A 144,179-nucleotide genomic window follows, 5' to 3' on the forward strand; every position below is an offset into this window, starting at 1 on the left:
CCTAATCCAGGGAGGCCTGGGCTGCCAACGAAACCCCACCCCCACCCTGCCGTGGGCAGAGTGGCCCGGCCAGCTCCACCCCCTGCAGGGCTGAGCATCTTGCCACACAGCTGCCAGCTGCCAACAGCTCCTCCCCTCTCCCATTGGCCAAAGCAGAGACCCTCTTCTTCACTCAGTGGCAGGTGACTAGACCCTGCACCTGCACCCTGACTGGCGAGCGGCAGGGGAGGGGTGGTGACAATTTACGCACTGGGTGATGGGTGACACCAACCCTAGTGATGCCACTGCCTTGGCGGCCCCTCCCCTATCACACAGGCCCACCCACTGCCGACACTGCTCCGGCTGCTGTGGATCCTGGGATGATTTTGGTGTTACCCTCTCTGCCAGGGTCAGGGGGTGCAGTTTGGTATGGAAGCCTTGGTGGAGAGTGGTTAAGAGCTATGTCTGCTAACCAAAAGGTCGGCAGTTCGAAGCCACTAGGTGCTCCTTGGAAACTCTATGGGGCAGTTCTACTCTGTTCTACAGAATCACTATGAGTAGGAATCCACTTGATGGCAATAGGTTTTTTGGGTAGTGATGCCATTGCCAGACCCTACTGAACTAGCTATATCTAGTTAAATTGTGCTAAGATGTCTGCAGAGTAGTCCAGTACCTTGCAATGAGAGAAGGTATACAACTCCTACCTAGTCCATTCCAACCCAAGCGGGACAGCTGGATGAGCTGGCCTAAAGCCCTATTGAGGCTGGGATCACTGTTCTTTTCCTGGGGAGAGCAAGATGAGATGAAGGTCCAACTGAGGAACGATGCTATCTGCTGGAAATAAACTTGGAAGAAATGAAATTGCTGAATGGAGTGGCTAATATTTTTGGGTCATAAGAATGTTGTGGAGCCAAATTCCATAGACGTTTGTTTTCAGGGGAGAGATGTACCAAACACAAATGGTTTAGAAATTCTGAGTAGTGAACAATCCACTGAGTAATACTCTAAAGAAAGAGAGTTGGCCCTGAAAGCTGCCAGCACTTCTACCAGGATGACCTATTGAATTAGTCTTCAGGTTGATGCTCAAAGGATATAGGCTTTCCTCAAAGGAATCAAACTAAGACGCACCTTCAGAAATATGAGTAACCAACTGCAGTTCAGAAGCAGGTTGGATATTCTTTCCTCTTAACAGGAAGGGATATTGATGATGAAGATGACATCCAGGCATAGAGCTGAGGCCTGGAACTCTGATCTCCTGGGGTTTATGTATCACGTCTCATCCCTAAAACCACCCCAGAACTGAGTTTCCATATGCAATAGAAGAAAGCAGTGAGTTTATTTGCTTAAGAGACCACATGGTTGAAATAACAGGAATAAGTGAAGAGAATTGTGTCTCATTTGGTCAATTGCTCATTTTCTAAAAAGTTGTACACGATAACTTGTTGTCAATGATTTGCATATTTAAATTAACTAGCTGATATTACTGATTAAGAGTTGCATGGGAAATACTTTGATAAAGGAAGCAACCTTTATAGTTTTTAAAAGAACAACATATTTTTATACTTTGTTTTCACAAAGCATCTCTTACATAAAGCAGTATCTGATCCGTAAGCCACCTGCTGAATTCTATTGCCAGTTATGCCAAGCAATCATCTCTTGGCTGTGAATTAATTTTTCGGCGGGCTCTCAAAGACAGATGGCATTCCACTGGGGGTACTCCAAGCTCTTTGTTTTAACAAATATTGACACTTTTGTAGGAAACAGATCCAGATCTTGTTTCTTCCTAACTCATCTTGGCAATCCTGAAGGTTTGGAGAGAGAGAGTCCAATAGAGTTGGGAAAATGCACTTGCCGTTGAATTATAAAAACACATACTTCATGGAGAGTAATGTTCATGGTTAATTGCTGCTTGTAAAAGTCACAGGGTAGTAAATAATACTGGGACTCATGATCACAAAGCCCGCTCAAACAGAAATGATACACGATAGAAAGGGAGAGACGAAGAGATAACTGAAGAAAAATGTTCACCAAAAAAATTCAGATTATCACATGAAACTTTTTTAAAAGAGCCTTTCTAATCCAGATGTTAACAACATCAAGGTTCTATTAGCTTTGCTCAGAAAACCAGGGAATCTTTAATTCAAAATTGGGGTATCATCTTGGTTATCTAGTGCTGCTATAATAGAAATACCACAAGTGGATGGCTTTAACAAAGACAAATTTATTTCCTCACAGTCTAGTAGGCTAGAAGTCCAAATTTAGGGCATCAGCTTCAGGGGAAGGCTTTATCTTTCTGTCGGCTCTGGAGGAAGGTCCTTCTCATCAATCTTCCCCTGGACTAGGAGCTTCTCCGGGAAAGAACCCCAGGTCCAAATGACGTGCTCTGCTCCCAGCACTGCTTTCTGGTTGTATGAGGTCCCCCTATCTTTCTGCTCGATTCTCTCTTTTATATCCCAAAAGAAACCAACTCAGGACACAATCAAGTCCCTTAGATTGAGCCCTGCCTCATCAACACAACAGCCGCCCATCCCCTCTCATTAACATCATAAAGGCAGTATTTACAACATGTAGGAAAATCACATCAGCTGGCAAAATGGTGGACAATCACACAATACCAGTAATCATGGCCCAATCAAATTGATACACACATTTTTGAGGGACACAGTTCAATCCATGACAGGTATACTGTTTAAAAAAAACTGTTTGAAAGTCTCCATATACTGTTCTATCTGGAGAGCAATTGGCATAATGTACATAAAACCCTCAAAAGTTTATATTCTTTGACCCAGAAATTCCATTTTGGGGGATTTATAAGGAGCCCTGGAGGTGTAGTGATTAAGAGCTCAGTTGCTAACCAAAAGGTCAGCAGTTCGAATCCACCAGCCGCTCCTTAGAAACCCCATGGGGCAGTTCTACTCTGTCCTATAGAGTCACTATAAGCCAGAATCAACTCAATAGCAACAGGGTCCTGGTGGTGCAACAGTTAAGTGCTCAGCTGCTAACCAAAAGGTTGGTGGTTCAAACCCACACAGCAGCCTCATGGGAGAAAGACCTGGCGATCTGTTCCCATAAAGATTTGTTGCTGTTGTTGTTGTTGTTAGGTGCCATGGAGTCGGTTTTTGACTTATAGTGACCCCAAGTGACAGAGTAGAACTGCCCCATGGTGTTTTCTTGGCTGTAATCTTTACAGGAACAGATCGTCAGGTCTTTCTCCCGGGGAACCGCTGGATGGGTTCAAATCACCAACCTTTTCGATTAGCAGTAGGGTGCTTAACTCTTGCACCACCAGGGCTCCTTCCCGTAAAGATTACCATCTAGAAAACCCGATGAACCAGTTCTACTGTATCACACAGGTTCACTATGAGTCGAAATTGACTCCACGGTACCTAACAACATCATACTATGTAAATAATCAGATATGTGCCCAAATATATGTGTAAGAGTTTATCACAGGGTTTCTTATAATAGTGAAAACTTGACAATAACCTAAACATTTATTGGTAGGGAATTGTTTAAATAAATGAAGGTACATCCATATTATGGAATACTTCGAAGCATATATAGGCGATGAAATAGAGCTATGTTTGTTAATAAAGAAGATGTACTCAGTAGAAGTGGTTTAAAAAAAAGGTAGTTACAGAAAGGCTGTGTAATGCCCCATTCTGATAAAAACAATACCGGTAGTCTCCAACTTATGATGGGGTTCTGCTCCCAGGACTTTATCATAAGTTGGTTCTGACATAAGTCAAGCACCTAATTTTCTTTTTTAGTTTTCATTATCATTGCCTTTTACTATCAATATCTTTATAAATCCGATCTTTATCTCCATGGGTTGGAAACATTTCATAAAAACTTACAAATATATCTTAATAATAATACATAAACCATAAAAATTTACTCTGACAATGAAATAGAGTTGGATGATGTCAGCATTTTGTCAGTTGTGATAATAACTCTACTTGTGTAAGGTTCTCGGTCCTCTGGATTATCCTCTGGATGGTGCTTCTAGTCAGGAAATCAGTGAGAGCTGGCTGCATGGTCCTTTTCTTTTTGTCTTCATATATTTCTCGGTAACATCCCACAGCTTCCTGAGTCTGCCTATTGACTTTAGCAAAGCGATCAGCATTTGGGTCCATGTTTTCAAGCAACTGAAGCCTCTGATTTAGTTTAGAGAAGGCTTCAGCTAATCCTTTGGCCGTAAAAATTTTTTGACAATTTCTCTCCTTCCTCTTCTTCATTATTTCTTTCTTCCTCAGCATTTCTTTCCTCTTCAAAATGCATTAAGTGCTCATCTGTCAGTTTCCCTTTTCATGATCTATGAGCCATTCCACATCAGTGATATCAAGTTCTAATTCAGCATTCCTGCCATATGGGTGATTCTTCCACTGATCTCGTCCATCATAATATCCTGATTAAATGCTTGGAGAATGTTCATGTAATTCAGCAACTTTTTCCATATCTCCTGAATGCATTTTCCTGTAACTTCCTCCCGAGAAAATGCAATGTTCTGGATACAGTGAACCATACTAACGATAAAACGATAAGATGTACAAAATAGTCATAAGCAGTTTGTCTTAACTTGACTACACCGTTAAGTTGGAGACTACCTGCATACATATACCAAACCAAAAGCCATTGCTGGCGACTTGATTCTGACTCATAGTGACCCTTTAGGACAGAATAGGAATGCCCCACAGAATTTCCAAGGAGTGCCTGGTAGATTCAAACTGCCAACCTTTTGGTTAGCAGACATAGCCACCAGGGTTTCCTGTATATCTATATGTGTGTACAATACACAGAAAAATTTTAGGGGGTAGAATTCTGAGTGGTTTTAAGTTCTTGTTTCCTTTCTGTATTGTCTGTTAGTGTTGTTTTATAATGAGCATATATTACTCCTATAATCAGGAAGAAAATAAAGTCACTTTCTTTTTACAAACTGGAACCCAAAAAACAAGTTTGGGTTCCAGTTTGTAAAAAGTAAGTCACAGATAACTTTTAATCAACTTCTCTTAGAAAAGCCTGAGGTGGTGTCTTGCTGGGAACTTGCTGCAGGCAGGTGACAGGACAGTTATACAAGGGGGGTTGGCCTAGATTGAGCCTTAAAGGTAAGATGCAGGGATAAGGTAGAGAATGCAGGGGGCCTCCCCAGACAAGCCACCTCACCCACCTTTCTTTGTGGTGTTGTTAGCTGCTGTCAAGTGGGCCCCCAGCTAACGGTGACCTCATGCACAACAGACCAGAACACTACCAGGTCCTGCGCCATCCTTACGATCGATTGGGGGTCAGACTCTTGTGATCCATAGAGTTTCCACTGGCTGATTTTTCCAGAAGTAGATCTCCAGACCTTTCTTCCTAGTCCACCCTACTCTAGAAGCTCCACTAAAACCTGCTGAGCAACATAGCAACACACAAACCTCCATGGACAGATGGGTAGTGGCTGCACGTGAGGTACATTGGTGAGAAATGAAACCCCCTGTCTCCCACATGGAAGGTGAGAATTCTACCACTGAACCACCACTGTGTCTCCGGTTACCTGAACAAAGCTTCCTCCTGTGTCACATGCTCCACCATGTGGACAAAGTATTGGCCTCCTGAGTTCCAACACCATAATAACTCTGTTCCAACAAGGCTCCCTTCCATGCTCTTGCTCTGAGTTTGTCATGAACTTGTCAGTAGTCACAGCACCCTGGTCTTTATTCAGGGAAAAAAACAGTTCTTAGCAATAAGAATAAAACAATTGAAATGAGTTGTTCCACTGTGGTGCAATTCCCGCCACCCCTCCACCCCACATAAGTAAAATGGAGGGAAAATAAAAAACATACTATAGACACATTCATTCGGCAAGCAAAAATTATTACTAGTATTTACCTTTTTTAAAGGTGGGAGGAAGGCATGCAAGGGTGGGAGGGGACTCAGAAGTGGGCCTAGATGGCAGAAGACATCCTGCCTTGTGTACTTATAGTTTGCAACAGTCTGATTCCCAAGTGATCATGGGGATGGCACAGGACCGGGCAACTTTTCATTGCGCTGTGCACGGGGTTGCCCCGAGTTGGGGGCCAACTGGAGGGCAACTAACAACAATTGGCAACCAGAAAGCTGTTACGAGTTAAGACCAGATAGAGATTCTGCAGTGCAGGAAGATAAAACTGGAAATTAAAGAAAAACAACAGGGACAAAGAAGCAGTTAAACAGGGATTATTTAATGATGTGAATTAATAAAGAGAACATTATAGCTGCTACCAAAAATACAAATGTGTTTAAGAGAGATGATTAAGCAAATGAGAAACTTCAGGTGTTAAATGGTAAGTTCAGATAATAAAAATCCATCAACTGTTTCATTCAATAATGATCAGGGCCACTGGCATCAAAACTGAAATTTCTAATTGCAAAAAGCAATAAATCGGGCCTCTGCAAACCATACTTGTACTAATTCCAAGTTGCAGATTTTCTACTTTGTGGATAAGTTATCGGTTTTCTACTTTGTGGACAATCCAACTTCCTTATGTGCTGCTTACCTATTATCAAATAGTGTGAAGTTGGGGAATAAAGTTCAAAATCAGGCCAGTCCATTACAGTCAAAAAAGAGGGAGGATGCATCCCAAAGTCAGAGAGAGAGATGCCTTTCAGATTCAGCTTCCACTTGGAGATTTAATCAATTGAGTGGAGTCTATTATTTTTTTTCTTTCTTTTCCATGGCTGTGTGATGGTGCTTTTAGAACTGCAAACTTTATAGTTAATTGAGAACATTGGAGTTGAGTAATAATCTAACATAATTTCTCATACTTTCAGAGATAATCAAGGTAAGAAGGGAATTTACAAGTCCACTCAGTTCAAGATCTCATGTGCAGGTGAGGGACCTGGGGTTCAAGATGTCGGTGCCCTTTTCAAAGCGACATGCTTGGGCCAAGCTAGGGTTAGACCCAGGACTCCCGGGCTCTTTCCATGATACACGCCACCTGCTTTGACCACTCTCACCAGGCAGCATTCCTTAAACACCTAGACTGTCATGGTAGAGTGCTGTTCTACCTTGAACAAGCTGCTCTAGGTTTGCATTCATTTATTAATTCACTACGACTGGCTAAAATAATATTTTTAATCAAAAAGAACCAAATACACAGTAGGTGGTGAATACATAGTTTTTGAATGAATCAAATGCAGAATAAAACTGATAGGCAGTGGCTCACCAGGTGTGGCTGAGGCAGCCTTCCATGCCCTCCTCTGGGTCTGGAGCGCACAGCTAGGCCCCACCCAAAAGCCTCTGTGGCAGTTAGGTGTGGCCATGTGCCGAGTTCTGGCCAATGGAATGTAAGTCATGAGCACCACTTCCAGGCCTGGCCCATAAAATCTTCCATGTTTGATCTTCACTTTTTCCATCCAGCAGTTGAATGGAGGGGACTGTGACAACCTAGAGGACAGAGCCAGTGTGAGGAAAGGGCCCGGGTCCTCAAATGACCCCAAAGAGCACACATTTCCCTTATCCCACACCCTTGTCTTGGACTGTAAAATAAGCAAGAAGCAAACTTTCATTGAATTAAGCTTCTGAAATTTGGGGGTTGTTTTTTTGTTATAGAGGTTAGCCCACCATGACTAATATTCCAGGCTTGTGTAGGTAGTTAAAGAGAACCAGGCCCAGAATAGTTTAGGAGTCCAGCATTTGGGATGTGATGGATACGACAAAGGTTGGCAAATGCATGTGCGTTGTAGGCTTCTCATTCCCTGCTCATCAATGTCCCCTAGATCTCTCTTCCTAATGCCCTTTCTGTCCTTTGGCATCCCTTTACTCCTATACACACACATAACACACACACACACAGCAACTACCTACTCTGGAATTCTAATACACACTGCAGAGAGTAGGTGGGAGGCAGTACACCTACTTAGCTTATGATTTCCCTGGTGCAGGCCTGGCCTTAAATAAACATATTTCTCGCAGGAGTAATTTTAGTCTCTTAAATGAGTGGCACACATTTTACCCTATGCACATCCTACTTCCTTAATAGGGGTGAGAACCATTGCTTTGAAGGTCTTTGTATCCCAGTAACTGTCACCAAGTGGGTGCTTAGTACGTGTCATTGATGGTAAATGAGGATGGTATAAATCAACAGAAATGAAAACTTTACAGGATCACCAAATCCCAAAACAAGATTAAAAAAAAAAAAATTGTGACATCCGCATGTGTTACAATGTAGAATTGCTCCATAGTGTTTTCTTGGCTGTGATCTTTAACAGATCACCAGGCCTTTCCTCTGCAGCACTGCTGGGTGAGTTCGAATGACCAAAATTCAGTTAGAAGTCAGGTGCAAACTGCTTGTGCTGCCAGCGACTTCTAAATAAGATAAAACAGCGCTGGCTATTTTTGTGTAAAAGATCAACAAAGAGAAATATCGTATGGAGGGACAAAACCAATATTGATTTCTCTGGAAACTGTGAAGAGAGGAGAAGATTTTAGCAGATTTTTACACTTTCAAAGTTGGGGGAAGAATTATTGAAGAAGGGCATTCCTTCCTGCGGGAGGAGGAGGGTGAGTAATGAAGAAACAAGCAAAACAGTGCAGAGGAAGGGGAGACTGCTGTGCAAAATGGAAGGATTGTGGGTTTGAATCCTGACTCTCCCATTTACAGAGGACACATCCTTCCGGACAGGGTGTCATGTCCCCAAGCATCAGGGTCCTCAGATAGACATTATGAAATGGAGGTAATATTTATTTCATAGAGTTGCTGTGAGGATTAAACGAGGTTATGCATGAAAAGCTATATCATAGCTTCTATTGTGAATGTTGGAAACCCTGGTGGCATAGTGGTTAAGACCTACGGCTGCTAACCAAAAAAGTAAGCAGTTCAAATTTACCAGGCACTCCTTGTAAACTGTATGGGGCAGTTCTACTCTGTCCTATAGGGTCGTTATGAGTCGGAATTGACTCGACAGGTTTTACGGGTATTGTGAATGTTACGTGCAAATACATAGGTGATAATCATCTTCGCCATCACAATGTCTGAAGCACCTTTAAAGTCAAACTTTCAGAAGACTGCTGTGAATGGTTGTTGTTGTTGTTGTTATGTGCTGTCAAGTTGGTTCTGACTCATAGCTACCCTAGGTACAACAGAACGAAATGCTACCCAGTTGTACACCATCCTCACAATCGTTGCTATGTTTGAGCCCATTGTTGCAGTCACTGTGTCAATCCATCTTGTTGAGGGTCTTCCTCTTTTTCGCTGACCCTCTACTTTACCAGGGACTGGTCCCTCCTGATACCATGTCCAAAGTACTTGAGACAAAGTCTCATCATCTTCACTTCTAAGAAGCATTCTGGCTGTACTTCTTTCCAGGCAGATTTGTTCCTTCTTTGGCAGTCCGTGGTATATTCAATATTCTTCGTCAACACCATAATTCAAAGGCATCAGTTCATCTTCACTCTTCCTTATTCATTCTCTAGCTCTCACATGCACATAAGGCAAATAAAAACACCATGGCTTGGATCAGGCACATCTTGGTCCTCAAAGTGACATCTTCACTTTTTAACACTTTAAAGGGGTCTTTTGCAGCAGATTTGCCCAATGTAATGTCATTTGATTTCTTTACCGCTGCTTCCATGGGCATTGATTGTGGATCCAAGTAAAATGAAATCCTTGACAACTTCAATCTTTTCTCCTTTTATCATGATATTGCTTATTGGTCCAGTTGTGAGGATTTTTGCTTTCTTCATGTTGAGGTGTAATCCATACTGAAGGGTGTAGGCAGTCTTTGATTTTCATCAGTAAGTGCTTCAAATCCTCTTCACTTTCAGCAAGAGAGGCTGTGTTCTCTGCATATCACAGGTCGTTAATGAGTCTTCCTCCAATCTTGATGCCACATTCTTCTTCATATAATCCAGCTTCTTGGACTTTTTGCTCAGCATACAGATTGAACAAGTATGGTAAATAGATACAACCCTGAAGCACACCTTTCCTGATTTTAAACCACGCAGTATTCCCTTGTTCTGTTTGAACAACTGCCTCTTGGTTTATGTACAGGTTCCACATGAGCACAATTAAGTGTTCTGGAATTCCCATTCTTTGCAATGTTATCCATAATTTGTTATGATCCACACAGTCCAATGCCTTTGCATAGTCAATAAAACACAGGTAACCATCTTACTGGTATTCTCTGCTTTCAGCCAAGATCCATCTGATATCAGCAATGATATCCTTCATTCCAAGTCCTCTTCTGAATCTGGCTTGAATTTCTGGCAGTTCCCTGTCGATATACTGCTTCAACCGTTTTTGACTTATCTTCAGCAAAATTTTACCTGCATGTGATATTAATGATAATGTTCAGTAATTTCTGCATTCTGTTGGATCATCTTTCTTTGAAATGAGCACAAATATAGATCTGTTCCAGTCAGTTGGCCAGGTATCTGTCTTCCAAATTTCTTGACATAGACAAGTGAGCACTTCCAGCATTGCATTCCTTTGTTCAAATATCTCAGTTGGTATTCCATCAATTCCTAGAGCCTTGCTTTTTGCCAATACCTTCAGTGCAGATTGGACTTTTTCCTTCTATACCATTGGTTCTTGATCATATGCTATCTCCCAATATGGCTGAACATTGACTGATTCTTTTTGGTGCAGTGACTCTACGCATTCCTTCCGTCTTCTTTCAAGGCTTCCTGCATCATTCAATATTTTGCCCATATAACCCTTAAAAATTGCAACGTGAGACCTGAATTTCTTCTTCATTTCTTTCAGCTTGAGAAATGCTGAGCATGGTCTACGCTTTTGGTTGTCTAACTCCAGGTCTTTGCATATCTCACTATAATACCTTACTTTGTCTTCTTGAGTTGCCCTTTGAAATCTTCTGTTCAGCTCTCTCACTTCATCATTTCTTTCATTCTCTTTAGCTACTCTATGTTCCAGAGCAAGTTTCAGAGTCTCTTCTGACATCCATTTTGGTCTTTTCTTTCTTTCCTGTCTTTTCAATGATCTTTTGCTTTCTTCATGTATGTTTTTGATGTCATCTCACAAGTCACCTGGTCTTCAGCCATTAGTGTTCAATGCATCAAATCTATTCTTGAGACAGTAGCCAAATTCAGGCGGGAAATACTCAAGGTTGTAGTTTGGCTCTCGCAGACTTGTTTTAATTTTCTTCAGCTTCAACATTAATTTGCATATGAGCAACTGGTGGTCTATTCCACAGTTGGCCTTGTTCTGACTGATGATACTGAGCTTTTTCATTGTTTCTTTCCACAGATGTAGTTGATTTGATTCGTGTTTTCCATCCAGTGAAGTCCATGTGTTTAGTCACCGTTTCTGTTGTTGAAAAAAGGTATTCGCAATGAATAAGCTGTTGGTCTTCCAAAATTCTATCATGTGATCTCCAGCGTCATTACTACCAATCCTTCTTCTTTGTTTCCAACTTTTGCATTCCAGTCACCAGTAATTATCAATGCATCTTCATCACATATTTGATCAATTTCAGACAGCAGAAGCTGGTAAAAATTTTTAGTTTCTTCATATTTCATATTCGTGGTTGGTGTGTAAATTTGAATAACAGTTGTATTAACTGGTCATCCTTGTAGGCATACAGATATTATCCGACCACTGACAGTGTTGTTCTTCAGGATAGAGCTTGAAATTTTTTTTCCTTTTTATATTTTTATTGTGCTTTAAGTGAAAGTCTACAAATCAAGTCAGTCTCTCATACAAAACTGTATATACACCTTGCTATATACTCCTAGTTGCTCTTCCCCTGAGGAGACAGCACATTCCTTCTCCCCACCCTGTATTTTCATGTCCATTCAGCCAGCTTCTGTCCCCCTCGGCCTTCACATCTCCCCTCCAGACAGGAGCTGCACACATAGTCCCATGTGTCTACTTGATCCAAGAAGCCCACTCCTCACCAGTATCATTTTCTGTCTTATAGTCCAGTCCAATCCCTGTTTGAAGAGTTGGCTTTGGGAATGGTTCCTCTCTTGGGCTAACAGAAGGTCTGGGGACCATGACCTCCAGGGTCCCTCTAGTCTCAGTCAGACCATTAAGTCTGGTCTTTTTATGAGAACTTGGGGTCTGCATCCCACTGCTCTCCTGCTCCTTCAGGGATTCTCTATTGTGCTCGCTATCACGGCAGTCATCAGTTGTAGTCGGGCACCATGTAGTTCTTCTGGTCTCAGGCTGATGTAGTCTCTGATTTATATGGCCCATTCTGACTCTTGGGCTTGTACTTACCTTGTGTCTTTGGTGTTCTTCATTCTTCTTTGCTTCATGTGGGCTAAGACCAACTGTTGCATCTTAGATGGCCACTTGCTAGTGTTTAAGACTCCAGATTGAAATTTTTTTTTGATGATGAATCTGACACCATTCCTCTTTGGTTTGTCATTCCTGGCATAGTAGACCATATGATTGTCCGATTCAAAATGGCCAATACCACTTCAGCTCTCTAATGCCTAGGATATCGAACTTTATGCACTCAGTTTTATTTTTGATGACTTCCAATTTTCCTAGATTCATACTTGGCACATTCCATGTTCCAATTATTAATGGATTTTTGCAGTTGTTTCTTCTCATTTTGAGTTGTGCCACATCAGCAAGTGAAGGTACCGAAAGCTTTACTCTATCCATGTCATTAAGGTCAACTATACTTTGAGGGGGCAGCTCTTCCCCAGTCATATTTTGAGTGCCTTCCAACCTGAGGGGCTCATCTTCCATCCCTATGTCAGATAATGTTCCACTGCTATTCATAAGGTTTTCACTGGCTAATTTTTTTAGAAGTAGATCAGCAGGTCCTTCTTCCTAGTCTGTCTTAGTCTTAAAGACTAAGCTGAAACCTGTCCCCTGTGGGTAACCCTGCTGGTATTTGAAACACCGGTAGCATTGCATCTAGCATCATAGCAATATCCAAGTCACAATAGAACAACAAACTGACAAACAAGTGGTGGGACTATGAAATACCAAGAGAAAAAGGATAACCTCTTCCTCTTCAATAAGTTATCAGTTGATTCGTCATCACCAAGATCAGTACTAGTTAACAAATTAAGCCACTAACAAGTGTTATCCCTTTTTGCAGAACAGCCTTTGGCAAAATACCTTAGAATTACAGAGTCACTTAAATTCTAGTGACTATCCTTGTTTTGGAAACCTGGTGGCATACTGGTTAAGTGCTATGGCTGCTAACCTAAAGGTCAGCAGTTCAGATCTGCCAGGAGCTCCTTGGAAACTCTATGGGGCAGTTCTATTCTGTCCTGTAGGGTCACTATGAGTCGGAATCGGCTCGACAGCAATGGATTTGGTTTGGTTTTGGTTATCCCTGTTTTGAAACGCGCTTTACTTAACTCTTCCTCCTAGATGATATAAAACTTACGCCTTAATTTATGTCTTGAACTTTTTAATTTGGTCATTGTCTTAGTCATCTAGTGCTGCTATAACAGAAATACTACAAGTGAATAACATTAATGAAAAGAAATTTATTTTTTCACAGTAAAGTAGGCTAAAAGCCTAGGGTGTCAGCTCCAGGGGAAGGCTTTCTCTTTCTGTCAGCCTTCTCATCAATCTTCCCCCAGACTAGGAGCTTCTCTGCACGGGGACCCCAGGTCCAAAAGACGTACTCTGCTCCCAGCACTGCTTTCTTGGTGGTGTGAGGTCTCCCACTCTCTGCTTGCTTCCTTGTAAGATAAAAGGTGGTGGAGGCCACACCCCAGCGAAACTCCCTGGATCAGGGATGTGACCTTAGTAAGGGTGTTACAATCCCATTCTAATTCTCTTTAACACAGAATTACAAAAAAACATAAAATTACAATCACAAAGTGGAGGACAACCACACAATACTGGGAATCACAGCCCAGCCAAACTGATACATTTTGGGGGGACATAATTCAATCTGTAACAGTCATTATCTTGGACTGTTAAAATTGTTCTTTAATCTTTTCATCAAGTTTAGGAAATCGTATTTGTAAAATATAAAATCACATAGGCTATTTTATATAATCCTGGGATTCCCACCCACAGTTTAATTTCCCATCCATAAGAAGTTACTGATAAAGGTCAAAGACTACACCCTTCAATATAGATTATATCTGAAAGTGAAGAAAATGAAAATTTTCAGAACTAGACCAAAAAACAACATTATTATAAATGAATAAACTGAAGTTGTCAATTATTTTATTCTACTGGGATCAATAATCAATGTCCATGGAAGTAGGAGTCAAGCAATCAAATGATATATTGCATTGGGCAAATCTGTTGCAAAAGACCTCATTAAAATTTTAAAAAACAAAGATACCACTTTGATGACTAAGGTATGCCTGGCCCAAGCCATCATCTTTTGAATCGTCTCATATATATGTAAAAGCTGGACAATTAAAAAGGAAGATCAAAGAAGAATTGATGCATTAGAACTGTGGCGTGGGTGAAAAATATTGAATATGCTATGGACAGCCAGAGGAAGGAATAAATCAGTCTTAGAAGAACTACAAGCAGAATGCTCCTTAAAAGTGAGCATGGGAGACTTTGGCTCACTTACTTGGAACGTGTCATCAGGAAAGACCAACCTCTAGAAAAGAACATCATGGTTGCTAAAGTAGAGGGCCAGTGAAAATGAGGGAAACCTTCATTGAGATTGATTAACATAGTAGCTGCAACATTGAGCTCAAACATACCAACAATCATGAAGATGGCACAGGACTGAGCAACATTTTGTTTTGTTATAAATAAGGTCGTCATAAGTTGGAGTCAACTCAAGGGGAAGTAGCAACAACAACACCAATATTAGCAGAAACTTTCTAAAAGAAAGATGTCAAGGTTCTGACCTATTATCTTTCTTGCTGATTTTGGATGGACACTTATAAGAAATGGCCATAAAGGAAAGCATTTGTTCTCATCTCCCACTAGTTTGTGGCTATAATTAGTAGCTACTATCTTTCATGTCACTTGCTTGCTGAAAGTGAAGAGAACTTGAAGCACTTACTAATGAAGATCAAAGACCACAGCCTTCAGTATGGATTACACCTCAACATAAAGAAAACAAAAATCCTCACAACTGGACCTATGAGCAACATCATGATAAACGGAGAAAAGACTGAAGTTGTCAAGGATTTCATTTTACTTGGATCCACAATCAACAGCCATGGAAGCGGCAGTCAGGAGATCAAGAGACGCATTGCATTGGGTAAATCTGCTGCAAAGGACCTCTTCAAAGTGTTGAAGAGCAAAGATGTCACCCTGAAGACTAAGGTGCACCTGACCCAAGCCAAGGTATTTTCAATTGTATCATATGCATGTGAAAGCTGGACAATGAATAAGGAAGACCGAAGAAGAATTGACGCCTATGAATTGTGCTGTTGGCAAAGAATACTGAATACACCACGGACTGCCAAAAGAACAAACAAATCTGTCTTAGAAGAAGTACAGCCAGAATGCTCCTTAGAGGCAAGGATGGCGAGATGGCGTCTTACACACTTTGGACGTGTTGTCAGGAGGGATCAGTCCCTGGAGAAGGACATCATGCTTGGCAGAGTACAGTGTCAGCAGAAAAGAGGAAGACCTTCAACGAGGTGGATTGACACAGTGGCTGCAACAATGAGCTCAAGCATAACAACGATCGTAAGGATGGCTCAGGACTGGGCAGTGTTTTGTTCTGTTGTGCATAGGGTCACAACCGACTCGATGGCACCTAACAACAGCAACAACAACATCTTTCATGCCAGGTTACAATTTTAAAGAGTTAAGCCTGGTAATTACATCTAGGAACCAGAACATACTACTGCAATGTTACTCCATAGTTATAAATTATTCATTGCATATATCACCAAGCATACCGGACAACTGCAGTTGCATTTTTAGTCTTCCTTCTTTGTCAGATATCTACTTCTGATGTTTAAAAAAAAAAAAAAAGAAAAAACCCTTTGCTGTCGAGTTGGTTCCAACTCATAGCAACCCTATTGGACGGAGTAGAACTGCCCCATAGAGTTTCCAAGCAGCCCCTTTATTCCTACTGCCGACATTTTGCTTAGCAGCCATAGCACTTAACCAGTACGCCACCAGGGTTTCCACTTCTGACACAGGGTGTATTAATTATGTGTGGCTCCATAACAAATTACCCCAAAACATAGTGACTTAAATGTAGTGACTCATCTCACAGTCATTCCTGAGTCAGGAATCCAGATGCAGCTTAGATGGGTCTCTGGCTCAGGGTCTTTCTCAAAGCGGCAATCAAGGGGTTGACCAGGGTTGCAGTAGTCTTAAACCTCCACTGGAGAAAGATCTGCTCCTAAGCTCATCAAGCGATTGTTGCAGGCCTCAGTTCCTGCTGACTGTTGGACAATGACAACAGTCCCTTGCCACAGGGGTCTCTTTATAAGGCTACTCACAACATGGCAGCTTGCTTTACAAGGGTGAGAGTGAGAGATAAAAAGAGACGATGAACAAAAAGAAGCTACTCAGGGTCCTTTTGTGACCTACACTCAGCTGCTAACTGAAAGGTCGGTAGTTTGAATCCACCAACTGGCGGTGAGGGAAAAAAGACCTGGCATCTGCTACCGTGAAGATTAACCCATTGCTGTGATGTCGATTCTGACTCTTAGCAATCCTATAGGACAGAGCAGAACTGCCCCATAGGGTTTCCAAGGCTGAAATCTTGAAAGAAGCAGACTGCCACATCTTTCTGCAGTAGAGCGGCTAGTGGGTTTGAATTACTGATCTCTTAAAAAAATTAAAAAAAATTTTTTTTTGGTTAGCAGCCAAGCACTTAACCACTATGTCCTCAGGGCTCCTTCTGTAAAGATTACAGCCTAGGAAACCCAATGGGACGGACAGTTTTTACTCTGTCCTATACGGTTGTTATGAGTCGGAGTCAATTTGACGACACACAACAACAACAACAACAATCTCAGAAGTAACATCGCTTTGCCATAGAAGCAAGTCACTAGGTCCAGCCCACACTCAATGGCAGGGGATCACTGGAAGTCATTTTAGAAGTTGCCCACCTCACAGTGCTTATTAGTGTAACCCTGGAGAAGAATCAACTTTTTTTTCTTTTAATTTGCCATCTGTCACAGGTCAGCACTTTAGTAAAATACAATAAAAATTGCTTTCTAGTAAAATAGCGAAGGCATACAAAAACAAACTCACTGATCATGGGTTGGATGTCACAACAATGCCAAATTGCTGAAAAAGTTTCTGAACACTCTCATTTCTGTTACTTAACTCATCTGATCAGGAAAAATAAGCGTGTAGCCTGGTACCAGTTCCTGACCATCCTTTGAGTAGCACTGGTTTAAGGATTTTTAATAAATGCAGATGATTTTTAAAGGCTTTTACAAGAACAATGATCTAGACTTTTCATTTGGTTGTTCCTGGATGGAGGAATTCTAGAAATAAACCTAAGTAGAAGTCTGTCCTAAGCTTACTCTACTTTCTCTGCACTTCTAAAAATGGGACCCTTTGTTGAAAGCAAGATCAAGGGCGTACAGGGTTGATATGAGTCTCGTGTTCAGTATTTTACCCAGAGGTCCATTTATGTCCTTTCCATCAGCTTGTATACTACAGAGTTCAGCCTTGCTTTGGAACTGAGCATTCTGATAGATATTGCAATGATCAATTTCACATTGTAAAAGGATGAGGGGTCAGCCCCCTCCCCAACTAATGTTAGAAAGGAATTCTGCATGCCCTTTCTGGTCTCTGTTCAAATAGCTCAAAACTCATCTCAGCTGAAACCTCTTCAATTTAAGTAAAAAGGCTTTATTTTTGATTACCAACTGCGTGCAAGATTCTGGAAAATGCCATATGGAAGAAGGCACTGCTGCTGTTCTTAACTGGTTTATAGCATTTCTTTTATGAACTACGACATGATTTCTATCTCCTCAATATTTTGGCATCCGAGTACATTCTTTCCCTTGTTTCTAAGTGTTTCACCAGTTTATATTTAATCTCCCTAATGAAACTGTAAATTTACCTAGCACAAGAACTTCATTTCACATTCTTCACAGCTTCCAGCAGTACGTCAGTCCTCAGAAAAACCTGAATTCGGCAAGCATTTACTGAGCCTGGAACCTGAATCCCCTGTCCAGGGACTAAGTGCTTTGGATAAAGCTTTAGTCCCAAATCTTGCTAACCTGGTGAGCACTGCAATTCCAGCCTCTTCACCACCTCCTAGTCCATCCTCCAAGGCTTAAAGCAGAAGCAACTTCAGGAAGTCTGTTTCCACTCCCCTGGCCCCCACTGGTCAAGTTGGAATCCTTATCACACTTAGGCCCAGGAGAGAGGAGGAAAACTAGGTGGAAGAAGAAGATTCTTAGGTCTTGCTCAACTTCTTACACAACCGCCAACCTCCAGGTGGTGAATATCCCATAAGCAGGCACACACACACCCTTATATCCCCCAGCATCCCCAGCAACATCTACATTTGTAAGGCCCACTGCTGGGTATTATAGGGGTACAAAAGTGAACCAAACAGGTTCCTTGCCCTCAAGAATTTACAATGGGCAGATCAGACCAATCTCAACTACAACACAAACTAGAATGTGCTAAGCGTTACAACATTGGCATTTGGAGAAAGCACTGGGGAAGAACAGACGGAAGACAGAGATTAATTCCAACTGGCGAAAATTCAGAGGATGTAGCTTTGGGGTTAGGCCTGGAGGATGGGTAATGCAAATAACAGGTAACAGTCAGAGAGCCTTATTACCCACCAAGTGGTTTACATGCATTATCTCATCTGAGGCCCACAACCGGTCTGCCGGGAAGATGCTATTATTGGTCTCATTTTACAGTGAAGTAACTGAGGCTCAGAGAGAGTGAGTGATTTGCCCAACATCCAGGTTAAAGTGGTTAAAGGGGATCTGAACTGACACAGGGTTAACTCCAGAGCTGGTGCTTTTAAACACAAATAAAAATAACAAAGCCCATTGCCATCCAGTCAATTCCAACTCATGGTCACACCATGTGTCACAGAGTAGAACTGCTCCTTAGGGTTTTCTTAGCTGTAATCCCAGGCATTGCTGGGTAGGTTTGAACTGCCAACCTTTAGGTTAGTAGCTGATCGCAAACCGCCACCCTGGGACCCTCTGGTCCCTTAACCCTCATTTGAGGAGCAAAGGAGACTGTGAGGGAAGGCCTAGAAATATGCAGGGCATATCCAGGAAACAGAGAGGCATCTATGAGGCCAGCACGGGGCCTAGTAGGGGATGAGTGGGAGTGTTGTTTGGTCCCAATCAGACTGTGGCCTTCACATGTATTTCATCTGACCTCACTACATTCCTCTTGTACAGGTACTATTAGCCCTCTTTTCCAGATAAGGAAACTGAGGAACTGAGAGGTTAAGAAACTCATCCAAGGTCACACAACTGACAGGTGGTGAGGCTGGGCTCTGAATCCAGGCTGTCAGACTCCCCAGCTCACTCTTACACACTCACATGGATGAAAGTCCTTTGCAAGCTGCCCAGCGCCTTGCAGCTGCTCAGTTACTTTACCCCTAGTCTGCACATATAAATAAAGAACACCGAGGAAGAACTGATGCCTTTGAATTATGGTGTTGGTGAAGAATATTGAATATACCATGGACTACCAGAAGAACGAGCAAATCTGTCTTGGAAGAAGTACAGCCAGAATGCTCCTTAGAAGCGAGGATGGGGAGACTTCGTTTCACGTACTTTGGACACGTTAACAGGAGGGACCAGTCTCTGCAGAAGGATATCATGCTTGATAAGGTAGAGGGTTAGCAAAAAAGGGGAAGACCCTCAACAAGATGGACTGACACAGTGGCTGCCACAATGGGCTCAAGCATAATAACGATTGTGAGCATGTCGCAGGACTGGGCAGTGTTTCCTTCTATTGTACATAGGGTCACACCTAACAACAACACACATTATCCCTTCCCACTCACTCCCCCAAAGCCACCGGGTTGGAAGGAGCCACTTCTGGCCCAAAACAACTTCAGCTCCCAGAAAGCCTTGCGTTACCACTCCTCCTCTCCCTCCACCCTCCCACCCCACGGCATAAAGAGCCTTTGAGCTCGGGAAGCCCCGCCCCGCGCAGGCCCCTCCCACGGGCGCGGGCCCAGAGAAGCCATGGGCGTGTTCCCGGCGGCTGCGCTCCCGGCCTGGGGCGGGGCCTGGCCTCAGCGCGGTGCTGCGGGAGGGCGGGCTCGGCGCGCAGGTGGCCCCTCCTCCGCCCTCTGCAGTCCCGGCCGCGCCAGGCTCGGTGCCGGCTGCTGAGGGAGCGCCTTTGTGCCGGGATTGGGGACCCTGCGACGGCCGCTGCGCACCCGGGTCCACTGTTTCGTTTCTCCTTCTCTTCCGGGCAGGTGCTGGAGGCGCGCGGGGCCCGCAAGTGCCAAAGCCGCGACAGGAGCATCGTGACCCGCCGGCGCCGAACAGGGGGGCATCCCCGGGCGCGCGGCGGGAGATGAAGTACCTTAAGCGGTGGTGGTCGGACGGCGGGGGCCTCCTGCACCTCACCATCCTGCTGAGCTTGGCGGGGCTGCGCGTAGACCTGGACCTCTACCTGCTGCTCCCGCCGCCCACCCTATTCCGGGATGAGCTCCTGCTCCTGGGCTGCCCGACGAGCTCCGCCTACGCGCTCAGGCCATTCCCGGCCTCGGGAGGGTGGCGGCGCGCGGACCAGCTGCACCCCAAGTGCCGAGAGTTGGACCCCGCGGCGCTGCCTGAGGGCCAGCTGCTCCGGGAGGTGCGCGCGCTTGGGGTCCCCTTCATCCCCCGCACCCGGGTGGATGCATGGCTGGTGCACAGCGTGGCTGCTGGCAACGCCGACGGGGCCCACGGGCTACTGGGCGCTGCCGCCTCTGCCTCATCGGAGGGAGGAGTCGACGCCAGCGTGGACGGCGGCAGCCAGGCGGTACCAGCGGGCGGCGGGGACCCCCAGGAGGCTCGAAGTGGCCCTTTGGCCGCCGGGGAGGAGGAGAATGCACCAGTGGAACCGACGGTAGAGGTACTGGACGCCGGGGGACGCGCGAGCGAGGTAACTGAAGCGGGACGCGCGCGAGAAGGGGCGTCTTCACCGCCCGGTGCTGGGGAAACTGGCCCGGAGCCCTAGAGGGCTGTGAGGAGCTAGGGAGGGGCACATCCGCTTTCTCCTTTCTGCCTCAGCACCTGGGTAGTTGATGGTTCGCGAACGACTCTACTGCTGTCCTGTTTGTGAATCCGAACAGGTTTTTAGGTTTTTGAGAGAAAAGAGGGTGAAATCGTTCATTTGGTTGTAGATGACACCTTTCCTTATGTTTTACGGCTATGGAGGGTAGCTTGGGGGTAGGGAGGGGAAAGGAGTGGGGGAATTTCCTTGCCTACTGTCTTTTCATTCAGTACGTCTGTACACTGGTAAGTCTCTTTCTGGGGACCCGAGCCCGACTTAGGGGATGGACTTTTAACATCCACACTTCCGGCCTAACGCGATGCATGGCACCCGCCCTGATTTAACCCAATTGCAGTTCGTTTTTGTTACTTCCCTGGATTTAGGATCCGTGGTTAGTGTCCACTGCCGTCGAGTCACTTCTGAGGGTCACAATGAGTCAGAATCGACTCGACGGCAACGAATTTGGTTTAGCTTGGTTTGGTCACTCTGAGGCCAGCTGACAGATGGCTCCGCTGTGATTCAGCCATGCCCCTGTGCCTTCTTGGGGCATGTGTAACCGCTTATTAGTATAAAGATAACAGGTACCTTTACAGTTACAAAACCTCGGTGGCGTAGTGGTTAAGTGCTATAGCTGCTAACCAAAGGATCGGCAGTTCGAATCCGCCAGGCGCTCCTTGGAAACTCTATGAGGCAGTTCTACTCTGTCCTATAGGGTCGCTATGAGTCGGAATCAACTTGATGGCACCGGGGTTTGTTTTTGTTTTGTTTTTCACAGTTACTAATAAGTTCCTTTTGGTTTATAGGTTCAAACCCTACTGTGCCTTAACTTCCTTAGGAAACAAAATATGCCAAGATCTCTTGAAGTATCTGGTGCTCCCAATGGCCCAGACAAATCCAAGGACACAACACTGATGTTCACAAGAGCATGTTATCCAAAGTTCCTTCTAAAAGGCCTTTTTGAATTCTTTCTTGGCCCAAACCTTAGTGTTAACTATTGGTATGGATCAAGTGCCCCTTAGATGTTGTTTTTGTGGAGTGCAATCTTATGCGAAATGGGCATTAGGGCTAAACTGGTTTGTTTGCTGCTCTTCAGAATTGCTCTGTTTGTGTAGGCAGTTGCCAGACGAGCTTCTCCACCCTCTTCTGGAGGGGTCATTGTGTCCAAATGCTCAGTGATTCACTGTTACGCTGATCTGATCCCTTCCTCTTCCTGGAGACCAGCACTAATGGGGAGAGGGTAGTGGGGGGTTAGGTGGCCTCCTGGCTGTTCAGAACCAACTGTGGAAGGTTCTTTCACCAGTCACTCAACCAGTCTCAACCCCATGGGGTCTGTCTCTCCTGAGTCCTCTGCCTGCAAATGAATGGTATGTGTGCTTCTACCAGTCCTGGTTCTATAGTATATGGGGTTGAAAGCCAATGCTAGATGCTGTACCAGGTAGCACCTTACCCCCTTCTGGCTGAATGCCAACTGGCTTGCAAGTGCACAGGGACTTGGAGGGAGGGGAGGCTGTTCCCTCTTCAAGGCCTTCCCCTCAGCATCATCTTGTGGATACTGTTTAGACAGGTAGGCCTACCTTGGAGGAAGCACTGGGGCCTCTGGCCCAGCCAGACCTCCTTGGAGGCCTTGAATCCAGCTTTCTTAGGGGAGTGACATTCATGCAGGGCCATTCTCCCTGGCCGGTACATGTGAACCTACGGGACCACACTACCTGCTGCCTGGCTGCTGTGATGGCCTGCTTATGTTCTTTCTGGCAATGATAAGCTGTCAAGGACCTTATAGTTTTCAAAGCTAGTTCACCTTTGTCATTACTAACACCTTTTACATTAGCCTTGGAGCCCTGGTGGCATAGTGGTTAAGAGTGGCATAGTGGTTAAGAGCTCGGCTGCTAACCAGAAGGTTGGCAGTTCAAATCCACCAGCCACTCCTTGGAAACCCTGTAGGGTCTCTGTGAGTTGGAACTGGTTCGAGGGCACCTAACAATAACATCGACCTTGTGAGATATGCAGCCAGGCATCCTTATATCCAATTTTGTACTGAAGGAAAATAGAGGCACACTGAGGTTAGGGGACTTAGCCAAAGCCACATAGTTAATTAGTGCCAAAAGTGGGACTGGAACCTGAGCCTCCTAACTCCCAGCCAGGCACGTTAATGAAGTACTTACACTGAACTCAGGTTCCTCTGGACAAGGAAGTGGGATGGAGTAGAAATGTGACGCTCCCACTCAGCAGTCTCCTGGCCCCAGGACCACTGCTCTGCAATGCTGGACTGACTGACTTGTTTTGTTTTCATTGTGGTAAGGTAAAATATAATATGTCACATAAAATGTACCATTTTAAGTGTGCAATTCAGTGTCATTAATTATATTCACAGTGTTGTGCAACCGTCACCACTGTTTGTTTCCAAAACTTTTCCATCACCCCAAACTCTGTACCCATTAAGCACTAACTCCCCATTCCCCCTTCCTCCCTGGTAACCTCTAAACTGCTTTCTGTCTCTATACATTTGCCTATTCTGGATATTTTGTATAAATAGGATCATACAATATTTGTTCCTTTGTGTCTGGGTTCTTGCATTTAGCATAATATTTTCAGGGTTCGTCCATGTTGTAGTATGTTTCAGGTCTTCGTTCCTTTTTGTGGCTAAATAATATTCCACTGTATGTCTGTACCACATTGTGTTTTTCCATTCATCTGTGGATGGACATCTGGGTTGTTTCCACTGGAAAAGCAGATGGTGCCATTCATAATGCCCATTTGGAACCATGGCTCTGGGAGAAAATGGGCTGGGAGAACAACATGGTCTTTGCAGTCAGCCAGACTGGGAGTTGAGAGCGCCACTTAAAATATGCCCTTGCACAGGTTCTTTAATCAATCCAAACCTCAGTGTCTTATCTGTCAAGTGGGAAAGTAATGCTTACCCCAGAGGGATGTTGTGCTGATAAAATGGCAAAAGGATGAGCGAAGTGCCAGCGCTGTGCCTGCTATGTGGTACTTAGTTCTCTTCTGTTAAAAATGTAATCATATATTAATTTAAATGAATAAAACAATATTTGATTGCTCTATGATTCAATGACCATTTGGGAAATTGGGGTAACATTCCCTCATGCAAGAGAAAACCACTTCCAGAGAATGGAGCATTCACAGAGACTTAAATAAACTTTTGCTTAAAGAAGTACTTAATGGCTACTGAGTTAACATTAAAAAGATAACTTCGCTGAAGATTCACTCCTTCACTGTTCTGAGACCTCTAGAAATTTAAGTGAAAGAAGTCCAAGTCTTTCTCATTTAATCACAGTTAATGGTTTTGTTATGGTCTGCTCTTTGGAACAGGAAACAAAAGTCCAATTGCCACTTTGGGTGAGAGAGAAAAAAAAAACACTTGCAGATTAATTTTGGGTCAGGAATTTTTTAAGGTCACGGATAAGAAACCCCAAACCCACTGCTGAGAGTTGATTCCGACTCATACCAACCCTACAGAACAGAGCAGAACTGCCCCATAGGGTTTCCAAGGAGTGGCTGGTGGATTTAAACTGCAAGCCTTTTGGTTAGCAGCCGAGCTTTTAACCACTGCACCACTAGGGCTCCTCCTATCACCTCTTACACCAAAAAAAAAAAAAAAAAAAAAACCTAAACCCATTGCTGTGGAGTCAATTCTGACTAATAGAGCAACCCTATAGAACAGAGTAGAACTGTCCCATAGGGTTTCTAGTTTAGATTTGAACTCCCGACCTTTTGGTTACTTTGGACATGCTTAATAAATGCAGCTACTGTTAATTCTAAGAGTGGGAGTGGGAGAGAGAGCATCATAAGGCTTTTTGTTTTTAAATAGATAATTCCAGTGGCTTACTCTCAAGTTATAAGAGATTCTGGCTTTAAAGTATAATGTCTGTGCATATGCAAAAATATTTTGGAGTAAGGGATTTTCCAAGAATCAAAAGAAGGACTGCTTTGGTTTCACTTCTTAGTGAGGCTAATCGTTACCTGAGAACAGAATCCGGAATTACCCAGGGCAGACATGCTTCCTTTTGTAACCATAGCCATTCACTTACAACCAAAGAAGCCCAGGTTCTTCTGAGTAACACATGGGTTAAACAAAGAAATGAACAGTTTGCAGAATTGAATGTGTGAACACATTTGACGATGGGGTATCTGCAGACAGCCAGCATCAGTATGTATCTCAGAGAGTTGTTAACACTTTGAAACCCAGAGGGCTTGTGGTCATCTTGATGTGGTTTCCTGTCCAGTGATAGGGACCCTCTGCTGGCTCGGGTTCAGCAGGCCGTCTTGGCTTACTGCCCATTGGGGTGGATTTCTTCAGATCACAGGAAAAATACTGGCACAATTCATACTTAATTTTAGGAATAAAGGGAAGAGAAAGTGAGTCCTCGGTTACCAAAGTAAAAATTGTTTTGTTGTTTCAAAATCAAAGACAGTCCCTGATGCCTGGGCATTTGAGGATAAATGAAATTTCAGGCTCCTGCCTGTTTTTAACTCACAGCTATGATACTGTCTTAAGCTGGGTTCTCTAGAGAAGCAAAACCAGTAAAGCATATAAATATATGTAGAGATAGGTTTATATCAAGGAAATGGCTCACGTGATTGCAGAAGCTAGAACTTCCCAAGTCCATGGATCAGGATAGAGGCTTCTCCTGATTCATGTAGCTGCAGGAGCTGGCAAACCCAAGATCGGCAGGTCGGAGGGCAGGGCTCCCATTCGCAGGCTGCGAAGATCGATGAATCCTAACATTAGCAGGTAAGCAGATAGCTCAAGTCCCAAGGGCCGGAAGTCAGATGAACAGGAAACAGCCACAGGATCCAGACCATGCAAAAAGCCAGAACATCTGCTTATATCCTGATCCAGGCCACACCCCCAGGGAAACTCCCCTTCAACGAATTGGCTACTCACAGCAGATTCCATCACAGGAGCAATCACATAAACACTGAGAATCATGACCCAGCCAAGTTGACACACAATCTTAACCATCACAGATATGGAAAATAGTCTTATGATAACAAACATTACAGCACAATTAAGTTTCACGGTAGGCTTTTCATTTTGCTTACTAAAAGACATTGTGAAGATGCGCTTATGATCTTCTTACTGGATGGGGGAAGTGATGTAGGTCACCATCTCCTTTTGGCAGCTCTTAAGCTTAGCAAGTAGGCTGTAAGGTTAAAAGCACAGTCATCTAAGTTTTTGGAAGCGGCTGGTTTGTGTGTGTAGGATCATTTGCAGCGGGTCTCGGTATGTTCTCATGAGGCAACATGGGTTTTACTGGCTTGATGTGCCACCCTTGGGAACTTTAGTTCACACCACCTATTTCTCTTCAGTCCTTCCTCTTGGCTGCTAGGTCACAGGGATATCATCTCTGCCATGACTCTTTCATCATTCTCCTGCTTCCATTTCTCCTACTTCTTAGCTCAGACAGTGGTAAGTCAGACTTGATCTGAGTGTGCAGGATCCAGGCCCCGTCTCAGCAGCAGGGTGGTCTAGTGGTCAAGTGTGTAGCCGCTAGAGTCAGACCACTTAGGTTAGATCTCCACTGCAGACTGCTCGTATGCTCTGGGGCACACTTCTTAACCTCCCTTAGACTTGTTTCCCTGACCTGTGAAATGGGATGGTAATAGTACGTTAGGTAGTTATTGAGGAGTAAATAAAATAATACAGGTCAAATTCAGCAGGATTGGTACATGGTATTAAAAAAAAAAAACTGTTGCCGTTGAGTAAGCCCTCAATAATGTTAGCCACTACTATTAATTCAGCAGGGGCCAGTAAGACCCCCTCCCCAATTTATTATCATCCATTCTTTGGCCAGGGACCGCTTTTTAAAGCAGGCCTTCCTTCCTCTTTTTACTTACATCTGGAGAGCCTCCACTAGTTCCCCGTTACCTGCCAGGTAGATATCTTGTCCTTCAAGGCTCTCCACATGGTCAGTGTGGCCTGACCCCCAACCATCTTTGCTGAGCCCATCCCCCACTGATTCCCTTCCTGTAGCCTACTTTCCAGCTAAAACTTTCTCCCTTATTTTCTTCCAAATGACCCCATGCTTTCCTGCCTCTGTTACCTCTGCCCAGAATGCTGCCTTCCTTTCCTTTAAGTTTGTTACTGTTAAATTCTCAGATTTATCGGAGTTATCGCCTTATCTACAAAACATCTGTTCTTTCTTTTGGACTCTGTTGCACGTTGTAACATCTGTTCTCTGCGACTTGGCATCCTCTACTTTGAACTGTAGTCCTGTTTTGAGTGTGGAAACCAGGTCTTAGCTTTAACCTGCAAGCAGTATGCACAGCAGGGTTATGAGCGCGGGTCAGTTCAACCAGCATCTATTGAGCACTTAACATCCATCATTCCACGCTGTATTTGTAGAACCTCCAGGATACCAAGAGCTTGAATGTCTTGGGTCCTTTAAGGCCGAGTTGCTAGTCTGACCAGCTAGAAAGTAGGTCAGATTTGAAAGCCTGATGGGTCACCTGACCAGTTGCTACCAGCTGTTTGAGTGGAAGGGGGCAGTGGAAAGCAGACATTCAGGTCGGCATGATAGTTAATCAGGTGGTGAAACTTGGGATTGCCTGAAGTTATGTAGCAAGTTGGTGACCTTGCCCTGAATGGAACTGGTCAGTGTTCCCAAGCACTCAGTAAACCACACCTCCCACCCACTACAAAGCATCAGATGTAAAAACTCCTATTCGTGGCAGCCTTACAGTAAAAAACAAACAAACCCATTGCCCTCGAGTCCATTCTGACTCATAGCGACCTATAGTAGGAATCGTTTGTTCTCCAAATGTACTCCTTAGAGACCTAAGTTAATATTCAAATACCTTCTGGGCAGCTGGACCTTCCTGAGGCTCAGGTATATGCCTGGGTTGTTGCTTTTGGTTGAGTCGCAGGTGGTGTTTGGCAGGATATGGACAGTGGCATAGAGGAAGGAAGACATGACCTTCTAAAGTTGGATAGGTCTGGGTTTCCATCTGTATCATCAGAGCGACAGAGGAACAGAACCAGTAGAATGAATGATTGAGCAAGTAAGGATGTGTATGTAGTGTGTGCGTGTGTGTGTACATATGTATGTGCACACACACACACATATATATAGTTGTTGTGTGCCAACAAGTCGATTCTGACTCATAGCAACCCTGCTGCCCCCGCAGGGTTTCTTTGGCTGTAGCCTTTATGGGAGCAGATCCACTGACCTTTTGGTTACTAATCCACTGTGCCACCAAAACCAAAAAAAAAACCAAACCAAACCTGCTCCTATCTAGTCAGTTTCGACTCATAATGACCCTTTCGCGTCACCAGTGCTCCACATATTTGTATCTGGCAAATCTGAAATCTGTGGGGCAGGACAGCAGGCTGGAAGCTCTCAGATAGGAGCTAATGCTGAAGTCTTGTGGTAGAATTTCTTCTCTTCTCAGTAAAACCTTAGTTTTGCTTGTAAGGCCCTGTCTTAGTTATCTAGTGCTGCTCTAACAGAAATACCGTAAATGGATGGCTTCAACAAAGAGAAGTTTTTTTCTCTCACAGACCAGTAGGTTAGAAGTCTGAATACAGGGCACCAGCTCCAGGGGAAGGCTTTCTCTATTGGCTCTGGAGGAGGATCCCTGTCATCAATCTTCCCTTGGTCTGGGAGCATCTCAGCACAGGAACCTCAGGTCCAAAGAAAATGCTCTGCTCCCAGCGCTACTTTCTTGGTGGTATGATGTCCCCGTCTCTCTGCTTGCTTCTCTCTTTAATATCTCAAAGAGATTGGCTTAAGACACTATCTAATCTTGTATATCTCATCAGTATAACTGCCACTAATCCACCTCATTTCATCATAGTGATAAGATTTTACAATACATAGGGAAATCACATAAAATAGTGGACAGTCACATAATACTGGGACTCATGGCCCAGCTAAGTTGACAGATATTTTGGGGGGACACAATTCAATCCGTGACAGGCCCTTCAACTGATAGGATGAGGCCTACCCAGATTATCAAAGTAATCTCCTTTACTTAAGGTCAACTGATTGTAGATGTTAGCCATATCTACAAAATACAGGCATACCTTGGAGGTATCGTAGGTTCAGTTCCAGACCACCACAGTAAAGTGAATATCTCAGTAAAGTGAGTCACACACATTTTTTAGTTTCCCAGTGCATATAAAGTTACATTTACACTATAGTAGAGTCTGTTAAATGTGCAATGGCGTTACATCTTAAAAAAACAATGTATATACCTTAATTAAAAAATATTGCTTAAAAAATGCTAACCATAATCTGAGTGTTCAGCAAGTCATGATCTTTTTGCTGGTGGAGGGCCTTGCCTCGCTGTTGATGGTTGCTGACTGGTCAGGGTGGTGGTTGCTGAAGGTTGGGGTGGCTGTGGCAATTTCTTAAAATACACGGCAGGGAAATTTGCTACATCAATTGGCTCTTCCTTTCACGAAAGTTTTCTCTGTAACGTGCGATGCTGTCTGATAGCATTTTAGCAACAGTAGGACATCTTTCAAAATTGGAGTCAGTCCTTTCTCAAACCCTGCTGCCACTATCAGCTAAGTTTATGTAATATTCCAAATCCCTTGTCATTTCAACAATACAGCATCTTCGCCAGGAGTAGATTCCATCTCAAGAAACCATTTTGCTCATCCACAGGAAGCAGCTTCTCATCCATTAAAGGTTTGTCATTTTGGCTGCTGTGGAATCACCGCCAACTCATGGCAGCCCTGTGCACAACAGGATCAGAGTGTTGTGATTCATAGGGTTTTCACTGGCTGAGGTTTTGGAACTAGATTGTCAGGCCTTTCTTTCTAGTTTGTCTTAGTCTGGAAGCTCCACTGAAACCTGTTCAGCATCAGAACTACCTATTAGCCTCCGCTGATAGACAGGTAGTGGCTGAACTTGAGATGCATTGGCCAGGAATTGAACCTGGGTCTCTTGCAAAGGAAGGTGAGAATTCTACCACTGGATCACCAAAGGGCAATGTAGTTCCTGGCATATAATAGATATTCAAGAGATGATTTTGCTCTTACTGCTCCTGGACTGAGGGTGGAATCTCCAGTTAACTACTTTCCTCTAGAGGAAGTTACCAGACTCCTATGTCATGCTGGGAACTGCATCGATATGAGTGGATTCCTTCCTCCTCCAAAAGGGGAAAATCATATTGGAAATGGTTGAAGGTACTGAGGATGTTTCATGCTAAGATCAGACTGAGGGAGGAACACGATCACCAGTCTCAAATATTTGAAGAGCTGTCACATGAGGGAGCTGTTAAACTTCTTCAGGAGACAGAACGCTGAAGGCTGAAGCCTAATCTAAGAACTAGCTTCTCAGCCTTTCTTTAGAGCAGAGTCTCTAAGGGCATCAGAGTCACCTGGGGTGCTTGTTGAAATACTGATTACCTAGAACGGATAAATAGAGACCAGTGTTCATGGGTGGCTACCAGGGTGAAGAGGGGGGAAGGGGTAAGCACGCTTTAGAACTTAAAAAAAAAGAACTTAGAGACTTGTTATTTTTGGTGAGGGGAAATGTGGTTCTGAATGTGGAAGTGGTGGTGAGCATACACAACCATAGTGAAGACGAGTGTTTGAGCACAAATAGAAGGGTAGAGACACAAAGAGAAACGCTGACAAACTGATAAATGTAACTAATGTCAGTGGACAGTTTATATGGAAATCTGTTTAAAAAAAATCTTTGGGGGTATACAATTTTGCAACAACAGTAGTAACTAAAAAATACATGTTTGGTTACATAGATATGTAAGTAAGTGCAGGAAGGCATATAGGAATAACTGTGGGCATATGTATATACATGTTTATATGTGCTGCATATACTTTCAAGTATAAAATAAAGCACATAGGGGCACAGTTGTGGATGTAGGCACAACCAGATGCCTCATGGGATTGGTCTGCTGGTCTACTGGGTTTGAGGGCTTAGGGTCATAGTTTCATGGGGCAACTCAGTAGGCATAATGTAGTCTTTAAAGACAGTACATTCTGTATCCTAGTTTGGTGAGTAACGTCTGGGGTCTAAGCTTGCGAGAAGCCATCTAAGATACAATTATTGGTCTCTACTCATCTAGAGCTAAAGACAAAGAGGGAAACCAAAGTCTCAAAGAAGAAACTAGTTTATAGGACCAATAGTGTACATAGACAACAACATCACCTACCTTGAGACCAGAAGAACTAGATGGTGCCTGGCTACTACTACTGACTGTTCTGACCAAGGACTCAATAGATGGTCCTGGATAGAATGGGAGAAAAATACAGAACAAAACTCAAATCCCTAAACAACAACAACAACAACAAAAAGCCAGACTTACTGGACTGGTAGAGACTAGATAAACCCCTAAGACTGTTGCTTTGAGATATTCTTTAATCTTGGAACTCAGCCCACTCCCAGAGGTCACCTTTCAGCCAGTGACAGATTGGTCCATAAAATAAATAATATCACCGGTGAGTACCATGTTCCTCCAAATAATCATCTAGATGAAACCATATGGTAAATATTTACCCTATACCAAAGATGAGAAGGCAAGGGGGGACAGGAAAGCTAGATTAATGGAAACAGAACAACCAAAATGGAAATAACGGGAACGCTGATATATTGTGAAGAATGTAACCAATGTCACTGAACAATATGTATCCCCAAACCAAACCAAACTCGTTGCCGTCGAGTTGATTCCAACTCATAGCAACCCTATGGACTGCCGTATAGGGCTTCCAAGGAGCGCCTGGTAGATTTGAACTGCTGATCTTTTGGTTACAGCCGTAGCTCTTAACCACTATGCCACCAGGGTTTGAACAATATGTATAGAAATTGTTAAATGAGAATCTAATTTCCTATGTAAACTTTTACCAAAAATAAAATATTTTTTAAAAAAGAAAAAAAAAATTAAAAATGCAGATTGCTGGGCGCACTCAGACTTGCTGAATTAGCACTTCTGGATTGGTGCTTAGGAGCCCTGTGGTAGCCTTGCTCCCACTTGCCTTTGGCTCCCAACTCTACATAGCGTACCTGGCCAAAGAGCCTTTTTTCTATGAATTTAGGACCCAGAATAGCAAAAGGACTGGGCCAGGGTAACACAGGGTTATGGATTGCATTGTGTCCTCCAAAAATGTGTGCCAGCTTGGCTAGGCCATGATTCCCAGTATTGTGTGGTTGTCCCCCATTTTGTGATCTGATGTGATTTTCCTGTGTGTTACAAATCCTAATCTCTGCCTCTGGTTAATGAGGCAAAATTAGGTTATGTTAAAGAGGATTAGGGTGGGATGCAACACCCTTACCGAGGTCACAGCCCCGATCTGATATAAGGGGAGTTTCCCTGTGATGTGGCCTGCATGACCTTTTATCCTACAGGAGATAGAAGGGAGCAGAGAGGGACCTCATACCACCAAGAAAGAAGAGCTGGGAGTGGAGGGCATGCTCTGGACCTGGGGTCCCTGTGCTGAGAAGCTCCTAGATGATGATAAGGACAAGGTTACCTTTCCCCCAGAGCGAACAGAGAGAGAAAGCCTTCCCCTAGAGCTGGCATCCTGAATTTGTACGTCTAGCCTCCTAGACTGTGAGAGAATAAATTTCTCTTTATTAAAGCCATCCACCTGTGATATTTCTATTATAGCAGCACGAGATGACTTAAGACACATAGTTTGGCAGCAGGGCCAATGCTAGTGCTCTGGTTTACCAGGTATTTTAAAGTTGAAGCCAAATTTACACAGGTGTCTACATTTGTCAGCTCACACAGTTAAGAGCTGTGCATTTTGGTGTGAGTAAATCCCACCTAAGAACTGTAAAATAATTATTTAGTGGGGAAGGGTGGTGGTATCCGGGACAAGGATAGGGAGATGTTGATGAGTGTTGAAACTGGGAGATGGGTACATGGAGGTTCACTGTACTGTTCTGTTTGCTTTATATGTGTTTGGAAAATTTTATAATAAGTACGAAAACACATGAGTTTTGCCAACAGTTAGCCTGTCCTGCCTGCTGGGGGAATCTAGCATTAGATAAACAGCCTTGCACTGCTCCCAGGCCCCTCAGCATGCGCCAGGCGCTTGCTTGCACAAGAAGCAGCTCCATCTCAAACCAAGGTCTGGGGCTTGGAGATCCTGTCCTTGGATGCTAGGTGTTAAGGCTCCTATTTGGAACCACTGGGTATTTTTGTACTTGACCTCTCCTGGTGAGCAGTCACATCGAGCATTGCTCTCTTGTATCTTAGCTCCAGCCACCTGCAGAATGCTTGCCAGTTTTTTGGCTGCCTCCCCCAGAGTCTTTCAAGACTGAGTTTAACCTTTATCACGTTTTACTATAGAAAGTTCCAAGCATCTATTAATAGTGGAGGGAATAGGATAACGAATCCCGCTGCCCCTGTTATCCAGCTTCAACAGTTACTATCTCATGGCCAATCTTGTTTCATCTATACTTCCCGCTCCCTACCCATCCCCATTATTTTGGAACAAACCCCAGACGTCATTTCTTAGGATTCTTGTGCCAGCCCTTTGCAGAGGCTTCACAGGCAGAAAAGCCCAGCATTGCTCCTTTCTTTCTCTTCTTTCATTGACTCAGAAAATTTTCTGAAAACGTTTCAGTATAGATCCCTGAAATAACCACAATAACCATTAGCACAAATTAACAGTACCTCTTTAATTATTATTAGATACCCAGTCATGTTCAAATCTCCCCAGTTATCTCATGAATAGTTTTTCAGGGTTGGTTTGTTCAAATCACATTCCAGACGAGATTCATGCCTTGCATTTTATCCAGCTGTTTTTGCTTGATAATGAAACGCTCAGACGGACAGGAACTTCATTTTATTTACATGGAGTCATCTCTTTCCACCACTGCTGCTTTAGTCTGTGTGACACAGTAGGAATCCACCCTCTGCAGTGGTAATAGCTGGGCTCCAGCAGAAAACAGAATCCACCCTAGATGCCTCAAATGAAGGGACTTGAGTGAGTGACATCTTACAGGAGGAGTAGACAAGGGATGTCAAGGTGTCCAGAGACTGCCGGTGGACAGGGGTGGAAAGAGTGTTGCCAGCACCCACTGACAGCTGGAGCCTTGGAGGAGGCTCCCAGGGGACCATGGGGAGATGCAGCCACCACCAGGGGTGCTGTGTCAAAGCCGAGGGAGTGGAAGGAAATGCCCTGGCCTCCTGTGCCCACCCTCCATCCCCTGTTCAAGCCTCTCTCTCATGAACCCTGCTGGAAGCCAGACAGCCCAGGCAACCCGAGAGTTTGCAGGGGCCAGCTTCTGGGGCACACACTAGGGGGTGTGTTATGGATTGAATTGTGTCCCCCCAAAATAGGTGTTGTAAATCCTAACTCCTGCACATGTGAGTGTAAACCCCTCTGGGAATCGGGTTTTCTTTGTTATGTTCATGAGGCCATGTGAGTATAGGGTATGTTTTAAACTAATCACTTTTGAGATACAAAAGGAGCAGATTAGGCAGAGAAGCAGACGCAGATGGAGAAAAGGTAGATGTCATGCCATGTGAAGATCACCAGGAACTGAGGACCAGAAGCTGAAGAGACAAGGACCTACCCTAAGAGCCAGCAGAGAGAAAAAGCCTTTCCCTAGAGCCAGCGCCTTGAATCTGGACTTCTAGCCTCCTAAACTGTGAAAAAATCTCTGTTCATTACAGCCACCCACTTGTGGTATTTCTGTTATGGCGGCACTAGGAAACGAAGACACGGGGCGAGGGTGGGGGTGGTTACACACTAACCCCAGTGGCTAAGAGCTAGCTATGAAATAACAATCCTGGCAATCAGTCCAGGTTCTATCATATACTAGCTGTGTGACCTAAGGCAAGTTGCTTAACCTCTCTGTGCCTCAGTTGCCTCCTCTGTAAGAGGGGATAATGACAGTACCTATGTTACAGGCATGCTCTGCAGCTTAAATGAGATAATGTGTATGGTGCCTGGCCTATGGTGCATGCATGATAAATGTGGACTATAATTACTATAAACTAGTGAAAAAAAAAATTTAAAAACCACCCAGGCCAGTCTGGGGACCATGGTTTCCAGGAACATCTAGGTCAATTGGCATAACAGAATTTGTTAAGAAAATCCCACTTTGGTGAGTGGTGCTTGGGGTCTTAAAAGCTTGTGAGCAGCCGTCTAAGATGCATCAATTGTCCCAACCTACCTGGAGCAAAGGAGAATGAAGAGCACCAAAGACTCAAGGAAAATATTAGCCCAAGAGACAAAACAGACCACATAAACCAGAGACTCCATCAGCCTAAGACCAGAAGAACTAGATGGTGTCTGGCTACCACCAACGACCACCCTGACAGGGAACACAGCAGAGAGTCCCTGACAGAGCAGGAGAAAAGTGGGGTGCAGAATTCAAATTCATGTAAAAAGACCAGACTTAATGGTCTGACTGAGACTGGAGAACCCCAGAAAACATGGCCCCCAGACTCTGTTAACTCAGAACTAAAACCATTCCCAAAGTCAACTCTTCAGACAGAGATTAGACTGAATTATAAGACATAAAATGACACTCATGAAGAGTGTGCTTCTTAGTTCAAGTAGATACATGAGACTAAATGGGCGGCTCCTGTCAGGAGGCGAAATGAGTAGGCAGAAGGGGACAGGAGCTGGTTGAATGGACACAGGAAATCTGGGGTGGAAAGGAGGGGTGTGCTTTCACATTATAGGGATAGCAACTAGGGTCACATAACAATGAATGTATAAATTTTTGTATGAGAAACTAACTTGAACTGTAAACTTCGACTTAAAGCACAATTTTAAAAAACCATCCAGGCAAAGGAGGACACAATCTCTCTTTATCTGTCAGCCTGTTTCTTTCTAGACCTGATGATTCCAGCTTGCCTCCAGCCTAGAGACAGGCCTCAAAATTCTCTGGCCTTCACCTCACTCCCCCTGATGTCATCCTTCTTCTAGGCACCACACCGTACTCTGTCCTTGAAGGTTCATCCAACCTAAAGGTCAAAGAAGGTCTCAGGCCTTACTCCCCCAAAGGAATAAATGAAAGGCACCAGCTAGGCCAGCTGGGACTGTTCACAAAGAGTGTTTTCAGGGGCAAACTCTCCCTCACATCATCCAGATCCATATGCGGCATAATAAGTACTGTACACATAGAAAGTATACTTGGGAATCATGTTGCCAGTTACTGGGGGCTTCAGACAGGCTGGCACTTTGGCAGAGACTTAGCAAGTAGAAAAGCTTGGCTTTGTTTCTTTCTTCCCTTTGCCTTACCTTCATCAACTCAGAAAACCTCCTTGCAAGGCTCTTCTCTGCTCCTTACACAGGTGACAAAGGTGACTAGCTAGAGAGCAGGTGTCCTAAGTTTACAGCCCAGTATGGTGATCTGCTCCCTAAAGATTACAGCCTATAAGACCCCATGGGTCACTATGAGTTGAAAATTGACTTGGCACATCTAACAATAGTAACAAAGGAAAGGGAAGACCCGAAAGGTAATTTTAGATAGAATAGGATTAAGCACTGTAGAGAAAACCTAGAAGCAAGGGGATTTTAGAGGCAGAGTTCAGTTTTGGCTAAGGGGCACAAGCTGGGTAGGTTTGGGGCCTAGAAGAGGATAGGGTGGGTTGATGTCTAGCAGAAGGGGGTGGCGGATGGGGAGGACTGTGGGCCTTCCGCAGGTGCTAGTTCTGTACAAGTCATAGGGCTTTAGTTGTGACTAAGTGTTCCAGCACACGAGTTTACAAAGGCTTTCTGTGGTTCATGGAAACTTTATTTCCATTACTGGATCCTTGCCCCACAAGGGTAAAAACCACCTACACACAAATAAAAGGTAACTTAATGATGGGTTTAACCTGTCCACTCTTTAAATGAAGAGCATAGTCCATAAACCTCCAGTACCCACAACAGTACTTGTAAAACACTTACACTCTATCTCTCAGTGCCATGCTGTTCAGTCAGGAAAAACAGGAAGAGAGCAAAAAGATAGTAATTACTGGCTACCAGGGGCTGCTATGGCTTTCTCTTGAAATTCTGATGGAGTTTTCAGTGATTAATCATTACTTAAAACTCTTCAGAATCAAAAAGCAGTAGAAAGGAGTAACTAACATTTATATAAAAAGAAAATTTTCTTTTCTTTTTTTATATAGCATCTTTAAATTCATGAAATGTTTTTCTTCAACTACTTTCTTAAAAAGTGAATTCTATAATATTACCCTCTCATTTCACAGACAGGAAAACTAAGGGTCGAAGAGGTTTAGAACTGGCCCAAGGTCACATAGCTGGTCAAGGTCACATAGCTGGTAGGCGTTGTGGTGATTGTTTGCCCGGGAGTCTATTCCAGCTCACAGTCGCCTCATCTGACAGAGTAGAACTGCCCCCAGGGGGATTCCCAATGCGGTGTGATGGATCGCTTTTAGGTGGTCATTCTTGCCATGGTCTTGTAACTCCCACCAAAAGACTGGGTGGGGGTATGCAAATGAGTTCCTGTGGCCCACCAAGGGGATTAGATAGCTTGCTAGTATAAATAAGGTACATGACACCCTTGTGGGGGTGGGACCATGCAAATAAATTATAGAACACTAACGAGGGGATTGATCAGTTTTGCCATCCTGCTAGGCTTAAAATGAGCCATCCCAGAAGTGGGAAGGGAGGGTCTCAACACCACCAAGAAAGAAGAGCCAGGAGGGGCGTGTGTCCTTTGGACCTGGAATTTCTGCTCTGAGAACCTTCTAGATCCAGGAGACAGAGAGGAGATGTAAAAGAGAAGACAGCGCAAGATGGCGGCAATCAGGAGACCAGTGCGAAGCATCTGAGGTGGAGTTCCCTGGCCCAGGGAGTGAGAAAGCTGAGCGCCTTCAGGCTTGAGGCTTACTGCCAGAGTGGGGTACCTCCAGGCACTTAATCGCCAGAGCTAAAAGAGCTTTGTAACACTTGCCGGAGCAGGGCAGAGGCCTGGCCAGGAGCCAGAGAGAGGTGTGCCTGTGGCCACAGCTGAGAGGCTGTCCTGATGGAGGAACTGTGCCCTGAGCACTCTTGAGCCTGTCTTGTAACTTGTTACTTTGCTAATAAACCCCATAATCATGAGTACTGTCTGTGAGTTCTGTGTGGCCATTGCAACAAATTATGGAACCCAGCAGAGAAGTAGAGAGTGCCGTGGGAGTGACGTTGGTGTCAGAATTGGTTAAAAAAAAAAGGGAGAGGGAGGAGCCATGTCTGATCTCCGCCCACATGGGAATCAGCCTTGGGCTGTTGATCTTGATTCCCCTTCCCCTTGTGAAATTAAAAAAAAAAAAAAAAATTTTTTTTTTTTTTTTTTTTTTTTTAATTGGAGGAGGTCAAATTCAGCTGCCAGGCCATTTTTACATCTAGGCTGTGATTTTTACAGGAGCAGAGCTTTTCTCCCTCTGGTGGCTGGTGGGTTTGAACCACTTACCTTCCAGTTAGCAGCCGAGCACTTAAGCATTTGCACCGGGAGGACTCCTGCCTGATAAGGGAAGGATGGATCTTTTTCCTCAGCCTCTTTGAACCTGAGCCCTCCTATCCAGGAGGTTTCTGTGGCACTTTGCGAACTGCAAATCATATTACAAATGTGGTAAGCCTTTTCATTTTCTAAATGTAAATATTATAATATTGAAACCCCCATCCCTCCCTGCCCAAAGATTCTGGTCTCCCCTCTCCCCCTCCAGGAGGTTTATCAGGGAATATCCTTTGGGATCAGCATGTGTGGAGGGAAGGGTAAGAAAGCAGGACTGGACAGAAGAAAAAGTCTAGCTGTGACGCAGGCCAACAAAACCGGAAGCTCTGGGCTAAAATGTCCTGTCAGAATTGTCCAATCTTAAGCCTTTTACCTTTCCTACCTGATCAGCTGTGGTCTGGGCATCCTGGGAAGGCCATAACCTTAGGGGAGGCTGCTCAGCAGATGAGGCATTCCTTGAGGGGCACAGCTGGTGGCTGTTCCCTGCACACCCCTGACAGCTGGTCTTGAAGGGTATCTGGGTGGTACATCTCACAATAACCTGGGGAAGGTTATTATTCTCACTCATCACTTCTTTGGATACATGCTCCTATAGGCTTCATAATAGGCTCTCAATAAATGATAGTTAAATGAATGAAAGAAGAACTATCTTAAACCAAAACCAAACCCATTGCCATGGAGTCGATTCTGACTCATAGCAACCCTATAGGTCAGAGTAGAATTGCCCCCAAAGAGTTTCCAAGGAGCACCTGGTGGATTCAAACTGACAACCTTTTGGTTAGCAGTTGTAGCTCTTCACCACTACATCACCAGGGTTTCCAAGAACTATTTTAGATGATATTTATTGAATACCTAAGGTTGTATGTAGTGATTAAGAGCTACGGCTGCCAACCAAAAGGTTGGCAGTTCGAATCTACCAGGCGCTCCTTGGAAAACTGTGGGGCAGTTCTACGCTGTTCTATAGGGTTGCTACGAGTCGGAATCCACTCAATGGCAACGAGTTTTTTTTTGTTAGGCTGCGCAAGTTTTTCCAGTCTGCCATCAAGATCCTTGATAATTATGCAGCAGCCTCCTTCTCTTTTCCCTGTAGCCTCATAGATGGGGTGGCCATATGGGACAGTCCTGATATATGTCCATTGCTCCACCTTAATTGTTAATAGCACCCTCTTACCCTCTCAAAAGTGTGCTGGTTTGGACGATAAATTATATGGGCACTTATTCATAGACCCTTGGGATGTCAGAGTTGGAAAGGAAACCAGGTAGGGTAGTCTTTGACTAACAGCAGCATTTCCTTCTGACGACTCCGTTGGAAGTCGTTTCTGATGTAAGTCAAATACCTCTGTTTTGTTTTTTTTTTTTTTAGTTTACTTTTCATTATTATTGCCTTTTGTTATCAGTATCTTTATTAATCTGATCTTTACTTGTCTTTGGAGGTTGGAAACATTATATATAAAAAAAACACACTAATTTGGTTCATTGTCAAATATATCACAAATTGGGGACTACCTGTACTCAGCACTGAAGGGATTTTCCCCAGGTCTCACTGTCTCTCTACCTGGATAAAAAGGAGGAGGAAATAAATGGTTATAGGCCTTGAGCGGGAAACCCTGGTGGCGTAGTGGTTAAATGCTATGGCTACTAACCAAAGGGTCGGCAGTTCAGATCCGCCAGGCGCTCCTTGGAAACTCTATGGGGCAGTTCTACTCTGTCCTATAGGGTCGCTATGAGTCGGAATCCACTCGACGGCACTGGGGTTTTTTTTTTTTTTTTTAAGGCCTTGAGCATTGTGCTCTTTTAAGAGCTATCTCTAAAGGGTTTCAAATTGACAACAGCAACTCAAAAGATTAGATAAGAAACTTAGGGGACAATGAGGTTATGTTAATGATGGAGGAACAACTTGGAAAGGAGGGTAAGAATGGTTGTACAATTTGAAGAAGGCAGTCAATGTCACTGAATTGTACATGTAGAAACTTTAATTGGTATGTGTTCTGCTGTATGCTCAACAACAAAAAATAAAAATAAACCATTACAGATGTTGGCTAGGTTGCAGTCATCTAAAGGCTTGATTGGGACTGGAGAATCCACTCCCAAGATGGATCATTCACATGGTAGTTGGCAAGAGGCCTTAGTTCCTCCTCACGTAGGCATCTCCAAAGGACTACTTGAATGTCCTTATAACATGAGAGAGAGCTTTCACCAGAGCAGGTGATCAGAGAGAGCAAGGAGGAAGCCACAATGCTTTTGATGACCTAGTCTTTTGAAGTCATATACTATACTGTCACTTTTACCATATTCTGTTTGTTAGAAGAAAGTCATGAACTTTAGCCCCTGCTTTTTTTTTTTTCAAGAGGAGGGGAGTTAAGATCTACCTCTTGAAGACAGGAGTACCGAATAATTTGTGGACATATTTTAAAATCACCTTAATGTTCAGTATCCATTTCTACTTTTAAAAAATATTCTTCGAGTATAAGAATAAATAGATCTTCCTACTGACAAATCCTCATATATTCTTGCATCCACCTTCTACTCATTACCTTGAAATAAAGGCTTTATTTTTCCTTCTTCCAAAATCAGCCCTGCCACTTGTACTTTGAAGTCCCTCCTCTGTTGCCTTCTAAAGGATGTTACTTTGCAGTTATCCTCTCTCCTGAATCATTCCCTTACCAACATGCTCTTGTATTTCACACCTTATACACAAGAAATTACTGCTCTGACCCATTTCACTGCTCAATTTCATAGCCAGATTTCTTGAAAGAATTTTGTTTCCAATTCGTCAGCTCCCGTTTACTCTTCAGTACAGTACCATTTGGCTCCTACCCGAAATTGCTTTTCTGAAGGTTACCAACAGCTTCCATATTGCCAATCAGTGGATACTTTTCTGTCCTTATGCAAACTCCAAGCAGCATTCAACACAATCAACCACTCCCTTCTTCTTGAAACACTCTTGGATTCTGGAGTACCACTGTTGCTGGTTTCCCGGGCACTTTACCCTCAGCCTGCTTTGCTGGCTTCTCCACCTGACCCTTCATGTCACAGTTATTTGGGAGTCAGTGCTGAGTCGAGTCCCCTTCTCCTTGCTCTGCATTCTCTGACTGGGTCTCTCATCAGTTCCCATGGATTTTTTTAAAAAATTTAGGTTGAAGTGTCCCTGGTTTATACCTCCAAATCAGACTTTTGCTCCAGACTCCATATTCTCAAACTCTACAGGTATGATTGATCTTTCTACTTGACTTGTCATGTCTCAAATTTAACATATCCAAAATGGAAGAATTGATGTTTCCCTGTGAACTGTTCACCCCTCAACTATCCACCAAGTTATTTATGCCAGAAATCTTCGAGTCATTCTTAATTCTGCCCTTTCCTTTATTCCTTATTTCCAGTCCCTCAACGAATCTGTCTGTGCTTTTTTTCCAAAATATTTCATGGATTTCTCCACTTCTGTTAAACAGCCACCCTTTTTTTCAGATTATCATCTAAATTATTGCCGTAGCCCCATAACTGATCTCATGTTCACTCTTGCGTCTCTGTGGAGACTGGATGGAAGGAGGTGAGTAAAAGTGAGTGATGTCACGCTACTACCAATCAGTGAAAAAAATGAGCAAAGGTCACCAACAGCTCACAGAAAAGGAAATATAGGCTGCTTTTAAACTTGTAAAAGATGTTCAGCCTCATTCATAATGAGAGAAATATAATTTAAAATTACAATGAGATATGGGTTTTCATCTATCAAATTGTCGATAAGAATTTAAATTGACACAAACTTTATTGAAGGGCTGTTGGGCCGTAACCATGGAAATAAAACCTTCATGTGTGTATTGACCCAGCAGAAATTCTAGGAATTTATCCAGCTTTCACATGCATGCAAAGAAGTATATATAAGGACATTTTAATATTGTTTGTTAAAAGAAAAGGTAGGAAACAAATATGCATCATTAAGGCACTGATTAAGTGCATTATGGTAACAGGCAAAGGGGGACAATATTTGGATATTAGGGATGCCTGGAATGCATCCTTTCGACATTCCTCCCCTCTTTTTTTCCCTTAGGTCTTAGCTAAAATATAACCTTCCCTTCCTTTCTCTCATCAGTCTTTGTAAAGTAGGTCCCCTATTTTCTCCTCTTTCACTTTCCATAACTTACTGTAACTCGCAGTTATTGTATTTATTAGTTCACTTGTATTTTTTCCTCCCTCTCCCTTTAGAATGTAAGTTCTGAAGGGCCAAGATCTGAATGTGTTTTTTCACTATTGTATCCTCAGCAACTGCTGTAGTAGTTGGCGCTCAGAATGTATTGTCTGAATGAATGAATGGAAAATGTATCTCAGAAGTCAGCACGCCATGCTTAGTCGTAAAACATTGAAAGTATTCCCATTAATCTCACGAGGAAGATAAGAATGTCAGGTTATCACCATTATCACTTGACAGTATTCTGGAAGCATAACCAAAGAATCGGACAAAAAAGTGAAATATGAAATTAAAATGTAAAGGAAGGAGGTGAAAATAATTATTAAAACAATTGATATGACTTTGGGGAAACAATTAGGTAAGAGAAAATAAAATGGAAGAAAAACTCTTCTAGGTTAACCCTTTGCTGTTACTTTAGCCAAAGTGACTTTGCTACACAGCAATTTTAAGTTACAAGAGTAGTATTTATGTCCTTTACACAGATTTACCAGTTGTTTATATTTTTTGCCCCATTTGATTTATTTCTATAAATCTATAAGGATCCCTGGTGGTGCAACGCTTAAATGGTTAAATGCTCAGCTGCTAACTAAAAGGTTGGCAGTTTGAAATCACCCAGTGGTTCTCTGGGAAAAAAACTTGACAGTCTTGCTTCCTTAAGGATTATAGCCTAGGAAACCCTATGAGGCAATTCTGCTCTGTTGCATGGGGTTGCTTTGAATTGAAATCGACTTGATGTCACTCAACGACACATTTATAACTACTTCTTTGTATATACATATATAGGTTCTTGGATGGTACAATTTTTAGTTTGTGCCTGGCTGCTAACCAAAAGGTTGGGTGGTTCAAATCCACTCAGTGACACTGCAGAAGAAAAGCCTGACAGTCTACTTACTTACGATTGAATCCAGGGGGACATCTAGCTCAACTGGCAATAACATAGTTTACAAGGAAAATGTTCTACATCCTACTTTGGTGAGTAGCATCTGGGTCTTAAAAGCTTGTGAGTGGCCATGTGAGATATGTCTACTGGTCCCACCCCATCTGGAGCAAGGGAGAATGAAGAAAACCAAAAACACAAGGGAAAATTAGTCCAAAGGACTAATGGAACACAACTACCACAGCCTCCAGCACAACTACATGGTGCCTGGCTACCACCACCAACTGCTCTGACAGGGATCACAATAGAGGTTCCCAGACAGAGCTGGAGAAAAATGTAGAACAAGATTGAAACTTAGAAAAAAAAGACCAAACTTACTGGTCTGACAGAGACTGGAGAAACCCCAAGAGTATGGCCCCTGGAAACCTATTTAACTTAGTACTGAAGTCACTCCTGAGGGTCACCCTTCAGCCAAAGATCAGACAGGCCCATAAAACAAAAAAATACACGTAGGTCAACCATGTATACAAGAATAAATGGGCACACCAGCCCAGGGGCAAGGACAAGAAGGCAGAAGGGGACAGGAAAGCCGGGAAAATGGAAATGGGAAACCCAAGGTCAGGAAGGGGAGTGTTGACACATCACGGGGTTGGCAACGAATGCCACAAAACAATACATGTATTGTTTAATGAGAAACTAATTGGCCCTGTAAACCTTCACCTAAACCACACATGCATACATACACACACACAAACCAAAGACTGCAGCCATTGAAAACTCTATGGAGCACAGTTCTACTCTGACACACATGGGCTCTTATGAGTTGGAATCGACCCAGTGACAGTGGATTTGGTTTTTATACATGTATGTGTCCCCAACTTACGATGGGGTTCCGTTCCCATGACTCCGTTTTAAGTTAGTTCTAATGTGAGTCAAATAGCTCTGTATTTATTTATTAGATTTCATTATTATTGCCTTTTATTGTCAGGGTCTTTATAAATCCAATCTTTGAACATCTGCAGGTGGACATCTGAGAATGATAACAGCAAATTATGTGCCGCAAAGTTGTATGTAGTACATATTAGTAACAGTAAGATGTACAAAAAAAGAAAAAAATTGAACTGCTATTCATCTTAAATACATTGTGAGCCAGGGACTACCTGTATATGTGTGTGTGTGTGCATGTGCACACACACATACACACCAAAAAAAAACCGTTGCCTTTGAGTCGATTCCAACTCGTAGCGACCCTATAGGACAGAGTAGAACTGCCCCATATGGTTTCCAAGGAATGGCTGGTGGACTTGAACTGCCGCTGGGGATTCAAACTACCAACCTTTCAGATAGCAGCCACATTCTTAACCACTGTGCCACACATACACACACATATATGTAATTTTTTTTTGTTTTGAAACATTTAAGAGTGAATCAGAGCTTTGTCTCCCTTGATCCCTAAATACTTTTGTGTGTATTTCCTAAGAACAAAGATTTTCTTTTCTGTAGCCAGTGATCAGGAAATTTAGCATTACTATAAAAGGAGCAGTGGTGGCGCAATGGTTAAGTGCTCAGCTGCTCACTGAGAGGTTGGCAGTTTGAACTCCCATTGGCTCCACAGAAGAGAGGACCTGGTGTACTCTGGTCATACACCATTTCCCTGATACCCTCAGTCCTCCTCCTAAGTTTTTAGGCAGACCACCTTACATACCTTTCATTACCAAACTTCATTGTTGTTAATTGCCATCAAATTGATTCCAACTCATGGCGACCCCAAGTGTGCAGAGTAGAGCTACTCCATAGGGTCTTCAAGGCTGTGACCTTTGGAAGCAGATCACCACGTCTTATTTCTAAGACCTTTTGTTGGTAGTCCAGCAGCTAACCATTTGTGCCACCCAGGGATTCCACCAGACTTCATTATATACTAAAAATTTTCCCCACGATAAAACCTTCCCAGGCTGATGTTTACGTGGTCAATTTCCTTGTGGGTTTGCTCTCGTCCTGTATTAGCCCCATGGATCCATATGTTGCTTATTTGTGTAAAGTTAAAGGTAACATATTCTCATGTGTGCAAGTTCATGTGTGTTGTATTAACTCACATAATGCAGATTACTTCAGCAAGCCTTGCTTCATGGCGCTAAGCTAGATCATGGGATACAGAGATCAAAAGTTTCTCTGCCCACCAAAAGCAAATTTGCAAACAAAGTTAGCTGCCTCAGGAATCCAGAATTTAAAATTTGATTATCTTCAGGTTGACAAAAGAAATTTTGCCTTGGCAAAAGACGAAGGACAAAGAGTGGTTCCCTTTTCCTTCCTTCCCCAAATACTGGTAGGAATCAGCACTGTAATTGCAGGAAAGAACAAGACTGCGGCATCCCCATCCCATCATAAGTAGGATCCCTACCAAAGACTTAGGGTGCTGTTTCTAGGAGCTGATCCATTCAACACATATTTACTAAGGGTCTGGCAGTGGGCATACAGTGGTGAACACAGTAAACAGTCACTGCCCTCAGAAAATTTAACATTCTAATGGGACATACAGCAAATAAATATGGTACTAGATCGGTCGATGCTAAATGCAGTGGAAAAAAAAAAGCAAGATAAGGAAGATGGATGCTGATGGAAGAGATGCTTTTTTTATACAGAGTGGTTAAGAAACTGAGATGGTCGTGTTTGGATAAAGACCTGAAAGAAGCCGCAAAGGGGTGGAGGGGTACAGAGGAAACCTTTACAGGGAAAGGAACCAAAAAAAACCCCAGTGTTCCGACTCATAGCGAGCAGCTAAAAAAGCCGAGGTGGATGAGAGAGCCCAGAGTGCCAGAGGACTGAGCTTTGGGGCGTTGCTATGTGTAGACATCAGGAAAATGAAGAATCAGCAAAAGAAAAGTGATTGGTGAGGTAGGAGAAGAATGAAGAGAGGTGCTTGGATGCCAGGTGAAGACTTTTCAGGAAGAGGGAGTAACCTAAGACAAATGATGCTGATAGGTTGAGTAAGATGAGGTTTTGGTGAGGGCAAGATTGTGGGAGAGCTTGAGGAGCTGTCTTGCGTAGGATGGTGGAGACAAATTCTCATGGGAATAGGTTCAAGAGAGAATACTCTGAGTCCAGGTAACTCTTTGGAGGATTTTGCTCTGAAGGGGAGCAGAATAGTGGGACAGGATCTAAAGAACAAAGCAGAATCAACAGAAGAGTTTTTTTAAATGGGAGATACTGTTGTAGGTATTAGTAGACTGATGGCAATTATCTGATAGCAACAATTGTTGGTACAGAAAAGAGGGTCGAGGAGTAGGGCTGGGTTTCCGTGCACAAATGGGACAGATGGATTGAGCTCAGAACAAGGCAGTCATCCACAGTGTGATGGAGGAAGGCTAAGTGTGTCATGGAGTTGTATTTGTTAGCTGTCATCTAGTCACATACCACCTCCACTGTCTTAGTCATCAGTGCTGCTATAACAAATGCCACAAGTGGGTGGTTTTAACAAACAAGAGTTTATTCTCTCACAGTTCAGGAGTCTAGAAGTCCGAATTCAGGGTGCCAGCTCCAGGGGAAGGCTTTTTCTCTATTGGCTCTGGGGGAAGGTCCTTGTCATCAATCTTCCCCTGCTCTGGGAGCTTCTGCACAAAGGGACCCCAGGTCCAAAGGATGCACCATGCTCCAGGTGCTACATTCTTGATGATACGAGGTCCCCAACTCTCCCTTCCCTTTTATCTCTTGTAAGATAAAAGGTGTGATGCAGGCCACACCCTAGGGAAGCTCCCTTTAAATTGAATCTGGGATGTGACCTGAGTAAGGCTGTTGCATCCCACCCTAATCCTCTCTAACATAACCTAATCTTGCCTCATTGACCACAGGCAGAGATTAGGATTTACAACACATAGGAAAATTACATCAATCACAAAATGAAGGACAACCACACAATACTGGGAATCATGGCCTAACCAAGTTGACATATTTTTGGGGAACACAGTTCAGTCCATGACACCCACTTAAGGGGGACCCCATGCACAATGGGGTGAAATGCAGCCCGGTCCTGCCCCCATCCCCATGTTGGTTGGGGGTTATAACGAAGCATTGTGATCCATAGGGTTTTCACTGGCTGATTTTCAGAAGTAGATCACCAGGCCTTTATTCCTTGTCAGTCTTAGTCTGGAAGCTCTACTGAAACCTGTTCAGCACCACAGCAACACTCAGGCCTCCACTGACAGACAAGTGGTGGGTATACATGAAGTGCAGTGGCCAGGAATCAAACCCAGGTCTTCTGCATGAAAGGCAAGAATTCTACCACTGGACCACCACTGCCCTTGCATCAGAGCTAGGTACAGTCTAACAGAGAAACAAGTAAAAAACCGGGTGGGCCACCAGGACATCAGCTGCCTTTCTCCGCTTTTGCTTTGATTTACCCCCTTGCTTTTGGCATCTAGATTTCCATTTTTGACCTTCATTTTTTTTTTTTGTAAGGTTAGCATTTCTGTGGTTAGAGTAGCAGTAGCGTTGTTGTCCTTGGGTTGGTCCAGTGCACAGTGTTGCTGAATTCAGAAATTAAAAATAGATCCTTTGAAAGAGTTTGAGAAGCCTTGATGTTGGAGGGGGAGAAACAACTTCACACAGAGCTTTTTTTTTTTTCTAATAACTTTATTACATACGAGCAAAAACATTCCAAATATCCTGCTGGCTTTTATTTTTCCCATTGTTTAAAGACCAGTATTGTTTAAATATGTCCCCTTGTTTTCATATGTTTTTCAGAGTTTGACTCTATACACCTCACAGGGCTTGTTTTACATATATGATCAGGATTAAATGGTTCTTGGTACTGTATTCATTTTTGTGGCTGATTTGTGTGATGGCTCCTTGAGCTGGTCTTTGGTGAACATCTTTTATTTGTGATGAGACAACAATGCTATCAAACAGCTCTTCAACAATTGTACTGAAACATTCTTGTTGGTTCAGGGCTACTGCAGCCTGTAGCTCAATCTCCAGGGCCTGAAAAATTTGCTTCAGTTCATTCACCTCAGTCTTAGCGGAATTGGATGCATCCATCAGCAGCAGTGAAAATCTTCTGTTTTAACACTTCGCTTTTTGTCTGATGTTCTTAGCCGCTAGTTTCACGTTGTCAGTCTGTTGCAAGAAGCTGGTGTTATTCATGGTTGCATCTGAAAGCTTGTTTTTAAGTTCCTCAATTATCTGGAAATACTTCTTGTAGTCCTGGTTTTTCTCCTTGACCATTATTAGCCCCAGGCCCAAATTTCTTAAACCGTCCTTTGATTTTAGATTCATGTGCACTGTTTGCCTGCTCCAGCGCCCGCACCTTGTCCAGGTAAACTGCCAGACAGCCATCTAGGTTTTGCATTGTGTCCTTGTCATTACCAGAGAGAAGCCCATTCTCACTTTCTCCCAAGTTTGTACCCCCAAAGTTAGTGGAAAAACCTCCACCTCAGAAGCCACCTAAACCACAGTTTTTCCCTACAGTTCTTCGTTTTCCATGGCAGACCGTAATTGCCATAGACTTGATTCGAGGGCAGAGTGCGGCATGATGTAAACCTTCAACTCTGCAGAGCCCAGAGCCTTCAAGGAGAGTGTTCAGGTTGTTGTCCATGAGGAAGTCTTTTTATAGCTGGTAAAGTGGGTGGTTCATCTCTGATCTAATCACTTTAAGGACTTTCAATGGCATCTGTAATACTAAATTATTTTTACTGATTATTAAACTTGGTAGAGTGTCTTACTTATTTAAAGGCACAGAAGATGCCTTCAAGTATTTATTATCTCACACTGCAGGGATGAAGCAGATAATATAAATATACCATGTAAACATGGTATCAGCCTAGTTAAGTTTATATTCTCCTTTACGGAATTTCTGCCTTCATACATTTTCAACCATATCAATGGTTGTGCTTATAATAGTTTATTTTCCCTTGGAATTATATCATGAATAGGCCTTTTTTTTTTTTTCCCAGATGTAGCAATATGATACCAATTCTAGGGATTTCTGGTGAAATAACAGAAAGGGGCGGATCCTTAGCTTATGTAGCTTGGACATTAAATATTGGGAGTATTTAAGATTTAAATGTAGAAAGAGAAAATGGTAGTGATAACGTTAATATTCTTCTGGTATTTATTTTTTAATTTTTAAAAAGTTTTTATTGTACTTTAAGTGAAAATTTACACAGAAAGTCAGTCTTTCATACAAAAACTTATATACACCTTGCTATATACTCCTGGTTGCTCTTCCCCTAATCAGACAGCACACGCCTTCTCTCCACCCTGTATTCCCATCCATTCAGCCAGCTTCTGACCTCCTCTGCATTCTCATCTTCCCTCCAGACAGGAGCTGCCCACATAGTCTCATGTGTCTACTTGACCCAAGAAGCTCACTCCTTACCAGTATCGTTTTCTATCTTCTAGTCCAGTCTCACAGCCTGTCTGAAGAGTTGGCTTTAGGAATGGTTCCAGGCTTGGGCTAACAGGAGGTCTGGGGACCATGACCTCCGGGGTCATTCTAGTCTCAGTCAGACCATTAAGTCTGGTCTATTTATGAGAATTTGAGGTATGCATTCCACTACTCTTTTGCTTCATCAGGATTCTGTGTTGTGTTCCCTGTCAGGGCAGTCATCAGTTGTAGCCAGATACCATCTAGTTCTTCTGGTCTCAGGCCGATGTAGTCTCTGATTTATGTGGCCCTTTCTGTCTCTTGGGCTCATAATTACCTTGTGTCTTTGATGTTCTTCATTCTACTTTGCTCCAGGTGGGTTGAGACCAATTGATGAAGCTTAGATGGCTGCTTGCTAGCTTTTAAGCATCTTTTGATTTCTTGACTGCTGCTTCCACGAGCATTGATTGTGGAGCCAAGAAAAATGAAGTCCTTGACAATTTCAGTCTCTTCTCCATTTATCATGATGTTCCTTATTGGTCTAGATGTGAGGGTTTTTTTGTTTTTTTTTTTAATAATTTTTATTGTGCTTTAAGTGAAAGTTTACAAATCAAGTCAGTCTGTCACATATAAGCTTATATACACCTTACTACATACTCCCATTTACTCTCCCCGTGATGAGTCAGACCGCTCCCTCCTTCCAGTCTCTCCTTTCGTGACCGTTTTGCCAGTTTCTAACCCTCTCTACCCTCCCATTTCCCCTCCAGACAGGAGATGCCAACACAGTCTCAGGTGTCCACCTAATACAAGTAGCTCACTCTTCCTCAGCATCTCTGTCCAGCCCATTGTCCAGTCCCTTCCATGTCTGATGAGTTGTCTTCGGGGCCAACAGAAGGTTTGGGGACCATGTCCGCTGGGATTCTTCTAGTCTCAGTCAGACCATTAAGTCTGGTCTTTTTATGAGAATTTGGGGTCTGCATCCCACTGTTCTCCTGCTCCCTCAGGGGTTCTCTCACACAGAGCTTTTAATGTCATAATTGACTATATCAGTATATGCCTGCTAAATAGTGACTATTTGAGTGTCTAGAGGACTTCCCTAGCCTTTTAATCACTCAAGTCTTTCTTCGGTTAAAGTAAATTAAAAGTTAAAAAAAGTCATCGGTGTAAGTTAGCATGGTTCAAAATATCTGTGGAGATGTTAAAGCTTTGGTGTTTATTTTTTCAAAATAAAAATATCTTTTTCCTGACTGTAGAACGAATACGTGCTTGTCGTAAAGTATTCAAACAAGGCAGAAGCGCAGAAAGTGGAAGCCTGCTCTTTGTATTTACACTGCCCATACCCATCCCACCTTCAGAGAGTACCACAATTAATGATTTGTAATAATACCTTCCAGATTTTTCTATGTAGGCTCTGTGTTTTCTTCCAGCTTAGGAGTTTGATCTGATTTCAGCAGGACACTAAATAAAAACTCCCTGCTGGCAACATTGATGTCCAAATCCAATCAAATTTATAAGTATTTTAAATGCAGATGCCTTGTAAATGCATATAATTTAAATTATGCAGATTAGAATGACCTGTCTCAGTGAGTACTTAACAAGGTCAGGATATGAAACTGACCTTTTGTTTAGGAGCTAAATGTTTCTTTGGTACTGAATTAATGAAATGCCTGTTGGCTTTTGACTTTTGACTTGGTTTTCATAATCATTGAGCAGTAAGTACAGAGCAGCTTTAAAGGTTATTGGACGAAATGTGGATTTCTAGTTAGCATATTTTTCTGGTGCTTTTATAGGAGATTGAGGTACTGAGAGAGAGGCTTGAAGCTGCTGGGGGTTACAGTTCCCAGCATGAGGAAAATCAGCAAAGGGTGTCAGTTCAGGAGGAATCACTACAGCAGAATAATGAAGATGAGAATAACATAGCAGAGAAACCTGACAAGGAATCTGAAAAGAGCAATGAATCTAGAAGTGAGGTAAGCATGCTGGAATATTCTAGTCATGCCACTTTGACTATAACGTAGATTTTGTGGTTTTGACAATTTGTGCTGAGAATGAATTTTGCATGTAAGTGTGCCCTACTGTAAGCAAATTTGATATATGAAAATACATATTTTGTTTTAAATGTGGGGGTGGCTGTTTGGTTTACAAAGGAGTCAGTCCATAGAATTATCTCCAGTTAAACTCAAGTTAGATATATCTCCAGGAACTTGCTGGCAAGTTTTGTGAGTTGTGTTTGCCATGGCAAGGGATAGAGATGACTGGCATCCCAAGCCCGAAAATCCTCAGCCAGCTACCTACCGGAGCAGCCAGGCTGGCCAGTTCCAGGGGTGTGAGCAGAGGACCCTACAGGCAACGTCTGGGGCTTGGGCCCAAATCCTCACTCAGTCTCCCAGTGCGCCAAGCTACAATAACCCATTGGGTGTCCAGGCGGCCATTTTGTACCTCTGGCCTAGACTAAGGTCAAGGACCACCTCTGCAGCCTCTCAAGTGTCTAGCCTTCCTATTCAGTGGTGAAAAGAGGTATAGAAAGATGAACTTCAGGCATTAGTGGGTTGAACGGTTGTTGTTGAATGCTGTCAAGTCAGTTTGAACTCACAGCGACCCCATGTGACAGGGTAGAGCTGCCCCCTAGGGTTTTCTTAGCCGTAATCTTTACAGAAGCAGACCACTGAGTCTATCTCCCACAGAGCAGCTGGGTGGGTTTGAACCAACGACCTTCTGATTAGAAACCGAGTGCTTAATCATTGGCACCACCAGGGCTCCTTGGGTTGAATGGTATCCTCCCTCCCACCCCAAAAATATGTCTACTTGGAACCTGTGAATGTGACTTTATTTGCAATGAAAGTCTCTGCCAGTATAATTAAGGATCTCGAGATTAGGTCATCCTGGATTATCAGGATGGGCCCTAAATCCAGTGACAAACATCCTTATAAGAGAAAGGCACAGGAAGATTTGAGGCACACAGAGAAGATGATGTAAAGATGGAAGCAGAGATTGGAGTGATGTGGCCACAAGCCTAGGAAGCCAAGGAATGCCAGCAGCCACCAGAAACTGGAAGAAAGGGAGGATTCTCCCCTAGCGCCTTCAGAGCGAATGTGGCCCTGCTGATGCCTGGGTTTTGGACTTACGGCGTCCAAAGTGTGAAAGCATTTTAAATCACCATGTTTGTGGTGCTTTGTTGCGGCAGCCACAGGAAGCTGATACGCAGATGGATTCTTTCTGCAGCCTGTGCGCCTCTTTTTTCACCTGGCCACATCCTGCCATCCCACAGGCCTGCCCACAAGTATTCCAGAGACAGGCCTAGGGTCCCATAGACACTTCCACGTGAAAGGCACACCTTTATAATCTGGCCCAGGGAGTGCTCTCAGCCATGGCCTTCTTCAGCACGCCCCCTCCCTGTGAGGTGGGGCTTGCGTGCTGTGCCTTGAAGACCCTCAAAGGATGGAAAGTGGCCTGTGTTGGCCCTCCTCAGTCAGCCCATCATGAGGAACGTGTATGTGCATCAAGGGGCAGTCATTTGAATAAGGAGATATTGCATGGTTTAAAATTGGAAAAAGTATGTGGTTGGGTTATATTTTTCCACATGACTTATTCAATCTATATGCTGAACAAATAATCCAGCAAGCTGGGCTATATGAAGAATGCAGCATCAGGATTGAAGGAAGACTCCAGTTAACAACCTGAGATATGTAGATGACACAACCTTGCTTGCCGAAAGTAAAGAGGACTTGAAGTACTGGTAACTACAGTCTTCAGTATGGAAGAACATGAAAATCCTTAGAACTGGACCAATAAATAACATCATGATAAATGGCAAAGAAATTGAAATTGTCGAGAATTTCATTCCTCTTGGATCAATAGTCAGTGCCCATAGAAGCAGCAATCAGGAAATCAAAAGATGTATTACGCTGGGCAAATCTGCAAAAGACCTCTTTTAAGTGTTAAAAAACAAAGGTGTCACTTTGATGACTAAGGTGTGCCTGACCCAAGCCATGGTCTTTTCAGCCACCTCATATGCATGCAAAAGCCAGGCAATGACAAAGGAAAACCGAAGAACTGACACATTTGAGTAGTGGTTTTGGCTAAGTATATTAAATATACCATGGACTGCCAGAAGAATGAACAAATCTGTCTGGGAGGAAGTACAGCCAGAATGCTCATTAAAAGTGAGAAAGGTGAGACTTAGTCTTGCTTACTTTGGACATGTCATCAGGGGAGACAATTAATCACTGGAGAAAAGACATCACACTTGGTACGGGGTCAGTGCGAAAGAGGTGGACCTTCAGTAAGATGGACTGGCACGGTGGCTGCAGCCGTGGCCTGAAAATAGCCATGATTATGAGGATGGCACAGGACGGGGCAATGTTACGTTGTTAAATATACTGTCACTATGAGACCCTCTCTGAAAGGAATTTTCAGAAGAGTGATTTCAACAAGAAACCAATTTCTGAAGTAGGAGTGAAATATAAGAATGATGAATAAGGAAGTTGGTAAGACATTTTGGTAAGTTCTGGGCTGCTAACTGAAAGGTTGACAGTTCAACTCACCTAGCAGCTCTGGGGGAGAAAGACCTGGCAATCTGCTTCTGTAAATATTACAGCCAAGAAAATCCTATTGGGCACTTCTCTGTCACATGCCACGAGTCGGACGTGACAGCACCCAACAAAAACAGTAAGTACTGACTATAAAAATTTCATAATTTTGTAACCAATTGGGAGGGGCATCTGTGGAGGGGCAAAATACAGAACTAAAAATATTACCCAGAAATTGTAAGTTAGAGCAGGAGTGAATGAGGAGTTTGGAGTTGAGGGTCCTTGTTTAGGAAGGAGATAGAGATATTAACTTTTGACTTTATGCATGTTAAAATACTAACAGTACTAAAAGAGAAATAGAAAGTAAAACTTCCGAGGGGAAAAACAGGGATAAAAATCCAGCATGTAAGTAAGACCTGGTTATCTTTAAAGATTAATTTATCTGAAGAATGACATGCATTTTTGTGTTCTTCTTCAGAGACATCTAAATGTGACAGACACATCTTTTTGTCTACAAGATTTATTTCAGTTGCTTTCATCACACCCTGAACATTCTTCACTGGAGGTAACTGGAACCTTGGCTGTCTGTTATCCTTATGGGAACACATCTGCACTGACCTCTCTGAATAAATGCTTTTACTTTGATGACATAGCAGTTTACACTAATATTTATAATGATATTTAATGTCAAGTGCATTATTTAAGCATATAGACTTGTACATTTTTGTAGAAAATGGAGAACTAAGTATTTATACCTTTTCCTTCTCTCAAATAATAATCAAAGGTATAATCAAATCTAGACCGTTCGTATTGAAGCACAATAGCAGTAAACATTTGACAAACTAAGGCATAGCTTTATTTTTCCGGTAGCTTTTTTGTCTTCATTATAGTTTATTACACACAGTGAGATACTGATGGATTTAGATAGTGATATTTTAAGATTTTAAGTGTGCATGCTAATTATTCTTCCTGAAAAAACTATGTTCCTTTAAGGAAAGTTTGCTGACCCGACAGAGGTAAACTGAAAATTCTCCTTCATAAATATTTTTTAGAAATAACAAATAGACCTCTCAATTTCTACAATAAAGCTTGCTGAAATTATGATTGGTATTCTGTTGATCTGTAGATGAATTTAGAGAGAATTGACATCTTAACAATATTGAACCATTCAATCCACTTATTTAATAGCAAAGTGAGACCAGCTTTTATACTCACCTGATTAAGTTTTCTAAATCTTCAGGATATTCAAAAAAGTTATTTTCCTAAGTTTAGCATATTCTAATTTAGGCTCACATCACATATTTAATTAAGGCAAGTGATTCATAGCTAAGGGCATAGCCCTTCCTGTTAATATAGGAGAAAAGTGTTATATAGTTGGGTTATCCATGTTTAAAGTGCTTTTTTTTCCCCTTTTCAGGGCATTTCACTGGGAGATATTTCTCTTCTTCCAGGCAGTAGCAATGATGGCATGAATTCCTCAGCACATTACAATGTAAATTTTAGTCAGGCTATAAGCCAAGATGTGAATCTCCATGAGGCCATGTTGCTGTATCCCAACAATACATTTAGAAGAGATCTAGTAGCAAGGACTTCACAGCCACAAGAACCATTTCTACAGTTAAATTTTACCACCAATCCTGAGCAGATTCTTTCTGGAACTAATTTGACAGGATTTCTTCCACCCGTTGACAATCAGATGAGGAATCTAACAAGCCAAGAACTTCTTCATGACCTTGACGTAAACGTATTTGGTGAGATAAATTTGATGTCTTTGGCCATGGAAGAAGGTTTTGATCCAGTGGAAGTTTCCCAGCTTTTCGAAGAACCAGATTCTGATTCTGGGCTTTCCTTAAATTCAAGTCACTGTAGTACCTCAGTCACGAAGTCTAATTCCTCCCACTCTGTGTATGAAGAAGGGGCTACAGGCTATAGTGATCTTGAATCTTTTCCCCATCATGACTTAGAAGGAGCTGTAGGCTACTCCCCAGAGCCTAGCAAGCTTTGTCACATGGATCACAGGAGTGATCCTGGTCTTCATGAGGAAATTGCATTTCAACACATATTTCATAACCATACTTACCATTTACAGCCAAATGTACCTGAATCCACTTCTGAATCTTTTTCATGGCCTGGGAAGTCACAGAAAATAAGTAGGCTCCTCAATGACACAGATAGAAACTTAAGCCGTGATGAACGACGTGCTAAAGCTCTGCGTATTCCTTTTTCTGTAGATGAAATTGTTCGCATGCCTGTTGATTCCTTCAACAGAATGCTGAGCAGGTGCTATCTGACAGACTTACAAATATCACTTATCCGTGATATCAGACGAAGAGGGAAAAATAAAGTTGCCGCTCAGAACTGTCGTAAACGCAAATTAGATGTAATCTTGAATCTAGAAGATGATGTATGTAACTTACAAGCAAAGAAGGAAACTCTTAAGCGAGAGCGAGCCCAGTGTAACAAAGCTATTAACATAATGAAACAGAAACTGCATGACCTTTATCATGATGTTTTCAGCAGGTTAAGAGATGACCAAGGTAGGCCAGTCAATCCAAACCAGTATGCTCTTCAGTGCAGCCATGATGGAAGTGTTTTGATTGTACCCAAGGAACTTGTGACCTCAAGCCACAAAAAGGAAAACCAAAAGGGAAAGAGAAAAAGTGAGAGAAGAAACTGAAGATGGACTCCATTTTATGGATATAGTAGTAATATTGAGAAACTGGTGTTAGCTGGATCACAAACCACTGAAACTAAAGTTTAGCTTTTTTTGAGTTGAGATTTTATATACAAAATATAACTAGTGTTTTAGTATCTTCAATTACTACTACTTAAATCACCCAATTAAGAGTACACTTTAAAGCTTACATGGTCAAGAAGTTTAGGACTTCAAGGTCAGACTTGTGGGAAATTTGGGGGAAGCCACTTTTCACGAAGTCCTCTTACTATAAGGTTTACACATAATATGCTCATGTTACCAGGTAACATGAAAACCTGCTATGACTAATCATTTGGTAGCCATTTTTGTTAAGATGGTCACTTCAACAAGAGCAAACACTGCATCTAAATTAAGATGTATTCATTTTTTATGACTTGAAATGCAAGTAGCCTTTTTTCATTTGGTCTCTTAGCACTGAAATATACTGAAAGCTTTTCAAAAGCTATTTAATTTTTATGAACATTTATAACTGTGAAAATAAATTTTATATTTGAAATCATTAAAAAATTCTTTTCTATTTTATACAGAAATTCTAACCAAATTTACCTTAGATATTTTTCTCCCAAAATACCCACATTCAGGAATAGAGCAGAATATCTAGCAGACAGGGCAGCACTGTGATCATTAAGATTTTTTTTTACAAATATACTGCTTACTTGGACAGCTCTAAAATCAAGGTGTCAAAAAACAAAGAGCGCTTTAAAATATTAGCATATTAGGCTTTAATGCCTGGGCTCCAAAGTCTCTAGTCATAGCTGGAAGAGGTTAGCCTGCAGGCCTTCCCCTGTAACTAGGGAAAAAACAGCAACCTGCATACAGGGAAATAGAGCTCCTTATACGAATTTTTTTTTTTTTTAATTACCAATCAGGAAGCAGCAAGGAATCTGCCATCTGAAGTTATGGGTTAAAAATAGCCACCTCAAATTCACTGTGTGGTATGACTCACTCCGAGCAAGAAAAGGTATATTGGCCTATTAAACCCATAGGGTCCCTGGCAGCCCTAAGGCCAGCTGGTAGAGGTGTTCCCAGATCCTAGAACATACAGGTGTCACCAAAAAACTCATGAAGCTTATTGTCAACACATTACAAGCCATATGAAGAATACCTACCAGTCAGCAAATGACACAGACTTTACAAAAACTAGAAATAGGAACCATCTGAAAGACTTTTAAATGTCTAAAATGGGCAAAAAGAACCATGTGGTTAAGAACAGGAGAGTAAGAAAAAGGTGGATTTGAAAATCAAATAGCAATCCTAGTAGTAGTAAAAATAAAACCAATTTAACAGAAAACAAGTGATTGTGAATTTTCTTAAGATAGCTATGACAATTCCCAAATTACCAAGTTTTGGGAACATCAATGTTTTTAAAAACGTTAACAATATGTACCAGTAGTCCAAATCACACACACACACACACATCGCCATCGAGTCTATTCTCATAGTGACCCTGTAAGACAGAGTAGAACTGCCCCATTGAGTTGCCAAGGATCACCCAGTGGATTTAAACTGCAGACCTTTCGGTTAGCAGCTGTAGCATTTAACCACTACACCATTATGGTTTCCACTGGTAGTCATGTTCAATTTCCCAAAAGTTATCAGAATTGACTGTCAGAAGTTTATGAAATAAGAGTGAAGTGCTTAGACTTACAATGTAGAATGTTAACTGGATTTTCATGGTTTTCCATTTTAAATCGGTCCCAGACATTTCACAAGCCCTATGTTGCAGCAAATTCTAGATAAAAACAAACTTATCACTTGTTAATCTTAACAGGTTGCTTTTGGGTTTTCAAAAAATCTCGGGTGTCAGCTTTAATAATACAGCATCAGGACACACTGCAGCAGAAGTTTCCTGTCAAGAGTAGCCTTCACATGTTGGACTTGGCACTTTGTTCCCAAGCCACTAATGTGACAATAGGACAGAGCATCTAACGGGACAAAGAATGTATACAAATGGTAACCCAAACTGTAGAGCTCAATCTGGAAGGTATCTGGTATAGCACAGCAGCTGAAGTTCTGTAATTCAAACACCCAGCTTCACAATGATTTTACCACGAACTAGGTTTTTCCTAACAATAGGTTTTTCCTAACAGTCGTTCCTCCAAGCCATGTATTTGATTCTATGTAAACTGAAGCCTACTTTCCCCAACATTGACAGGAGGGGAAATCTCATGGGATTTTAGTCCAAACTCTTCAGAAATTGAACTTTTGTAAGGATTTGCCGCCATTATCACCTGCCTAGTTCAAGTCTTAACCACACAAAAACAAAAGCAGGTTTATCACGAAGTTAGGAAGAGGTGCATATACTGTGCAGAAGTCTAAGGCATCTAGTCAGCTTCAGATCACTTTAGGAAGCCACTCAATTTTCAAGAGATCTGTTCTAGTTGAAGCTCTACACATCTTACCAAGTTGAGCCAAGCTGTTCACACAGCCATTTGAACCATTTATCAGTCCTCAATCTGACCAAGATAAAGCAACAGATACACATTGTTAAAATTTCCTGAGATTGAGAAAAGTTAAGATACAAGGGGGAATGGACTGTCATACTCAAAATGTTTGGTATGGGATGTAGTAGAGAACGAAGGCCCCTTTCCACTAGTAAATGTAATAACACCATTAGACTAGATTAACTTTTATATCCTGCACTGCATAGTTTATTAGTTGATGTAGTTTGCATGTGCCTTTTCCTTCTTGAATTTAGCCCAAATCTCATTTTGAATAGGTCCTAACATAGTCCTTCAGACACAAAGGAAAACATTCGATGTAATTTGGTATCTGGTCAGTAGGCCGGTATGTAGAACACCTTTTTCTTTTCCTATTAAATCCCTGGAAACTTCATTTTTGGACCAGATCATGAACATCTTCACAGATGAAAGGGGCCATGTATATAATCAACACCAAACACTGTGTACAAAGCAAAAGCATCTAGCTATTTGTGGAGTTCCTGTTCCAGTCAGACTGAGCTCCAGATCCAGGTTTTAACCATACAAGTACTTTATAAAATACATCTTAGGCAGTGTCTTCAAATTGTTTGGTCTCTGCCTTCTTGAGCAATCCATTTACCTCCCTGGTTTGAGTTATTTAAATCATAAAAAAGCTATCATTTGTTAGTTGCAACATTACGTGTGGTATGCCAAACATCTGGCCACAACATACATCTGCTTCCGACCTGAAATGTAGATTTTAATGTAATTAAGATGTCATGCATGTACCTGCACTTGAGTCTAAAATTAGTCTCCCACTTCATATAAAGGCATATACCCACATACTTTTGAACTAACGCATGATTCCCCTCTTAAAACATCCCTTAGTTATCTGTAGGATAAGCAAAGACTATGCAGTGGTAATGTCATTTTATTCCATTGCATAATCTAAAGCTTCTACAAACTAAGGGAGACACTTCAAACTGTATGTAGTTAGCCAGCCTCCAAGATGACTCCCAACTATCCTTGCCTCTTGGTAATCATGAGTAGAACCCTCCCACATTATGACCATTAGAATAAAAACAGGTGATATATTTTTTGCAGCTTCTCCCCATTCTCTTGGAACACCCAGCACCAACTTACCAGCCCCACACATACACAACTTGGGAAGTAAACTATTAGGCACCAATCAAGTCTTCCTTAATTGGTAAGCGAAAGGCATTGTGTACAGTAATGAGTTTGTGGCTCAACTATTCACTTTTTTAACATAATGGGCTATGCAGACATGGAAGTTATGCTTAAATACAGCACCCTATTCTATTATTAGGATAGTCTAGGGTTAAATTTGTTTATATACACATGAAAAAAAGGCCCACTTCGAAGACGTGGTCTACTATACATTTTAGAAACATCCTTTCTTCTTGAGTCCATTTTTTGCCATTAAGCATTTCATTTCCCCCTGGTTTGCAATATTCCCTTAAATCACAGCTGGTTATTTGAAGTTATGTGCTATTCTTAATACACCAATTTCATTTACTGTCATCCACGTTGAACTTCTTGGTAGAGCCAAACCATTTTTTAGAAATCTTCAAAGTCATTTTCCCCCCAAACAAATGAAGCCAAGTATCCTAACAAGTTTGTAGTCTATGGACAAAGTAGCTATCTGAAATAGAAAAAAAGCTTACAGTACTTCAAAACTTAGGCTTGTTATCCTTATTTCCATCGTCAGTTTGACTTACCTTTGTGAAAACTAAGTAAAAACCAAGACAAAATGTAGTTAAAACAAGTCGCTTAACCTTACTGCTGATGTCTGTGTTTTCTCCGTTAACTCAAGTGACTGTCCAAGTAAGTCGTGGTTATCACAGGTTTCAACCAAGTTTAACCCCCTTATTTAAAAAAAAAGGGGGGGGGCCACTGCTACCCATTCACTTAGTGTAAAATGGGAACAGAGCTGACATTTGACATTTTTCACCTCAGTAATTTGCATAAGCCAGTTAATTTAGACTTAAAATCTGTGGTATTGAAACTACACCAGCAATGTTAAACATACAAAGTAAACCCAGAAAATTTACAGTATTCAAACGCTGAATATACAATGTACAGTAAGGAATGGCATTTTATTAGGGACAGCCAATAATGTCCACAATGCTTTTCTCGTTCATGTAATATCAAAAGAAAATGGCAATATGCATAGATTTGTGAAATTTCTTTAAAAACTGAGGGGATGGCAACCTTTTAGACAACTGTTTATAGAACAAGATTCGCACATTTTATGTGTAAGCATTACACCAAGTATTTCAATACAAAAGTATTTATTTTATAAACTTTATATTTAAAATAGAATTATCTGTCTACTCACAAAACCTAATTTAAAACATGATACATTTCTCTAACTGACTTTGTCACTATTTTACAAACAATACTCAACTTGTAATTGTTTTATATTAAGAACCTATACTAAAATGAAGTTTGTATTTTGTCAGAAAACATTTCCCTTTAATCTTAAAGTGCTTTTTAAATGAAGGCACCAACAAGAACTACTTTCAGATGGTACAGAATTTCTTATTTCTCGAAGACTCTGTGGTTGACCACTTCTTCATTAGTTACCTGCAGCAAGACACCTTCCTGCCAAAGGAAAAAAAAAGTATCTGAAGAAGTTTATCATGTTTGTTGAAAGAGCCTAAATAACTTCAGTGGTGGTTTTAGGATCAAAGAAGACTCACTGGTGAATACAGTAGAATATGCCCTTATTATCATCACATTCCTGAAAAGGCAATAAAGCCAGGTAATGAAGTCCTCAAAGACATTCAGTTTAAGAACTGAATTTCAGCAGCCAACCTACATCTCTCCTAAAGGGTAGGGTACTAGGAAACGATTACCACATGCACACCCAACTAACTATTTAGCGTTGGATGCGATAAGGATTTATAATGTAGTCAGACACTTTAAGGTATAAACACTATTATCTGAAAATTTCAGATAATCATTTTGCCCTACCTTCTCCTTTATCCTGATCAGCATGTAAAGCTAGAACAACCATATCCAGTAACAGAAGATCAAAATGTCTTTATTAATAAAACTTAGTTCACTCAAAACGCTTGATCCGAGAAATGTGAATTCACAAGGTTGTAACGATGGGAAATTTCATGATGTATTGCACTTGCAGCCTAACTTTTACCTACCATTTTACTACCAACACCACTGAAGGAACCAAGAAAAGCTTTATTAATGATCACTTGGCTTGCCTCAGCTGTTGAAATGAAGAACTTTACAGTCCTTTGTGGCAGCAGAATATACTTGTCCATGGTTCATATCAATGCTAAAATTCCAGCAGGGAAAAAAATGATATGTTAAGCACCTGAATCTTCATGGAGGGGGAGGGGATGGGAAAGAAGGAAAAAAAGGGAAAAAAAACAACCAAAATAATTTAAGTAAATGACAGATTGGAAAACAGGGTTTACAAATTATTCTCTTGAGTTTATAAATAGTTAAACTCAATTTATAGCTATGTTAAACTACATAAGAACCACTATACTGAAATAGACCATTGAAGAGTATTAGTTTATCTTTTGGGGAGGAAAATTAAGAAAGAAAAAGTAAATAAGATCTTACCTAAAGAAGTTTAACTGAAGCTTAGAACTACTTTGCTCTACACCCTCAGCTTTCGTTGGCATCCTTATAAACTACTGTAGTTAGAAAGCTTTGTAGAAACAGCACAGTTTTTTAATACTGGCTGAACTTAGTAGCCGTCAAGAGTTCTCTTGTACTAGACCTGTGTCCCTGAAGAGTACCTCGCTGGGGTTATTTCCTTTCCTTGCATTGAAGAAGCGGCATCTAAAAGATCTAAAAAGGTGTTTCTCCTTGCAGAGATATCCCTTAAGTTATCTAGATAATTTAATCCTGATGAATTGCAGACAACACACTCATATCTGACCAGCATTTATCTTAACACAAATATAACAATGACTTTGCAATGGACCTTAATTATACTACCCACTCCTTAACTTATTTAAAATAAAAAGTCTATAATTACACAATTTCCTTTAGAATTATTTTATTAAATCATAAATGTACAACAGCTTCTTAACTCTACACACGCACTTAAATTTTTTAAAGGAAAACGTTATGTCTTATTACACCATGATCCTGGCTAATAGCTTTTCAAAACTTTGAGAAAAATCTTAAAAAAGGTTTCACATGTCACCTGAAACTTACAAATTTAACATTATCAAAGAAGGAATGCTTCTACACTCTTACAAAGACCACTAAAAAGAAACAACAATAAAAAGCTAAGAAACTGTCTCAAAGGCATTTTTTTTTTTACAATCCTTCCTCCACAGTAAGGTAATGTTATTAAATAATCCAATCCATTCACAAAATGGCTCTCTGCATCTGCTCTGGTGTCTTCTGCCATATCACTGCATATTTATGCATGACTGAGATAAGAGTTTCCTTAACATTGTTATTTCGATAACCTGAAGCTGTTCTGTTACCTCTGGGCTCTCATCCTCTCCTATTTATACAGTGAAGCCTGTTTCAACAGAAGTAAAGAGTAAAAAAAAAATAGGTTATGAAATTATCCATCTAACCAGATTTTAAGGAAAGATTAACATCCTAAAATGCTTTTACTCCTGCTGCTAGGTCTCCCAAGACAATAATAATTGTAAAACTCAAAAGCTACTTACCCATGTCAAATAGGAGGAAGCTCAATATCGGCTCCTCCCTCCATAACCTCCACTTCCTCCACTGCCTCCTGGACCATAGTTTCCTAGAATTGTTGGAACAGCAAGAGAAGGCAGGCTTACTTTGATTTCCTATGATCAGCATCATACTATATTTGATTCTGTTCTGTAACTATCCATTCTTTAACACAAGTAAACCACAGGATCATTCTGTTTCCAGGTAACAATTACTTGGGAGACTGACTATTCATAATGCTAGTCCTTCAGAAGGTCCTCTGCCACAATTGGGAGTAAGGGATTGAAGAGCAAGAGTATACAATGCAGGAAAGGCATGGAAAATCAACTCACTGCCCATAAAAACAATTATCTGATACAGGTTTAGGATTTACTAAATTAAACTTTCAGGATCCTTAGACCCTGAGTTGAACAGTCAATTTCTACCACTTCAACAATGTCACTTGGCCATCTCCTCCTAAAACATAATCAACAAATTACAAAGGGAAAAAGAACTGTAACCTGAAATATTTAAACTACTTTCCTCATTTCAAACTATCTTGCACCATGGATTACCCACCTCCACCACCTCACCTCCTCATCTGATTGCCAGCCCCAATTGTTTGCTGATGTAATTCTGGAGAATTTCTTCATTTCTTTATTTCAGCATTCAATAGGAACATTACCCAAATGTGAATACAGCTGACATGTTATTTTCCATTCTTTAAATAATAAAATATTGTTCCTTTGGCTACCCAAAAATTTGAAGAATCTGATTTTTAGTTATAGATTACCTCCACCATATGGTCCACCCATGTTCCTGCTACCACCAAAGTTTCCACTCTTCATCGGACCATAGTTAGAAGGTTGCTGGTTGTAATTTCCAAAATCATTGTAACTTCCACCTCCATAATTTCCTGTAGGAAATTTTGGAATTACTAGTTTTGCGTAATAGACCTCATAAAAAAATACAAACAACACTGATACATGCTAAATATTTAGAATAAATCTCCCACAAAAAAAGTTATCAGAATAACTGTGATATACCTATCTACGATTTTCTAAAGGCAACTACTTACAACAACAAAATGAAAAATCTCAAGGGTTAAGTCATTATTCTCAATCCAATTCCCACATAAAGGTTGCAGGTGAATTTGTTACCTCCTCCATAGTTGTCATAACCACCTCCGTAGCCCCCACCCTGGTTGCCATATCCAGGTCCTCCACCACCATATCCTCCTCTTCCTCCTCCATAACCAGGGCTACCTCCAAAATTGCCACCTATTATAAAATAAGCTTTTAAGTAATTACTTAATACTTTCAATGCCATTTGAACTGTCTTATCACACCCATTTCCAGCTTTCCAAAAACATATACTCCTATAAATAAAAATATTCATCATGACATTTCTAGGACAGCCTCAAGGGCGGAATACCTCTTTTCTTGGTAAATATTTGGGAGCAGAGGTAACCTATTTACAATCAATTGGATAAAACCATTTATGGAGATTTAAATACCATTAATGCCACAGCTCTCTGAACACTAGAGATGTTATGGGTCCCCTCGAAGGCATCTTGAAATACTTCTGAATGTGTACTTAATACGAGCAAGGGTAGTGAAGGCAAATAAGTAGCATGGGTCACTGATTTAAAATAGAAGAGCTACATCCTTCTACTGGTCCAAAGAAGTTCCCACTCAACATTTTCCTGTGATTTATCATGCCTCTACCTTAAAACAATATGCCCATTACCCTCTGAGTAGAAATGGGAGGAGGACCAGAAATAAGCAAACTTTTACAGAATTCATAACTTCTTAAACTGTTTACAGTAAATCTCGAATTACTTACTATAAATGTTAAGAACTCAAGCTTTGTTATAAAATTTAGATTTCAAAGCAAGCTTGAAATAAAGATATGTAGGATTAATTCCAAGTCATACCAAATGAGTGACAAAACCAGAATTTGCTCTGTTACCAACACAGCTTTAAACATCCCTCTCCTATTAGGATACCTGCGGGCAAGTATCAATACTTTCTGTACTCCAACAAATGGTACATTCAGTATATGTCACTTGACACGCAACAGCAGCTCACAATTGCATTTATCAGCCAGGAGCACAGTCTGATGATTTTTTTTGTAACATTATCCTAGGGGACGGGACCATCATCTAACACAATTGCTCATTCATGTACTTCCCTTGTGTGACCTTGGATAAACCTAGTGTTTTATGATTTTTTCAGAGAAGTATTATTTAGATCACATCTACGCCCAAATTTTTCGTTTGAGAAACTGTACAATAACATGTTTAAGTCCTTATTTAAAATCCACCCTTTACAAACTATACTAAAACCTACAAGCGTACACTTTCCTACAGCTGAGACACAAACTATAAAGGAAAAACCGGATAATTAACCCATTATTACTTAGGCCTTTTACAAATATATACAGTAAAATGCAAAACACTTAAAAATTTAATGTACATAATGTACACGAGTAAGCAAATACAGTGTCATTTTCTAATTCACATAAACCAGAAAACAGGAAGAAACTGACCTCCAGGTCCTCCTCCATACCCATTATAGCCATCCCCAAATCCACGACCACTTCCATATCCATCTGTTAAAAGGGGGAGGAAAAAAGGATTATAATCCTATTAAATTTCTAACGCTTCTTTCCTCCACACTTCCTACTACCACCTCTTGATGAAACTGATAATTAGCAACGCTACAACTTCTAGTTTATTAATACTACCTAATCTTGGGGCTTTAACTTGGCAAGCCTTCAAATAGAGGTTGCCTTTATTTAGGCATATGCATGACACGGGACAGGACCAAAGTTTGTTGCTACCTATTACACAGTTAAATCTGAAACCTAAGACAAAAATCTTAGCATAGACAGATATCTTTAAGCCTACAGGCTCACTATTAAGAGTATCTCACATAATCTTATGGATAACTACCTAAAACTAAGTCAGATATCCTGATTGTAATCAAGCCATATTTCTTCAATCAAATACATTCACCCTTTAAGCATATAAAACTTGAGCTTACCAGATCCTCCTCTAAAGTTACTTCCTGGTCCAGGTCCAAAATTTCCACCGCCACCCCGTGAATCCCCAAAACCAAAGTTGCCTACAACAAATTCACTGTTAGTAACAAGCGTTTATATAAGTAAATGAAAGAAAAATTGAATTTAAAAGTTACCTCCTCTTCCACTTCTAGAACTTTGGACCTCCTGCATTTCTTGTCTAGACAAAGCCTTTCTCACTTCTGCATTATGACCATTGATGGTATGGTATTTCTGCACTGAAATGGAAAGTTCACAGGCCCTTAATCAGCATTCAGTAACAGTAACCAAATGGTAAATCAGAATTTACGTTTTAATAGAATTACAGACATCTGCAAACCTAAAATATACATAAGAGCCATCAATCTAGAGCCCTATAGACACTTACATACAATTTTATCCACAGGATCATGGTCATCAAAAGTAACAAAGCCAAAGCCTCTTTTCTTTCCAGACTGCCTATCAGTAATTATCTCAATAGTATCAATTTTTCCATATTCCTCAAAGTAATCTCTAAGATGATGTTCCTCAGTATCTTCTTTAATTCCACCAACAAACAGCTTCTTCACAGTTACGTGAGCTCCTGGTTTTCCAGATTCCTAAAATAACATTTTTAAAAAATTACCGACAGAAAAGACCACAAGCATGACTTGAAGGTACCATATGAGCACCACGTATCACTTACATTCTACGATAAATACCAAATAAAGTAGTAACTTACGAAAAAACCCGTTAGGGAGAAAAAAAAGTAACTTAGGAGGAAAAAATTCAAAAACCCAAGACAGCTTTAATAAGGCAACAGCCTATAAACTAAAATTTAAAATTTAGTTCTTTTAAAAATTTATCTTCAGCAGGACTGCATTTTCCTCACGTTTATCATGTTTTGCTTACCTCTCTTGCTACAGCACGTTTTGGCTCAACCACTCTCCCATCAATTGAATGGGGTCTTGCAGCCATGGCAGCATCAACCTCAGCCATGGATGAAAAGGTTACAAAACCAAATCCTCTTGATCTTTTGCTTGCAGGATCCCTCATTACCTTTAAAACCAAACAGTAAATTTTAGCATTAAATCTCATTACTTGTACTGTAAACTAACAGCAATAATCATGATGACTTTTTTTTTTTACTATACTGATTTAAGAAATGGTGATGGGGAGGGGCTGCATGATTCATTTAACACTTTTAAGCCAGAAGCCAAACAGTTTAAGAGCTAGTATCGGATCTTTCACAGTTAACCTACCACACAGTCTGTAAGTTTTCCCCATTGCTCGTAGTAGTTCCTCAAGCTTTCTTCTGTGGTTTCAAAGCTTAAGCCACCAATGAAGAGTTTACGAAACTGTTCCTTTTCTCTCTGGAAAGGAAAACACCATTTCAATTTTTATTTACATTTTCTCTCTGTATGCAGGAAATTAAATTCTTAAATATGAGGTGACCTGCTGGCAGAGTACCTTTTTCCTCTCCAAAGGAACAGTTTCTAAAGTTTTCTGGGGGGAAAAAAAAAACTTACATCAAATTTAAACCATATGTTAAACTGCATATTAGTTGTGTTACACCAAAAAAACTGTCTCAGCTGAACTACACAAGCTTCAAAGTCATTAATGCCTGATCTAAATTTACTTGACATAAATTTATTTTAAACAAACGTAATTATCATTTATTTAAAAGCTTTCTGGGGAGAAAAAAGTAAATATTCTGCGGTTCTTGAATGGTTATTAAAAGACTACCAAACTTTCACACAATCCTATGTCCAAGACATAAAACTTTGCTTTTAAGTAATAAGTAAACACTTTCAAAAAAATTCAAAAATAACTCTGGCTCTTTACAACCCGTAGTTGACTACGTATTTCAGAATTCAGTATCTGAAAAGCGCCATAATTAAATTATTTTCCCTTAACTGCCCCCTCTGGTGGTAGTTTTAATGAATCTCATCCAAGAAAACTCCAAAAAAAATACGGATTTCCCCCATATGCCCCCTGCGGGGCATTAAAGGTTTAAGATAGGTACAAAAATAAGCTCTCCTGAGCAAGGCAGGTTGATTTTATAACCAATGTCTTCTACAACTTAAAAAAAAAAAATCTAATGCAGTTTTTTTGGGGGGGGGAGGCTCTTGTATTTTGTATTTAAATGACAGTACAGAAACAATCTGGACCACTCTGCTAACCACAAAAAAATGTATTCACCTTATATATTAATATTTTTATTTAGCATAAGCATCTCACATTAAAAAACCCAACAAGAACGCTTAAATGCACTTATGTTTAATAACTAATGTTTCGTTATATACATTCTACCACAATAAACAAAAATGTTTAAACCACCACCATAATTACTTGGTTTTTACTTATTACCACATTTACCAATAACACATTTGACTGGCTTATTAAAAAAAAAAAAAGCTCGGGCATACGGATTTTAATGTTCATCTGGCAAACTAGGGCATAAAACAATGTCTTAAATTTTACAAGTTGAAAAGAAAAAAATCTGAGCTGAAATTTTTAACACCTGCAAACATGCTACATTAAGAGCCCCTTTATCTGGGGTAATCACGGTCGTTAAACCTGCCTTACAGGTAGGTAACTTGTTAATTTTGAAAAAATATTCATAAACCAGGAAAATAGATTATATATCCAGGACAAACTACTGTGAAAGTGTAACAGACTAAAAGGTCAAATATATTTTCAAATACAGCAAGTGTTTTATTCCCAACAAGTATTACTGCTTTCAACCAATTCGATGGAAGTTCCTTAACGCAGACGATATTCTCCCGACTGCTCAAGAGAATACAGTAGAAGCCAATTCAGTCAGGGACTCCCCCTCCCCCAATATGGTTAAGTGTTTTCTGGGTTCTGAAAATGAAAAATAGAATTAACTTAAATTACCAAACTAAGCCCTTGAGCTACTGAAACAACAACACGCTGTCAGAACGGGTAACTATTTGGAAAGATTGCTATTTGGATTCTCAAACTAATTTTTTTTATTCTATACCTTGTCACTAAAAACATCTCTTTAAACCCAAATCAATCACGGACATTTAATGCAAAAGCACATCCACAATCCTTAAAAACCAGTAACAAACGGCAAAAACGCATTACTTACCTCGGTCTGTTCCAAACTTACCCGATGTCCACTATCGATTATAAACAAGGTTATTTTATAAACGTGCTTTAGGGTCAAAGAAAATAATCAGGCAGACCCCCTTCGCTTGAGACCTTACGCTTAATCAATGCAATGACCAACCATGATTGCAAACAGAAATAAGAACAGCAAATAACAAAGTTCAAACACATAGCGACCTAGGCCCGAGACAGTTTTGGGCATAGCACTACACGCATTACAATTTCGAGCCAGGATACAACTAATAAGTCATTTTTATTTCACTTTGCTCTGAACTTTTGGCTTGTCGTTCATGAAGATCCGCATGTTCACCCAGCAAACATCGAATTTTCACATTATTGCTATTCTGAATATGAATTAATCCTACAACTTATATAATTAGTCCTTAGAATAATAAAAGATTCTGGAAAGAATATTCTCCCCCACATAATAATCTTCCCCACTGCCACCTCGTTCGTAATCGATACTAATCTAATGGCTCCAAATTTTGATATTTCCAAGTTTTCTGCGATTAAACGGTCTTTTTTTAATCACTGCAAACCCAGAAAAATCCGTTATTAAAAGAAACACAAGCTGGAAAACATGAAACGGTTTCTTGGTAATATGGCTTGCCTAAAGGCCAGGCCCAAAGCCCTCGGCTGTTACACCTTCCCTCTCTCGCGCGGTACCAACTGGCCCAGCCGAGCCTCCTCCCCACCCCCCACTCTTCTCTGTGGCTTCTGAACGCAATGGCGCCATTTCATCGAGGGGAAGGAAGAGCGCCTTTAACGAGGTGCGCAGGACTTAAAAGATCCGAGCTCACAAAACACACGAAATCCACCTCGAAACGACGTGGAAACAGCCCGAGAAGAGAGAGAAACAGTTAACTACTTCTATTCGGCAACAAAGTGATCACAGTAGTAGAATTTAAAGAGCAAAAAGAAAAACGCTGCGAGGAAGGAGAGAAATGAAAATGGCGGCCGCCAAATCCGGTTCCCGGGAGAGAGGGGGAGGGGAAGCTCCGCAAACTCACGAGGGCCCCAAGCCCTCCGAAACGCTAGGACGCTGAGGCCCCTAAGTTGGCGTTTTTAAAAAGGGAATAGGAACTCCCGCCTCTGCGCCCCACTTTCACTAAAGTGGGACTGCGTCCGCCATGTGAAAGTTCCCCATCCCCCAAACCAGTAAAAGGAAATGGCGCCGGGAGGCCGAGGGCGGTGGTGTACAAGCAGGCCTCCGCTAAGATCCCCCACATAAATGTCACAAGATCAACCGCCCCGGGAGCAGTCCGACTTCACTGCCGCTCTCCCACGGAGGCGGGTGGTCAACTTCCATTGAGGCGCCAACGGCCTCACCATGCCCTCTCCAGTAACTCATTGATTTCAAACCCGTTACCTCCATCGCGGACTCAGTCGCTTCAGCCCGATTTCCCGCAGCCGAGCGAGATGAGAGAGATCTCCGCGGACGAACACGAACCGGACTCGTCCTGGCGCTGTTGTGAGAGCTGCCGCTGCTCGAGAAACAACACCGCTAGGAGGACCTCCGCACGGGACCCGGCGCTGCTGCTACTGCCGCTAGAGCCGCTGCCGCCGCTTTTCTAGAACCTTCCCTCCGACTAACGCGTCCTCCCTTACGTCAGCTCGTTGCGTAAACGCCCTAACCGCCGCCAATGGCGGGAACGCTCTGCTCCCGCCTTACGCCAAACACGTACCCCTCCCCCTGCTTGCGGCTAGCGGTGGTGCTTGACGTTACTAGCGTAAATGGGACTCAGTGAATTGCGGAAGGCTCGAGTCTTGCGTATCTCCCTCGGAGTCGGGTCCAGCCCCCGCCTTAGCGCAGGGCAGGTGAGAAACGGTCGCGCAGTTTGAAATTAGCGCTGTCGGGAGCAGCTCAGTCAGCTGCCCGAAGAAGTAAAACCTGCCGCTGCACCTTTGATAATGCCCGTGGGTTCTCCCACCATAAAAAATACTGGTAGCCTTCCTCCCTTCGTTTTCCTCTTCAACTCCCTCCCCCCCTGTGCAGGACTGACTCGGCCCCTTCCGGAAACACCCGAAGCGATTTCTAGTCAACAAATTACTGGCCAACGTCCTTGGGGCCGGCCCCTAGAGTTTGGTACTTTTTTTTTTGTTTTTTAGGAAGGTCCTCCGGGAGGTACACTTTTCTTAGCTTCCAATTGTCCTTTCACCCCCAAGTTTTTCTCCACCTCCCTCCAAAAGAGGCAACCACTCCCAGGGGCGAGGAAGTGGGCGGAGTCCGGTTTTGGCGCCAGCCGCCGCCGCTGCGGAGCAGAAAAGCCTCCGCGGAAAAGACTCCGACCACCGTCCCCGCCCCTCCTCCTCCCTCCCCTCTGGGGATCACCAGGCGCCAAGCCGCGAACGGTAGGTGCCGCAGTCACCGCCCCCTTCCCTGCCTCCCTTCCAACCTCCCACGGTCCAGGGCTCCCGACGGGCGCGGCCCCTCCCCGGCAGGGCGCGCGCGCCCTCCCGCCCCGCCCCTCGCCGCCCAGCGTGGGCGGTGCGTTTCTCCCCTCCCCCTCCCCGGCCCAGGCGGAGGCCCAGCGCGCAGCTCCCCAGCCCCCTCCTCTTCGGATGTGGCTTGAGCTGTAGGCGCGCAGGGCCGGAGACGCCGCAGACCCGGGACGTGGAGCAGCTCGGAGGCGGTGAAGTCGGTGTCTTTCTTTCTCTCTAGCTTTCACTGGGTGGTGGTGCTTCAGATGCTACATGCGCCCCAGGGACCCCCCCCTCCCAGTTCCCAGCTCCTGGATCCCGCCCTTCCCCGCCGGACCCAGAGTCGGGATCTGGCGGGAAGGTGTGGAGGGCAGGTGGAGGCCCGAGGCGAGCCGCGCTCAGGGCCGGCGTCTGTAGTTTGCTGAGGGTAGAGAGGTGTGGCGACAGCCGCTTTTTTTCTAGACAAAGCGCCTTTCTTCCCCTCCTCCCTCATCCACGTTCAAGAAGAGGGACCCTCCCCCGCCCGCATCTCCGGCCTGGGCGGCGAGTTGGGCCTCCCGGGAGGGCGGCGCATTTTCCCGCATCCGCGGGGCCTGGCACTGCACGCGGCCCGCTGTCCAGAGACGGCGGCGGACGCTCCGTTACGTGGCCGCCGCCGAGGTGCGGGGCCGGTGGCGCAGTGCCCTTGAACCCCGGCGCCGCGGCCTTTGTTTCTCCCCGCGGATGCGCTGACCACGAGGCCGCGCTCTCGGTGGGGGGCGGGCGCTTAGGCCTTTGCACACCCCAATCCATTTCGGAGGGTCCTGGGGCCAAGGGGAGATCGGGTGAATATGCAAGAGGTGATTTGTTTTTAAAAGTGTCATGAAATGGGAATGAGGCTTCACGGTGTGTTTTCCCTTTAGTTTTTTTTAACGAGTAATTGGGAAGAGGGGTGGTTTCTGAGAAGAAGTCAAGTTAGGGTTGTATAGGAAACTCTTTGGACTGTTAAGAGGTCTAGAGGAAAAATTCAGTATAGCTTACCGGTGTGGTTGGTTGGCTAATTTTCTCTCACTTTGAACAAAAAGGTTTGCCTTTGAATAAAAAAAAAAAAAACAGAGCTAAACATAGAATTTGGTGTAACTGGGATTTAGAGTGGAAAAAATATTTCTCCTGTTTTTTGCACCATGTAAAGCTCAGTCTCAGGTGCAGATGTCCCTCCCTTCCCCCACTTGGATAAAAGTGATATATTACTTTAAGGCATATATCATTAATAATTCACGCAGGAGCTTAAATCCGCTTCTCTATGGATTTCTATCCATGTTTGATATGTGCGCTACCGACGTGGGGGTTGGAATCCAAGCAAAACTTGTGTTTAGCTACCTTTTTTTGTGTCATGCAAACTTCCTTTTAACTGTCATGCATTTTTCTAGTAATAGCTCTTCAAGTCTGCAATAAAAAATGGCCTCCAATAAAACTACATTGGTAAGTTAATGAAAACCTAAATACATAAGGATCTAACTCAAGCTTTTTTCCCAAAAATTATAACTTTGCATCTCTGTGGTTGGAGAAATTTACATTCATATATTCCCCACACACCCCAGGCCCCCAGTATTATTATGGGGAGAATTAGGGGCAGAAAATTACATAGAGATTCTTACTGACTTGCCTTAATACTTCTAATTCAATTAAATAAACCTAATCTCTTGTCTAGTTCTCAAGAGTTTAGAAGGACAGTACAGTATGAATTTTGCCCAGTACTTTTTTCTTGCGATAATAAAATACAGAAAATTATGGAACATGGAAAAATATGTTAAAAGGATAGGCAGTTGAAACAGTAAAGCCACTGTTGATTGGTATAATAAACCACTGTACCTGAATTCTGGAGAAACCAAGTATTTTCAGTAATATTCAGTTTAAAGAACCAGATATCTCGTGCACCTAGTTTGGGGCAAATGTTGTTCAGTTTTTCAGATTACTCTGGTCACTTTGTCATATTTCAATTTTGTTTAAAACGCATGAGGACCTTTACATTATTGCGGCGGTTGTTTTTTAATATACAAAAAGAACCAAATCACTATGTGTGTGAGAGAGAGAATACTAGATCTGCTGGATCTTTTGAGCAGTTAAATTTTTTCTCTCCAGCCACAGCATCTTAAACCCAAAGTTAACGTATTTTAGGTTTGATTAAAAGTTTAACAAATGTGTAAAGGCATGTAGAGTCAGCCATATCAAACTATAAATCAAAAAAAAAACTGGAATGTTCACATAAAAATCACGAAATTCAAAGTTATGGTTCCCACAGTATTTAATTCTAACACATTGCATTAATAGTAATCATAAGCATGTAAAGGTGAGTGTTAACATCTAAGTAAAGGGAAACATTTGGTTTTGATCTGCATTCATTCCTTGGTTTCTACACTAAAAAGGGCAAATTGGTTATTTTGAATTTGTGCCATTGTTAGATTGCACATTTAAGTCAAAATACACTAGGACAGATTGAAATATGAAATATAAGGCCTATCTGGTGAGTCCCTGGCATGAATGATTTCCACATATAGTTCAAAATCATTAGTGGAGAAAGCATCTTCTGTGTCCCCTCAGGATTGGAGCTGGCCTTCAAATTCCATTATCAGTCAACCAAAATGTAGGTACTAGAATTGGGTTACAGTCAACTTTATCCTTCATCAAATAAGTATTGGGTAGGAAAGGAATTAGCTGTCCATGAGGCAGAAAGTTCTGAGGATGAATATACATACAGAAAACACACACTTGCTCCCATTAAAATTAAATTGCTTTTGCACAGTTTGGTAGTCTTGGTGTTTGTAATTTATTTGTGTATAAATATTTTTTTGTAAATGATCACAAATTGAGCAATTGTAATGTGTGTGTGTTTGGTTTTTTTTTTTTTTTTTAATATGTGAGAGATGTGAGCTATTTTTGAAATGGGAAACTGAGTTTTATATAGTAGGAAGTGCATTTTGCCTCCAAAATCCACTTTGTGCTGGAAAAATAAATCTGGCTTAAACCAAATAAATACTTCTATTTTAAAAGAAGGGCATTTGAAACTAGCTTATGTATCCCAAGATAATAAATATAATATAGCCCCCCCCCTTTTTTTTTTAAGTGTGGGTCCTTTTCTTTTTCTGTATTTATTTTGGTCATTCTCTTATTCTGTTAACCTCTAATCTTCATGGATAGTAGCCGTATTTTTCATTTATAGTCAGTGTCTAAAAAGTTTGTGTCTACTCTAATTTCTCCTTGCTCCTCCCACTCCCATTCTTAACTTGTACAATACAAACACAAAGCTGTTTGGGCCCAATACTCAAGTCTCTTGACTAAGGAGAATTTTAAGGCTGGACTTAGAGATAATACCCAACAAAATCAGGTGTTTGCTGTATTTTTAAAAATTCAAGTCGATTTTTATTATATACCTGTGTGTACACCTCATATGTTTGCATACCTGTAAACATTCTTTTGCAATCTTGAAGCTATTACTTTTTTTCTGCGTGCATGCTATATTTGTGGGATGGCCTTAGTGACTGGGCTATTGGTTTGGGGGTTTTTTTAATCGCACCTGTTGCAAGAAGAAATGCTTTTAAAATGAACATAACATGAGGTTTTTTTTTTAATCCACCTTAGTCTCTTCTAATTTAACATTTTACTTGTTTTTTTTTTTTTTTGCCCATTCCCAATTCTCCCATAACAGATATGTTTGAGTTAATGAAAAGAGCTGGTTGAGTTTGTTAAATAGTGTTACACACACACCCCACTCTTTCCTCAGAAAAGGCCTACTTAAAGTGAATTTGCCAGGAAAGAAGAATTTTTCACCTTAGATTAGCTAAAATGATCTGGTCTTTTGATCTCTTGAAGTGACAGCATTAGAGGTTTTTTCCAACTGATCCAGGGGTATTATCTCCAGAGATTATGGGAAAATAACTTTGTCCTTTTTAACCTATTCATGGTTTCATGCTTGACCCTGCAATTCATATCACCAGGATTTTGAAAGGAGTTTTGAAGTATTGAGGCTGTTATGTTTTATTTTATAAAAGTTATTCTTACCATGTTTTCATTCTGCAGTTAAACCTTTTGTCTATATCATTGGGACTTTTAACATTGGTGATTTAATGTAGTTTGAGTTAAGAAAAGGGAGTCTTACTACGGTTGTGGGATATAGTTTCTAACAGGTCTGTGGTTCACTTAAGACATGTGCCACTGTTCCTTACTCTCTTTTTAATACTTTCTAGTTATTTTTTGCTGTGTTGCAGTTAAAATGAGTTGAAAACTCTGATAACTTAGTCTTGTAGACTATATAGAGGTAAGACTGAGAAAAGATAACAGTATTTTCCAGGTAGTGTTTTTGATTGTATCTTTTGGTGAAGGGTGATAGGTTTGGGCCAAACCAATGGAATTAAGCATGCCTTTATCTTGTTATCTGACTTCATCTTTTCAGAAGGTGTCTGCCTTGGAATATAGAAGTAAAAATTTATGTTTTGAATGCAGCAACAATATGAGCAATTTAGCCTTTAAAATGTACTTCAAATTCAGAGAGTATGTTTCTTAAATTTCCCTTCTGTTTTATTTTAGCAAAAAATGGGAAGGAAACAGAATGGAAAGAGTAAAAAAGTGGAAGAGGCAGAACCTGAAGAATTTGTGGTGGAAAAAGTGCTGGACCGACGTGTAGTGAATGGGAAGGTGGAGTATTTTCTGAAGTGGAAGGGATTTACAGAGTAAGAAACTTCAGTGCTTTTGATTACGTGTTTAACCAGATTTTGGTGGCGTTTAAGGAGCCCTGGTGGCACTGTGGTTAAGCACTCAGCCGCTAACTGAAAGGTTTACGGTTCAAACCCACCAGTCACTCTGTGGGAAAAAAAATGCAGCAGTCTGCTCTTGTACATATTACAGCCTTGGAGACCCTGTAGGGTGGTTCTGCTCTGTCCTGTAGAGTCACTAATTTGTTTTACTTGGGATTTTTTATCAGTTTTCCCATAGGTTTTTTTAGAGTGTAAAGACAAGTTTAATTTCAGAATAACTTGTTGTTTATTTAGAAAGAACCAAGTCCTTTTTCTGTGCTTGAAATCAATAAGATTGATACTAGTTTATTGCTCTGGAGAGTCATATTTACAAACTTAAAGTATTCAGTTTTCTATATAAGTTATTTTAAAGTAGTTAGACATTGTATTGATTAAAATACCTCGTATACGTTGTTTTTCTACATAAAAAGGGCGCTGAAAAACATTGAAGCTATGCAGTGTAGACCAGTGGGGTTCTTCAACAGAAGTGCTCGTAGTAATCCAGGCCGTATACTGGGATTTAAAAAAAAGTTACCGTTGAGTCAATTCCAACTGATAGTGACCCTGTAGGGTAGAGTAGAACTGCTCAATAGGGTTTCCAGGGAGCAGCTAGTGGATTTGAAGGGCTCACCTTTTGCTTAACAGCCGTAGCTCTTAAGCACCGTGCAATCAGGGCTCCATACTAGGCACTACATCCTTTTCCCTAAGAAATGGAGCCTGGGCATTTTAACCTTCTGAGTGTCACATTCCTTGTTAAGAATTGCTTTCGTAACCATTCTCTCTAATGTTTGCTGTCTTGTGAATAACTTACGTGTAGAAATTATGTACTCTTATGTGTTACCACGTACAATTGCACTTGGATTCTTTTACCTTACATCGTGAAAAGAGAGACTCCAATCTCAACTCTTTCATCCTCCTCTACCCACTAATTTACCGGTTGCCATCAAGTCACTTCCGAGTTACAGTGACCCCATGAGTGTCAGAGTAGAACTGCCTTACAGGGTTTTCAGTGGCTGGTTTTTCAGATGTAGATTGCCAGGCCTTTCTTCTGAGGCATCTCTGGGTGGACTTGAACATCCAACCTTTTGGTTAGCAGCCAAGTACTTTAACCATTTGCACCACCCAGGGCCTCCATCCACTAATTTAGGTTTACCAGTTTTGGAGTCTTGGGATATCAACAGATACCTGGCTTCCAGACTCAGTTGTAAGTGCTGGGTGATAATATACTTTCATAATCAATTTTTTTCTCCAGCCCTTCTGAAAAACACCTGGAAATGATTGTTTTGTCTTTAGGGGCCAGCAAACATTTTCTAAAGAATCATAACAAATATTTCACATTTTTTGTGGGTCGAAGGTCTCTGTTGCAGCTATTTATCTATGCGGATATAGTGTGAAAGCAACCATGGGTGATACGTTAAATGAGTATGGCTGTGTTCCAGTAAAACTTTGCGGATACTGAAATTTGAATTTCATAAAGTTTTCGGTTTGAATTTTTTTTCTAACCATTCAAAACTGTTAAATAAAATTCTTAGCTCATAGGCTGTACAAAAGGCTGGGTTTGGTTTACAGATCATGATTTTGTCAATTCCTGCTTTGTATCATTTCTCAATTTCAGTACCTAACTGAAATTGAAGACTGAGAACATTGTCTAAAATTTGAGAATGCATCAGAATCATTATGTTTTAAAATACGGTATTGGAGGCCCCCAACCCTAGGCATAATTTGATACAGTAATTTGTGGTAGAAAGTGGAAATCTGCATTTTAACAAGCACTTTAAAGAAACTCCTGGGTGGATTGTCTGCAGAGCTTGGAGAAATATCAGCTCCGTAATCAGCAGATTGCCCACTTAGTAGAAATGAAGCCAGCCGACATTTGGAAAAGAGACATAGATTCTGTTAAGGGTGTAGGGGGATTGGAAGGAATAATTTGCATCTGCAGGACGGAAGACTTTTTTCATATATATAAAGTGGGTTCAGATGAAGGGGATGAGTCCATGTTTAATTGAACTGACTTCTGGTTTGTTTTTTTTTTTTTAACTGAATACAGTGCTGACAATACTTGGGAACCTGAAGAAAATTTAGATTGTCCAGAATTAATTGAAGCTTTTCTTAATTCTCAAAAAGCTGGCAAAGAAAAAGATGGTACAAAAAGAAAATCTTTATCTGACAGCGAGTCTGATGACAGCAAATCTAAGAAGAAGAGAGATGCTGTAAGTATAAAAACATTGCCTACCAAACTGACTTTTTGTAAAAGACTGATGGCTTGATTTTCAAATGTTCTTAAGATACTTTAAAGCTCAAATACATTTAAAATACCATTAAAAAGCCTTTTTTAAATGCTTAGTGTTTAGGACAGAGAGGAGTACACATGGCTTAACCTACACTCTGTATATGTGCTCCTGCTGTTAGGCACCTTAGCAACCCCATGTGCGGAGTAGAACTGCTCCATAGGGCTTTCGAGGCTGTGACCTTTTAGAAGCAGATCAAGCCTGTCTTGTGAGATGCCTCTGGGTCCAGGGTTCGAGCCACTGACCCTTCAGCTAGTTGTCAAGCACTTAACCCTTTGTACCACCCAATAAGTGTTTATTCATGAGTTTGATCCCGATAGACCAGTTTGCTGTGATCTAAGGCTAGCAGTCCTAAATAGAAACAGTAGTAATACTGGATTATTTAAATTTACACTACAGAGAAAACAATCCACATAGCACATCTTGATTGTAGACCATTAGTGGCATCGACTACCAGAAGGTACTTGGCACAATCTTTGTATTGCCAAACAATACTTTGTTTTTAAAGTATATGATCTTCGATAGTACAAATCCTTGAATTGGCATGGATTGAGACACTTGGTTCACTCCGTACATGTGTATTTTGTTCCATTCTTTGCCTCACTAATGTCTCTGGCTTTGGGAAAATCAGGCAACTTTACTTCTATCTCAGCTCTAAAGCAGAGATTATACTTGCCCTTCCTGTTGGCCTAGCATGGTAATTTGGGAGAAGGCCTTGATGGAGAATCAGTTTCTGGGCTTGGCGACTAAACATACTCTATACAGGTATGTTTTATTTGTTTATATGGACTTTGGATGTGAATTCTGGTTTTTTGAACTAGGTGTCAAGTACTTTCTAGTAGTCCATTAAATTCTTATGACAACGCAATTACAGTTTTAGGTAACCCCATTTTACAGATGAGAAAATTCGAGGCCAGCCACAAATTTGATATTGAATGCTTTAGCAGCCAAAACAAGTAGGTAATGTTTAGAATCAGAGTACAAAAGAATGAAAATAAATGTTCAATAGAAGCATGGCTTTAATAAAATACTTCACATGTATTGAGCTTTTATGATGTATCAAAGAGTGTTCTAAATAATTTGCGTCTTACAAGTTTACGAAATAGACAGCAGTAATTATTTCTATTTAACAGATAATGAACCTGAACCACAAAGCAGCTAAGTAACTTGCCCAGAATCACACACCCCTTAAGGGTTAGAGCCATCATTCTAATCTAGACCGCCTAACTCTAGGGCCCGGGGCATTCTTGTAAAATCATGTGGGAAAAACAAAGGATTTGGTGATGTCAGCAGTATAACTCTAGAAAAATTATTGAGGATCTAAAAGAGCTTTTTGTTATATGGTTTATAGCTATCAATATTTACTGTATTGGAAATAAAACACAAGTTTCTAAAATACTTGTGTATGGATTAAAAATAACAAAATCGTTTTACACGTTAAAAATAGCAGTTTTCATGAAAAATGATTTTTCCAGAACCAAAAAAAAAATTTCCTTTTTACCTTTGTTTTCCCCTTCGTTTGTTCTTTTTTTTTTTTATTGTGCTTTAGGTGAAAGTTTACAGCTCAAATTAATTTCTCATTCAAAAATGTATGCACGTATTGTTTTGTGACATTACGTGCAGTCTCCACAATGTAACAGCACACTCCCTCTTTCCATCCCAAGTTCCCTGTGTCCCTTTGAATAGTTCCTGTCTCATCCTGCTTTTTGACAGGAGCTGCCTATTTGGTCTCGTATATCTGATTGAACTAAGAAGCACATTCCTCACATGTATTATTTTTGGTTTTATAGTCCCATCTAACCTTTGTCTGAAGAGTGGGCTTAGGGAATGACTTCAGTTCTGGGTTAACAGTGCATCCAGGGGCCATATTTTTGGGGGTTCCTCCAGTACTGTCAGACCATTAAGTCCGGTTTTTTTAATGTGCGTTTGAGTTCTGTTCAATATATTTCTCCTGCTCTGTCCAGGACTGTTTGTTGTACTCCTTGTCAGGGCAGTTGGTGCTGGTAGCTGGGCACCTGTCTAGTTCTGGTCTCAGGCTGGTAGAATCTCTGGTTCATTTGGGCCTTTAGTCCTTTGGCTACCATTTTTCTTGTGTCTTTGGTGTTCTTCATGCTTCTTTCCTTTGAGTGGTATGGGACCGGTAAATGTATCTTAGATGGCCTCTCGCAAGCCAAAACAGAAATTTTAGTGAGAAGACTAGCATTTAACATTTACATATTAAAAAAATGGCTTAATAGAAGACAGCTCTACTTCTGCATTTGATTTGTTGTGGGTATGTTGTTTTGGTTGAAGTCTGTCTGGGAAGACAATCCAAAGTCATGCAGATACATAGTTAGAAAAAAGGGGACCTTGCAGACCCCTGAAAAGGTCTCAGGTTCTCATACCTTTGAGAGCCACTAGTTTTTACTAAAACTGTATTTCAGGTATATTATAGTACTGATTAGTCTAAAGTTTTTACTGTTTTGCTGTTTGTATGTTATATGTGCTTTTATGATAACATGGGTAATTTAGACTAATTCTTAGAGGTGATTTGAAATTTTAACTGTTACAAGGGTTTATAGTTTTTAATTGACTAGAATTACCAGAAGTGAGTGGATTAGTTTTACTGGAAGCTAATATTCTTAGTTTGTTGTATGGAAAAATACATGGAAGCATTCATGTAAATAATCATTTAACTACTTTTAAACAGGCTGACAAACCAAGAGGCTTTGCCAGAGGTCTTGATCCTGAGCGAATAATTGGTGCCACAGACAGCAGTGGAGAATTAATGTTTCTCATGAAATGGTAAGTGGTTGCTGTTATATTTTAAAGTAAGGATTGTTGTTATTGTTGGTGCCATTGAGTTGATTCCGACTCATAGTGACCCTGTACGACAGAGTAGAACTGCCTTGTACGGTTTCCAAGGAGCAGCTGGTGGATTCAAACTGCTGACATTTTGGTGCGCAGCCAAGCTCTTAACCACTATGCCACCAGGGCTCCAAAGTAAGGGTAGATACATTTTTTTAAATATGTGAAGTCCTGTCTAGGAAAAGTTTAAATACTAATTTCCATCATTAGAGTAATCTGCTAAAAGAATGGTTCTAGGTACTGTTACTAAGGGGTCAGCAAACTGTGGCCTGTCTTTGAAACTATTATTGGGACACTGTCACAACTGCTATATAACCCTCCTGAAGCACTTCAATGGCTTTTTTTTTTTTTTTTTTAACTTAAATACTTTTTATTTGATGCAGTTATTCTTAAATGAACAGTTCTGAGTTGACAGAAACAGTTTAGACTTTAAATTGAATATTCTTTCCTCCCAACAGGAAGGATTCCGATGAGGCAGACTTGGTGCTGGCGAAGGAGGCAAACATGAAGTGCCCTCAGATTGTCATTGCGTTTTATGAAGAGAGACTAACTTGGCATTCTTGTCCAGAAGATGAAGCTCAATAATTGTTTGTGTTGCTTTTTATATATATTTATATATATATAAAATCTGGGTCTTGGTTTTTTGATTTGTTAGTGTGAAGAATAACTACATTCTAATGGAAATCAAGTTTGATAATGTTTGTTTTGAAGTAGTACTGGGAGTTGGAGTTTTTGGGGGTTTTTTTGTTGTTGTTGCATCAATAGCACTGGTTACTTTGAACAAATAAAAGCTTTCTATAGTTGCTTCATTGATCAGAAAAGAACATTTGATACCATGGTATGTTATTTCCTCTGCATTAGAGAATAGCTTTTCTAAATATTGGAAAAATTTACGTAGTCATTACTGAATCAGAACTTGTGTTTAACCCGTAATGTATGCCTAAGGACCATTTTGAGTTTTTTGTTTGTTTTTGTGTGTGTGCATAAATACATATGTAAATTTTATTTTATTTTACATTCATCAAAAACAAAACTCTTCTAAACAAAAATGGTATTTCACAACCATGGGTAAGTCCATGTTGTTTCAGGGATGCTATCCTTATGAGCAACTCAAGAAATAGATCACCTCAAGTTAAAAAGTTTTGAAGCCATAGCTTTCGAATCAAATGATCCTGTAATTAATTGGAAAATTTAAAATATCTATATCAAAATTCATATCTATGTAGTCATATAAGTGAAACCATTTATTTGCAGAATTTCCTAAAAGAAAAATCTTAACCACTACTAAAAAAAAACCCCACCCAGATAAGAAAACTAGACAAATAATGATATATTTTAATAAGCCAAGCAAGGCTTAGTTAAATGGACATTTGTTCCTTCTAGAGAGCCATTCCTTTACAGAAAGTTGAAATCCCTGTGCTATATTGACTGAAAGGCCGTGATTCATGGAGTGTCTAAGACCTTGCTGGTGAAAACCTAAAAAAGATGGTTAGAGATGTTGCAGATTAGGACCTGCTGGCATAAATGGGTGAACAAATTTGTAATCTAAATTATCGACCTGCATGTTTTTCTTTACCCCAACCCATTCTTTACATGTAGGTTCAGCCTCCTCAGTATTTGGGTTACTAGTTCAGTTGAAGCCAGGAAAAACAACTTTGTAGTAATCACAATGTTAATCCAATTGTATATTGTTTACTTTATTGTAAATAATGGTGAACAGTGGTTAATAAATAGTTTTATATTCCTTTATGTGGTTACACTTTTTTTTTCCTTTATCTGATTGTGTTTACACTGGGATTATAAACACCCAGCACACATAGAAACCCATGTTGAATTCACGTTTATAAATCAAATGATAATCACTAAGGCATTAAAGAGCATACCCTAGACCCTTAGGAGTTTTAAACTTGAACATGTTTTTTCTCAGAAAATTTTTTCCGGGGCATAGGTTGTAGGGAAATAATCGGATTCTAGTTTGCTAACCATCCTCTACGGAACGTTGTAGTGTATGTAAGTGTTCTGATAGGACTGATCTGTTGATAGAAACATGTCTGTGATTGCCAAAAGCCACAGTAAGAGGGAGATGGTTACATCTGTGCTAAACTGTTCACGTTACAGACCTAGCACTGTTCTTAATAGCGACTCCACAGGTGGTACAGAGCCTTCTGTTCGTATCAGAAGTTGATGGCCTTACATTAAATTTTAGAAAGGGCATTTCTGGAAAAAGGATATTGTCAGTGTATTTATGATGCCTCAGGTATATTGGTATCGTATTAACTGCCGTAACGACCACAAACTTAATGGCTTAAAACAACTCAAAAATTTAAGGTTCTGACAATACTCAATACACGGAAGGTCAGCTCAACTGGACTGGACCAAAAGCAAAGAAGTTTCTGGGATAAACTGAATGCTTCAAAGATCAGTGGAGCAAGGGTGGGGGTTTGGGGACTATGGCTTAAGGGGACTTCTGAGTCAATTGGCAAAATTATTATGAAAACATTCTGCATCCCACTTTGAAATGTGGCGTGTGGGGTCTTAAATGCTGACAAGCGGCAATCTAAGATGCATCAATTGGTCTCAACCCACCTGGATCAAAGGAGAATGAAGAACACCAAGGTCACACGATAACTATGAGCCCAAGAGACAAAGGGCCACATGAACCAGAGACTTACATCATCCTGAGACCAGAAGAACTAGATGGTGCCAGGCCACAACCAATGACTGCCCTGACAGGGAGCACAACAGAGAAACCCTGAGGGAGCAGGAGATCAGTGGGATGCAGACCCTAAATTCTCATAAAAAGAGCAGACTTAATGGTCTGACTGAGACTAGAGGAATCCCGGCGGTCATGGTCCCCAAACCTTCTGTTGGACCAGGACAGGAACCATTCCTGAAGACAACTCATCAGACATGGAAGGGACTGGACAATGGGTTGGAGAGAGATGCTGAGGAAGAGTGAGCTACTTGGATCAGGTGGACACTTGAGACTGTGTTGGCATCTCCTCTCTGGAGGGGAGATGGGAGGGTAGAGAGGGTGAGGAACTGGCAAAATTGTCACGAAAGGAGAGACTGGAAGGAGGGAGTGGGCTGTCATTAGAGGGAGAGGAAGTGGGAGTATGGAGCAAGGTGTATATAAGCTTATATGTGACAGACTGACTTGGTTTGTAAACTTTCACTTAAAGCATGATAAAAATCATTAAAAAAAAAAAATTTAAGGTTCTGAAATTCAGAAGTACAGAATCTTACTGGGTTAAAGTCAAAGTGTCAGCAGGGATGGTTCCTTGTGGAGGCTTCAATGTTGAAAACCAGCAGCACAGCATCTTCTAATCTCAATCTCTCCCTGCCTCTCTCACCCAACCTCTGCTTCCAGCATCGTCTTCCCTGACACTCCTGCCTCCCACCTGTAGGGATCTTTATAATTACATTGTGCCCACCCGGGTAAGGTAGTGTGTATTAGTTTCCTAGAGTTGTAATAACAAAATGGGTGTCTTTAAAAAACATTTTCTCAGTTGTGGGGGCTAACAAAAGTCCAAGTCAGGGTCTCGGCCTTGTATCTGTACCTTCTGTGGGCCTCTCCTAGTTTCCAGTGACTGCTGGCAATCATGGGTGTTCATTTGCTCGCTCTGTGTGTGTGTCTGTACTGCCTTTTATAAAACACTCAGAAGGGATTAGGTTTAGGACCATCCTATTCTAGAATAACTTCATTAACAACAAAAGAACTATTTCCAAACAGGATCACATTGACAGGTACAGGGTTTGGGACTTCATATATTTTGGGGAAATGCAATTCAATCCATATCACAAGATAAGCTTTTCATCTCAAATTCCCTAGTTTAATCACATCTGCGAAGCCCCTTTTGCCACAAACGGGTTGTGGGAATTAGGCTGTGGATGTCATTCTGTCTACCACAGGGTGTGAAAGAATTGAGCACAAACCAAGTTCTTGAATTCCTGAATTCTAGATCATTAACAGAAGAAAAAAAAAGACCAGTTTTTTCATTTTCTACCCTTCAATGCCTAATTTTGTATGTAAAATATACTTCCTGTAACAAGTCATGCTACAAAAGTTTATAAAGAAGTGAAACCTAATCAATCTCTCCCTTCAACCCCAAAGTGGGTTAATATATGTATATGGCTTAGCATAGGTTTCTCATTTGTGTACTACTTCATACATTGAAATTCTGTTGTTTTTAACAAAAAGACTATGTGTTTTTCAACTTTCCATTTCACCGAATTATTATCTCAGGCCACCCTACCTAGTAAATATATCTCTACCCTATTCTAGCCCTGGTGGTGCAACGGTTAAGCCCTCAGCTGCTAATCAAAAGGTTGGTGGTTTGAACCCACCCAGCTACTCCACAGGAGAAAAGACCTGGCAATCTGCTCCTGTAAAGATTACAGCCTAGAAAACCCTGTGGGGCAGTTGTACTCTCACATGGAGTCACTATGAGTTTAAGTTGACTCTATGGCACCCAACAGCAGCATACTAGCATAGCTGCTAACCACTTGGACCAAATTGCCTGGGATGGAATCTCCCATCTTTTGTTTGATCTTCAACAAGTTACTTTCACCTGTCGGTGCTTCAGTTTCCTCATCAATAAAATTAGAGAAAAAATTTTATAGGCTGCTGTAAGGATATGTGCACTCAGAGCCAAACTCACCGCCATCAAGATGATTCTGACTCATTGCAACCCTATAGGACAAGGTAGAACTGACCCATAGGGTTTCCAAGGCTGTAAATCTTCGTGGAAGCAGACTGCTCCATCTTTCCCCCACGGAGCAACTGGCGGGTTCGAAGCACCAACCTTTCATTTAGCAGCCAAGCGCTTAACCACTATGTCACCAGGGCTCCTTACATTTAGAACAGTGCCTTGTGTTTAGTAATCCAGATGTGTGATCTATTATTCTTAGTGGGAGCATAGTAGGCTATTGTACAGATATTCCCCAACTTATTCAACCAATTGCTGGGTGTGAGTGTTTAGGTTGTTTGTAGGTTTTGCTATTAATGTAGCAAACATTCTTATACACCCACTCCTCACTTACCAACAAGGTTAAGTGCCAAAGACCAGGCCATTATGCAAAAATTGGCATTATGTGAAAATGGAAGATGGCTACTTTAGATCACAAAATGGAGGATGACTGCATCACACAAAACTGCCAAATAACATCACTACCTAACTGCAAAGCCACTGAGAACCATGGCCCAGCCAAGTTGACACGTGACCTTAACCATCGCAGCCAGCATTACTCTTGCCTTTCACCCTGGCCTTTGTTACTGCCGGTTGCATGCCATTAATGTGCAGAATAGTCAGACAGCAGATTTTACTATTGTCAGAAATGCAAAACGTCGAATAATGAGATAATCAGTGAGTGAGGAGTAGGTGTAAGTAATATATATAAACCAAAAAAAAGAGCCAAACCATTGTCATTGAGTCAGTTCCAATTCATAGCAACCCTATGTGACAGTAGAACTGCGCCATACGTTTTCCAAGGAGCGGCTGGTGGATTCAAACATGCTGACCTTTTGGTTAGCAGCCAACCTCTTAACCACTGCACCACGGAGGCTCCAATGTACACAGTGACACTAAATAGATGCGGATGGATTCCTAGAAGTCAATGAAGTCAAGCTTGCACTGATTTGTTCTGCCATCAACAGTCATTTCTCTATAACCTCACTAGTACTGCATGTTATTATCTTATTAATTTTTAGCCAATCCAATTGCAGCTTGTTTTAATTTGCATGTCTTTGATATTTTTGTTGAGCGTTCTTTTCATGCTCAATGGCTATTGGCATTTACTCATCTTAAAACTGTCAATTTTATTTAATTTTTTTCTTAATTAGTAGCAGTTCCTTTTATAGTAAGGATATTAACACTTCGTTTTTTGTGTTGCAAATATTTTCCCCAGTATTTGTATTTTGACACAGCTTACAATAACTTTCCGTTATACTAAAATTCTTTATTTTTATGTGGTCAACTCTGTCAGTCTTTTATGGCTTCTGGATTTCTGTCCTGTTTAAAAAGATGTGTCTCAACCTGAAGGTGAAGTTATACGAATATTCTTTTAAATTTTCCTCTATTTTCATTGAATCATTTTTATAGTCAGGTCTTTAATCTAGCTGAGATTTTGTTGGATGTTGTGATAAAGGCTTCTGATTTTTGGTTTTTTTCCCCCAAGATGGACACCAATGCCTCTGCTTTAGAAGTCAGATGTGTAGGTAGGAAAGTTTCCCTAATCCTGTGGATCAAAGAAAATAACACTGTGCAAAAAAAGTTGGCCAACTGACAAAAACCGAAGGTTTTCTTTTTCATAAAGGGACTTGAATCTGCTCAAATACCTGGACAGGTATTGGTTTGACAAAATCTCTGAGTTTAATACCATTGAGAACAAATTGTGTCATTTCCTGCTAGAATTTATCACCAATAAGCTACTTTTAGAACCCCTGAAGTTTTAATAGTGTGATCCCTCACTACTTTTATTTCCCTTCCTGTGCTTTCCTTTTGTAATTGAAAACAATTGCAACACTTATTTATAAGCCAGAGGTCCCTAGGTGGTGCAGTCTGCACTTGGCTACTGTGTTAGTCATCTGAAAAATAAAAATAAAAACTTAGTCATCTAGTGCTGCTATAACAGAAGTACCGCAAGTAGATGACTTTAACAAAGAGAAATTTATTTTCTCATAGTCCAGGAGGCTAGAAGTCCAAATTCAGGGTGCCAGCTCCAGGGGAAGCCCTTTTCTCTCTGTCAGCCCTAGGGGAAGGTCCTGGCCATCAATCTTCCCCTGGTCTAGGAACCCCTCTGCACAAGAACTCCAGGTCGAAAGGATGCACTATTCTCCCGGCTTTTGTTTCTTGGTGGTATGAGGTCCCCATGTCTCTTTGCTCGTTTCTTTCTTTCATATCTCAAAAGAGATCAGCCCAAGACACAACCCAATCCTGTAGACTGAGTCCTGCCTCATCAATGCAACTAATGTCAATCCTACCTCATTAACAACATAACCCAAAAAACCCTAAGAGGATTTACAACCCATAGGAAAATCACACCAGAAGACGAAATGGTGGACAATCACACTACACTGGGAACCATGGCCCAACCAAGCTGACACACATCTTTGGGGGATACAATTCAGTCCATAATTGTTACCAACCAAAAGGTTGGCAGTTTAAACTCACCCAACAGCTCTGTGGAAGAAAATCCAAGCAGCCTGTTTCTATAAAGATTACAGCCAAGAAAACCCTAAGGAGCAGTTCTACTCTGTAACACATGGCGTGACCAAGAGTAAGGGACTGACTCAATAGCAGCTAACAATAACATTTATAAGCCAGAGATACGATTCTTGGTAATTCTGAGAGAACCTGCTAACAGCTTGGTTTTTTGTTGGTTGGTTGGTTTTCTTTTAATTTTTGGTGGAGATATATGCAGCAAAACATCCACCAATTAAACAATTTCTACGTGTACAGTTCAGTGACATTGATTACATTCTTCAAGTTACATCACCTTTCTCAATATCCTCTTCCAAATTGTTTCACCATTGTTAACATAAACTCACTGCTCCCTAAGCTCCTCATCTAACCTTTTGAGTTGCTGCTGTTAGTTTGATCACCTATAGATAATTCTAGAAACGCTGGTGGCATAGTGGTTAAGAGCTACGGCTATTAACCAAAAGGTCGGCAGTTTGAATCTACCAGGCACTCCTTGGAAACTCTGTGGAGTAGTTCTACTCTGTCCTATAGGGTTGCTATGAGTTGGAATAGACCTGATTGCAATTTTTTTTTTAATAGATAATTCTTTAAAAGACCACAGTACTCAAGGCAGACGTTCTTTTCTAATTAAGCTAAACTATAGTTTGGTTTAGAGGTGACTAAGTGGGTAGTTTCACCTTAAGGTTTAAAGATTTCCTTTAAAGTTTTGGGCAGTCATCCAGCCATAATGGCTCCAGAAAGTTTGGATTCCATGAGAATTTGAAGTTCTGTTCCATATTTTCCCCCTTTTGATCAGTATTCGTCTATAGAATCTTTGATCAAAACCTTTAATAATGGTAGCCAAGCACCATCCAAAACCCAAAACCCATTGCCAATGAGTCAGTTCTGACTCATAGCAACCCTACAGGACAGAGTAGAGCTTCCCCACAGGGTTTCCAAAGAGCACCTGGCGGATTTGAACTGCCAACCTTTTGGTTAGCAACAGTAGCACTTAACCACTATGCTACCAGGGTTTCCCAAGCACCATCCAGTTCTTCTAATCAGATGGCAAAGGAGGCAGTTGTTCACGGAGGCAATTAGACACAATTTCATTTCCTCTTCCAATTCCTGACCCTCCTTCTTCTTCTGTTGCTGCAAGTGAATAGCAAACAATTGTACCTTGGATGGCCGCTCACAAGTTTGAAGAATCCAGGCACTACCCTGCAAACTAGGAGGTAGAGCAAAAGCACTAAAATCAATGTTAGGCCAATTGATTGGAATGTTATGTGAAACCATGACCCTAATAACAGGTAGTTTTTAAAATGTTTGTTATTGGCAGATATTGCACAGGGTGCTTGTGTAGTAAATAAAATCAGTAAGGGAAACTAGTCCTCCTTCCGGGCCATTGTTAAGACATTTCCTATTGTCTCCCTAGCCTTGCAAGGTGTCTTGAAACTTAACTAGGCAATAAAGACATTCCTTGGAAAGGAAAATGTGAAGAAACTGTGGCTTTCAACTTGAACATTATTAGCTATTCATTTTCTGTTTCTGTCATCTTGTCACACCAAGAAAGGGTTTGTTTTGTCTTAACACCCCGCCCTTAGGCTTCTATCTGGGCTCATATGCATGGTTACATCCCCCCAGAGGTTAAGGGGAAGGTAAGTGCTTTAATTTTACTTTTAGATTTGTGAGTCTGTTTTAATAAAGTGAAAGGCTGTCTTACATTTTCTTTGATCCTTACAGTAGGCATTATTTTTATGTTCTATTAAGCCAATAAAAATTGCATCCAAAGCAAAAGATAAGATACCCTAGTACGAAGTGCAATGTGAATATTTAGTTGGTATATTTGCATGTAACCTATATGATACATAAGCCAAAAAACATCCGTTACGGTTGAGTTGATTCCAACTCCTGGCGACCCCATGTGTTACAGACTAGAATTGCTCCATAGGGTTTTCTTGGCTGTAATCTTTAGGGAGGCAAATCTCCAGGCATTTCTTCCACAGTGACACTGAGCGGGTCAAGATCACTAACTTTTAGGATAGTATTTGAGAGCAAACTACTTGCACCACCCAAGGACCTATATGATAAATAGATCTTTTATTCTCTGTGGAATGAATGAATTTTCACCTTTGGGTACTGACTGAACAAAAGGAATTTTAACAGCTCCAGTAGTCAATAGAATCAAGGAAGTAATAGAAGGTGCCAATCTAGCTTGTTAATAATACTTCACAGTTTGGTCCCTCTTCTGAATGTAGCTTCCCCTATGAATGTGCTATACTTTTCAGACACATGGAAGTCATTAACCTACCCACTAATAGAGAATAATTAGGGAGCGGGGATTGTTGGCTGTTCAGTTTTTTGGTGGGGTTTTTTGTGTATGTTCTGAGAATTTATAATATTTAGTTATGTTGGAAGATACCTGCAGAAAAATAGCATACTGGTACCTGGAGAAGTACAAAAATATGAAATCATTCATTTGTATTCTTTCTTTTTCCATTCCAGCTAATTTTTTTTTTTTTTTTTTTTGCCATAAAAACAAACATCATGAAAATCTCTAGGAGCACAAACAAAAAAGAATTGTTCAATTCCTAAGGGAAACACCTAAGAGTGGCTGAGCACTGTCTGCCAGGTACTGTGCTGTTTTTCATACTTTACTTCTTTTACTCCTCAAAATAACCCCCTGTAGTAGGTATGATCAACTCCGTTTTACAGGTGAGGAAGCACTAAATGGTAAACTGAGGTCAAGACCAACAGTATGAACTAGGGTGTTTGCTGTGGGAATAAAGAAAAGGGGGCTAGTTTGAAGATAGTTTTTCGTCCAAAGCATACCTGCCTGATAAGTGTTTGTAAAAAGTGGTTTGCAGTACAAAATTGAGAGGACACTGATTTCATCTTAGATGGACGAAAATGTCATTTAGTGAGAAAAGAAACCTGAGAGAAACAAGTTTGAGGTGGAAGAGATTAGAGTGGTTTGGGGTATTGCCTTGAGTCCTTTGATCAGTGTATCACTTAGTATTCCTACAGTACATATTACATAATTTGGCTAAAAATGGCAGAAACCCAAGTCAAACCTGCTTAGATAAAGGAATTTACTCATTGGCCTAGAGTCAGAATCGCAAGGTGGTTCAGAGCCCTAACTCCGGAGTTTGACCCCCTTGGTTGGAATCCCAGCTCAGTTATTTATTGTGTGAAGCTAGGCAAGTTACTTAACTTCTCTATGCCTCAGTATTCTCATGTGATAGTATTTACCTCATAGTTTTGTGGGATTAAACGAAAAACATGAAAAGCACATATAGCTGAATGTATGATACACAATAAGGACCAGATAAATGTTATTACCAGTCTCTGCTATAAGCCTCAGGTTACTAGTCTCTGCTGTAAGCCTCGGAATGACTGGACCCCTGGACTGGCACAACCCCCAACACTCGCCACCTCTGACTCCTGCTGCTTTCTTTCTGATGGCTCTCTTCTCTAGAACTGCCCTCCTCTACTAACCAAACACAGAGCTGCTGGCAGCTCCAGAGTCCCCAGGTCTGTCTCTAAAGAGACACTGAGTTTCACTCTCTCCAGTTCAGACACCCTTTAAAAGGCCTCTAATTGTTGCCCAGCTACCACCACTGACCATTCTGATCAGGGCCACAACAGACGGGTCCTGATAGAATGGGAGAAAAATGTGGAATAGAACTTCAAATTCTTAAAAAATCCAGGCCTACAGGACCAATTGAGACTGGAGGACTCTCCGAGACTACTGTATTGCCCTGAGATACTCTTTAAACCTTGAATCAAAACAAGCCCCTGAAGTTGCCTTTTAGATAAATAACAGTTTGGCTCACAAAATAAAGAATATCACTAGTGGGTACTATGCTCCTTTAAAAAGTTCATCCATATGAGACCAAACAGTCATTTTAGAGCAAAGATGAGAAGGTAAGGGGGCAGAGAAACTAAATTAATAGAAACAACAACCAAAATGGACATAATGAGAATGTTCACTCATTGTGAAGAATGTAACCAATGTTATTGAACAATTTGTGAAGAAGTAGTTGAACGGAAACCTAAAGTGCTATATAAACCTTGACCGGAAACACAATAAAATATTATTTAAAAAAGAAAAAGAAAGACCTCTGATTGTCCTGACTTGGGTCAGATGCCCAACCTGGAACAATCAAATGTAACCAGATGAGTAGAGGACTATGATCGGATCAATCACCAGAACAGTGCTTTCCAGACAAAGGTAGGATGTTCATCTTACATAAACAAAATGTATAACTAACACACAGACTTCAAGCAGATTTGGAAAATGCCTTCTTAAAATACGTTGTGTCCTTGCTTTTTAGAAAACTTCTAATGTGAATATTTTCAGTGTCCTGGAACATTCTAGAACTTCCTACCAACTCTTATTTCTTTTCAAATGAAGATTAAAGTCTTCTCTTTTCCTTAAATTTGAGTATGAGAGGAAAAATTGACTTTGGAGGGCAAGACAAGAACACTGCCATTTGAAAGCTACTCTTCTAGCCCCATGAATGCTTGGACAATGTTTACTTTTAAACAGATAAAACCATAGACTCAACCTTTTATCATTAGTTAGAAGTTCTGCACTTCATCTTTTTAAATAAGAAAATACTATCACAGTGAAACTAATATTAAATGGCCTTTAACAGCAACTTTTTTTCCTAACCATAATGTTTTAACTGTAAGGATCAAGCTTAATGGTATCCACCAACTCCTACCTATTCTCCTGATGTATTTATTGAATACATCCTAATTTAATATCCTGAATTGACCTTTCTGGTAAATTAAACTATTATTTTTAGAGCTCCAACGCACTTTTAGGAAAAGTAATGTCTCAAAGCTCTTAATCATTTTGACAAGGAACAGTAGGGGCAGACACCCAGAGGAAAAGTCTAGGGGAGAATGGGTATTGGGAAATCAAAAATCAGTTTAGTAAACCAAAAACCCATTGTCATCAAGTCTATTCCAACTCATAGCGACACTATAGCAAGCCAAAGAAGATTCATATTACCCTCTGGATCCATGCCAGTAGTTAACAAGGCCTTTTTGGTATTTCAGTAACTGAACATCTTTGGATAGAACCCAAGATGGACTCATCATAAAGTGAACTTATCTTTCCAGCAAAGTGTTACAATGAGGTTCCTATTATAGATTCTCACTCTTCTATTCTCCTTGCTTTGCTTTATAGATATCCTATTCCTCTACACCAGGAGAGCATTCTGAGTAATAGCAACTTATCTCTGTGACATGCTAAAAAGGATAAAAGTTTGGATGTTGTGTAGCGGGAACACTATGGCTTTCTTGTAGTTGACTATATAGAATGACGACACAATGAAAAATGCAGTTTTACTCTGAAATCCTAGTTGTTCTCCACAGAAAGCCATGCTTAACAACTTTCTAGCACCAGAGCATACATTTAATAGAAGAGGATTTTTAAAAAAATTACACTGCTCTCTTAGGTTATCATGAATAAACAGCATACTGATCCTTCTACAGATGGTTGTTATGCCAGTAAAGACAGAGGAGGACTCTGAACTTTTGCTTTCCCCTCCACTAGTGTGGAAACTTCATGGGAGAGAGGACTTGTCTTTTCTACAGCTGTAGCCTTAGCACCTAGAAGAGGGCCTGGTATCTGGGGAAAAGAGTGATGGGCAGAGCAGGGGCACTGGATTTAAATTTGGGCTTGAAATATAGTGTTTCTACCATTCAAAGGAAATCCTGGTGGCATAGTGGTTAAGTGCTATGGCTGCTAACCAAAGGGTCAGCAGTTCGAATCTGCCAGGCGCTCCTTGGAAACTCCATGGGCAGTTCTACTCTGTCCTATAGGGTCACTATGAGTTGGAATCGACTCGACGGCACTGGGTTACCATTCAAAAACTCAAATGAAGACAAAGACCTGCCAAAAAGGGAGGTGTTATGGATTGAATTGTGCCCTCCCAAAATATGAGTTAAAAATTCTAACTCCTATACCTGTGGTTATAATCTCATTTGGGAAAGGTTTTCTCTGTTAAGATAATTAGACAGTATTTGTGTATTAGTATAGACTGTGTTTTAAATCAATCTCTCTTGAAATATAAAAGAGCAGATTAGGCATAGAGAAACAAGCAGAGATGGGAGAAGACAGATGCCACCCCACATGAAGATCGCCAAAGAACCAAGCAAGGAACAAGGACCCTCCCCCAGAGCTGAGAGAGAGAGATTTCCGCTAGAGCTGACATCCTGATGGCGAACTTCTAGCTTCCTAACTGTTAGAAAAAAATTTCAGTTCGTTAAAGCCGCCCACTTGCTGTAATTCTGTTATAGCAGCGCTAGATAACTAACAAATACCTAAAATGCAGAAGTGGTTTGGAATTGAATAACAGGTAGGGACTGGAAGAGTTTTAAGGTAAAAGCCTAGATTGCCTTGAAGAGCCTGTTGGTAGAATTACAGATATCAAAGACAATTCTGGTGAGGGCTCAGAAGGAAGTGAGGAGAGCCACAGAGAAATTCTCTATCATTTTAGAGAATACATATGGTGCTGTTATGGATTGAATTGTATCCCCCCCCAAAAAATGTATTCCATGATCCCACTTACGTCTGGGATAGGCAAACACACAGAGGCAAATTTTTTTTTAGTGGTTACCAGGAACAGGGAGGAGGAGAAATAGGGAGTTATTACCTAAAGGGTACTGAGATTCTGTTGTTTAAAAAAAAAAAAAAACCAGGAACAGGGAGGAGGAGAAATAGGGAGTTATTACCTAAAGGGTACTGAGCTTCTGTTGTTTAAAAAAAAAAAAAAAAAAAATCTGTTGTTTAGGGAGGTGAAAATCATTTGGAAATTGATAGTGGTGCTGGTCGCACAACACGGTGGATGTAATTAATGTCATTGAATTATACACTTAAAAATGATTAAAATGGCAAATGTGTTGTTACATAAATTTTACGACAATTAAAAAAAAAAAAGCTTAAGCATCTATCTTTGGTAGAAAATAGCATTCCCCATCCAGCATATGTATTCCAAGAAAAGTGGACTGGTATGGGCCCCTACACTGATATTTTGACTTGAGGGAAGAAGAGAAAGTAGGCGAAGTGAGAAGAACGTAAGTATTGGGAGTAAACGTGTTTATTTTAAAGAATAAATTAAATCCATGGTGGAAATTACTATCCTTCCTTCAAACAAGCAGGATCAAATTTCAAATGGTATAATTCTTATGAAACAAGTGTTAAGTATTTGCAATTGGTACCGCAGTAGGTGCTGGATGCAGGTCAATTTTAGACACGCTTATTTCTTTTCTTGGTAGCGTTCACACTGGTGACAGCACTCACTCAGACTGACCTGAAAATGAAAGATTGAATAAAACAGACATGTGCAATGGGACACCTTGTTCAGCCAATCGAAAAAGAGAATACACCACATTTAAAAGTCATGCCTTTGGTTGCTCAAATTTATGAATATACTAAAAGCCATGGAATCGTACACTTTACATGGGTAAAGAATGTAGCATGTGAATTATATTTTAATCTGTTTTCTCAAAAAGCTGGACCATGGTAAGGCTCTTAGCTGGGAAAAAAAAAAAAACTTTAGAAGGTCATGCCTCTTACTTTCCTTCAACATAGACTCTGATTTGCTCATGTTATCATTTTCTGTCACTTCCTTGATGCTTTCCTGCTCTCGCCTCCACGTCTTCCCTGCCTCACACTTTTATGGTGTGACATCTGTAAAATAGTCATAATATTATCCATCTCACAGAGTTAATGGGATGACTATGAAAGCATCTGGCACATAATGGCATGGACTGAGTAAATATCTGAATCCTGGAATGCCCTCTGCTCCAGGAAGCCAGGTTCCGGCCGAGAGACATTATTACAGGCAGATTTTCTAGGCAACTATTGACTCAAAGGCAACAGGTTTGTTTTTTGTTTTTTTAATCAGGGCAGCGTAGTGTGTGCTGCCCTGAGAACCCAGAGGCTATGTGTAGGGGCTGGCAAGAAGACTGATTTTGTTTCACATTTGCAGCCACATTCCAGCTATCACTCCTAGGATTCATTACTGCAACTTCCAGGTTCAGTCTTAGGGTCCCTTTTAGTTTGGAGCCCTGATGGTGCAGTGGTTAAGAGCTACAGTGAGCTATGGCTGGTAACCAAAAAGGTCTACAGTTCGAATCCACCAGCTGCTCCTTGGAAACCCTATGGACCAGTTCTACTCTGTCCTACAGGGTCACTATGAGTTGGAAAAACTGGACAGCAGCAGGTTTGATTTGTTCTGTTTGTTTTGTCTTAAGACTGCTCAGATCCCTGGGTGGTGTGAATGATTTGCACTCCACTTACTAACCTAAAGGTTGAAAGTTCGAACCCACCCAGCAGTACCACCAAAGAAAGGACTGGTGATCTGCTTCCATAAAGATTACAGCCGAGAAAACCCTATAAAGCAGTATTACTCTGTAACACATGGTGTCACAACGAGTCAGAACAGACTTGACAACAAGTTTGGTTTTTGGTTTTGTTTTGTTTTGTTTAGACTGTTCTTACCCTGCTGGGTAACACGTGTGGTAGTCAAGAGAAATAAATCAGATAATATGCACCTGAACTTTAGCAGGCTTTCCAGGTTTTCAGTAGAAAGTGGGGTTATGACCTTTTTTTACTACGTTTACGGATTGATTTTTACTGGTTTTTCCCTGCCCTCCAGCAAACAAAGCGCTCTTGCTAAATTCCAAAATCAAATTGCAAAGCAATCTATAAAATAACCCAAAGAAAAACCCTAAAATAAATTACTAAAACAAGCTAGTAAATTTTGAAAATAATTTTTCATAACATGACAAGTTAGCTATTATTGCCAATATGTTCCTATGCAGCAAAAACCCAGCAGTTTAATACCCAAACACAGGTTCCCATGACCCAGACAAGGAAATGAATGTCTCTAAGATAAAGGCTCTCAAGTTGGAAGACTGTAAATCATAAAAGAGTTGTTAGAATTTGATAGAAATTTTCCTGAGAGGACTCAACGTTTCCCGCTCATAGAAAGGACTCTTGTACTAAAGTGGTCAATTAAATATTAGAAGACAAAAAAAATACAAAAACAAAACCTTGTGTGGTCTTCAGACTGCTCTGATTTTGTAGTGTGGAAAATGCTATGAATGCTGAAATAAATTTAACATTATTGAAGTCTAGCAGGCTGTATATACCAACTAGTGAACAGTCGATTCCATTAAAGGGATATAAGAATAGGTAGGATAACTATAAAAGTATGTCTCATAATTTTTATATCACCTGTTTCTCCCTTGTATTTTAAGTAAAGAATCACCCAGATTAATAGTTCATATGTAGATTTATTGCATTTTTTTAAAATTCTCTTAGCTTTAGTGATATTTTTCTTAAAGATTAATATTAATGTCAAGATTAGGTAAGATCTTTTTAACATCTCACTCTAGTCAAACTGGTGTATAAATAAGAAACAAAGTGATCTGTCTTTATGAGAATAATTATTTCATTGATATTAGCCCCCAAATAATTTACATTATCACTTAGGTCTTTTGATGCCTACTAGCTTTATCCTAAAGCAGAGATTGGCAATTTTTTTCTGTAAAGAACCACGTAGTATTTATTTTAGGCTTCTGTGGGCCAGGTGGTCTTGGTTGCAACTACCCTTGGTTGCCACTGCACCGTGAACACAGCCATAGAAAATATAGGAAAGAATGAGAACTGTGTTCCAATAAAAGTTTATTTACGGACACTGAAATTTGAATTTCATATAATTTTCACATGTCATAAAACATTATTCTTTTGTCGATTTTTTTCCCAAACATTTAAAAATATAAAAACCATTCTCTCCGTTCAAGTCACACAAAAATAGGCAGAGGGTCAGCTTTGGCCCAAAGATGGAAATTTGATGGTCCTTGTTCTATAGGATTAAGGTATGTAGATAAGACTTTCTTTTAATAGAATGGTTAACCCTTGAAATCTGGAACAAGACAAAAGTGCCTGCTCTCACCACTCCTATTCAATATTGTATTAGAAGTCCTAACCAGAGCAACAAGTCAAGAAAAATAAATAAAAGGTATCCAGACTGGAAAAGAAGTGAAATTTTCTCTATTTGCAGATGATATGCTCCTAAATACAGAAAATGCCAGAGTCCGCAAGAAAACTTCTAGAGCTCATAAAGGAATTTAGCAAAGTTGCAGGTTACAAGGTCAACAAACAAAAATAAATTGGGTTTCTATACACCACCAATGAGAAATCTGAAAGGGAAATTAAGGAAACAATTCAATTTATAATAGCATCTAAGAGAACAAAATATCTAGGAATACAACTAACCAGGGATGTGAAGGACTTATACAATGAAAACTATAAAGCACTGTTGAAAAGATTAAAGAAGACTTAAATAAATGGAAAGATGTTCCATGTTCATGGATTGGAAGACAATATTTTAAGATGTCAATGTTACCCAAAGCAATCTACAGATTCAACACAATCCCAGGCAAAATTCCAACAGCCTTCTTTACAGAAATAGAGAAACGAAGCCTCAACTTTATGCGTAATGGCAAGAGGCCCCAAATAGCTAAAAAAAAAAAAAAAAAAATGTTGAAAGAGAAGAACAAAATAGGAGGACTCACACTTCCTGATTTTGAACTTACTATACAGCTATGGGGAAACCTTGATGCTATCTATAGTGGTTAAGTGCTATGGCTGCTAACCAAAAGGTCAAAACAGTTTGAATCCACCAGGACTCCTTGGAAACTCTACTCTGTCCTATAGGATCGCTATGAGTTAGAATCGATTTGATGGCAATGGGTTTTTTAATTTTTTTTATACAGCTATGGAGCCCTGGTGGTGCAGTGGTTAAGAGCTACAGCTGCTAACCAAAAGGTTAACAGTTTGAATCCACCAGTCGCTCCTTGGAAACCCTATGGGGCAGTTCTACTCAGTCCTATATGGATGCTGTGAGTTGGAATTGACTCAATGGCAAAGGGTTTGTTTGTTTGTTATATAGCTACAGTAATCAAAACAGGCTGGTACTGGTATAACAATAGACACATAGACCAAGGGAATAGAATTGAGAGTGCAGAAATAAACCCACACATTTATGGTCAACTGATTTTTGACAAGGGTGCTAAGTACATTTGATGCAGAAAGAAGAGTATCTTCAATAAATGGTTCTGGGAAGTTGTATTTCATATGCAGAAAAATGAAACATGATCCATGCCTCACACCAAACACATACAAAAAATTTCAAAATGGATTAAGGACCTAAATGTGCAAACTGAAATGATAAAATTCTTAGAAGGACAGAGGGGCAACACTGTCAGGCCTTGCTTTCAACAATGAATCATATAATAACAAAAGTACAAACAGCAAAAGATAAATAAATGGGACCTTGTAAAAATTAAAAAACTTTCATTCTTCAAAAGACTTTGCCAAAAAAGTGAGGAGGCAAACTACCAAATGAAAGAATATCTTCAGAAGCAGTACATTCGACAAGAATCTAATAAACAAAATTTATATAAAACTCCAAAAACTTAACAACAAAAAGACAAACAACCCAAGCATAAAATGGGCAAAGAACTTGAATAGACATTTCACCAAAGAGGATATTCAAATGGCCACCAAACACATGAAAAAACACTCAGCATCATTAGCCATCAAAGAGATACAAATCAAAACCACTAGGAAATACCATTTCACTCCTACTAGGATGGTTAAGATTAAAAAAGAAAGTAACAAATGTTGGCAAGGATGTAGGGAAATTGAAAGCCTTAACCATTGCTGGTGGGAATGCAAAGTGATACAACTACTGTGGAAAATAGTGTGGCAGTTCCTCAAAACACTAAGAATAGAACTACCATATGATCCAGCAAATCCACTCCTAGGTATACACCCAAAAGACTTGAAATCAGAGTATCATGGATTGAATTGTATCCTCAAAACATATATGTCAACTTCGTTAGGCCATGATTCCCAGGGCTGTGTGGTTGTCCTCCATTTTGTGATTTTCCTGTGCATTATAAATCATAATCTCTGCCTGTGGTTAAAGAGGATTAGGGTGGGATGTAACACCCTTGCTCAGGTCACATCCTTGGTTCAATGTAAAGGGAGTTTCTGTGGTGTGTGGCCTGCACCACTTTTATCTTATAAGAGATAAAAGGAAAGGGAAGCAAGCAGAGAGTTGGGGACCTCATACCATCAAGAAAGCAGTGCCAGGAGCAGAGCGTGTCCTTTGGACCAAGGGTTCCTGTGCAGACAAGCTCCTAGTCCAGGGAAGATTGATCACAAGGACCTTCCTCCAAAACTGACAGAGAGAGAAATTCTTCCCCTGGAGCTGATACCCTGAATTTGGACTTCTAGCCTACTAGACTCTGAGTAAATAACTTTCTCTTTGTTAAAGCCATCCACTTGTAGTATTTCTGTTATAGCAGCACTAGATGACTAAGACGCAAAGACTCGAAAAGAGAGTTGTAATCAATGTTCAGCACTATTCACAATAGACAAAAAGTGGAAGCAACCTAAATGCCCAACAACAGACAAATGTTGTTGCTGTTAGGTGCCATCCAGTCGGTTCCAACTCATAGCAACCCTATGTACAACAGAATGAAACACTGCCCCGTCCTGCGCCATCCTCACAATCGTTGCTATACTTGAACCCATTGTTGCAACCACTGTGTCAATCCATCTCATTGAGGGTCCTCCTCTTTTTCACTGACCCTCTGCTTTACCAAGCCTGATGTCCTTCTCCAGGGACTGTTCCTTCCTGATAACATGTCCAAAGTATGAGAGATGTAGTCTCGCCATTCTTGCTTCTAAGGAGCATCCTGGTTGTATCACTTCCAAGACAGATTTGTTCATTCTTTTAGCAGTCTGTGGTATATTCAGTGTTCTTTGCCATCACCACAATTCAAAGGCATCAATTCTTCTTTGGTCTTCTTTATTCATCGTCCAGCTTTCACGTGTATACAAGGCGACTAAAAGTACCACGGCTTGGGTCAGGTGCAACTTAGTCTTCAAGGTGATGTCTTTGCTTTTCAACACATTAAAGAAGTCTTTTGCAGCAGATTTGCCCAATGAAACGTGTCTTTTGATTTCTTGACTGCTGCTTCCATGGGTGTTGATTGTGGAGCCAAGTAAAATGAAATCCTTGACAACTTCAATCTTTTCTTCATTTATCATGATGTTGCTTATCGGTTCAGTTGTGAGGATTTTTGTTTTCTTTATGTTGAGGTGTAATCCATACTGAAGTCTGTGTTTTTTATTTTCATCAGTAAGTGCTTCAAGTCCTCTTCACTTTCAGCAGGTAAGGTTGTGTCATCTGCAATGCAGGTTGTTAATGAGTCTTCCTCCAATCTTTCATGTAGTCTGAAGTCTTGATGCATGTTACAGTATGGATGGAGCTTGAAGACATTATGCTGAGAGACACAGGCCAATCACAAAAGGACAAATATTTTATGACCTCACTTATATAAAAAGACAAGAAAAGGCAAATGTATAGAGACCAGATGTTATTGATTACCAAGGACAGGGTCAGGGAAGGGCGCAGTTAGCAGTGATGGAAAAATCACATTGATTAAGGGTAGGGCTGCACAGCAGATTATTGTAATTGCTATCAATAAGTTTTACACATGTAAAAAGTTGAATTGGCAAAAGTTGTGTGATAGATATATTTACAACAATGACCCTCCTCCAAAAAAAAAGGAGTGGGGGTAGCTGCCAAGGCTGCTTACGTACAACCAAATACCTCATGGGATTTGGTTCCTTGGTTTGGAGGTTTAGGGTCATGGTTTCTTGGGACATCCTAGTTAATTGGCCTAATAACGTGTTTAGTGCTTCTGTCATACTTCATAGCTTGTTGTGTAGTGCCTGTGGTCTTAAAAGTTTGCGAGTGGCCATTCAAAGTACAACAACTGGTCTCTTTTTTGCCTAAGCAACAAAGGAAGAAGGAAAGTCAGGAATAGGGGGAGGAAATGAAATGTGTAGCTAATTACCTCCATGAACAATGGCCTCCTTTGCCATGAGACCAGAAGAACTGGATGGTGGTGGCTACCATGATTGAGCATTTTGATCAAAGATTCTATAGAACAGTCCTGATCAAAGGGAGGGGGAGGGGGAGAATGCAGAACAGAATTTCAAATTTTCATGGACCCCAGAATTTCAGGAGCCATGGAGGGTGGATGAACCCCTGAAATTATTGCATTAAGATAACCTCTAAACCTTAAACCAAAAATATCCCCTGAAGTCATCTTAAAACTGAACTATAGCTTAGCTAAACTAGTAAGAAAAAAAAAAAAAGGCCTGCCTTGAGCATTATGTTCTTTTAAGAACTATCTATACGGGATTGAATTGGCAATAGCAACTCGAAAGATTGGATAGGAACCTCAGGGAGCAGTGAGTTTATGTTAGTGAAAGAGGAACAACTCAGGAGAGGAGTGTGAGAATGGTTGCACGACTTGAAGAATGTAATTAATGTCACTAGGTTGTACATTTAGAAACCGTTGAATTGGTGTATGTTTTGCTGTGTATATTCTCAGCAACAACAAAATAAATAAAATTTAGAAGAAAAAAAAGAAAGAAATCTTTACCTTACACTACAAACATGGTATAACTCCTTTTTGTCATAGTACACCATTACCTTCCAGCGCCAATGTTCGTTTGTTTGCTTGTTTGTTTTACCTTCTTTACTATTATTATTACTATGCTTTAGGTGAAAGTTTACAGCTGAAGTTAATTTCTCATTCAGAAACTTATACAAATATTGTTTTGTGACATTAGTTGCAATCCCCACAGTGTGACAGCGTACTCCCCCTGTCCACCCCAGGTTCCCCATGTCCATTCATCCAGTTCCTGTCCCTTTCTGCTTTCTCGTCTTGCTTTTGTCCATTTGGTCTCGTATATTTGATTGAACTAAGAAGCACATTCCTCACATCTGTTATTTTTTGTTTTATAGACCTGTCTAATCTTTGTTTGAAAAGTGGGCTTTGGGAATGGTTTCAGTTTTGCATTATCAGAGTGTCCAGGGGCCATAATTTTGGCAGTTCCTCCAGTCTCTGTCAGGCCAGTAAGTCTGGTCTTTTTTCATGAATTTGAGTTACATTTTCCCTCACTCTGTCCAGAGCTCTATGTTGAGATCCCTGTCAGAGTTGCCGTTGGTGGTAGCTGGGCACCATCTAGTTCTTCTGGTCTTGAGCTGGTGGAGTCTCTGTTTCATGTGGTTCTTCAGTCCTTTGGGCTAATATTTTCCTGTGTCTTTGGTTTTCTTCATTCTCCTTTGCTCTGGATGGGATGGGATCAGTAGATGTATCTTAGATGGCTGCCCACAAGCTTTTATAACCTCAGATGCTATTCACCAAACAGGGATGTACAACATTTTCTTTATAAACTATGTTATGCCAATTGTCCTAGATGTCACCTGAGACTATGGTCCTTAGCCAGGTCCAATGTTTGGAATATTGTGATGTTTCTTTTTAAGTCCCTCCTTTTCTCTTCCTGAAAATTTCCTTATTTCTCACTGTCTCCCCCAGCTGCCCAGGGACTCCTCCCATGGTACTCTTCTAGAGAGTACACATAGCAAGAAAATCCCTATGCTTTAGACCAGAAATTCTTAAGCTGATGATACCAGAGGCCCCAAGAAATTTAATGCAAAACTTTAGGGCATATGTGTATGTGTTACTTTTTTTCTTGGAAAATGGTCCATAATTGCAACATATTTTCAAGGAATTCCATGGCCTAAAGTTGGCTTAAAACCGCTGTTATTGTTTTCTTCTGCAACATTCTTCAAAACCCATCTGTCCTGTTTCCCATCTTCTCAGAACTGTGGATTCTGCTTGCCAAGGTAAAATAAGTATGCTAAGGAGCTACTTTGCCCTCTTTCCCTGTCTCCGTAACGTGTATCACTTTAACAGTGTTCTGATAATGATACCATTGGAATGACAGGTATTCTGTTAGGTTGGAGGGCTCATGGTGCCCCTCAGAACACTCATATAGTCCCTTATTCTTAGACTTGTACTGCTGCTCTCCTCTGATTTCTCCATTTTACTTGCCTCCTCCTTTCTTAATACCTCCTGCCTTCAATCACCATCTACCTAGTAATTTACATTTTTCCCCCAGAAAGAAATTTATGAGACTTCCTCTCATGAGCTTCCATGGCTCCCTGTCTCTGTTCCCTCACACTTCTTATCTCAGCATTATAATTGCCAGTTCATCCACCTGTCTTCCCCTCATAAACTCCTTGGGGCAAGGGCCTGTGTCCTGCTCACTGTTTTAGCCTCTGTTCCCAGTATATACACAGTCAGTTCTCTTTAACTGTTTGATGATGATATGAATGAAATCTCAACCAGTCACTAGTCACATCCATGTGTCCCCAGAGCCTAATGGCCATTTCCACCTAAGTTCACAGGTTGATTCTGTGCAATGTTCTAACCTTCCATTGGCCAAAAAGTCAACTCATTTCACAAATTGGACTCTTTCATCCTTAGACAGACAGGGTCCATGTATGTACATGACATCTGGTAAAATTACAAATAATATCTCTAACAATAATTGTATCATAACAGTTAATCTGTATTATACAGTGTAACTATATCATAGCAACAAAGGAAGCACTAGTGTGATTACTTATTGACTCCATATCAGTAATTCATAGCCCAGTTGCTGCAACATACAGAGTCCATTGTTCAGGAAGCACCAACATCTATAAACATGAAATGGATTCCCAAAAAGCTATAGAAAAATCTTACCCACTATTCAATAAAACAAATAGGGAGGCAAGATACATTGCTTGAATATATAATACTTTCACTATGGAGCTAAAAGCCCCATGAAGTGTTGCCATCTCTTCATGGGCACTCAGGAGCTTCTTTACAGTATTTCGAAAGCTCTAGCATATAGTAGAGTTTGAGGATTATATCATTATCTGATCTCCCTTATCCCCAGCCCTTCTTCATTTAAAAAAACTTCCAGTTTCTAAATTCTGCACATGCTGAAGTCGATCACTGCTTTGCTTCTGAAGGGAGATACGAATTGGAATTGTTAGAAACCAATGTATAGCCTGTGAATAGAATACTGACTGGAGTGTTGGAACAGGAGGTGCCCACGTGGACAGCAGCTCTGGAAGTGACTGCAGTTTCTATTAGGTGGATCATTTCTTCTCTTTGTCTATTTACCTGACTGTTGCCTGCCTACCCCCCACCAGAACAGAAACTCCATTACAGCTTAACTGTTTTGTTCTCCACCATATCTTTACTGCCTAGAATTCACCCAGATGACTGGATGATTACTGGGGAAATAGAGTCTCCAGCACAAAATTAACTCAATTTCACCTTTTCCTTCTACATACCATGGGTTGGATCAAGTTGGCTTCAGGGTGCAGAAAATCATATATCCTCAGGGATCATGGCTAAGCGAGTTTTTCTTAATTATGCAGAAGCACTCCCAACTCTGCAACTGTATAAAGCAGGTTTTTCAAACATTTTGATGGCTAATCTTAACAGCAAACACATTTTACGTTAGAATACAGTATATACCCTACACATATATAACTGAAACCAAAGTTTCATGAGACAACACTGCTACATGAACTGTACTCTGATATTTTCTAACCTTTTTTGTCTTTCATTATTGTTATCATTGTTGCTATTCTTCTTCTTCTTTTTTTTTTTTTTGCTCCTTCCAGACCACCGCTAATTTCATGTACAACCCACTAACAGATCAGAACCTTCAGTTTTAACAGTCCAGGCATAGAGCATGCTCAATCCTGCCGTAACTGTTCCCGATTGTCGTTAGTAGATACCTGTGCCAGGCATGAGGTAGTAGAAAAAAAGAGCATGGTCTCTCTACACAGACAAACCTGAGTGCAAATTCTAGTTCCACCACTTACTAGCAGGGTAACCTTGGTCAAAGAATTTACCTCAGCCTCAGCTGCCTGAAAGAGGAAACTGAGGAAAGGAAAACCTGATCTGAAATAGGAGAATAATAATATCCTTGCAGGGTTTTTGTGAGGATGAAATGAGACAGTGTATATCACAACTTCTCAGTCTTGGCACTATTAACATTTTCGGCCTTTTAATTCTTTGTTGTGGGGGCTGTCTTGTGCATTGTAGGATGTTAAGCAGCATCCATGTCCTCTAACCACTTGATACGAGAAACATCCCTCTCCCCAGTTGTGATCACTAAAAATATCTCCAGACATTATCAAATCTCCCCGGAGGGCAAAATATTCCCTGATTGAGAATCACTGGTGTATATGAAATGTCTATCACAGCCCCTGGCCTGTAGTATTCTCTTAATGCTTCTTGCTTTGAAGAGACCATGGCTTAGTTTATGGGAGAGAACACACAGGAAAGGCAGGACCAAGCTGTGTATCTACCATCATAAGTGAGGACATGAGTTCTGTGGTGGCAGGAAGACAGGTATGAACTGTGTCAGCATGGCCATCATGAGGAGGCCAGACTGAGTTTGGAGTTGGAGGAACATTGTACACTGAGTACAGATACCAGTTCCTACAACTCCATTGTAACTCCATCGTCGGTTCTGACATAAGTCAAATACCTCATTTTTTTTTTTAGTATTCATTATTACTGCCTTTTATTATCAGTATCTTTCTAAATCCAAACTTTATTTGTCTTTGGGGGTTGGAAATGTTACATATAAGCTTGCAGATAGTGATAACATCAGCAAATTTATGTGCCGCAACATTGTAGTACATATTACTAACAATAAGGTGTACAAAAAACAAAAACCAGATGGTCCTAAGCGTGGCTCTTTGTAACTGGAATACATGGTAAGTTGGGGACTACACGTACTGTGTTGCAAGTAGTTGCAATACAATGCGGGGGGGGTGAGGAAAGAGGGAATATAAAGCTCTAGTTGTTGGATTTAGTTGTTGGAGGCAGGGATGGATAAGGATCCTTGAGACCTGCTGATGACTGGATAGGGAGGGTGGAAACTAAAGCAGAAGACCGGAAGTTGCCTTCCTCTACCCCCTCATCTTAGGATGATTTGGCAGAGTGAAGGGGTGATGAGGTTATTAAAGTTAGTGAGGAAAGTAGGAATGGGGGAGTGGAAGAAAAAGCTAAAAGTGGATGATGATTGTAGGTTGTTTCAGTTTTCAGAGGAGTGGGTGTCCTACTAGACCCACTCTGGTGTGGAAGGCCACAAACTCTTGGCTGTAAGACAGAACTCCAGACCTGGGACACAGCTCAGTGTTTCAAAAGGCATTAGAAGTCACTTCTCCATTTGCATACAGGCCAAGGAAAGAATTCACTGAGGCCTGCAGCATTGTGTATACTTTCCTGGCCAGTATGGAATAGTACTTGAGCTGTACAAAAATCTTTGTAAGGAAAAGAAGAGGAAACTAAACCATAAATCAAATAATGTCTTAGCTTCTACTTATAGGTTCCTTTTTTAATTGTGAAGAGCAATTACACAAGATTGCTTTATTACCATCACAGCGAATAGACTTTTTTAGTATTGGTATCTTTTATTGAGAAACCAAATACTTAGGACCATATGATACAATGTGAAAGCAAAAGTGTTATTATTTTTTTCATGATCTTTTATTCCTTAAAATGCATTTTTGTTGGATATTAGTTGTAAATACTTTTTATCCATACATTTTTGAGTTAAATTGTAGGTTAACTATTAAAAGCTTTTATTCAGGTATAGGCAAACTTAGAAGTAAATTATATAGCTGCATTTTTATATTCATTCAAACACCCACATTGATGTATGTGTTTCATTTCTAATATATGCTAGGGCATGTGAATTTGAGCCCACAGTAAAACAAGGACTATGAAAATATGTCATAATTGTTAATATAAAGTTGGAAACCCTCAGGGATTAAAAGCATTTAATGTCAGAAACACCAGTAATTCTGTAAGTAGAGAGCTGGAAAAATTTCAGATAAAGTTAATTACTTCAATAGAGAAATAAAGAGTGACAATGGAGTAATAGCTAGAAACTAATACTACTGGCAGTGCATTGTGTACAATGTCTGAATGTCAGAAAAGCACAACAGAAAATGTGGTAAAATGCCAATTAATATCACCAAGAGACCAAAGAACATTCCACTCCCTGCAATATATGCCTCTACAAATCACATGTGGGCTTGGAAAATCATGGGCACATTTATAATCCCCAGAGTGGTTTAGGTAGGACGTTCATTGTTTAAAAATGAAATGGTGTTTCCTTTGTTTCTACTGATCTTCATTCAGGAGGTATGAGTAGGTTGCAGAGGCAGTATATGTTGGTTAGATGCTGTGGTAACCACCTCCAAGATGGTCCCCCACCCCAAGACCTTGCCTCCTGATATTCACACTCTTGTGTAGTCCCACATTTTGGTCTGTGTAATCAAAAGCATACAGCAGAAAAGATGGTATTTCACTTTCAAGATTAGGTTAAACAAGTCTGTAGCATCTGTCTTGGGTGCTCTCTGTCCACCCTCCTGACCGTCCAATATCAGATTACTTGCTCTGAGGGAAACAAGTTGCCATGTGGTGAGTAGCCTTATGGAGAGGCCCACCTGGTAAGAAACTAAAGCCTCCAGCCAACAGCCAGCAAGGAGCTGAGGCTTGCCGACAACCATGTGACTAGGCTTAGAAGTAGATTCTCTGACTCCATTCAAGTTTTGAGATGACGCAACCTTGTGTGAGAACTCAGAATCACCCAGCTAAGCCACTCCCCAATTCCTGACCCTCTGAAATTCCTCTCCTCAATCTTTGTGGAGACAAATATTTGTTGTTTTAAGATCTAAGTTAGGCAGCAGAAGATAACTAATACTATTTAATAACTAGTCTTTTTTTTTAAGTGGTTGAGCTAGTGTATTATTGTTTGTTTTATGGGCCTGTGCAGCTTCTCTGGAGCTACCTGGCCTCAGAGGCTGGGTGCCAAGGAGATCTGATCCTGCCCCACTCTCTCTATGTTTTGGCTCAAGGTCAAAGACAAGAAGTGGTCTTTCCAATTCATTTACCTATGTTTAACCGGGCCTAGGTATTTTGAAAGACAAAAGATAACCAAATTCTTTCCCTTTTACTATTCTTTTGGTAAACAAGTTTTACATTCTGTTTTATCTACCCACTAAATACCAAAGCTCTTTAGCAATTTTGTATATAAATTCTTGCTAGCCATTTTTTCCCCTAGGTTTGTCCTAAGCCTCCCCCTTCTCATTCTGGAACTGCTAGTTTTACTTTAAGACAAAATTACCCCTTTTCCTTAAATAAAACACATTTCATATAACATCTAGTTTAAATTACTTAGAAAGGTTTTGCTTTTAAGATTAACATTACAGAACATAAAAATCTTTGTCAGAGCTAATTCACTTTCATTAAGTCCTGGGGATATTTGGACTATTAAATCATATAAGTGCTTATTTATCATTAAACCAATTAGAATATGTTTTTTTGAATATATATTATAATCTAATTTAATAATACCATCCGGAGGTAGGAAATGATTACATTTTTGTAACCCTATCTTTTGGTTAAAGAGCTCAACTGCTAAATAAAAAGTAAGCAGTTTGAAGCCACCAGCAGCTCTATGGGAGTAAGATGTGTCAGTCTGTTTCCATAGAGGGTTTCCATACAGCCTTGGAAACGGTATGGGGTTGCTATGAGTCAGAATCAACTTAAGAGCAGTGGGTTTGGTTTAGGATCCTTTAGAGAAGAAATTTAGAATGATTTGTCTTTTTAAAAGCCTTGTTATACCAAGCGAAATAAGCAATTCATCCTTTTTCAGTGCACTTTTGAAACAGACCAATTTAAAGTTTTTCAGAGTAGCTACTAAAAGCCCAGATCATAAAGCCCATGTGCAAGAAGCAATTTTTCTTAGAAAAGAATTGAAATTTAAAACAGCCTCATGAAAAACAACAAATGCCAGCTGTCCTCCAAACTGATAAGAGACAGAAACTCAGACAGAATGCTCTAGACCAGAGGCAACCTCTCAGAACAAAACAAAACAGAAAAACCACATAAACTCACTGATCTGTGAGGGCAGCTCAAAAACAAGGGTCATACAATGCTACACAATACAATCAACCCAACTTCTTGTAATATATACAGCAATTCTTTGGTAATATCAACCCAATGCAACAGAAAAAGAGGTTCTAGATAAAACTTATTTTCTTGTCAGAGTCTCATATGGAGGTATATTAGACCCTCAGGCAAAACCTGGGCATTAAACAAAGTTCCCCAAAGGAAAGAAAAGACTACACAAATGGGAACTCATTTTCCCAAAATGGAAGGGAAAAGAGCAAACGGAAACTCATTTTCACAAAATGATCACTGAAATTCTAAATTACTTCGAGTATATTCAGCTTGGAAACCCTGGTGGTGAAATGATTAAGTGCTACGGCTGCTAATCAAGAGGTCAGCAGTTCGAATCTGCCAGGTGCTCCTTGGAAACTCTATGGGGGCAGTTCTACTCTGTCCTATAGTGTTGCTATGAGTCGGAATCGACTCAACAGCAGCGGATATATTCAGCTAACAGTTTTTGTTTTTGTTTTCTAGCATGAACCCCAAAACAGCATCCTCGTAGAGGGGAAATCCAGTCTAATTTATCAAGAATGTTAAGAATTAAGTTGAAACTTTGGTTCCCCAGAGTCAAATAAAATTCCAGCAGGGAGTCTGTCATGGGATTTTGTCGGTGTTTTGTTTCACAGAGTACCTCCATTATATGAAAGTTGTCTTGCAGTTGGTGGGCAGCTTAATGCTATGGCCCATCTCATATTCCAGCTTATCCTTTCATAGGTGCCTTTCTGTTGGTGGGGAGTGCCCTGGAGACTTTTAAGATGCTCAAATCCATGCCCACATATTCTGTAACTTAAGAAACTCTGGGATTCCTTAATAACAACCATACAAAACCTGGTTTCATTCTTTTCAACCTAATTCATTCTGCCAACTAGAAATCTAGCCTTTTATTTTAGACCTTAAACATACTAATCTCTCTGATTGGAAAGTATCCAAAAGTGGCCACTGATTTTCCAATCTGTCCCAAATGGGGTTATGCCAAACACATGATGAACACACACATTAAGGGACCAAAATCCTTATTCATGTAGTGGGTGGGAGGCCCAGAAGGTTGTTCCAGATCTCTGTTAGACATAAAACCAAAAACCAAATCCGTTGCCATTGAGCCAATTCCTACTCCTAGTGACCCTATAGGACAGAGTAGAACTGCCCCATAGAGTTTCCAAGGAGTGGCTGGTGGATTCAAACTGCCAACCTTTTGGTTAGCAGCTGTAGCTCTTAACCACTACACCACCAGGGTTTCCATAGCATTCCCGATTTTACAATGACAATTGTAGCAAAACAAATTTTTACTTGCAAGAACCAAAACAAATTTCACAATAAAACTCAAAATGCTATCAAAACAAAGGAGCAGAGCTTGGATTCGAGAGTTTTGTTTGTTTGTTACCCTAAATGATTCCTGAGGATTCAGAGGTGGAGAGCCCAAAGAGGTTCACTGGAACTGTGTCTGAGTTCCTGATGTCACAGGGATCATAAAAGATAATGCACCTTTGAAGTCCCACTTCCAACACCAGAAATGCCAAGGAAGAAAATCTTGTACTCTGTTAGGAGAGAAAGAAGAGTTTTATTGAAGAATTATACAGCTCAAGCTGGGAGTTGCAAAGTAAAAAATACGAAGTCCTCTGACATTCATAAAGAAATGCAGGATTTTTATACAAGGCTAGCGTGACTGCAACTACAAACATTTCTTCATATCAGTTAATGTGTTCTCAAATACATTTCTCCTGAGGCAAGCATTCTTTCCAAGAACAATCTGTATGCACTTCCTGGAATCATAGTCAAGCAATCATAACCACATTTGTTTGCAAAACAAGACATGTTTACCTGAAAATGGTGCTCATGCTTTCACACCAGCAACAGGGGTTTAAAACAAAATGGAGTCCCAGATCCAAACTTGTGTCAGTCATTTTAGTTATGCCAAGTGCCTCAGTTTTAGAGTGCTCTTTCACACTTCCCTTGATTTGCTAAATGAGGAAAATGATGCTTGTCTTTCCCACCTGGCAGGAGTCTTTAAGAATCAACTGAAAGAATAGGAAAGTATTTCTAAAACACATTATTTTAAAATGACAGATATGTGGACTATGAGACAAACGGAAAAAGTGTTTTCAAAACAAAGTTACCTGAAAAATAACACACCACGTACTCACATATATGCAATGATGACAATTACATAAAAATGGGTTGGGGGCAGGACAATGGGTACATATAATAAAATGCATACATTTTAAATGCACAGCTCATGACATTTTGCATATGTATACAACTATATGATAACCACAGAGAACATTTCCTAGTTCCCAGAGTTCGCTCATATCCTTTTCTAGTCAACTCCCAAGCCCCACCTCAGAGGTAACAACCACCTGGCCCATAGAAGATATTCCTTTAACAATAATGTCGCTGTTTTTAATGGTTGTTTAAAATATTTAAACAGTGATTCCACTAAAGAACACCTGACACAGAATCTGAAGTCCTGGTTTTGTACTTGAGTTCTGGCCTTTATTAACTGTAGTTTATATGGAAGTCACAAATGCTTTTTGTGCCTCACTTTCTTTATCTGTTTAATGGGAATAAAAATTCTCATTCAGCCTCTGTGGTTGTAGGGAAGTTAACCTGCATATAAAAGGATTTTGAAAGATGTTAAGTAGTATTATTCAGATCTAGGGCACTATTCCAAATTTGGGTTAGGGCGCTATTCCAAATACTTGAAAGCCTCACCTTGTCATCCGATTCAAACTTTTCTGGAAATGGGCTCAAAGGGCCTTGAACACAGTAAATTAGTGACAGAGCTAAGATCAGAATTCAGTCCAGGGCTTTGTGTCGTCTTAAGGTTTAACCTTCATACCACCAGTCATCTGTCCTCATAGCCATATAATTAAAATAAAGAACAATGAAAGCATAAAATACTCTGTGGAAACCAATGTCAGATTTTCTTTCACTGACTTGATTTTTCTTCTAAAATGGACTTTGTCTCATAGACTATATAATTGCTTTACATTATCTTGTCATTGCATACATTTAAGCCAACTTAGTGTCATCTATATCCATGACAACAGGCTCCAGTGCTGACTTCTGCCTTCACCATGGGAACACGGAAAAACACAAGCATAACTAAGAGAAAAATCCCCAGAAAACTAGATTTATACAAAGTAAAAAAGATATGCTTGGCAAAGTCAATATCTATTAGTACAAATACTGTCGTATCTGCAGCGGAGTGGGAATTTGGCATTTACAGTATGTTATTAAAAAAGCAAAGCAGGAAAAGTCACGCTTAGAAGTATTTTTTAAAGAACTATTTTTTTCCAATTCCAAATGTACCATTTATTCATTGTAGAAATGAAATGAAAAAGAAAGGGGGAAAAAAAACTCACCTATGTGAATATTTTGGGATATAGTCTTCCAATTTTTTTCATGCATACATTGTTTCTTAAAATCTTAGAATCATATTGGACACAAACTCAGGTATATGAGAATTACAACTTTTTAAGTTATTCATTGAAACTGATCTTAATTTTTTTTCAAGCCCGATTCCATCTGGGAGTAGAAATTAAATTCAGTCAATTAAATCTTGCTCTCATTTTCTTGCCCAGGTACGTGGGGCAGTGGAGCAAGGCAGAAAGAGGTTGGTGTCTGGTGTGAGTTCATTTTTATCTAGCCACACTGGCTTCTTCACCTTTTGAACCCTTTTTTTTTTTTTTAAGCAAAAAGAAAGCTTTATTCGACATATATTCAAAGAGGCAAAAGTAGGAAATCGGACAAGCATGCTCCCAGAGCCATGTCTGCCCAAATCCAAGGAAATTACAGAGTAGACAAAAGTGGGAAAACAGACAAGTGTGCTACTACAGCCTTGTCTGCCTGAGTCTGAGGAATGTTGCAGAATCATCAGTATATATTAACATTACAAAATGGGCAAAACCATTGAAAGCTTCACCTTTTCACAGATTGGCTAGATATTATGATCCTATATTTTGAATTGTCTTTCTTAACAATCTTTATTGGCACAGGTCTCAGTAGACAGTCAGGAGGGTCTTCACTGGTCCAACAAATTTTCTATTCACTAAATGCTAATAGAAAAAGATAAGAGTGGGAAGTCCTTTGTATTCTGTTTCATTGGTTTATGTGAAAGGTTCCCTAAAAGATATATTCTAAAATTGTCCTAGTTATTGTCTTTATACCTCAGTGCCCAGGTAATGTGTCCTTGTGAGTCCTTGTGATTCCACCTCCAGCTGGGTCACATTCTCTATGCTCAAGGACAGAGAATAATGACTCCAATATTATTTCGTAAATCATTCCCTCCTGTTGATCAGAGATTGGAGATATAACACCTTGATGACCGATACCTGAAGGTAGCGGAGCTCCTAGATGCAACCATGGCAGGCTGTTTAAATTCATGGTGCTGGTTTTCCACTGAATACTATCTGGTTCTTCACCAGGATCTTAAGTAAGAGCAATGCTTTCACCAAGTGCACTGTTGAAGTGAGCAGACTCAATGTACATCACCATTTTAGCCTGAGGCCTTCTTTTGCCTTTTAGGTGTGTAAAACAATAGAAGATAAGTTTGATCGTGCTTAGTACTATCAGGATGCAGACTAAGAATATTACTACCCCTTGCAGTAGTGATCTAGAAACCCAGTGGTATAGTGGTTAAGTGCTACTACTGCTAACCAAAAGCTCGGCAGTTCAAATCCACCAGGCATTCCTTGGAAACTATGGAGCAGTTCTACTCTCTCCTATAGGGTTGCTAAGAGCCAGAATTTACTTGATGGCAGTGGGTTTTGGGGTTTTTTGGGGGGGAGTTTTTTGCAGTAGTGATCTAGCCCCTGTATTTATTCCTGGTGGTAACCAACTAAATAAATCTGGTGTTTGTAAGGGTGTTACAGTGTGTAACCAAGTAGCCTGTTGTCTAATTCTATGTATATCCTGTTTTACTTCTGTTGTGCTATTTATTCAAATGCAACAAGAGGTATTTGCTACAGCACAGACTACACTTTCTTAAGCTAATAAAAATAAAATCTTAGGCTATTCTGTTATTTCATGTTACCTTGACTTAGGAGATCAAAGATGACTGTCGTGTTTTATTCCATTAGCAAATTCGTCTGCTATTAGTCCCATAGTGACTGATAAATTTCCTAAAGATTTCTCCAATTCAACCATACGTAAGTAAGAATTAAAGCTACCAACCATATCCTGAGTGTTAGACCAATGAGTTTTCTTCTGACTCATCTTAATATGTGTAACAAGTTAATATTACCTTTCCAATATTTACTAACATCATTACTATGAATATCTAAAGGTAATCCTAAAGTTCCCAAAGCACACAGCTCACACATTCATTAGGAATCTAAACAAGAAATTGCCCATGTAATTTCACTGTCATTTGGAAAGGGATCACCTAAAGTAGTATAGTTGGATACACCACACAAAATATATATCCGTAAAGAGCACACGAAGTTTGTCTAGAGAAAACAGAAAATATAGAAAATTTACATGTGACAAATAAGTTTCCATTAGTGAATTCATAAATTAGCAAGGTAATATGAGATGGACCTGTTCTGTTGGAAGTCTTCAATTAATCTCTTTAAAACATACTAAGTGTTCTCCCTGAGGGCAAGCTGCCCCTCCTTGTTTTACCTATCAAGAGTCACAGGTCACTTTCTCAGAAGCAAAAAAGGAAACTAAGGAAAAATAGAGCCTGAGCCACGAGGTCAACCTCCTCTGAGAACCTGGTTTCTTTAAGATACATAATTTTCTGCGTAGTAAGAGGATGACAGTTTGATTACAAACATTAGACAAGTGTTTCATACTACGTTGTCTTGAAGACTAATTACTGATTTACCTTAAACTTAGCTCTAAGTCTAATCTTTGCAGTCAGTTTCCCAAAACAGACTGAACTTTTCAAAAAAAGCACAATGCCCAGAGCAAAATGGTCTTACTACTTTATCTAGACCATTCATTGTTTGACTCAAAGCGGCTTCAAGAACCAGTTTTTTTCTCAAACTCGAGGATAAAAAGGACACCCAAAGGCAGTAGCCTGTGTCCGTTACGCTAGCCTCCATGAAAAGCCAGAAATCTGGATTCCAGGAGAATTACACACAACCCTTACGGTTCCCTCCTTTGGATCACGCTCTTGCTATAGAATCTTTGATCAAAAATGCTCAGTAAATGATAATTGGGCACCTTCTGGCTTTTAAGATCCTAGGCACCATATAGGGAACTAGGAAGCAGAACTGAAACACTTAAACAATATTAGGCCAATTGTCTGAAATAAGCAATGAAACTATGACCCTAAGATATTTGAACCAAGGAAACAAATCTCCTGGGGTGTTTGTTTACGCGAAAGCAGCGTCAGTAGTTGCTTTTTCTGTGCCTCAACAGCAACTGCATTCTGCGAAACCTTGCTGTGTGTTGGTACAAACACAGCAACATTTACCTGTTACGGCCCAAACTGTCCCCTGAGAGAGCTAATAGGGACTCTAATGCTGCTCTATTTTGTAAAATCATAGCTCAAACTTCAGACACTTCTCTGATTATGATATTTACAACTTTACTAAGTTTACCAATAGGAACTTCTAATTTGAGAGTTAAAATATTTAAACCTATTAGTTGGATAATTTAGGAGAAAGGAGGAAAATGGTTCCTTATATCCAGAAGATAAGACGTTAAAACATCAGCAATATTCCCACATAAAACCCATACTAATCCTTTACTTTATTCTTCTCTGTTCCATGTGACTCTGGATCAGCCAGTCTGTGAACCTAGCAACTTCTGCATAGGAGTTCTGGAAATCTTGATTGAGTCTAGTCACAGGCTTTCTCATAAGTCCAATATAGTCCATCCTTTTGTTGAGATATTTTGGTCAAACATTTTCAGCAAATCAGCAAAGTAACAACCTATCTGCAGATGACAAAACTTAATATGCCTGTGATTAATTTATAAAAATAATACTATCTGAGGAAATGTTCATGATCATTAGCCATTAGAGAAATGCAGATCAAAACTACAATGAGTTTTCATCTCACTCCAACAAGGCTGGCATTAATCCAAAAAACACAAAATAATAAATGTTGGAGATGCTGTGGCGAGATTGGAACACTTATACACTACTGGTGGGAATGTAAAATGGTACAACCACTTTGGAAATCAATTTGGCACTTCCTTAAAAAGCTAGAAATAGAACTACCATACGATCCAGCAATCCCACTCCTTGGAATATATCCTGGAGAAATAAGAGCCTTTACATGAACAGATATATGCACACCCATGTTTATTGCACCACTGTTTACAATAGCAAAAAGATGGAAGCAACCAATGTGCCCACCAAAAGAAGAATAGATAAATAAATTATGGTATATTCACACAATGGAATACTATGCATTGATAAAGAACAGTGAGGAATCTGTGAAACATTTCATAACATGAAGGAACCTGGAAGGCATTATGCTGAGTGAAATCATTCAGTTGCAAAAGGACAAATATCATATAAGACCACTATCATAAGAACTTGAGAAATAGTTTAAACTGAGAAGAAAACATTCTTTTGTGGTTATGAGAGGGGGGAGGGAGGGTGGGAGAGGGGCATTCACTAATTACATAGTAGATAAGAGCTACTTTAGGTGAAGGGAAAGACAGCACACAATACAGGCGAGGTCAGAACAATTGGACTAAACCAAAAGCAAAGAAGTTTCCTGAATAAACTGAATGCTTCAAAGGCCAGCATAGCAGGGGCAGGGGTCTGGGGACTGTGGTTTCAGGGGACATCTAAGTCAAGTGGCATAATAAAATCTATTAAGAAAACATTCTGCATCCCACTTTGGAGAGTGGTGTCTGGGGTCTTAAACGCTAGCAAGCAGCCATCTAAGATGCATCAATTGGTCTCAACCCACCTGGATCAAAGGAGAATGAAGAACACCAAGGACACAAGGCGATTACAAGCCCAAGAGACAGAAAGGGCCGCATGAACCAGCGACTACATCAAACTGAGATCAGAAGAACTAGATGGTGCCCGGCCATAACTGATGACAGCCCTGATAGGGAACACAACAGAGAACCCCTGAGGGAACAGGACAGCAGTGGGATGCAGACCCCAAATTCTCATAAGACCAGACTTAATGGTCTGACTGAGACTACAAGGACCCCAGTGGTCATGGCCCCCAGACCTTCTGATGGCCCAGGACAGGAACCATTCCTGAAGCCAACTCTTCGGACAGGGATTGGACTGGACAATGGGTTGGAGAGGGATGCTGGTGAGGAGTGAACTTCTTGGATCAGGTGGACACTTGAGACTATGTTGGCATCTCCTGCCTGAAGGGGAGATGAGAGGGTTGAGGGGGTTAGAAGCTGGCAAAATGGACACAAAAAGAGAGAGTGGAGGGAGAGAGCAGACTGTCTCATTAGGAGGAGAGTAGTTGGGGGTGTGTAGCAAGGTGTATATGGGTTTTTGTGTAAGAGACTGACTTGATTTGTATACTTTCCCTTAAAGCACAATAAAAATTATTTTAAAAAATACTGTCATAGTGAAAGACCTGATAGAAGTTAATTACAAGCATAACGCAAAGGCCAAATCAGTCAAAAAAAAAACTTAAGATAAAAAATATTTCCAAATATAATCATTAACTTCATTTTTAAAGATCTTCAGATATTGTTGTTGTTGTTAGGTGCCGTCGAGTCAGTTCTGACTCATAGCGACCCTATGGACAACAAAATGAAACACTGCCCGGTCCTGTGCCATCCTCACAATTGTAGTTATGCTTGAGCTCATTGTTGCAGCCATTGTGTCAATCCACCTCGTTGAGGGTCTTCCTCTTTTCCCCTGACCCTGTACTCTGCCAAGCATGATGTCCTTCTCCAGGGATTGATCCCTCCTGACAACATGTCCAAAGTATATAAGATGTAGTCTCTCCATCCTTGCCTCTAAGGAGCATTCTGGCCATTCTTCTTCCAAGACAGATTTGTTTGTTCTTTTGGCAGTCCATGGTATATTCAATATTCTCCACCAACACCACAATTCAAAGGCATCAGCTCTTCGGTCTTCCTTATTCATTGTCCAGCTTTCACATGCATATGATGTGATTGAAAATACCATGGCTTGAGTCAGGCACACCTTAGTCTTCAGGGTGACATCTTTGCTCTTCAGCACTTTGAAGAGGCCCTTTGCAGCAGATTTGCCCAGTGCAATGCGTCTTTTGATTTCTTGACTGCTGCTTCCATGGCTGTTGATTGTGGATCCAGGTAAAATGAAATCCTTGACAACTTCAGTCTTTTCTCCGTTTTATCATGATGTTGCTCATTGGTCCAGTTGTGAGGATTTTTGTTTTCTTTATGTTGAGGTGTAATCCATACTGAAGGCTGAGGTCTTTGATCTTCATTAGTAAGTGCTTCAAGTCCTCTTCACTTTCAGCAAGCAAGGTTGTGTCATCTGCTTAACGCAGGATGTTAATGAGTCTTCCTCCAATCCTGATGCCCCGTTCTTCTTCATATAGTCCAGCTTCTCGTATTATTTGTTCAGCATACAGATTAAATGGTTATAGTGGAAGACTACAACCCTGACTCACACCTTTCCTGACTTTCAACCAGTCACTATCCCTTGTTCTGTCCAAACAACTGCCTCTTGATCTATGTAAAGGTTCCTCATGAGCACAATTAAGTGTTCTGGAATTCCCATTCTTCACAGTGTTATCCATAGTTTGTTATGATCCACACAGTCGAATGCCTTTGCATAGTCAATAAAGCACAGGTAAACATCCTTCTGGTATTCTCTGCTTCCAGCCAGGATCTTCAGATATAGCACGTAATAATCTTGAGACATAATATCATATAGTCAAGATATACCAAGATTATCAAATCTCTAAACACCTGATTAGTAATGACAAAACTTCATAGGTAAATGATGTGAATTCCCCGATTAGACCATTGGCTTTGATGATGCTAGATGAAAAAAAAAATAAAGTTTCGACCAAGTTAACAATAAAGAAATAATAAGAAAATTATGACATAATATTATGTGTTTGTTGTCTAATATTAGGCAAAAACATAAGAGGAAATACAAACATAAAAATTTTAACTCAAAGAGAATCAGGCTTTTCTCTTGACTTTGACAACACATTCCACGTAATTTATTAAATAAAACTTTTTAGCACTTTTCCTTTATAAAATTTTTTGTGGCTTTCCATGAAGTTTCAAAGCTGCGAGGAGTTGATTATAGGTTACTGAGAAATAATACTTAAGATATTTAACCAAAGATCTTAAAGGTAAAAACCTTAGCTTTTTTTTTTTTTTTCTAAAGCCATGTGGTTTGGTTTTTAACTCAGGGATTTTATTCTATTGAGATACCAAATCTTTGGCTTCAGGGCAGATTACACAAAGAATAAATTAACCCTTTAACTCAGAAATCAAAGAAAATTTTGTTATTTTAACAGCGAGAAGCCCAGTTCTTTTTTTTACATGCTATTTAACATTTTAACATTAAACTCCTAAAGTTTTCATAAATTAAACCATTAAACTTCAGTCAGATAAAACTTTTGACCATATCAAATAAATTTATTTTTAATGAACCTTTTAAACGTTGTCATTGTTGCATATCTCTTATAATGCATCCTTTTAAAATGACAAAAATGAACATGTTTATTTGCAGAAGTATATATATATGTATATCTATTCTTTCTCTTGTGGCATAAAAAGCGAAAGTATATAAGCTTAAATTATGATGACTATCTACTCAATTTAACATCAATAAATTACCTAAAAGGTCTTAGAAATTCTTTTAAGCCTGTATACTGTAAAACATAACTGTTGTTGAAAGAAAGTATGTTTAAACATTCTGTTTTCATTCAACTTTTACTATTTCTAATATTTTTCCCAATCTAATTTTAGCCCTCAAAGATTTTATCAACTGGCTTTGGAAAGTACAAAGTATCTGCTCAATTGACTGATTCATTGATATGGATATAACTGTAAGCCTCTAGCTAGGGTTGGAAACAGTTTCCAGGCCATTTCAGGTGTGTCTCATTGTGATTTCTATTTTTTGGCATCTTAAAGTTCCCCTACAATAGAGAGAACTTGTTTACAGTTCTTTTATGATTGGGATCCACTCAATTTCTGATAACTATAGTAAAGCAGAATTTTTTCTTATTTTCTTTTGTCTTAAAAAGGACTCAACCTAGTTGGAAAGGGTCTTTCAAAAGTTATACGACCTTGGAGACTGGGGTCTGGGGAAGCCTGATCCTGCCCCACCCTCCCTATTTTTTTAACTCATGGTAGAGGAAAGATAAGGTCATTCCAATTCATTTACATGTTTCAGTTCACCTAGACATTTTGAAAGGCAAAAGGTAACTAATTTCTTTCCCATTACCACTAAAAAAAACCCATTACTATTCTGGAACTTTTATTTTAAGACAAAATTATTCTTTTTCCTTAAATAAAGCATATTTCATATAATATCTAGCTTAAGTTACTTAAAAGGTTTTGCTTTCAAGATTGACTTAAGCATAAAGTTTTTCAATGTAGGTACCAAAAGTCTAAATCATAAGACAGACACAAGACAGTTTTTCTGGATGAGGAAGAGAGCCTTAAAAAAACACCAGTTCTCAGCCATAGCCTCCAACCTGAGACAAGACTGAAACTTAGACACAATGCTCTAGATGAGAAGTAAGCTCTTGGAACAAAAGAAGAAAAACCAAACAAACCACCGAACAATACAACACAAAGCAAGGATGTGGGGATTCTAGTTTCTTAAAGTGTATATAGCAATTTTCTGTAAGATCAACTCAACAGAAACTAACATTCCAGAGCTTCAGATGGAGGAATATTAAACCTTTTGACAAAACCTGAGCATGAAGCAAAAGTTCCCCCCAAAAGGTAAAGCAACACAACTGAAAGCTTGTTTTCCCAAGTGTTCACTGAAATTCCAAATACTACTAGTAGACTCAGTTTATAGTGTTTTTAAATACGAACCCCAAACCAGTGTTTTGGTAGCAGGGGGGGAAATCCAGGCTCCTTTATCGAAGATGTTAAGCTCTAAGGTTTAAGTATTTGGTTTCCTTGTTTTTTAACTTAATTCGTTCCGCTGGCTAGAGACCTAGTCTCTTATCTTAAACCTTAAATACACTAGTTCCTCTGATTTGGAAAGTACTTTACAACAGCTACTGATGATTTTAATTTTAACATTGTGGTTCTTTATTGAGAAACTATCATAAAACAAGTATGGAGCTACCACTTCTTTCTGTGAATTCATAAAACAGGTCAGAAGCTGCCACTTCCCCCTGAGAATTCTGCAAAACAGGTCTCAGGAGCTGCCACCTCCCCCTGCGAATTTGGCAAAAAAGAGCACTATTTTCCAGGTTTTCTCTGAACCACAAAAAGAAAACTAATGGGGAATGTCACAGGGTTTGTACCTGCTCTGCGTGAAAGTTTACTTGCAGGTGGCAGTCAGCCTAGCACTCTAGCCTGTCTCAGGACCACTTTATCCTGTCACTGGAGTCTTTAACGCTCATGATGAGTGCCAGCAGCCCCCCTAAGGCTTTTATTCGTCTACCTGTGCCCAAATTTGCAGCTTATAGTGACTCAAAAACTCTTTGAAAATAGAATTACCTCTTAAATGTTTCAAATGCCCAAATCTGGACCTGAACTGTAGGTCACCAATAGTTACTAGATATCACTCTTTAAATGATGAAGCAAAAATCTAAGAAAGATTCTCCTTAATCAAACAACTGGATTTTCAAACAAATATGCAGAACAAAACTTAAGAAAACATCAGAAAGAGAACAAAAAAGAGTAAGCAAAGGCTCGTTTTCCGAGAGCACTTACCCCGCTGGTGTCCAAGGGACATGGAGTGCAAACGCTTGGGTCCAGAAGACAGGACCTCTCTTTGCCTGCTTCTGCTTTGCAGTCCAGGTCTCCTTGAGGTCCACTGGATTCATAGCTTCAAAATATCCTGCAATGACTGTGTCATTAATTGCTGTAGGGTAAAAACATCACAAAGATTAATAAAGCAAAAAGAAAGTTTTATTTGGCATATATTTGAAGAGGCAAAAGTAGGAAACTGGACAAACATGCTGCCAGAGCCATGTCTGCCCGAATCCAAGGAAATTACAGAATAGACAAAGTGGGAAAACAGATAAGCATGCTACTAGAGCTATGTTTGCCTGAATGCAATGAAATTACAGAATAGGAAGAATGGGAAACAGAACAATCAAGCTACTAGAGCCATGTTTGCCTGAGTCCCTTCTTCTTTTAAATCTTAGAAAATATTTTTTCTTCTTTTCCACTGAGATAATGGCTACCATTTACTGAACAGAGAGAGAGCAAATGGTTCTAGGAAGTGTAGGGAACCCTTTCTTACTATCTCAAAAATATAATTACATCACATTATTTTGGCTGCATAGTATTCCATCATATGGATATAATTTACTTAACTACCTTTTATCATTGGACATTTTGATGGGCATTTTAATTTTCTTCCCTAGAAAATTTCCTTGAAGTGAAATTGCTGCATCACATGATACACACATTTTTAAAGGATTTTGAGAGATAATATCAAATTACCCTTGTAAACGCTGTAACAATTTCTATCTCCACCATGCATAAGAATTCCTATTTCTTTGAAAGTCTACCACAACATTAACTCTTTCAAAAATTGAAATAAGAAATTACAAAATTGATACACGTTAATTATAAAAAAAATGTATATGTCCCCTGTTACTGAAGTCCAGGGAGTGGAATGTGAAAGTCTTGCTTCTCCGAACTCTACCCGTCACTGTCTGGTGTCGTTGTTTGGTGCTGCTGAGTTGATTTTGACTCACAGCAACCCTAAGTGACACAGTAGAACTGTCCATAGGGTTTCGTAGACTGTAATGTTTACGGGAACAGATCGCCAGGTCTTTCTCCCAAGGCACTGCTGAGTGGATTTGAACTGCTAAACTTTTGGTTAGCAGCCAAGTGCTTGACTGTTGTGCCACTCCAGGGCGCCTTCTCCAACTGTTTAGTCATTATCTTTCCAGGATTTTTTCAGATTTATATGGTGGATGGAGGAGAGAAACAGAAGGACAGAGAGAAGCACAGATAAGACAGATTTTTAAAAATAAAATTAGAAGTATAGATAGCTGTTGTTGTTGTGTGTACCATTGAGTTGAACCTGACTCATAGCATCCCTATATGACAGAGTAGAACCCCATAGGGTTTCCTAGGCTGTAATCTTTACAGAAGCAGATCACCAGTTCTTTTTTCCCGGGGGGCACCTGGTGGGTTTGAACTACAAACCTTTCAGTTAGCAGCCAAGTGTTTTAACCATTGCACCACCAGGACTCATAGATAGAGAATTGTATAACTTATTTTTTACCTAATATATATTGAATACTTAACAATGTGCCAAATATTGTTTTATGTACTAAGTATTTCTTTTTTCATATCAATAAACATAAATCTGTATAATTGTTTTTGAAAGGTACACAGTATCCCATTATATAATGCACCATAAGCAATTAATCAGCACTCTGTTATTATCATTTAAACTGCCTTCGACCCTTGTACATCCATCTTTGCATCTTGATTAAATCTATAGTAACGAGTCTTATTTGTACCTGCATTAGAGTGGAAAGGGAATAAAGTCTTGGTCAGGTAAAGAAAAGAGTTTCTGTGATGGAAAAATTTGGGAACAGATAAGGGTGATGGTTGAATAATATGATGACATGACATAAGTTAATGTCCCTGAACTGCACATGTGAAGAATGTTGAAATGCCAAATGTAGATTGAGCCCTGCCTCATTAACATAACTGCCTCTAACCCTGGTTTATTAACATCATAGAGGTAGGATTTACAACACATAGGAAAATCACATCAGATGACAAAATGGTGGACAATCACACAATACTGGGAATCGTGGCCTAGCCAAACTGATACGCACGTTTTGGGGGACACAAATTCAATCCATGACAAACAGTGTAAGCTTCGACTCATAGGCAGGAGCATCCAATCTTGTATATCATGTGTCTCTTGATGGCTGTAGCATGATCCCTCTATTTAATTTTCTTTGGAAAATATTACCATGAAGTGCATCATGGCACCCAAACCCAGCAAAACCACTGGTAGCGATAGCAGCAGTGAGAGGCAAAGAAGAAGTATTGATTTGGAAGTGAAACAAAAGGTTATTAAACAACACGAAGGTGGAAAACCAGCGAATGCTATTTCAGTATGTTCGCACAATGTCCAAATCACATAATGTCCTATTTCACAGAACATGTCGTGGATGTTGAGAGATGCGTGGTTTTATTTAACTTTAGAATGGAAAAACATGAGAGACACTACCTTAATGTAGTGATAAAAGTAAACATTATCAGTGATGACACAGATAGACATTATGTGCTTTCTGATACATTGCATTGAGAATAGCACATCACCTGTGTGTTTCTGCCAAGGCAGAGCTTCGCTCTAATCAGCAGCAATCATCAGACAAACCTAAATTGAGTGGCATCCTACAAAGTGATTAAGCTGTTCTTTTTTAAAAAATGCTAAGCTCATGAAAGACCAGGAACTGTTCCAGACTGAAAAAACAAAGAGACACAACGACTCAGTACAATCGTGACCCAGGATTGGCTCCTGGGCCTAAAGAGGATATTATTGGAACTACCAATGAAATTTGAATGGATAGATGAAAATAATACATCTTCCTTAATTTCTTATTTTGCTTGTTGTATGTGGTTATGTTCCGCTGCTATTCATAAGGTATTCAGTGGCCAATTTTTTCAAAAATGGACTGCCAGGTCCTTCTTCCTATGTAAGCAAAGATGTCACTTTGAGGACTAAGGTGAGTCTGACCCAAGCCATGGTGTTTTCAATCACCTCATATGCATGTAGACAATGAATAAGGAAGACTGAGGAAGAATTGATGCCTTTGAATTATGGTGTTGGTGAAGAATTTTGAACATACCATGAAGTGCCAGAAGAACGAATAAATCTGTCTTGGAAGAAGCACAGCCAGAATGCTCACTAGAATCAAGGATGTCGAGATTTCCTCTCACATACTTTGAATGTTAATCAGAAGGGACCACTCCCCCAGAGAAGGGCATCATCCTTGGTAAAGTAGAGGGTCAGAGAAAAAGAGGCAGCCTCTCAATGAGACGGACTGACACAGCGGCTACAACAATGGGCTCATGCATAACAATGATTGTGAGGATGGTGAAGGACCGGGGAGTGTTTCGTTCTGTTGTACATAAGGTAACTATGAGTCGGAACTGGCTCAGTGGCACCTAACAACAACAACATGTGGTTATGTAGGAGACTGTTTTTCTTTTCAGGAAAGAAACACTGCAATGTTAAAGTGTGATAGGACATCACACCTGGAACTTATTCTCAAACCGTTCAGAACATATATACATATGCGTGTATGTATATATATGCACACACACACACATATGTATATATACATATAGAGAGAGTGATAAAGCAAACCTAGTAAAATATTAACAGTTGAGGAATCTGGGTAAAAAAGGTATCTAGGAGTTCTTTGTACTACAACTTTCTATGAACTATTTAAAATCAAAAAGTTAAAGCTTAAAAAATAAAATAAATCACCAGTCCTACAAGAAAATTTTACTAAGCTTTCAAAGAACAGGTAATTCCAATTTAATACAAGACTTCCAATGAACACAAAAAGAACACTTTTCAGGTCATTCTGTGAGGTTGGTGTAACCTTGATACCTGAACCGGACACCGATAGTATAAGACGGGAAAATCACAGGCCAGTCTCATGTCTGAATGTAAATGTGAAAACCCTAATCAAAATATTTTTGTTTAGGGTTTTCACATCAAGCAATGCGTAAAGAAAAAAAAAAAAGTAATATTCCTTAACGAAGTTCAGTTTATCCCCGGAATACAAGTCTCATCTAACATTAAAAAAAAAAATTAGGAATTTTATTAATGCAATTCATCACTTTAATAGATCTGTCCTCGTTATCTAGTGCAGCTGTAACAGAAATACCACAAGTGGATGGCTTTAACAAAGGAAAGTTATCTTCTCACAGTTTAGGAAGCTGCTAGAAGTCTGAATTCATAGCGCCAGCTCTAGGGAAAGGCTTTCTCTGTGTGTCGGCTCTGGAGGAAGGTCCTTGTCTCTTCAGCTTCTGCTTCCTTGTTCCTTGGAGATCTCCATGGGTCTTAGCATCTATCTTACCCCATCTCTGTTTCCTAGCTTGCTTGTTTAATCTCTTAATTTCTCAAAAGAGATTGACTCAAGATACACTCTGCACTAATCCTGTCTCATAACTAACATAAGGAAGACAACCCATTCTCAAATGGGATTATACCACAGGCACAGAGGTTAGGGGAAACCCTGGTAGCGTAGTGATTAAGTGCTACAGCTGCTAACCAAGAGGTTGGCAGTTCAAATCCGCCAGGTGCTCTTTGGAAACTCTATGGGGGCAGTTCTGCTCTGTCCTATAGGGTCGCTATGAGTCGGAATTGACTCGACGGCAGTGGGTTTGGTTTTTTATAGAGATTAGGATTTCCAACACATATTTTGGGGGGACACAATTCAATCCATAACAAGATTAAAGGAGAAAAACCGCATATTCTGTGAAAGAGCACTCTAAAACTGCAGGGCTTGGCGTAACTAAAATGGCTGACACAGGTCTGGATTGGACTCCATTTTGTTTTAAATCCCTGTTGCTACTTGTAAGGTATGAGCACCTCTTTCAGGTAAACAAGTTTTGTTTTGCAAACAAATGTGGTAATGATTGCTTGACTATTTCAAGAAGTATGTGTAGATTGTTCTTCAAAAATAGGAAGAATGCATCTAATAATAGACTGATATGAAGAAAGGTCTTTTTGTAGTTGCAGTCATATTAACCTTTTTGTGTAAAAACCCTGCATTCCTTTATAAATGTCGGAGCACTTTGTAATTTTACCTGGTGCTGCCCAACTCGAGTTGTATTCCTCAATAAAACACTATCATTTCTCTCCATACAGAGTCAGTGTTGTTTACACTTTTGGCAATTGTGAACAGTTGTAGGAAAAAATTCATGCAAAACTCCTTAGTAAACCAGGAATAGGGGTACATTTCTTTAACCAGATAAAGAGTATGTACAGAAATTTATAATAAACATCATACTTAATAAAACATTAGAAACTTTACTTTAAAATCAGAAACAAGAAAAGGATTTTCATTATTATCATTTCTAGTCTACAGAAGCTTTAGCCAGTGCCGTTAGAAAATAAATAAATAAACAAATATAAAAGGCGTCAGAAGTGAAACCGAAGAAACAAGATTGTTTTTATTTACAAATATTATAAATATTTACGTAGAAAGCTCAAAAGTTATCCACATTCATGGATAGGAAGACATTATCTTTAAAATGGGCTAAAGAACAAGAACTCTGGTGCTACTTAGTATCTGCGTGATTTTAGGCCAGTTACTTAACTTTTCCTTGTCTAGCTCTCCTTATCTGTAAACCGGAGATACTAATAGCACTTACCTCCTAGGGTTGTTATGTGGACTACATTACATAACGTATAAAAAAGTGCTCAGGCCAATGCCTGCCATGTAGGAAAGCTCTCTTTTGGGGGCTGGAAGCCACAGATAGAGGAGCATTAAAATAAAAGCCTGGTTCCCTGACCAACACTGCAGTGACCACCTCTCAGCTTTTATGTGAGAGGGTTAAAATACACTTTTTCTTGTTTAAACTACTCTTTGGGGTTTTAACTAATATGCTGGCTAACCCAACAGCAGTTGCTAACCCTTTCTCCCTCACCCATTCTCCACCAAAGAGTCTAAACAAGCGAGCCTTTCTTACAGTAGAGAGTGCCCATGTAACCAACTTTGGGCCAATTGGCTGGAAGGGAAAGTCTGCATGAGGGATTTTTGGAAAACTTTTCCTCCCCAGTCAAAAGCCAGGACAATAGGAGGAGAAAGCCTTTTTTGCTGCTGTCATTCACCTCTGTCCTAGTTTGGGTTCCCCTAGAAGCAGACCCTGTAACAAGGATTTGACAGTCAGTAGTTCTGCCACACATCTTCAGCCCTGACTCTTTCAGGGCCTCCCAGGCCTCACTTGACCTCCATCTTGGAGAAGATATCCAAGGAACTTCCCTGAGGATCACTCAGGTCAAGGTTTTGGAAATCCCTTGTCTCGAGGTTGCCGGGATTGACTTCTTGCTCAACTGAATCACTCATTCAATGGTGACAAAGAGAACTCATGCTTTGTGCTGATTGATAACTGAAGCAAAGCATTGGGCGGTCTGTATGCCTTGTTTGTGGAAAGTCCAGTGACAGCCTCTATCACCAAGCTTCCAAAAACTTCCGAAGATAAGAAATCAGAGCAATATACACTTTCTTTTGAAATTTTATAGTAAATATTTGCCCTAGTTTTGAAACCGTAGGCTGTTGGATGTGTGAGTGGCAAGTCTTACGAGTGTCCTTATTCCAACTCCAGAAATTCCTGGCAGAATTTTGAGATTCTTATTTGATATACAATCCTAAAGTGACAGGAAACCTGCCAACTTAGTCCATCTTAGTGTACATGGACGGACTCAAAGTTATTGGCAATTCCCCCAGAACACATTAACCTCACCACTGGACCAATAAGCAACATCATAATAAACGGATTTTACTTGGATTCACAACCAATGCCCATGGAAGCAGCAGTCAAGAAATCAAACAATGTATTGCACTGGGGCAAATCTGCTGCAAAAGACCTCTTTAAAGTCTTGGAAAGCGAAGGTATCACTTTGCGGTGTGGCTGACCCAAGCCATGGTATTTTCAATCGCCTTATATACCTGCACAAGCTGGACAATGGAAGGAGAAGACTGAAGAAGAATTGATGCTTTTGAATTGTGGTGTTGGTGAATAATATTGAATATGCCATGGACTGCCAGAAGAACGAATATATCTGTCTTGCAAGAAGTACAGCCAGAGTGCTCCTCAGGAGCAAAGATGGTGAGGCTTCATCTCACGTACTTTGGACATATTATCAGAAGGGACCAGTCCCTGGAGAAAGGTATCAAGCTTGGCAAAGCAGAAGGTCAGCACAAAAAAGGAAGACCCTCAATGAGATGGACTGCCACGGTGGCCACAACAATGGGATCAAACCTAACAATGAGGATGGCACAGGACAGAGCAGTGTCTCATTCTGTTGTTCGAGGGTTGCTATGAGTTGGAAGCAACTTGATCGCACCTAACAACAACAGTTTATTTGGGAAATGTTCCCAGGAAACACTGGTAGAGGACTGTGGAAATGAGACAGCGAAAAGAAAGAAGTCAATAAAGGATGTCTTATTAAACAAGTTCCCAGTGTGGGCAACTGCTGCATAACAGCAGTTACACCAGTCTCTGGGAAACGCTGTAGAACACAGGTTTAAAGTGATCACTCCCTCTCCACAGGGTGAGGGAGCAGAATTCCTTCACCAACTCCCATTAGTTAATGCTCCCAGAGGCATTTTGTGTGTGTGTGCGTGCGTGTGTGTGTGTGTGTATGTAAGCAGAAAAAGCTGAAGGAGGACAGAGAGAGCGCTCAGGAAAGGAGTCTTGGGTGCTAGCAGCTTGAAGTTGGGCCGGCATCCATGAAAATGGTACCTCCTGAGGGGATATGGGCAGAGTGCAGACATCTGCTACATCCACCTTGATTCCCTCTCCTGGAATGGTTGTCAGAATGTGATGCTGGAAGCTGCTGTAGCCACCTCGCAAGCGCAATGGAAAGGCAGAGACAGCCTCTGAACCCAAAGGGCAAAGCCCTACCTCAGTATTTCTTGTTGTATGAGAAAAATTAAAGCCACTGTTAGTCAGGCCAAATGCATTCTTAATAGTCATAATTTCTTTCTGTTGATGTTTTACTCAGGGACATCTAGCTTAATCTCAATGGGTTTAGAGTTTTGGAAATCAAAGCTAGGAGACTCAATGATATTTCCGATTTTTGCTTGAATGGGGGGAAAGAAAGAAAAAAGGAAAACACTGAGGAAGGTGTAATGGGAAAGGAAAAATATGTAATATCTAAAATGTTATGCTGCCACAATGGCTCATTATAGCTAGATCTGAGGCCTTGGAGGTCAGTTCCTGCATTTAGGCGGATCCATTTTTTTTTTTTTTTTTTATAGCCCCAGTTCTCACATTGGTGAATAGTCCTCTTGCCTCTTGCAGTTCTCTTTCTACCTCCCAGGCAGGGATCTGAGAACAGAACAGAACAGAACAGAAAGAATTTAAAACAAGTCTGGAAAAGCCTGAGAAAAGCCTAAGGATATAGTTTGCTTCCCCGTCTATAAATGTTGGGTTTAAACTGCTGTGGAGAAAAATTTGACTAGATATTAAAGAGTAGGAAAGAGACTACTTAGAGGTACAAGGAAAGAACGATGCTTAGTGGGGAGAAATTACACAGCAGTGCTCCTTTTCTTTCTTCCGTGGCCCTATCTTGGCTCCCTGTGTTTCCATTTTGAGATTACCCCTATGTTTGCCCTTACTCACTGCTTACTGTTCTTTCAACAGCTGTTCTTTATCAACTGACAGAATTTAACCTCGGCCTTAAAAGGAGCCTGTCAACTTAGTTCTTATTGTTCTGTCCCAGAATACTATGTCCATATGGCCACCTTATTCAGCCGAGAGCCAGAGGAGCAGAGCTCTGAGGTTGGAAGAGTTGTAACTTCCTTCTGCTCTTCCAGATACCATGTTAAGTACATGTTTTCGTCTTGAACTTTTTTTTTTCCCTCCTGTTTTTTAAATATATCTCCTTTGGCAGATCAAAGGGCAGGAGAACAAAAATGTATTAAACTTTGTGCTATGAGATTTACTCATGTTACCTTTCCAACTGAAGGAGCCCTGGTGGTGCAATGATTAAGTTAACTGAAAGTTCAGTGGCTCCAACCCACACAGTGGCTCCAAGGGAGAAAGATGTAGCCGTCTACTTCCATAGAGATTGTTCTTCTTGTTAGATGCCATCCATTCATATCATATCCAACTCATATTGATCATATGTACTACAGGACAAAACACTTCCCAGTCCTGCACCTACCTCACACTTGTTGCTGTGTTTGAGCCCGTTCTTGTAGCCACTGTGTCAATCCATCTCGTCAAGGGTCTTCCCCTTTTTTGATGACTCTCTACTTTACCAAGCTTCATGTCCTTCTCCAGGGACTGGTTCCACCTGATAACATGTCCAAAGTATGTGAGACAAATTCTCACCATCCTCGCTTCTAAGGAGCATTCTGGCTGTACTTCTTCCAAGACAGTTTGTTCTTCTGGTGTATTCAATATTCTTCACTAACATCATACCGTAATCCAGGGTATCAATTCTTCTTTGGCCTTCCTTATTCAATGTCCAGTTTTCACAAGCATATAAGGTGATTGAAGGTATCATGACTTGGATCAAGTACACCTTGGTCCTCAAACTGACATCTTTGCTTTCCAACACTTTAAAGAGGTTTTTTGCAACAGATTTACCCAACGCAGTATGTCATTTGATTTCCTGACTGCTGCGTCCATGGGCGTTGATTGTGGATCTAAGCAAAATGAAGTCCCTGACAACTTCAATCTTTGCTCTCTTCATCATGATGTTGCTCATGGGTCCAGTTGTGAAGATTTTTGTTTTCTCTATGCTGAGGTGTAATCCATACTGAAAGCTATAGTTTTTGATCTTCACCAGTAAGTGCTTCAAGTCCTCTTCAGTTTCAGCAAACAAGGTTCTGCCATCTGCACATTGCAGGTTGTTAATGAGTTGTCCTCCAAAACTGATGCTTTGTTCTTCTTCATATAGTCCAACTTCTCAGATTATTTGCTCAGCATACAGATTGAATAAGTATGGTGAAAGTATACAACCCTGACATACAACTTTCCTGATTTTAAACCACAGAGTATTCCCTTATTCTGTTTGAATGACTGCTTCTTGGTCTGCATACAGGTTCCTCATAAGCACAATTAAGTGTTCTGGAATTCCCATTCTTTGCAATGTTATCCACAATTTGTTATGATCCATACAGCCCAATGCTTTTGCATAGTCAATAAAACACAGGTAAACATCTTTCTGGTATTCTCTGCTCTCAGCCAAGATCCATCTGACATCAGTAATATCCCTCATTCCATGTCTTCTTCTGAATCTGGCTTAAATTCCTAGCAGGTTGCTGTTGATGTACTGCTGCAATTGTTTTTGAATTACCTTCAGCAAAATTTTACTTGCATGTGATATTAATGATATTGTTTGATAATTTCCACATTCTGTTGGGTCACCTTTCTTTGGAATGGGCACAGGCACGGATCTCTTACAGTTGGTTGGCCAGCTAGCTGTCTTTCAAATTTCTTGGGGTAGACAAAAGAGCACCTCCAGCACTCTGTTTGTTGAAACATCTGAAGTAGTATTCCACCAGTTCCTGGGGCCTTGTTTATCGCCAACGCCTTCAGTCAACTTGGATTTCTTCTTTCAATACCATCCGTTCTTGATCATATGCTACCTTCTGAAATGGTTGAACAAAGACCAATTCTTTTTGATGCATTGACTCTGTGTATTCCATCCATCTTCTTCTGATGCTTCCTTAGTTGCTCAGTATTTTGCCCATAGAATCCTTCAATATTGCAACTCAAGGCTTGAATTTTTTCTTCAGTTCTTTCAGCTTGAGAGATGCCAAGTGTGTTCTTCCCTTTTGGTTTTCTAACTCCACATCTTTGCGCATTTCATTATAACACTTTATTTTGTCTTTTAGAACCACCCTTTTGAATCTTCTGTTTAGCTCTTTTACTTCATCATTTCTTCCATTTGCTTTAGCTACTCTACGTTCAAGAATAAGTTTCAGAGTTTCTTCTGACATCCATTTTGGTGTTTTCTTTCTTTCTTGTCTTTTTAATGACTTTTGTTTTCTTCATGTATGATGTCCTTGTTGTCATCCCATATCTCATCCAGTCTTCGGTCATTAGTGTTCAATATGTCAAATCTATTCTTGTGATAGTCTCCAAATTCAGGTGGGATATACTCGAGGTAGTATTTTGGTACTGGTGGACTTTTTTTTTTCTTGAAACCCTGGTGGCGTAGTGGTTAAGTGCTACAGCTGCTAACCAAAGGGTTGGCAGTTCAAATCCACCAGGCGCTCCTTGGAAACTCTATGGGGCAGTTCTACTCCACCCTATAGGGTCGCTATGAGTTGGAATCGACTCAATGGCACTGTTTTTTTTTTTTTTTAATGGGACTGGGACTTATTTTAATTTTCTTCAGCTTCAACTTGAACTCACATATGCTGTGTTCTGCAGTTGGCCCCTGGCCTTTTTCTGACTGATGATATCGAGATTTTCCATTGTTTTTTCCACAAATGCAGTCAATTTGATTCCTGCATTTTTCATTAGTGAGGTCCACATATATAGTCATCATTTATGTTGTTGAAAAATGGTATTTGTGATAAGTTGTTGGCCTTGCAAAATTCTGTCATGGGATCCCGGCACTGCTTTTATTACTAAGGCCATATTTTCCAACTATAGATCCTTCTTCTTTGTTTCTAACTTTCACATTACATAAAGATTCTGTTGCCATTCAGTTCATTCCCACTCATCGTGACCCTATAGGACAGAGTAGGACTGCCCATAGAGTTTCCAAGGAGCACCTGGTGGATTTCAACTGCCGACCTTTTGGTTAGTCTCTGTAGCTCTTAACCACTACACCACCAGGGTTTCCGTATAAAGATTACAGCCTTGGAAACCCTATGGGGCAGTTCTACTCTGTCCTAATGGGTCACTAGGAGTTGGAATTGACTTGATGGCAGTGTGTTACCCTTTCAGCCACCCTGGGACAAAGAAGAAGGTGCTGATCATTAAAAAAAAATAAGGGAGACTTTATTCAAGGTGTCCAGGAAGGGTTGAGATGTCACGTGATGGAAAGCAGAGATTTCCCAAATAAAAGGTCTGTGGGTCCTGCAAGAATGGCCACTAAAAGTTGGTTCTGCATGGTGGAAAAAAATTAGAGGTCCCCCAGCAACGGTGAGCCAGCTAAAAATCTTACTTGGGTTTGTATTTGGGCCCTATACCCTCTTCCAGCCTACAGGCTAGGTAATCTGCACTGGCTGCATATTATCCCTCTTGCCAGTTATGCCTGAAAAGACTGGGTAGATGCATTATAGTTTCTGGCAGGCCTAGGGGTTTAGTGGTGCCCTTTGTGAGCTGACCTTTAACAAATAGTCTCTAGGCTTCACCAGAGATTCCTTTTGCCCTGCTAGTGACAGAGCCTTGGTATCTGAAGGACACGGCAGGCTTAAATAATGGGTATCTTGGTAGTAACTGGGAAAGATTGTTGTCTGTTGACCCAAGGCCTCCCTGGTGCCTTGACACTATGTAAGACTCCAGGACCTTTGCCCTACCGTAGCAGAGGTAACCCCAGGAACAACTGAGAATTTCCCACAAGTCAGGTAAAATGGGGAACCCAAATCAGTAGATTGATTTAAAGAAAGTCAATATATTTCTTGCACACTTGAGTTTACAGAGTGACGTTTACATGGGTTAATTATAAACAACGGTGTGAAAACTCAGATTAAATAGTAAATCCAAGATTACACAGGTAGTAAACAGCAGAGCTGAACATGGAAAGTATTTTTGCTTCCACGAAGCAGGTGTTTCCCATTCTCACTTGCTACTAATCAAGCACTATGAGATGATAGGCTTCTTTTCTGAAATTATCGCCAAGTAAACCACGTGTAGTTAACTGAGATTGTCAATTTTGCTTTCTAAATACTCCTCAAATTTTTCCATATTCTCTATACTCAATGCCAACACCCTAGGCCAGTTACCATCATCTCCCACCTAACTAGTCTCGCTTTTCTCCTCTCTCCATTTTCTCCCAGCATTCACTTTCCTCCTTTCCACCTCCTCCCCTATTCCATTTCCAAATTCTGTCGACAGCAATGGGTTTGGTTTTGGTTTTGATATCCAGAGCCCTGTGTTTTAGCCACAGGACCTTTGCACACCCTGTTTCATGCACCTGTAACAGTCTCCCTCAACGTTCCCCTAGTCTTCCAGATCTCCTGTCAAGCCTTATTTTTCAGTGAAACCTTCCCTAATCTCCCCCAAAGGAGCTCAGGTTCCTCTATTTTTACTTTCATAACAGTACTTTTCCTTCATAGCAGATTATACAATGATTCATTTTGTTATACATAAGATCTCCATGAGTTGAAACTGACTGGATGAGTCAGAGTTGACTGAATAGCAACTAACAGCAACAATGAAATAATTATTGTCCGACTTGCTTGCTTTGGACATGCCATCAGGAAGAATCACTTGATAGGGGAGGACATCATGTTTGGTGAAGTAGAGGGCCAACGGGAGACCCTCAGTGGGATGGATTGGCCCAATAGCCACAACAATAAACTCGACCATTCTGGCGATTGTGAGAATGAGGCAGGACCAGTCAATATTTCATTTTGTTGTACATGGGGTCTCCATGAGTCAGAGCCAACTTGAGAGCAGCTAACAACAAACAAAACGTACTTAATTATAAATTCATGTGGTTATACATTAACATCCATCTCTCCTACTAGATTGTTAGTTCTATGGGGAAGGGGGCAATGTCTAATTAACAATCTAGCTTGCAGACTAGTTGCCATGTAAGAAAAATACTCCAGAACAGCCCATGACTGGCTTCATCTGGTCCCCATTAATTTCCAGGAAAAGTGACTCACAAACAGTGAGACTGAAGAAAGATAAATGTTTCAAATGACCCCCTGGATAGGACTGGCTGTGATTAACTTTTTGTTGTTGCTGCCTCATACAACCAAATGCTACTTGTATTGATTATAAAAGGAACTGAATGTTTCTGTTATTAATCTCATTTTCTCTCAACTGGAAGCTGAAACAGGCTTTCTGGATAGCACAATTTTAAAACATTGCTAAATCAAACTATAATCTCTTTAAAAAGCTTAATCAAGGGCCATTTTGGGAAGAAAAAAAAGAGACCCTTTTTTTGGGATGACTAAAAACCCTGGTAGCACAGTGGTTAAGTGCTACGGCTGCTAACCAAAAGGTCGGCAGTTCAAATCCGCCAGGCGCTCCTTGGAAATTACAGGGCAGTTCTACTCTGTCCTATAGGGTCGCTATGAGTCGGAATTGACTCCACGACAGTGGGTTTTGGGTTTGGTTAATGGGAAGGCTTGATGCAAAGATATGGACTGCTGGTTTTCTTCTCAAAAATCTCATATTTTTCTTTACAGGGTTTTCCTTGCTTTATGTTATGGATTGAATTGTGTCCCCCAAAAATATGAGTTGTAAATCCTAACCTCTATGCCTGTGGTTATAATCCCATTTGGGAATGGGTTTTCTCTGTTATGTTAATGCGGCCATATCAGTGTAGGGTGTGTCTTAAACTGATCACCTTGAGATATAAACCAAGGTGATTAGGCCAAGAGGAGAAAGCAGAGATGGGGGAAGAGGAAGGCCAAGCCGCACGAAGATTGCCCAGCAGCAGAAGCTGAGAAGAGGCAAGGACTTTCCTCCAGAGCCAACAGAGAGAGAAAGCCTTCCCAGGGAGCCAACACTCTGGATTCAGAATTCTGGCCTCCTAACATGTGAGAAAATTAGTTTGTTTGTTAAAGCCAGCCACTTGTGGTATTTTTGTTATAGCAGCACTAGTTAACAAAGACACTTTATGAAATAGATATTACAGGAGAAATCTATAGATCATGTCTCTCTTTTCTATACAACTCTGCTGTTTACCAACCAAAACGAAACCCAGTGCCGTCGAGTTGATTCCAACTCATAGCGACCCTATAGGTCAGAGTAGAACTGCCCCATAGAGTTTCCAAGGAGCACCTGGGGGATTCGAACTGCCGACCCTTTGGTTAGCAGTCATAGCACTTAATCACTACGCCACCAGGGTTTCCTCTGCTATTTAGTTGGGTATGAATTTCTATCAAAAAAAAACAAGCTTGCCCTTAGAATCAGCCAATTGGAGCTTTCTAGTCAAGGTTCCTTTGGAGTGTTCCTTTCAGCTTGCTTCCTAACTACTTTCCTTTCTTTCCCTGGTCCCCTCCCCACTCCATCCTCCTAAAAACTATTCGCTGAGCGCCTACTGCCTATGTAGAGTCGTGGTGGCCCAGTGGTTAAGAACTTGGCTACTAACCAAAAGGTCAACAGTTCAAATCCACCAGCCGCTCCTTGGAAACTATATGCAGCAATTCTACTCTGTCTTATAGGGTCACTTTGAGTCAGAATCTACTCTGAGGCAACGGGTTACCGCTTGTGTGCCAGACACTGTATATGGAACTACAAACAGGTAATAGCCAATGAAGCCAGGAGATGCTTAGTCATTATCAAACAAAGCCTTAAGTGATAGCACTGGGTGTGGCTCAGCTGGGAACTGCTCAGGCCAAGCAGAACCTACCCCCTCCTGCCCATTGTCCTCAAAGCACTGGGTGTGGCTCAAGCCAATCAAACCCAGTTTACTAGCTTAAGTGACAAAGAAAAAGATGCAATTTGTCTTACTGTGCCTTCTTGCCATGATAACATATGTAGTCCATAAAGTTTGTATGCACTTCCTTGTGAGAGATGGTATAAAAGATTCTGCCTCCCTTTGTTCTGGGAGCTTGATTTGAGGTACACGCCTCCTTGCTCCTTGCCTGCGCACTTGCAATAAACGTTCTTTCTCCCTCCTCACCTCGTGTGTCTTTATTGATGAGAAGCTGCACTGAGCGGAATCTGCTTTTGGTAACACAGGCACAGTCCCGGCCCTCAGAAAGTTTACAGGCTGGTGGGGAAGGTGGACATCAGCTTTGTACTGATGTTGGGACCTTAGGGATCTTGTTAGACTTCCTTTCTAGTTTTTCTCTCTCCTCCTTCTGGTGTCATGATTTCTACTGCTAACATTGCCTGTCCCTTTCTGCTTTCTGGGATACCAGGTAGTCAAACATTATAGTAAGTAAAAGGTAGAAAGGTCTGACTGTGAGTTTAAGAGTTTTCCCAAAAAAATAAAAAATAATTTTTATTTTTTTATGAAGTGTTGGGCTTTAGTAATTGGGCTACGTCTAAAAGTACCTCCTTTATAATAACCATGGATATGAGTTTTGTTGTAGACAATTGTAGTGGCCAGAATCCTCTAGGTCAGAGAGGGTGTTATTCTTTACAGTTTCATCTCAAAGTGAATTTTTAAATTTTATTTATTTTTAAAATTTTGATATCTAAAGGAGTTACGGTTTAGTAATCTGGAAAACGTATAACTTTATTCTCCAGAGCTGTCAAGCAAACAAGTTATTTGAAGTGACAGGTAACAGGGAATACCTGTATTTTCCCCTACTTGACATGTGCATATTCTGACCTCTTGCATGGCAGGGTGTTGAAAGGATTAAGCAATACGGAATATGAGAAATGCCTGGCACCTGGGGCCAGCGGTGCCTGGTAGCTATTATCAGAGCTGATGCATTCTCTCAGGAACACCTGATCTTACCTTGGGCCAGGCCTGTGGCTGCTGCAAGAGCCCTTTGGAGAGGCCTTGGCGACCTTCAGTTTTCAGATTGTTATTGTCCTTGCTCTCCAGAATTGTTTTACGGTTTTGAGTGAAGAGGGTCCCCTGCTGACGCGTTAGCATGCATACTTCCTGTTCCTGCTGAATGGTTTCAAAGCGAGCAGGTGATGTTCTGTCAATAACACAAGTGTCAACATTACCCTGAAGAAGAGTGTAGGTACAGACTCATGCGTACTGTTAGAAACGAGCAATGGTTTTTGTCTTTTGTTTTTTGGTTTATTCTGTATTTTCCCCTCCGCTTTCTCAGTTAAGTCTTACTGTTAGAAGAATCAAAAGACAGACATTATCTAGGGATAATAGCAAAAGCCCGTATTTGTCAAATGTTTGTATGTGCTAGGAACCATGTAAAAGGGCAAATATGCACTAATCTGCACAACAACCTTATGAAGTGTGTATATTTATTTATAATGTTTAAGTGCAGGTTTAGAAACTTGCCCAAGGCCACGCAGCTACTAAGTGGCAGAACCAGGACTCAAACTCTCTGGTATGGCTATGCTGTACTACAGTATGGACAGGCTGCCTGAGCATGGTCAGCACATTTCCCAGATAGGATCTGGTCAGCACCTCTGAGTGCATCTGCCTCATAGGCAGCTGCACTGATAATTTATTAATTCACAAGGATGATTGTAAGTTTTATGTAAACCGGATACCAAGTGGGCTGCTCAGCTCATTCTCAACCTAGAGGAAAAAATAATTTCAAGGGAAGCCAAATTATAATCATGCCATTGCTGATTATGCCTGAGGTCACCTGGACGACCAGAGTGGCCAGCTGCATCAGCCTGATGCATCCATCTTGACCAAACCAAAACCAATTGCCATTGAATGGATTCTGACTCATGGATATCCCTTGTGTGGCAGAGCAGAGCTTCACCCATAAGGCTTTCAATGGCTGTGACATTTTGAAAGCAGATCACCAGACCTATCTTCTGAGGCACCTCTGGGTGCATTTAAACTATTAACCTGTCAGTCAGTATTTGAACACTTAATGGTTTGTGCCACCCAGTGACTCCTCCGTCTTGACAGCTAATCCATAACATCTCAGCCAAGCAGAGGCAGGTCTTCACTGTAAGGGCCTGGAGACATCCTGCCAAGGTTTGTCTTTCTTGAACAATCCTAGCAACTGGAGGAGCTGGAGTATTTTAAAGCAAATCCGGACATCTCATTTCACACGTGAATTCCTCAGTGTGTACCTCTGATAAATAACGGCTTTCTTTAAATAACCACATTATTTTAATCACACCTGGCAAAATTAACAATAATTCCTTACTATTATCTTTTACCTAGTCCAGGGTCAATTTTTTTTTCTTCAGAACTTTTGTTCAAAAAAGCGTCTAAATAAAGTCAACCTCTGCAATGAATATTTCAAAACTTCGCTTTCCTCAAAGCTTCAGCTCTCTCCTTGCCTCTCTTTTTTTGGCAGATGACCTTGTCCCCTCCTTCCGAGAGAGAAATAGAAGCTGTAAGATGGGAACTTCTTGCCACCTAACCTACAAACTCAAATTGGACAATTTTCAGGAAGTTTTTGTGCTTATTTTGGTACCAAGCACACAGCTGCTTAGAGTATTCACCCAACCCATTTAACCTGTCGCCGGTTGACTCCAACTCATAGCAACCCTGTAGGACAGCGGAGAACTGCCCCATAGGGCTTCCAAGGCTGTACATCTTTGTGGAAGAAGATTGCCAAGTCTTTCCTCCATGGAATAGTTGGTGAGTTTGAACCACTCACCTTTTGGTTAGCAGCTGAGCACTCAACCAGTGTGCCGCCAGGGCTCCTAGAGGATCCATCAGAGACCATGAATTCCCCCCTCATTCCAAAACAAGCTCTTATCATTTTGTTTCCCTTTTACAGTAAATGTAAGATCTCCCATGGAGTTGTTGTGTGGTGCCAGTGATTAATGTGGTCAGCTGCTAAGCAGAAGGTTGGCAGTTTGAGGTGCCTCAGAAGAAAGGCCTGGCGATCTACTTGGAAAAATATCAGCCATCGAAAATTCTGTGGAACACAGTTCTACTCTGACCCATGTGGGGTCACCATGCATCGAAACTGAGATTGACTCAATGGCAAAAAAAATTTTTTTTTAAAGAACTCTCATGCCATTGTTTAAGCCAGAAACCTGGAGATCACGTATGACTCACCGCTTCCCCTCATCTCTAACATCGATCACTGAGTCCTGGCCATTCCATCTTGGAATACCCTCAAACCCATTCAGGTCTCTCCGTTTCCAAGCCTTTGCCTTATCCACACTGACAGTTACAAAAGCCTCCTAACAGGACGCACTGGTGTCCACTCTTGTCCACTTCTGATCATTCGCCACATATTCAGAATGATCTTCTTAAAAAAGCGAACCTGTCTTTTCACTCTCCTACTTAATGCCCTTCCATGGCTCACTTAGGATAAAGCCCCAAATTCTGAACTTGACCTATAGTATCAGGCCACCTTACACCTAAGGAAAATACATGCTGTGCTGGCCTTCCAGAAGTTCTTTGAAGAGTGCAACATTCTTTCCCATTTCAGGGCTTTCTTACATGTTGTTCTTTCTGCCTAGAATGTCCTTCCTCTGCTTTGCTTTGCTAACTTTGGGTCATCAGGTCCCAGCAAAAATGTTGCTCCTCAGGGATACCTTTCCCTAGGAAATGAAACACCCTGCTGTATGATCCCATAGCACCTGTGCTTCTCATTCATATCGCTTGGCAGACTTATTACAGTTACTGCTGGACAAAATTCTGTTGTGAAATATTAAAAAAGGAATGTGTAGAGAATAACATAATGAACACTTACCTGCCAACCACCCAGATTCATTAAATCTTCATGTTTTATCATACATGCTTCAGATTTTTTTAAGAAATGAAACATTACAGAGGTTGAACC

General features: G+C 40.7%; 3 protein-coding genes across 10 annotated transcripts; 2 read left to right on the top strand and 1 right to left on the bottom strand.

The window, feature by feature from the left end:
• The first annotated feature begins 20,139 nt into the window (after window positions 1-20,139).
• NFE2L3 (NFE2 like bZIP transcription factor 3) lies at window positions 20,140-58,498 on the top strand. 2 transcript variants are annotated; one of them, XM_003406933.4, is made up of 4 exons: window positions 20,140-20,921; window positions 51,637-51,816; window positions 54,854-54,940; window positions 55,793-58,498. In XM_003406933.4, the coding sequence occupies exons 1-4, from the start codon at window positions 20,349-20,351 to the stop codon at window positions 57,050-57,052; spliced, it is 2,100 nt and encodes a 699-aa protein (XP_003406981.2). In that variant the 5' UTR covers window positions 20,140-20,348; the 3' UTR covers window positions 57,053-58,498. The 2 variants fall into 2 exon arrangements, with proteins under 2 accessions (XP_003406981.2, XP_064146167.1); XM_064290097.1 differs by lacking the exon at window positions 51,637-51,816.
• A 3,111-nt stretch (window positions 58,499-61,609) lies between these two features.
• HNRNPA2B1 (heterogeneous nuclear ribonucleoprotein A2/B1) lies at window positions 61,610-71,942 on the bottom strand. Of its 6 annotated transcripts, XR_002784909.2 has the most exons (13): window positions 71,738-71,942; window positions 68,701-68,736; window positions 68,493-68,603; window positions 68,143-68,289; window positions 67,640-67,850; window positions 67,389-67,490; window positions 67,236-67,316; window positions 66,739-66,801; window positions 65,349-65,468; window positions 64,982-65,104; window positions 64,197-64,279; window positions 62,757-62,830; window positions 61,610-62,136 (listed from the first exon to the last, which is right to left on the bottom strand). XR_002784909.2 is itself a non-coding variant. In XM_010587208.3 (12 exons), exons 1-11 carry the CDS (start codon window positions 71,741-71,743, stop codon window positions 64,218-64,220), a joined length of 1,062 nt encoding a protein of 353 aa, XP_010585510.1. In that variant the 5' UTR covers window positions 71,744-71,942; the 3' UTR covers window positions 61,610-62,136; window positions 64,197-64,217. The 6 variants fall into 6 exon arrangements, 5 of the variants coding, with proteins under 5 accessions (XP_010585510.1, XP_023400105.1, XP_010585509.1 ...); XM_010587208.3 differs by lacking the exon at window positions 62,757-62,830; XM_023544337.2 differs by having other exon boundaries at window positions 61,610-62,830.
• Window positions 71,943-72,883: 941 nt separating this feature from the next.
• On the top strand, window positions 72,884-84,442 carry CBX3 (chromobox 3). Of its 2 annotated transcripts, XM_003407066.4 has the most exons (6): window positions 72,884-73,006; window positions 74,199-74,250; window positions 77,353-77,495; window positions 79,606-79,768; window positions 82,536-82,630; window positions 83,152-84,442. In XM_003407066.4, exons 2-6 carry the CDS (start codon window positions 74,227-74,229, stop codon window positions 83,276-83,278), a joined length of 552 nt encoding a protein of 183 aa, XP_003407114.1. In that variant the 5' UTR covers window positions 72,884-73,006; window positions 74,199-74,226; the 3' UTR covers window positions 83,279-84,442. The 2 variants fall into 2 exon arrangements, with proteins under 2 accessions (XP_003407114.1, XP_010585508.1); XM_010587206.3 differs by lacking the exon at window positions 74,199-74,250.
• Window positions 84,443-144,179: the final 59,737 nt, after the last annotated feature.

The sequence above is a fragment of the Loxodonta africana genome, chromosome 8, assembly GCF_030014295.1.
Source record: "Loxodonta africana isolate mLoxAfr1 chromosome 8, mLoxAfr1.hap2, whole genome shotgun sequence".
NCBI classification, from domain to species: Eukaryota; Metazoa; Chordata; class Mammalia; order Proboscidea; family Elephantidae; genus Loxodonta; species Loxodonta africana.

What these genes read in the sequence shown, in the direction of transcription:
- NFE2L3 (XM_003406933.4), top strand. Translation starts at nt 20,349, where the DNA reads ATGAAGTACCTTAAGCGGTGGTGGTCGGACGGCGGGGGCCTCCTGCAC. An exon ending in CCGGGGGACGCGCGAGCGAG is followed by an intron (nt 20,922 to 51,636) that starts GTAACTGAAGCG and finishes GTGCTTTTATAG; the next exon opens with GAGATTGAGGTACTGAGAGA. An exon ending in GCAATGAATCTAGAAGTGAG is followed by an intron (nt 51,817 to 54,853) that starts GTAAGCATGCTG and finishes GTTCTTCTTCAG; the next exon opens with AGACATCTAAATGTGACAGA.
- HNRNPA2B1 (XM_010587208.3), bottom strand. An exon ending in GAAAACTTACAGACTGTGTG is followed by an intron (nt 68,290 to 68,492) that starts GTAGGTTAACTG and finishes TTGGTTTTAAAG; the next exon opens with GTAATGAGGGATCCTGCAAG. An exon ending in TTCTAGAAGTGGAAGAGGAG is followed by an intron (nt 67,317 to 67,388) that starts GTAACTTTTAAA and finishes AATTTGTTGTAG; the next exon opens with GCAACTTTGGTTTTGGGGAT.
- CBX3 (XM_003407066.4), top strand. Translation starts at nt 74,227, where the DNA reads ATGGCCTCCAATAAAACTACATTG. An exon ending in CCTCCAATAAAACTACATTG is followed by an intron (nt 74,251 to 77,352) that starts GTAAGTTAATGA and finishes GTTTTATTTTAG; the next exon opens with CAAAAAATGGGAAGGAAACA. An exon ending in AAGTGGAAGGGATTTACAGA is followed by an intron (nt 77,496 to 79,605) that starts GTAAGAAACTTC and finishes AACTGAATACAG; the next exon opens with TGCTGACAATACTTGGGAAC.